This window comes from Gopherus flavomarginatus, chromosome 7 (genome assembly GCF_025201925.1).
Source record: "Gopherus flavomarginatus isolate rGopFla2 chromosome 7, rGopFla2.mat.asm, whole genome shotgun sequence".
Taxonomy (NCBI): domain Eukaryota; kingdom Metazoa; phylum Chordata; order Testudines; family Testudinidae; genus Gopherus; species Gopherus flavomarginatus.
Window position 1 is genome coordinate 1,975,672 of NC_066623.1, and position 129,070 is coordinate 2,104,741.

The 129,070-nt window shown below is 46.2% G+C and overlaps 2 protein-coding genes across 7 annotated transcripts; both read left to right on the plus strand.

Annotated features, from left to right (window-relative positions):
• Nucleotides 1-4,304: 4,304 nt before the first annotated feature.
• SCGB3A2 (secretoglobin family 3A member 2) lies at nucleotides 4,305-39,766 on the plus strand. 6 transcript variants are annotated; one of them, XM_050961821.1, is made up of 4 exons: nucleotides 4,305-4,437; nucleotides 23,626-23,777; nucleotides 27,842-28,005; nucleotides 39,714-39,766. In XM_050961821.1, exons 1-3 carry the CDS (start codon nucleotides 4,383-4,385, stop codon nucleotides 27,872-27,874), a joined length of 240 nt encoding a protein of 79 aa, XP_050817778.1. In that variant the 5' UTR covers nucleotides 4,305-4,382; the 3' UTR covers nucleotides 27,875-28,005; nucleotides 39,714-39,766. The 6 variants fall into 6 exon arrangements, with proteins under 6 accessions (XP_050817778.1, XP_050817777.1, XP_050817775.1 ...); XM_050961820.1 differs by lacking the exons at nucleotides 23,626-23,777; nucleotides 27,842-28,005 and adding exons at nucleotides 5,651-5,802; nucleotides 7,384-7,547 and having other exon boundaries at nucleotides 4,306-4,437; XM_050961818.1 differs by lacking the exon at nucleotides 23,626-23,777 and adding an exon at nucleotides 5,651-5,802 and having other exon boundaries at nucleotides 4,306-4,437.
• LOC127055210 (serine protease inhibitor Kazal-type 5-like) lies at nucleotides 36,530-116,920 on the plus strand. Its single transcript, XM_050961921.1, has 18 exons — nucleotides 36,530-36,584; nucleotides 37,800-37,963; nucleotides 39,549-39,577; nucleotides 40,795-40,861; nucleotides 48,856-48,925; nucleotides 97,884-97,909; nucleotides 99,105-99,241; nucleotides 99,842-99,908; nucleotides 102,019-102,149; nucleotides 103,281-103,368; nucleotides 104,653-104,744; nucleotides 106,383-106,482; nucleotides 109,739-109,866; nucleotides 110,218-110,281; nucleotides 111,157-111,278; nucleotides 113,656-113,704; nucleotides 115,435-115,486; nucleotides 116,203-116,920. Exons 1-17 carry the CDS (start codon nucleotides 36,530-36,532, stop codon nucleotides 115,438-115,440), a joined length of 1,395 nt encoding a protein of 464 aa, XP_050817878.1. The 3' UTR covers nucleotides 115,441-115,486; nucleotides 116,203-116,920.
• Nucleotides 116,921-129,070: the final 12,150 nt, after the last annotated feature.

Genomic DNA, 129,070 nt, shown 5'->3' on the forward strand with positions numbered 1-129,070 from the left:
AGAAATAATTACCTGACCAGAATCCTGATGTCAGATCCCGGGATCCCTACCAGAACAGAGTGGGAACCAACAGATTTGATGGCGTAGACTTCACTGTGGTCGTGCGCCTTTCCGTTCTAGTGGAGGACCGCTTGGGCCAAGTGCCCAGGTGCCGGCTGCCACGGTCATTCTACACAAACGGTCAGGAATCACACAGCCCCAGTGAAGACGGTTGCCATCTCGGTGGAACCTCCAAATTGTCAAAGTTAGAATCAGGACTCACAATTTGTCAGACCACTCTGTTTTATTAGCACAGCGCTCCGCCAATAACATTCAGAATGTGTGAGTGCCATGCAAGGCCCAAACAGTCTTATTTATACAGATAAAAAAGCGGGAATTAGACAAAGGGACAAAGAAAGCAAAACAGGAAAATTCACCTGGGGCACAGCATGCATATCCTATTTCCTTACTAACTTATCGATCTAAGGCTAATGCTTCACCAATTGCCCTTAAACGGTGCAATTGTCCTATGTTAATGTCTGTATTCCTGACACCTGGCTGCAACATTCCAACAACTTTGCTTAAAGGTACAGACAACATTTCTTTAATCCTTTCTATTCTTACTATATAATTCATTCTACTTTCACAACCACAAGGTATTTGAATGATAACAGTCAGGGAGTGAAATTCATCCTGTGCAAAGCACCCGCACAAGCTCCATTCACCACTTAAGTCCTGATGAAGCATTAGTTTGCAGGGTTAGGGTAAGCTAAACTATCAGGCTTATTAGCTCAAAGCCAGTAGCAGATTCAAACTTCTGGACATTGTCTAGCCTCTAGCGGGGGACAAGGAATCACACTGCATTAGCGTGGGTGACACGTAGGCCGGGTCCAGTTATGCCACCCTTACACTCTGCAAGCTGCATCACTGAAATCTCTGGGCCAAATCCCAAGCTAGTGTAAATCGGCACAATGCCTTTGATGTCAGTGGAGCTATGCCAATTGACATCAGCTGAGGATCTGGCCAAAGGACTTTTCTGTTTTGCTGTCCGTGGGAAATCTGTCATTTGACTGCTTCGTGTTCGGATGCCTGTCGCTTTTCATGCAGAGTGTCTGGCACGTGGGTAGCTCACTGCCATATTAGCCTGGCATCTGTAAAAAGTGGGTGTCTCTGCTCTCCCATGCAGTCCTGTCCAGGTAAGAGCACAGAGCATTCATTGTATAGGGTCGTCCTACCAGCAGATGCCATAGGAAATCCGTATTCCATAGGAAAGGCTGTATTGCTAGCACTCAATTTCAGCCGTTACTGCTCTTCGTGTATTCAGCAGCTGAGAGGTGTTTTGACCCCAGTCTTCTCCATCAGCTGCTTTGGATTCACTTGTTTTATCTCTACCGCATTTACTCTAAAGACAAAAACACAAAGCGATGAACAAAGGGAGTGTGGCTGGAGTGGGAGTTTATCATAGGAGCTGGCACCATTCCCCAGAGGGGACAGATCAGGGAGGGGAGGATGTTTCCCTGACTCATCCAAGTGCTAAAGACAGTGAAAGGGGGATTCTGGCTGCACCTGCTGGAACTTCATGGAATCTCTACCCGTCTGGAGCAAACCCCTGAGAAATGCCGGGGAACAAAACCCTGAATGCAGCAAGCACCAAGAGGGATCCTCGCAGACCCTGCCTCGGACTCTCATGAAAGATGATTCTCCTTTGCACCGGGAACCAGGCAGACCATGGCAGTTAGGGCTTCACTATGCACATTCTGCTACTCCACTGCTCCCTAGACAAAGACATTCACTCAGGGATGCATTCTTATACACAGGTACAAACAAGTTACACATCATTCCTGACGTATCAAGGTACAACCCCTCTGCATGTTGGGGTGCTGCCTCTCACCTGGTACAGGCTGGTTCGAACAAACAAGCCTATCCACCATATTAGCCTTTTGACCCTGTCTTTAGGATGGTTCGGCCTGTTTCTCATTATCTCTGTGGAAGGTGTCGTACCAGACTGTTCTGGTGCCATCCTGGCCCATGTTTATCCTATTAGTGCTTGAGATCCTTTAGCTATGTGTATACATCCAATTAGCAGCCTTCTTCTTCCCAGCTCCTGTGAGCAGGGCCTGCCTCTAGCTCACGGCTTCACTTCGCTTTATGTTAGCAAAGTCTTGACCATTACAAATCTGACTTGACTAAGTATGAGAAGAACTATAGTTAAACCTTTTAGATGTTAACACAGCTTAAGAACTAACCATTTACTTTATTTGTTGCTAAACCAAAACTTAAACTGCTGCTATGATATGTTCTGATGTTTAGGAACAAACTAACTTTTACTACGTCTAGGAATATGCTTGGGATGTTAAAGAAGGAAAAATCTCCCCCCTTCTCCCCAGCGTACACAATTAAGGCTGTAGGCAGTGCAACTGTAGCTGTGTCCATCCCAGGATATTAAGGTGGGTGAGGTAACATCTTTTATTGGACCAATTTCTGTTGGTGAGAGAGACAAGCTTTCGAGCCACACAGAGCTCTTCTGCGGATCTGGGAAATGAACTCCCAGCGTCCCAGCAAAATGCAAGATGTTTAGCAGAAGCAGTTAGCTGTACGTTTACACAAGACATGACCATTGTATGCATTAGTGATTAAGATTGTGTACCTGGAGAAAAGCCTGAGCCTGTGGTGTTATTACCCAGGCGTGTTGCCTCTTTTAAAAAGAAGCAACAACATAGTGTTCTTGGGAACCACTTTTGCATTCATGAGCCATTTGCAAGAGCCAAAGGTGGGAAAAATTTGCAGGCAGTTTAGGTCTCTAACAGACCTTGCCCACCTGCACATTTGTGAGGACATCATGGCCATTGTTGTAACTTAGGCCATCATGGGGATCTAACCTGCAACACTAGCATCATGCTGCTCATGTGCACAGAACAACAACCAAAATCCCTGGAATCATAAAGATCTTGGTGTTGCAACAGCCCTTGGTTTTGTTGATTTGAAATTCAATTCACAGCTAACGCAATAGTAGCACCGAATTAAGGCGACATTTTATTAACAAGTGCGTTACTTGATGCTTCAATAAAAGTCTGCTTTAGCAACTGAATCTTCAACATCTCTGCCATGGTATCTGAGCTGGCAATACCTAACCCAGGTGGTTTTTGGGATTCAGCTGGAGTTGCTAGGGGTGGTGATATCATCCGGGTCCCCCTGTCTTTGGCCCATTCTGGTCAAGGCACCTCTCAAGATCAGGGTGATGAAGACCTGGGGTTCCAGGAAATGTAGGGGTGGCAGCCATGACAGCGAAGCACACTCCAATAGCCTCTGCCTGTTCTTTCCATCTGTTCGTCTTTTTGTTCTTTCCTATTTTCCCCACAAAAGATCTTTTTAAGGATCCCAAAAGAGAGTGATGGGTGAAATAGCCCATCCTCTCATTACTTTGTTGAGCAATTAGGCCTAATATCCAACTTACCAATTACGGTTCATTAATTTCTGGCTCTGTATCTTCTGTATTAAACAAGCATAATTTCACCACAGTCTTTGAATCCTATCAACTCGACCTTTTTGTTTCGACAAATTCACTTATTCTGTCTCCCTTTAGTACATTTTCCCATCTGCTTTGGTGGTGGTGGTGATTATAGGTTATTGTAACATCTTATGTATTTTACATACATTTTGGAGTGGAGCTCACAATTTGGGTGCATTTGTAGGCTCTATTGTCACAACAGGTCTCCTCAGGAATTCCTTCTCTTAGCAACCCAGGACTGAACAAGCTATTTTGATGCATGGCAGATTTTGGCCATTTGTGACACCAAAAAGAAACTAACTTTTTGACAAACTTGCGCAGTGTGTGCAGAAAGTGAGTTCTCATGCACTACGTCTTCCTAACTGCACAGGGCACACTTAGAGTACATGGCAGTATTAAGAACAGAGTGACATGGGAAGTCCATGTTCTTTCCATTTTAATAGCACATCTAGATTCAAAGTATTATTGGTTCCCCCCAGGGAAGTGAAGGAGATTTGTGAGGCAGCAGAGAGGAGTTTTTGTTTGCCACAAACCTAATATGAAACTCTACTGCATTATGAAATGTTCTGACGTGTGCTACAGCCAAAAGGCATAACGCTCTTCACCCCGGACACATGTCCTGTACACGTGCCCAGCCGTTAGAAGAACTTGGCAGGTATCACTCTTCAGTGGTTTCCATTCCCCTGCAAAGCAGGATACAAGGGGAGGGGTATTTGCATTTTTAACCTGACCTTTAGTTGTGCAAACATGTCAGTGGAATTGCCTCGGGAGGTACTGGGAGGAGCACAGGCAGGGCCCCCAGGATATAAACAGGCGCTGTTCATGTACCGCTCTACAGGAGAATTAAGTATCGCCCAGTTTCCGACGTGACTCTGAACAGACAGCCATCTCCACCATGAAACTGACAGTCGTCTTCACGGTTGTCACCCTGGCGCTTTGCTGCTACTCAGGTAAGTGAGCTGTTGGCTGCAGAACTGTGCATCTGGAACCTCTGCAACCGATGATGCCTTGGTTGAAAACAGCAATTCTTCCTGCTAGGGAAAAATTCACTCAGTGCCTGATCCCCTTCCCTTTGATATGACTGGAAAGACTCCTGAACCCAATCGGATCTGGATCAGTCCCTCAGTCAGAATCTGTAGGATAAATAAGGATGTAAGTTATAAAGCAGCATTTAAAATAATTTGCAAATGTTTCAGTATAGTCAGTGATCTGAACAGAGCAGCCTTGTAATCTCTGCGGGCTTACACCTTTTGGGTAAGTGCAGCAGTTGCATCAGAGCTGCAGCTAGACACTGAGGTTTTTTTTGAACATGGCATAAGGGAGTTAAATACCCAAATGCCCTTAGGGTTCGGCTCCTCTGAACATGTCTATAAGTGTATATACCTTAAACAAACAAACCTGCAGGACTTAAATAAAATACTGTGTAAATCTGCTGCAGTCTGTATCTCTAGGAGCAGCTTGGACCTTTCTGTCATGATAAATGTCAACAGATCTACAGCCTGGCTTCTTCTTGAGTCATTATTTCATATGTAAATGAATCAGGCCCAATCCTGCTCACATGTTTAGTGGGTTTACTCCAGATTTACACAGGTGTTAGTAAGAGCCGGATCAGGTGCATTATGTTTAAAGTGAATAACCATCCATCATTCACTCATGGTTTACACTGAGCTAGGTGAGTGGAAATCATTTAATTTTGCAGAATAGCTTACCTGTCAAGGTTTGCGAAATTGAATACTTGACAAAAGATTTTAATTAGCAGTTTGTGTCTAGACGACAAAGTTATAAAATTCTTACTGAAAGTCCTAACGTTAGGAAAAGATCACTTAAAAACGGAAATCACTTAAACTTTAATTTTTTGTTTCTTTTTCAAAACATTTTAGAATTTTAAATGACAGTGTGGCCGGGTGGTGGAGTGATCTGCTTGGTGAATGGGCCATGATGGTCCAATGTATCCTTACCCTGAGGGAAAGTTCCACGGCCTGAGAGCAGATTGCTGCTTTCATCCATGTTAGTCAATAAGTTCTTTTATAACTTTGACCATTGCCCATGTAATGCTCTGCCCCCTCCTAACACTGAGAAACACCCCGAACGCTTTAGCAACAAGGACATTCAAAACGTTCGTTCCTTCTCCTGTTGAGTTTGTTTGACAATTTTGTCTTGCAGCTTCTGCTCTCCTGGTTGACACTGTTGGTTCAAATGTGTTGCCAACCCTGCTTTCCGTTCCTGTCGAAGTCCTCAAGGGCCTGATTGAAGGGGTACAGGGCTGTGTGAATGAGCTGAGCCCCGAAGTGGTATCTGCCCTTACTAGCGCGCAGGTAAATCCACCTTCTTTTTCTCCCTCTCTAACATTAAGTTCAATATATCAACTTCCTACTAACCTGGATTTTCTATTAATTATTATTGTTGTTGAATGGAAATGCTACAGGGAAAAAAACAAACCAATCTAATATCAGTTTGAATATAAGGAGTGAAAGGGGCCAAAAGTTAGGAAGCATCAAAGAAACACCAAACTCAGAAGGTTTTTCCAATAGCCGGGTGCCCATGTTTAATACGCACCATGGCATTTGAAAGAATACACAGACTATATGTGTATTACCTCCTATGGTGAGGAGATTACCAGGTATTTGAGTCTGAATTTATACCCAGGCATGGATTTCAGCTCACTAATATGTTGCATGTTATGGTTTCTTTGGGCTGTATTTGAAAGAAAGATATATAAATCTAGATGATATTTGTTTTCTTAATAGCTTACTCTATTGATTTTTCCTTTTTGCTACCAAATGAGAATTAGACCAACTGGCCTTCCTTTCTGATCACTCTTGACCCCTTTGTATCTTCTCTGTATATGGCATCTCCAGTTCAGGCAGAGAGTCACTGACAGGGGCTCCAGGAGAAGCCAGGTAGAGGAGCTAGGAGAGACCCTCATTGCTGAGCTCCGACAAGGTTTTCTTCAGTACCTTTCAGCAACAAATTTTAATGAACAAAAATTGCTGTCAATTTCTGCCCGTTTCCCTAGCTTTCATGCTGGGACAGGTCCAAACCTCTGCTGAGCTCACAGCCCATCATGCATTACTCCCTGCCTAGCCCACAGACTCGCTCCCCATTCACATTTTCCTGGGTAATGTGCAGCTGAGGGGAAAACATTAGACACTGGGGCAATCCACACAACAACCGAGCGCAGAGAAGCAACGTGCCACCAATCTACATGGCCCCTGTACCAGGGCACTGCTTCTCCCCAGCCTGCACAGGACACACTGCCATGCCCACAGTGTCTCTTGGGTATTTGATTGTCCCATACGTAACAAAACCAAAGAAGAACAGCTCCTCAGCCCCCCGGGTGACTGTCACCAGGGGATTTCCCTCCTTCACCTTTCAGACTCTCACCTCTCAGTCCCCTGGGGACTCTGGCAGTTCTGCTGCCTGCAGCCTCCTAACTCTGACTGACCAGGTCTGCCCTCCTTCTTATAAGCCCTAATTGGGGTCCTCTGATGCAGCATAGGTGCCCTGGACTTGCTTTCTCTTAAAGGGCCAACGTCAGCCTGTGATAACTCCATGCCCCAGAACATGACAGACATTGAATTCAAGCTCCTGGAACAGGACAAAGTCCCTTGTTATCTCCCACCCATCGTGCCTTATTCTAGGCCTAAACTGTGGAACCAAACCCTTAACTGTACGTTCTTGGGTGATATACAACTGAGGTGGAAATGTCACAAACTGGGGAGCTCCAGAGCACAAGGGAGCCCAGAGAAGCAGGGTGCAGCCAGTGCGAGTGGCCCTGCTGCCCACAATATGGCAGCCGTTTACTGCAGCTCTAAGTTGTTTCTTTACTTGTCTTGTGCAATGTAACCCCTGGCCAGGAGCTCAGCTCTGCAGTCACTGCTCTTGCTGTTTTTTAGGCTCTTCTGGGTTCAGCAAACGTCCTGGGGTAAGGATTCCTGCAGAGCCAGGCGAGGATCTCGGATGGATGAATACCGGAAGCTCCCCTCTTCTTCCTCTCTGATTTCAGCGTTTCTCCTATCTCTGCATGCAGCCCAAGCTCCTGGTGCTCTCACCCCCTCAAGTGAGGGCTCAGAATCGCTCCAATCATTTGTTTCAATAAACTAACTGCAATGCACTTCCTGCTTCGTCTGCTTTCCTCAGAGTAGCACAGAGCACGCGGCTGGTTTGGGTCAGAGGTGTATTATAGGGAACGGCTGGAGGTTTTGCCGTTGTTGTGAGTTCCTGGCGTGCCTGGGGTTAGGTGGGTATAAAATGCCTGGTGATCTCACTGTGAAGTGGCCGGTATGGGTGTAACATTCATTCCTCCAACCCCATTTCCCCACAGAAAACTGACTCAGGCTGGCTCCCTGATGGAAATATAGTGCATCTCAATAGTTAACCCTTTAGCTCCTGGACTACAACGTGAGAGTGTTGGTGTGTGTTACAGGACTTAGGGTGATGGAGTGAGATTTTCTGACCACAGTTTCTGCCCCAGGAAGAAATTTCTCTCACTCTGATATTCCAAACCACCCAGAATGGCTTCCCTGCTGTACTGTAGCCACTGAGGGACAGATTGAATCTCCCTCTTGGCTCCCTTCCCCGTCACCTGAAAGTCTCAGTATTATCACGATCCAGTAGATAACACTCTTTAGTACAGAGAAATCAGTAACATTTCTGGTATCAGTGCATCTCAGAAAGGCCTTGACCACGAATGGAAGGGGGCACCACAATTACATACACCTACTGGAACCATGGAAGGGTCTCTGGGAGCCCTTCATCTTCCAGCTCCCTGCCCACCACTCGCAGAATGTGCATAGTGAAGCCCTAACTGCCATCCTCTGCCTGGTTCCTGGTGTGAAGGAGAATCATCTTTCATGAGAGCGCCAGGCAGAGTCTGCGAGGGTCTCTCTTGGTGCTTACTGCATTCAGGGTTTTGTTCCCCGGCGTTTCTCAGGGGTTTGCTCCAGACGGGTAGAGATTCCATGAAGTTCCAGCAGGTGCAGCCAGAATCCCCCTTTCACTGTCTTTAGCACTTGGATGAGTCAGGGAAACATCTTCCCTTCCCTGATCCGTCCCCTCTGGGGAATGGTGCCAGCTCCTATGATAAACTCCCACTCCAGCCACACGCCATTTGTTCATCGCTTTGTGTTTTTATGTCTTTAGAGTAAATGTGGTTGAGATAAAACAAGTGAATCCAAAGCAGCTGATGGAGACGGCTGGGGCCAAAAAGGTACAATCCCCCGCACATGGGAATCGAATCACACAAACCACGCTGGTTTAATGTACCTAGTGTGTAGATGCCACCTTGCACTCAGGTAACAAATCACTCACTCATGTCCCTTCCTGCAAATGCACCTCAGGCCCCTTCCCGATGCATGTCACATTCGTCATGCAGAAACGCATCCACGTGGTGTTTTGTCAGGCACAGAGAAGATTCACTTAGAGGCAGGAAGAAAGAGCCTGGAAACATTCATACATCTCAGCTGAGATCCGGAGAAACGCTGAGCTACTGTCTCCTTGGAGATTTCCAAAGCTGCTGTGTAAATGGGAATGTCTCCTGGGTGTGCTGGCTGTAAGGCTATTGCAAGTGCTAGGGGTGGTGCTTCTTCCCGCATCCCTCTGTCACTCCTCGATGCTTCCACACAGGATGAGTGGGGCTAGTTGCTGCAAGCAGGGGCCCCAAGAGAGGAGACAGACAAAATGCCATTCTGCCTGCCTTGGAGACAAAGGGAGAGCATCATGTGCTCACTTTGAAACCCTCGTCCTCTGAGGCTGGGACCAGCACTGGCTGGGATTGGCCTCCCCACGTCCCTGAGGTTATCACGGATTAGAAGGCAAAAAACCCAAACTTGCGATGACATGTTTTTTGAGCTCATGCAATCCTTCACACTGATTGGGCACAGCTGAATGCATGGAGGCATTCAGTGGCAGAGGATAGGAAAGAATTAAGCGAGCGTGAAGAGCAGAGGCAGGACGTGATGCTGAGGCTAATGAGGGAGCAAACGGACATGATGAAGAGTCTTTTGGAGCTGCAGGAAAGCCAACAAGAGCACAGACCCCGCCTGCAGCCACTCTATAACCACCTCCCTGCCTCCCCATGTTCCATAGCCTCCTCACCCAGAGACCCAAGAACGTGGCGTGGGGGTGGAGGGGGGGGGCTCTGGGCACCCAGCCACTCCACTGCAGAGGCTGGTCCAAGCAACAGAAGGCTGTCATTCAAACAGTTTGATTTTTAGTGTGGCTACAATAAGCAATGTGGCCTTATCCTTCCCTCCTCCCCCATCCCACTCGGGCTATCTTGATCGTTATCTCATTTTTTTAAATTAATAAAGAAAGAATGCAGGGTTTCAAAACAATAGTTACTTTATTTCAAAGGGGGGAAGGTGGTTGGTGTCACGGAGTGTTGGGGAGACCAGGCTCTGCACCCCCGGCTTACTGCGATTCACCGTGATTCTTAGCCAGCCAGTAACACAAAAGGTTTATTTAGACGACAGGAACACAGTCCAAAACAGGTCTTTCAGGTACAGACAACAGGACCCCCCTCAGTTAGGTCCATCTTGGGGGGGCGAGGCAGGGAAGCCAGAGCCCCACTGGGGGGCCAGAGGCCCATCTGGGCTCATCTCCATTTTTCCAGCCAGCTCCAAACTGACTCACCCTCCAGCCCCTCCTCCTCTTGGCTTTCGTCCCTTCCCGGGCCAGGAGGTCACCTGACCTCTTTGTTCCCCAGCACCTTTTGCTGTCTCCTTGCAGGGGGGAAGGGCCCCTGCCATTAGTTGCCAGGAGACAGAGTGTTGGCCATGTATGCACACTGGCCTTTATCCCACCACCTAGAGACTTAAGAACTGCATAGAGGAAACTGAGGCACCCCTACAATGTTCAGAGGAATCATTAAGAACAGTCCCACTTTGTCACAACTGGCTTACAGGGACTTAAAATCAACAAAGGGGCTGGTGTGCATCAAGGAGAAACACACACAACTGTCACACTGAAGCCTGGACAGTCCTGAAACTGGTTTTCAAAGCCTCTCTCCTTGCTGTGCTCTTCTAATTGCCCTGGTGACTGGCTGCTCAAAATCGGACGCCAGGTGATTTGCCTCAACCTCCCACCCTGCCATAAACGTCTCCCCCTTACTCTCACAGATATTACGGAGCACAAAGCAAGCAGCAGTAACGATGGGAATGTTGGTTGCACTGAGGTCTGACCAACAGCGCCAGTGGGATTTTAGACGTCCAAAGGCACATTCTACCACCATTCTGCACTCGCTCAGCCTGTAGTTGAACTGCTCCTGACTACTGTCCAGGCTTCATGAACAGGTCCCCTGAGCTCGTCGCTGGGGAGGAGGAGAGCAGAGTTGTAGTGGAAGCGGTGGACGAGGACGGGTACCAGTCCTACTGCACCGTCTGCTGTGAAGGCAAGGAGCTGCTGCTGTGTAGCAATGCCAGCTGCTGCAGGTGCTTCTGTGTCGAATGCTTGAAGATCCGGGGAGGGCAAGGTACCTGGCCAAGGCAAAAGAGCAAGAGCCCTGGAGCTGTTACATGTGTCAACCACAGAAGTGCTATGGGGTGTTACAGGGCCGACCGGACTGGAATGTATGGCTGCAAGACTTCTTCACCAGTGACAAAGGACAGGAATATGCTGCACCTAAAATCTAAAAAGGCCCACACATGTCCCAGAGTCCCTACCCTTGATAACGGAGCGTCAATGATTGCATTGGCTACTTGGATCACAGCAGCCCCCACAGTAGACTTGTCCCAACAGCAGTGGTGACGTTGAGCTGAGCGGGCTCCATGCTTGCTGTGGTATGGCATCTGCACGGGTAACCCAGGAAAAAAGGTGCAAAATGATTATCTGCCGTTGCTTTCACTGAGGGGGGGATGACTGACGACATGTACCCAAAACCACTTGTGACAATGTTTTTGCCCCAGCGGGCATTGCTAGTTTAATCCAGAATTCCAATGGGCTGCAGAGACTGTGGGGACTCTGGGATAGCTACCCACAGTGCACCACTCTGTAAGTCGATGCTAGCCACAGTAATGAGGATGCACTCCACCTACTTAATGTGCTTAGTCTGGACAAATGCAATCGACTGTATAAAATCGATTTCTAAAAATCAACTTCTATAAAATCGACCTCATTTCATAGTGTAGACATACCCTTGTGTGTGTGTGTGTGTGTGTGTGTGTGTGTGTGTGTGTGTGTGTGTGTGTGTGTGTGTGTTCATCTGATTCTGGGGCTGGAGGAACCCAGCTCTGGGGAACCTGGGTCCTGCAGGATACTCCATTGGGAGGGGACTTGCAGACGGGAGAAGCAGAGTTCCATATGAGAACGCAAGTGACTCAAGCAGTACATTGATAGAAGTACAGAACTCCCCTCTCCCCCCCGAAGAGTAACCCCAATAAATGAGCGTGCCCCAAAGTAATGGGCAAATCTGGTAACACTGATTCTGGGAAGAATTTAAGCAAATGCTTCAGTCAGTCTTTACCCAGGACAGCTCTTAAACTGATGAGTAAACCCCTTGCCCATCTCTCTCAGGGCTCAGCTGCGCCCAGGATCCAGCCAGTCGTCGTGAGAAGATACTGAACACTGCAATTGGACAGGCCAGAGCCAGGCCACGCTCTTGGCCTGCATCCAGGCTTGACTGCAATGTGTAGGCCTGCTGTATTAACTTAGATGAGACAGATGGGCCAAATGTGTTAGCATAACCTAGTTCCTGATTGTTGTCGGATGTCAGCAGTGTGGGGCTCTGCTCCAAAGTTGATAATAGTTGGCTGCTTGCATGTACCCTCTGTGTGCTGTCCCGGCTCTGCACAGATCCCTTACACAGCAGACCAGAGAGAACCCCCAATGATCACAGACTCTGATAATGTATGAAGGCACCTACCCAGGGTTATTGTCAAACGAAGCACAGTAATAGTTCCCCGTAGACTCTACAGAACATCCTACGAATATGTGCCCCTGAGAATGGACCGACTCAGTCAGTGGTGGGACTCTCCACTGCTCTCTAGGCTAGACAAAGACATCCACTCAGGGAGGCACTCTTATACACAGGTACAAACAAGTTACACATCACTCCTGACGTATCAAAGTACAACCCCTCTGCGTGTTGGGGTGCTGCCTCTCACCTGGTACAGGCTGGTTCGAACAAACAAACCTATTCACTGTTGGGTCTGAATAAAGAAATTGCAGACAAAACCAGGTATACCAACTTGACCAAAGTCAGGCTAACAGAGGTTTTTGGGTAATTCCTGAGTGGAAAACACTGAGAAGCAGCAGCATGTCTCACAAGCACTGGGAAAATGTGAGATAAGGGAGAGGCTGCATTCCTGGTATAGTACCAACTGTGCTGTGTTAGGAACAGTTCCTTTAAAGAACTGATAAGAAATCCCAGCCTCCCTGTTTTCACTCCTTGGTTCAGTTCTCTGTCTGTTTTAACTCCCCTACATTCCTAACTTCTGGTGCTTGCTAAGATATTGTTAATCACCTAATGCTGTAAAACATGTATACTAAAAATGTCTAGTTTTTAGTTGTTAGAAGAAGGGGGTGGGTTGCTCCAGTGAATAATTAATGATGCGATGGAACTGTCTATATAGGCTTATACTAAGATGTAAAGAGAGGGCTGGTTCTCTCGGGAGACGAGCTGCTCTCTATTGATGTGTGCACTTGTCAATAAAGAGCTTTTGATCGGACCTTGCTGGTGTTGCCTGTCTCTCTCGCGGTCAGATAACGAACTTTGCCGTCTGGGGTAGAGTCCCTGACATCTTTGGCTACTCCGCCGGGACCCATCTGACTCTCCGGCGGGGGATCGGACCCTGAGGCAAAGCAGCGCTCATCCTCCGGTTTAGAGGAGCTTTGCCTGGTGATCTGATCTCTGCGTTGGCGATAAGGCGTGTTCTGTGAACCATCTGAAGCTCGTAGAAATCCAGCAACATCCACCTACCCGTTGAGTAGGGTCCAGGTTGTTGGGGTTAGAGTCCCTGACAACTTAGGTCTGGGTTAGAGTCCCAGTCCAGGTTTGCGCAGGATCCAAGTTGTCTGGGTTAGAGTCCCAGCTTGGGTTTGAGTCCCAGTCCAGCTGTTCGAGTCCCTGGAGAGGTAAGCGAGCGCTTGAGGCGGGGAGGTGGGGGTTAGAGTCCCTTTACCTGACCTGGGGAAGAGGGGTTAGAGTCCCTTCAGAAAGAGGGGTTAGAGTCCCTTCATTAAAATGGGACAAGTTGGCAGTAAGTGCCTGGGGGACGCCCCGTTGTCTCTGATACTTAGAGATTGGAAAGAGATTTCTGAGACCGCTGATCTAGCTAAATTTAAGATGAGAAATCTGTGTTGGATCCAATGGCCATCATTTACCTTTCGTTTGTCCCCAACTAGAGACTGGCCGGAAGGTGAAACCTTTTCCACAAATAGGATGAACTCCTTAAGGGATATTTTGGTTGATCTTAGGCCGGGACAAATGGATTATTTGTTTGTATAGTATAATTATAAACCCATGGAGGGACGGGTAGCTTTTGAAGCCTTTTGTATGGAGAGCTCTTGTAAAAAAATCCCCCACTATATGCCCCAGAGCCGCACCGGGAGGAGGACAATTTTGTTCCTGTTCTTCCCCCCGTCTGATGGAGTGCAAGGATTCAAAAGCAGGTTAGGGACAGTTCAGGGACAGAGGAGAATCAAGGGGGAGCTCAGAGTGATGTTCCCTCATCTTCAGAGGAATCAGGCAGCCTCACCCCTCTGTGCAGCCTCCAGCCAATCTTTTGCAAAGTTGGTCAGGGACTGCTTTTCAAACACCCCCAATATTACAGCAGCCCTCGTCCTCGCCCTTGTGGACCCCCACTAGGTTACTTAACTCCATGAGGGAGAATGTTTCTGAGACACCCCTAATATTATAAGCCTCGTTGAGAACTTATCTGGTTCTACTGGTGGCTGGGGAACATGAGATGGTTTTTACCCATACCCTGTTTGCAACTTCAGATTTGTTTAACTGGCAGCGCACTATGCCTCACTTATGAGACAATCCTGAAGCAGTGGAAAGAATGTTCTGCACGATCTTTTTCACTCATGTGCCTACTTGGGCAAATGTAAGTCAGTTATTAGATACTCTCATGACAGAAGATGAAAGACAAAAGGTAAAAGAAAAATCTGCAGCTCATTTGAATGCACCTTGGTAATTACTGACCCTGATTGGAATCCCAATAATCCAGCTCAAAAGACAAAGTTGGATGGATTTTTGAAAGCTGTTTTGAATGGTATTAGAGATGCAGGGGAGGCTACTCCAAATTGGAGCAAGGTGACTGCTTGTGTTCAGCATCCAGATAAGCACCTCTCTGACTTTTGTGCTCGACTGATTTGTGAAGTTAGAAAGCATGGGAATTTGAATCCTGAAACTGATCATGAAAAGGAGATGGTTAAAATGGTTTTCATGTCACAATGTGCAAAGGATATTGCAAAGAGATTTAGAGAGCATCCAGATGATACGCAAAGGAAAAGTTTGTCTGAAGTAGTTAGCATTGCTACTAGAATGTTTAATGGGAGAGAGGAAGAGAAAAAAAAGGACATAAGGAAGGGTGGGGGCTAGTTAAGAAGTCCACCCTCCTAGCTAAACTGGTATTGGAACAAGCTGGTGCCTATGGAAGGGACGGTTCAGTGAGAAAAGCAGGATCGGGCCCAGGCGGGCAGGCAACAGACAGAGAGGTTGGAAAACAGGTTGGAAAATTTTGAGGGTGTAGTGGAAGGAAGGAGTAAGTAAGTGTAAGCATGGGGATTTCAAATACCCAGGACTATACCTGAAATGGTGATTTGAGTTGATAAAAGTGGTTGTTGAGAGACAAGCAAGTGATTTAAGGGAGAGTGAGAAGTTAACTCTGTAGTTGCTGGAGGAAACAGCAGTTGAACTTTGTAAAAATGCTAAAGAGGAAAGTTCTTGGTGTCTTTGAAATGTTTGTAAATAAATTGAGGCAAAGAAATTATTGAATTGCAATCATTTAGAATTTAGTTGAATTAGCTGAAGAATGTATATAGTGCTATGTAATTGAAATTTGATTAGGCTCTAAGGGCACTATATGTAGTGATGTTTTCTTTCAGTGTTTGAGAGCAGGAGTTAAAAGCCATCAAAATTCTGGTAAAGTTAATCATGTCCCTTTTAACGTAAAAATCTTTAAGCTGTGGATAGCTTTGGATCAAAGAGCAAGCCAGAAAGCATCTGTATTAATGCAAATTATTTAACTGATAAGGTAGGAGCCACTGAAACCTGGGCTGCCTATAAAACACATAAAATATGGGGTAATTCCTCTGTTTTTCCTGAAATCAACAAGGGTCTTTGTCTATTTTAAGCAATGATTGACTGCCCAGAAGGGGTAGACCTCTGTTTTTTTGTCTTTCAGATAATCAGAGAAAACTGATGCCAGCTGAACAGCATTCAACGTATCATGCATTTACTAGCACAATAGGAATTATGTTTTGTGTTCTATGTTCTGTCTTGTGGTGTTTGTCTTGTGGTCGGAATTGTTGTGTTTAGTGTTTTCATGGGATGGTCTGGTTTGGACTTAGGCAGAGGGGTTGGATTGGAATGCAGATACTTGTTTTATTCAACTTGGAATACAAAGTGTTTGAATAAACCAGGAAAATGTAATATACTAAAGTCTAATACATTTCCTTAAGTAAGAAAAAGAAACTTCATTGGCCAGATTGTTAATTGAAAATTGTTATTAAAATTTGCATACCAACAGTCTTCGAAAGCAAAGACATGAAAAGTTGACCCACTCCCCATATTGTACATGGGATCCTTCTGGCTACCTCAGATTTCTAGCCAGAGGGCTGGGGATGGTGGGAAGCTATTGGACTAAAGGTTGTATTGAGTGAACTCCTCAAAGTGGGTGTGCTTGTCCTGGCTTGTTGTTCCAAAGTTCTGTAATAAAGTTATTTTAGTGAAAGGGTATATGTGGCATACATTGAATAATAAGACTAATGTACTGTATAATGGCAATGTTTATGTGTTCGTTGTTGGGAAAAAGGTGTATAAGTAAAAAGTGGAAGTTTCCTTTGTAGGGTAAAAGAAGCCAAGAAGGTAAGAAGAACAAAGAACAGAATAAGTTAACTGGAAAAAGAAAAAATAGCAAGTTCAGGCTGTAGATAGGACACTGACTCCATCACAGTCAAGACTTGGCTGACAACCAGGAAAAGGAGGGCTTGAATATGCCCAAACAGCTATGAGATCTGCAAAACACTGCCAGGCACTAATGAAATGTGTTAGGTTTCTTTTCTCACAGGTAAAGAAGCACTACCCAAAGACCCTAGCAGCCCTGCCACTCCTTTGAACCAGGAAACCGGACTGATGTAGAGGTCCACCAGCGAAAGACTGCTTTGGCTCCATGCTGGAAAGGCCGTTATTAAGCCCTGCTGACTACCAACACCGCTGTGAAGTGCTAAAAATTGACTGCTTGGACCCAAGATTCTCACTGCAAAAAAGACCCCTCCACCTCGGGAGAATTCTCCTACTGATGATTAGCCTGTTTCTCCTTCTAGCTCCACTGTGCCTTCTGGACAGTAGAGAAAAAGCAGAAAGTGAAGTGCTAGTAACCTCTCCCTTGTCCACTGACAGATCTATTGTGCCTTTGCATTTTTCTAGAAGAAGCAAAACCATTACAGGGTGATGTGCTGGTAACCTCTCCCCTGTAGGATGCTGCACCACGACAGTTTTGGGAAAGAAGAAGGAACACTCACTCCACTGAAATTGCCAAAGTCCAGGAATTCCTGACTAGAAAGGACATTAAGAACTGACCCTGGTGAAGAAACAAAGAATTGTACACTGGCAGAAAAAAATTTTGTGGGACCCATGCTTGGGAATGTGGTATTGATTGGATTTTGGGGTTTATTCTACAGGCTGTGCCCTGTGTTCTGGATAAATCCTTCAGCATGTATTGCTCTCTCTAACTGGATTTTAAATAACAAGTACCCGAAGAGTTTGTTCTGCCACTGGAAATTTTATCTGTATTGAAACCATTCCAGTGACTAATAATGTAACCCCCTCCTATGCTATTAATGTCAATGCCTTTTAAAAGTATCTGAAAACAGTTAAATAACAGATGTAATATAGTACTACACCAAGGAAAGATGGTATTAAATATCACTGAGGCTGGGAAGGCATTGCAGTGGGATCTAGTATGTTTGGAGATTCAGGATTTCCTGAATGACCAGCTGATGGCCATTCGGAGTGATCTTGAGTACCAGACTTGGCCCACTGCCCTTACAGACACATCAGGAGTACCATCTGATCTGTGGTCATGGAGACATACTGGAGACTTTCTGGGTGGAAGTGTGAACATTTACAGTGCTCCTTCCAAGCATTTGGAGCGGGGGGGTGTGGGCTTCCACATACCGAATCCTGACGGGTCCATAGGGGAGGATGCACATGGGACTGGATTATTCACCGAAACATCTGGGAAATTAGACCACTTGGTATACCTAACTGATTTATAGTCAGTGCCCCAACCCCTTAATTGTCAGACAAACAAGATTCCACTCTTTTGTCCATGCACTCATTCCTGGATTGTGGGTGGCTAAGCTGAAGAGAGCAGTTGTAAATATTTCTGCAGAGCTTGAAAAAACAGCTAATGCATTAATAAACACTTTCCAAAGCTGCAACAAGAGACTGATGAAGTAGCAGAAGTGACTTTGCAAAATAGACGTGTGCTAGATGCCATGAATGCTGAATTAGGGAGGGGCTTGTGCTCGCATCGGGGAAAAATGTTGCTTTTCTGTTAATCACTCTGGCTTAATTGACAAGGATTTACAAGCTATTAAAAATGCTGCTGTTGTTTTCCATGCTGTATCTCTTGATCACACTTTTAGTTTTGAGGACCTCCTCCCAGACCTTGGGTCATGGTTTACTAGCCTCTCCCGTACAATTGCTAAATGGATATGTGTCCCAAGAGTCCCGTTATGGTCCTCTAGGGACAAAGGCGTGAATAAAGATATTGCAGACAAAACCAGGTATGCCAACTTGACCAAAGTCAGGTTAACAGAGGTTTTTGGGTAATTCCTGAGTGGAAAACACTGGGAAGCAGCAGCATGTCTCACAAGCGCTGGGAAAAAGTGAGATAAGGGAGAGGCTGCATTCCTGGTATAGTACCAACTGTGCTGTGTTAGGAACAGTTCCTTTGAAGAACTGATAAGAAATCCCAGCCTCCCTGTTTTCACTCCTTGGTTCAGTTCTCTGTCTGTTTTAACTCCCCTACATTCCTAACTTCTGGTGCTTGCTAAGATATTGTTAATCACCTAATGCTGTAAAACATGTATACTAAAAATGTCTAGTTTTTAGTTGTTAGAAGAAGGGGGTGGGTTGCTCCAGTGAATAATTAATAACGCGACAGAACTGTCTATATAGGCTTATACTAAGATGTAAAGAGAGGGCTGGTTCTCTTGGGAGACGAGCTGCTCTCTATTGATGTGTGCACTTGTCAATAAAGAGCTTTTGATCGGACCTTGCTGGTGTTGCCTGTCTCTCTCGCGGTCAGACAACGAACTTTGCCATCTGGGGTACAGTCCCTGACACCACCATATTAGCCTTTTGACCCTGTCTTTAGGATGGTTCGGCCTGTTCCTCATTATCTCTGTGGAAGGTGTCGTACCAGACTGTTCTGGTGCCATCCTGGCCCATGTTTATCCTATTAGTGCTTGAGATCCTTTAGCTATGTGTATACATCCAATTAGCAGTCTTCTTCTTCCCAGCTCCTGTGAGCAGGGCCTGCCTCTAGCTCACGGCTTCACTTCGCTTTATGTTAGCAAAGTCTTGACCATTACTTTAGTTCAGGCCTCAGGCCTCATACCAGGCCTCTAATACAAAGGGTCTATGTTTCAGGGCCTCATCTTACTACAATCTACACATTAACATTAAATAGGGTTAAGCAGGGTCTGGGGCTTGGCTTACAGAGAGTTCAGCTTGTTTAGCACAATCGCAAACACACTACTAGATATTTTAAGCTTTTTATTAAAGATACTGAAAAGGAAAAACAGTTAAAGTATTTAAGGTGTTGGTTGGGATGGAGCCGGAGTTGCTGTGGGGGCATGTCCTCTGTCTCTAGGGTGACCAGGTGTTCTGATTTTATAGGGACAGTCCCGATTTTTGGGTCTTTTTCTTATATAGGCTCCTATTACCCCCCACCCCCGTCCCGATTTTTCATATTTGCTGTCTGGTCACCCTATCTGCGCCCCTCGCTCTCTGGCCTGTTCTGAACAGGACTCTGCTCAGGATCGGGATCATGAAGGTCTTGTACTTTCCTCACAAAATTTCCCTTTTTAAGAATCCCAAAAGGGAGTGAAAGGGGGTGAAATAGCCCATCCTCTCATTATTTTGTTTACCATTTAGGCCTATTATCCAACATACCAGATATGGGTTATTTAATTTTGGCTCTGCATGTCTTGTTTTTTATTTCAACAGAATCCTTGAAACATATCATCTTGGCCTTTTTGCTCTCACTAATTCATTTTTTCTGTCTCCCTTTAGGACCTTTCCCCATCAACATTTGTTACTTTAGATTATTTTAACACCTTATGATATTTTACATACTTGTAATAATTGAGCCCACAGTCTGGGTCATTCTATAGGCCCAAGAATCGCAACTGTACTTAGTTATATTTTAAAGTTTGCAAATTCTTTATGTCAAACTTGGCATTTACAAATCTGACTTGACTAAGTATGAGAAGAACTATAGTTAAACCTTTTAGATGTTAACACAGCTGAAGAACTAACCATTTACTTTATTTGTCGCTAAACCAAAACATAAACTGCTGCTGTGATATGTTCTGATGTTTAGGAACAAACTAACTTTTACTATGTCTAGGAATATGCTCGGGATGGTTAAAGAAGGAAAAATCCCCTCCCCCTTCCCTCCAGCGTACACAGTTAAGGCTGTAGGCAGTGCAGCTGTAGTTGTGTCCATCCCAGGATATTAAGGTGGGTGAGGTAACATCTTTTATTGGACCAATTTCTGTTGGTGAGAGAGACAAGCTTTCGAGCCACGCGGAGCTCTTCTGCGGGTCTGGGAAAGGAACTCCCAGCGTCCCAGCAAAATGCAAGATGTTTAGCAGAAGCAGTTAGCTTTATGTTTACACAAGACATGACCATTGTATGCACTAGTGATTAAGATTGTGTACCTGGAGAAAAGCCTGAGCCTGTGGTGTTATTACCCAGGCGTGTTGCCTCTTTTAAAAAGAAGCAACAACATAGTGTTCTTGGGAACCACTTTTGCATTCATGAGCCATTTGCAAGAGCCAAAGGTGGGAAAAATTTGCAGGCAGTTTAGGTCTCTAACAGACCTTGCCCACCTGCACATTTGTGAGGATGACATGCCATTGTTGTAACTTAGGTCATCATGGGGATCTAACCTGAAACACTAGCATCATGCTGCTCATGTGCACAGAACAACAACCAAAATCCCTGTAATCATAAAGATCTTGGTGTTGCAACAGCCCTTGGTTTTGTTGATTTGAAATTCAATTCACAGCTAACGCAATAGTAGCACCGAATTAAGGCGGCATTTTATTAACAAGAGCGTTACTTGATGCTTCAATAAAAGTCTGCTTTAGCAACTGAACCTTCAACAACTCTGCCATGGTATCAGAGCTGGCAATACCTGTCCCAGGTGGTTATTGGGATTCAGCTGGAGTTGCTAGGGGTGGTGATCCGGGTCCCCCTGTCTTTGGCCCATTCTGGTCAAGGCACCTCTCAGGATCAGGGTGATGAAGACCTGGGGTTCCAGGAAATGTAAGGGTGGCAGCCATGACAGCGAAGCACACTCCAATAGCCTCTGCCTGTTCTTTCCATCTGTTCGTCTTTTTGTTCTTTCCTATTTTCCCCACAAAAGATCTTTTTAAGGATCCCAAAAGAGAGTGATGGGTGAAATAGCCCATCCTCTCATTACTTTGTTGAGCAATTAGGCCTAATATCCAACTTACCAATTACGGTTCATTAATTTCTGGCTCTGTATCTTCTGTATTAAACAAGCATAATTTCACCACAGTCTTTGAATCCTATCAACTCGACCTTTTTGTTTCGACAAATTCACTTATTCTGTCTCCCTTTAATACATTTTCCCATCTGCTTTGATGGTAGTGGTGATTATAGGTTATTGTAACATCTTATGTATTTTACATACATTTTGGAGTGGGGCTCACAATTTGGGTGCATTTGTAGGTTCTATTGTCACAACAGGTCTCCTCAGGAATTCCTTCTCTTAGCAACCCAGGACTGAACAAGCTATTTTGATGCATGGCAGATTTTGGCCATTTGTGACACCAAAAAGAAACTAACTTTTTGACAAACTTGCGCAGTGTGTGCAGAAAGTGAGCTGTCATGCACTACGTCTTCCTAACTGCACAGGGCACACTTAGAGTACATGGCAGTATTAAGAACAGAGTGACATGGGAAGTCCATGTTCTTTCCATTTTAATAGCACATCTAGATTCAAAGTATTATTGTTCCCCCCAGGGAAGTGAAGGAGATTTGTGAGGCAGCAGAGAGGAGTTTTTGTTTGCCACAAACCTAATCTGAAAACCTACTGCATTATGAAATGTTCTGACGTGTGCTACAGCCAAAAGGCATAACGCTCTTCTCCCCCGGACACATGTCCTGTACACGTGCCCAGCCGTTAGAAGAACTTGGCAGGTATCACTCTTCAGTGGTTTCCATTCCCCTGCAAAGCAGGATACAAGGGGAGGGGTATTTGCATTTTTAACCTGACCTTTAGTTGTGCAAACGTGTCAGTGGAATTGCCTCGGGAGGTCCTGGGAGGAGCACAGGCAGGGCCCCCAGGATATAAACAGGCGCTGTTCATGTACCGCTCTACAGGAGAATTAAGTATCGCCCAGTTTCCGACGTGACTCTGAACAGACAGCCATCTCCACCATGAAGCTGACAGTCGTCTTCACGGTTGTCACCCTGGCTCTTTGCTGCTACTCAGGTAAGTGAGCTGTTGGCTGCAGAACACTGTGCATCTGGAACCTCTGCAACCGATGATGCCTTGGTTGAAAACAGCAATTCTTCCTGCTAGGGAAAAATTCACTCAGTGCCTGATCCCCTTCCATTTGATATGACTGGAAAGACCCCTGAACCCAATAGGATCTGGATCAGTCCCTCAGTCAGAATCTGTAGGATAAATAAGGATGTAAGTTATAAAGTAGCATTTAAAATAACTTGCAAATGTTTCAGTATAGTCAGTGATCTGAACAGAGCAGCCTTGTAATCTCTGAGGGCTTCCACCTTTTGGGTAAGTGCAGCAGTTGCATCAGAGCTGCAGCTAGACACTGAGGTTTTTTTTGAACATGACATAAGGGAGTTAAATACCCAAATGCCCTTAGGGTTCGGCTCCTCTGAACATGTCTATAAGTGTATATACCTGAAACAAACAAACCTGCAGGACTTAAATAAAATACTGTGTAAATCTGCTGCAGTCTGTATCTCTGGGAGCAGCTTGGACCTTTCTGTCATGATAAATGTCAACAGATCTACAGCCTGGCTTCTTCTTGAGTCATTATTTCATAAGTAAATGAATCAGGCCCAATCCTGCTCACATGTTTAGTGGGGTTACTCCAGATTTACACAGGTGTTAGTAAGAGCCGGATCTGGTGCATTATGTTTAAAGTGAATAACCATCCATCATTCACTCATGGTTTACACTGAGCTAGGTGAGTGGAAATCATTTGATTTTGGAGAATAGTTTACCTGTCAAGGTTTGCGAAATTGAATACTTGGCAAAAGATTTTAATTAGTAGTTTGTGTCTAGACGACAAAGTTATAAAATTCTTACTGAAAGTCCTAACGTTAGGAAAAGATCACTTTAAAATGGAAATCACTTAAACTTTAATTTTTTGTTTCTTTTTCAAAACATTTTAGAATTTTAAATGACAGTGTGGCCGGGTGGTGGAGTGATCTGCTTGGTGAATGGGCCATGATGGTCCAATGTATCCTTACCCTGAGGGAAAGTTCCACGGCCTGGGAGCAGATTGCTGCTTTCATCCATGTTAGTCAATAAGTTCTTTTATAACTTTGACCATTGCCCATGTAATGCTCTGCCCCCTCCAAGCACTGAGAAACACCCCGAACGCTTTAGCAACAAGGACATTCAAAACGTTCGTTCCTTCTCCTGTTGAGTTTGTTTGACAATTTTGTCTTGCAGCTTCTGCTCTCCTGGTTGACACTGTTGGTTCAAATGTGTTGCCAACCCTGCTTTCCGTTCCTATCGAAGTCCTCAAGGGCCTGATTGAAGGGGTACAGGGCTGTGTGAATGAGCTGAGCCCCGAAGTGGTATCTGCCCTTACTAGCGCGCAGGTAAATCCACCTTCTTTTTCTCCCTCTCTAACATTAAGTTCAATATATCAACTTCCTACTAACCTGGATTTTCTATTAATTATTATTATTGTTAAATGGAAATGCTACAGGGAAAAAAACAAACCAATCTAATACCAGTTTGAATATAAGGAGTGAAAGGGGCCAAAAGTTAGGAAGCATCAAAGAAACACCAAACTCAGAAGGTTTTTCCAATAGCCGGGTGCCCATGTTTAATTCGCACCATGGCATTTGAAAGAATACCCAGACCATATGTGTATTACCTCTTATGGTGAGGAGATTACCAGGTGTTTGAGTCTGAATTTATACCCAGGCATGGATTTCAGGTCACTAATATGTTGCATGTGATGGCTTCTTTGGCCTGTATTTGAAAGAAAGATATATAAATCTAGATGATATTTGTCTTCTTAATAGCTTACTCTATTGATTTTTCTTTTTTGCTACCAAATGAGAATTAGACCAACTGGCCTTCCTATCTGAACACTCTTGACCCCTATGTATCTTCTCTGTATATGGCATCTCCAGTTCAGGCAGAGAGTCACTGACAGGGGCTCCAGGAGAAGCCAGGTAGAGGAGCTAGGAGAGACCCTCATTGCTGAGCTCCGACAAGGGTTTTCTTCAGTACCTTTCAGCAACAAATTTTAATGAACAAAAGTTGCTGTCAATTTCTGCCCATTTTCCTAGCTTTCATACTGGGACAGGTCCAAACCTCTCCTGAGCTCACAGCCCATCATGCATTATTCCCTGCCTAGCCCACAGACTTGCTCCCCATTCACATTTTCCTGGGTAATGTGCAGCTGAGGGGAAAACATTAGACACTGGGGCAATCCACACAACAACCGAGAGCAGAGAAGCAACGTGCCACCAATCCGCATGGCCCCTGTACCAGGGCACTGCTTCTCCCCAGCCTGCACAGGACACACTGCCATGCCCACAGTGTCTCTTGGGTATTTGATTGTCCCATACGTAACAAAACCAAAGAAGAACAGCTCCTCAGCCCCCCGGGTGACTGTCACCAGGGGATTTCCCTCCTTCACCTTTCAGACTCTCACCTCTCAGTCCCCTGGGCACTCTGGCAGTTCTGCTGCCTGCAGCCTCCTAACTCTGACTGACCAGGTCTGCCCTCCTTCTTATAAGCCCTAACTGGGGTCCTCTGATGCAGCACAGGCAGGGCCGGTGCAACTGTTTAGGTGAACTAGGTGGTTTCCTAGGGCGCCGAGATTTGGGGGTGCCAAAAAGTGCCCCCCAATTTTTTTTAAAAATGGTTGACTGGCCGCTGCTGCTGGGACAGAGAGGGAGTCTGAGCTGCCGGCGGCAGCCGGCAGCCCAGGGTGTCCCCCGGATCAGCGCACCGCCGCGGCAACCGGCAGCCCAGGGTGTCCCCTGGCCCAGGGAAACCCCAGGCTGCCGGCTGCCGCGGAGGCGCACTGACTCTGGGTCAGCGTGCACTGCCGCGGCAGCTGGCAGCCCAGGGTGTCTCCCGGGTCAGCGAGCTGCCACGGCAGCCCGGAGCCCAGGGTGTCCCTCGGGTCAGCGAGCTGCCACGGCAGCCCGGAGCCCAGGGGATCCCCCAGGTCAGGGGATCCCCTGGGCTGCCGGCTGCTGCGACGGCGGGCTGACCCGGGGGATCCCCTGGGCTCTATCCCATTTAAGTTTGTATATCACTTGGCAATTATTGTTATGAATATTATTACTTATGTATTCTGTGTCCAAAAATGTTCTAGGATCTCTGCAGACAAATAAAAGAGACTCACTAGTCCAAAGAGCCTGTAATCTAAATTAAAAATGACACCAAGTGATAGTGACAAACAATGGGAGCAAAATAAGGAAATGAGAAGAGGAGGATACAAAAATCAAGTGACATAGTTACTTATTAGGTTCACATCATGTTCTGCAAAATCTGTACAGTTTTTTATATTCCCTTTCCTGTTTGTATCTAAACTGTTCCCGCATTTTCTAAACTTGAAGTGATTTTCTGTTTCATTACTAAACAGACCCCTTACAAACAATCCATACACCCTTGTGTTGTTTTAAACTATTGCATGTGTTAAAACCTACTAAGCCCCCACTTCTTAGCTTAGGAGCTCGTTTACACATATTTCCTATCTTACTTCATCACCAACCACCCTTAGCCCAGATCCCCAACCCAGGTTACTGTAAGCCTCTCATCCTCTGATACCTCCACATCTCTTCCATCCCCAGCAATCATGTCCTTATTTCAGTAAGTAAGTATTTTCATTGCCCAGAAATGAGAAGTTTACAAAAGTTACTCTTGTTATCAGAGGCCTTGATCCACCTTCATAGAATCATAGAATATCAAGGTTGGAAGGGACCTCAGGAGGTATCTAGTCCAACCCCCGCTCAAAGCAGGACCAATCCCCAGACCTTGAAGTCAGTGGAAAAATTCCCACTGATTTCAGTGGGTTTTAGATCAGGCCCAGAGGCTCCAAGAGCCACTTCTTCCTCTTCCTTCACAGAAGCCCTTCAACATCATATTGCCTCCTGTTCCAGCATTCAGCTCAGGCTCTCTGTTAAATAATAAAGAACTTCTGGGGCTATTACCTCAGAAAAGCAGAAAGTTTGTTACTCCTGTTTTATTGTCCCATTTGAAATAATTCTTTAAAATGTAGGTTTCTCTTGTGTAAGGTAACAAGTGACTCAGGATCACCATCTAGCCACAACATGCACGATGCTGAGAAATAAGTAGGTGTGGTGGTTGTTTGCTGACCGGTAAAGCCCTGATTTGATACTAAATACTGGAACAGACATGAACTATTAATATCTCTAGAGCTCCCAGACCTCTCCCGTTGATGGCCTCCTCTTTCGCAATCAAGCAAATGGGATTTGCATGTGAATTCTTACAATGTAACATTCAAGGATTAGCTGGACAGCTCGGAGCACCTTGGAGTTGTACCTTCTGTGAACTTTAATCTTTTATCATTCTTTCTAGCAGAGCAGCACAATAGTGGGATCCTAGGTTGTACTAGCCAGATGTTTTCCTTACTAACTTGGAAGGTTGCTCTCCTATTATTTTGTCAGATGCTTGAATTGCACCTATCTCAAGTGAGGTAAAGTAGAACAAGGCAAAACATCTTAACAGATACCTCCTGCATAAGTGATTGCAGGATAGGGGTCTATTTCTTTAAAACAAACCTGGATCACAATGCCTCTGAGAAACTTGACAACCTCTAATATGGAACAACTTTTTGATCCTATCCAGAGCAGTTGCTGTTACACCAGTAGGATAAGATCTGCCTACATCTGTGCTTTTGTTTAGTGTAATGGTTGCAACTTAAACCTAACAAGGCTTGAATACTCAGGCTTAAGCTTGAAAGTCATCTTGATCTCTTAATCAATATTTACATCAAACAGTTGATGAAATTCAAATAGTTAATTATAGTAAGTGACATGCATTCTCTATCCTTTACTTTTAATAGTGAACAAGAAAAAGGGCTGATAGGAATAAAATTTCATTTTTTTTTCGTTTACAGCTGATGCAGCCTCATGGCAGATTAAAAAAAAAAGGCCTGGGGCACAATTTCGTGACCGTGTATTGTGTATAATGTATGTGATTTTTTTTTTGGGGGGGGACGCAAGATGGAAGTTTCACCTAGGGCACAAAACATCCTTGCACCGGCCCTGAGCACAGGTGCCCTGGACCCGCTTTCTCTTAAAGGGCCAACGTCAGCCTGTGATAACCCCATGCCCCAGAACATGACAGGCATTGAATTCAAGCTCCTGGAACAGGACAAAGTCCCTTGTTATCTCCCACCCATCGTGCCTTATTCTAGGCCTAAACTGTGGAACCAAACCCTTAACTGTACGTTCTTGGGTGATATACAACTGAGGTGGAAATGTCACAAACTGGGGAGCTCCAGAGCACAAGGGAGCCCAGAGAAGCAGGGTGCAGCCAGTGCGAGTGGCCCTGCTGCCCACAATATGGCAGCCGTTTACTGCAGCTCTAAGTTGTTTCTTTACTTGTCTTGTGCAATGTAACCCCTGGCCAGGAGCTCAGCTCTGCAGTCACTGCTCTTGCTGTTTTTTAGGCTCTTCTGGGTTCAGCAAACGTCCTGGGGTAAGGATTCCTGCAGAGCCAGGCGAGGATCTCGGATGGATGAATACCGGAAGCTCCCCTCTTCTTCCTCTCTGATTTCAGCGTTTCTCCTATCTCTGCATGCAGCCCAAGCTCCTGGTGCTCTCACCCCCTCAAGTGAGGGCTCAGAATCGCTCCAATCATTTGTTTCAATAAACTAACTGCAATGCACTTCCTGCTTCGTCTGCTTTCCTCAGAGTAGCACAGAGCACGCGGCTGGTTTGGGTCAGAGGTGTATTATAGGGAACGGCTGGAGGTTTTGCCGTTGTTGTGAGTTCCTGGCGTGCCCGGGGTTAGGTGGGTATAAAATGCCTGGTGATCTCACTGTGAAGTGGCCGGTATGGGTGTAACATTCATTCCTCCAACCCCATTTCCCCACAGAAAACTGACTCAGGCTGGCTCCCTGATGGAAATATAGTGCATCTCAATAGTTAACCCTTTAGCTCCTGGACTACAACGTGAGAGTGTTGGTGTGTGTTACAGGACTTAGGGTGATGGAGTGAGATTTTCTGACCACAGTTTCTGCCCCAGGAAGAAATTTCTCTCACTCTGATATTCCAAACCACCCAGAATGGCTTCCCTGCTGTACTGTAGCCACTGAGGGACAGATTGAATCTCCCTCTTGGCTCCCTTCCCCGTCACCTGAAAGTCTCAGTATTATCACGATCCAGCAGATAACACTCTTTAGTGCAGAGAAATCAGTAACATTTCTGGTATCAGTGCATCTCAGAAAGGCCTTGACCACGAATGGAAGGGGGCACCACAATTACATACACCTACTGGAACCATGGAAGGGTCTCTGGGAGCCCTTCATCTTCCAGCTCCCTGCCCACCACTCGCAGAATGTGCATAGTGAAGCCCTAACTGCCATCCTCTGCCTGGTTCCTGGTGTGAAGGAGAATCATCTTTCATGAGAGCGCCAGGCAGAGTCTGCGAGGGTCTCTCTTGGTGCTTACTGCATTCAGGGTTTTGTTCCCCGGCGTTTCTCAGGGGTTTGCTCCAGACGGGTAGAGATTCCATGAAGTTCCAGCAGGTGCAGCCAGAATCCCCCTTTCACTGTCTTTAGCACTTGGATGAGTCAGGGAAACATCTTCCCTTCCCTGATCCGTCCCCTCTGGGGAATGGTGCCAGCTCCTATGATAAACTCCCACTCCAGCCACACGCCATTTGTTCATCGCTTTGTGTTTTTATGTCTTTAGAGTAAATGTGGTTGAGATAAAACAAGTGAATCCAAAGCAGCTGATGGAGACGGCTGGGGCCAAAAAGGTACAATCCCCCGCACATGGGAATCGAATCACACAAACCACGCTGGTTTAATGTACCTAGTGTGTAGATGCCACCTTGCACTCAGGTAACAAATCACTCACTCATGTCCCTTCCTGCAAATGCACCTCAGGCCCCTTCCCGATGCATGTCACATTCGTCATGCAGAAACGCATCCACATGGTGTTTTGTCAGGCACAGAGAAGATTCACTTAGAGGCAGGAAGAAAGAGCCTGGAAACATTCATACATCTCAGCTGAGATCAGGAGAAACGCTGAGCTACTGTCTCCTTGGAGATTTCCAAAGCTGCTGTGTAAATGGGAATGTCTCCTGGGTGTGCTGGCTGTAAGGCTATTGCAAGTGCTAGGGGTGGTGCTTCTTTCCCCATCCCTCTGTCACCCCTCGATGCTTCCACACAGGATGAGTGGGGCTAGTTGCTGCAAGCAGGGGCCCCAAGAGAGGAGACAGACAAACTGCCATTCTGCCTGCCTTGGAGACAAAGGGAGAGCATCATGTGTTCACCTCGAAACCCTTGTCCTCTGAGGCTGGAACCAGCACTGGCTGGGATTGGCCTCCCCACGTCCCTGAGGTTATCACGGATTAGAAGGCAAAAAACCCAAACTTGCGATGACATGTTTTCCGAGCTCATGCAATCCTTCACACTGATTGGGCACAACTGAATGCATGGAGGCATTCAGTGGCAGAGGATAGGAAAGAATTAAGCGAGCGTGAAGAGCAGAGGCAGGACGTGATGCTGAGGCTAATGAGGGAGCAAACGGACATGATGAAGAGTCTTTTGGAGCTGCAGGAAAGCCAACAAGAGCACAGACCCCGCCTGCAGCCACTCTATAACCACCTCCCTGCCTCCCCATGTTCCATAGCCTCCTCACCCAGAGACCCAAGAACGTGGCGTGGGGGTGGAGGGGGGGGGCTCTGGGCACCCAGCCACTCCACTGCAGAGGCTGGTCCAAGCAACAGAAGGCTGTCATTCAAACAGTTTGATTTTTAGTGTGGCTACAATAAGCAATGTGGCCTTGTCCTTCCCTCCTCCCCCATCCCACTCGGGCTATCTTGATCGTTATCTCATTTTTTTAAATTAATAAAGAAAGAATGCAGGGTTTCAAAACAATAGTTACTTTATTTCAAAGGGGGGAGGTGGTTGGTGTCACGGAGTGTTGGGGAGACCAGGCTCTGCACCCCCGGCTTCCTGCGATTCACCGTGATTCTTAGCCAGCCAGTAACACAAAAGGTTTATTTAGATGACAGGAACACAGTCCAAAACAGGTCTTTCAGGTACAGACAACAGGACCCCCCTCAGTTAGGTCCATCTTGGGGGGGCGAGGCAGGGAAGCCAGAGCCCCACTGGGGGGCCAGAGGCCCATCTGGGCTCATCTCCATTTTTCCAGCCAGCTCCAAACTGACTCACCCTCCAGCCCCTCCTCCTCTTGGCTTTCGTCCCTTCCCGGGCCAGGAGGTCACCTGACCTCTTTGTTCCCCAGCACCTTTTGCTGTCTCCTTGCAGGGGGGAATGGCCTCTGCCATTAGTTGCCAGGAGACAGAGTGTTGGCCATGTATGCACACTGGCCTTTATCCCACCACCTAGAGACTTAAGAACTGCATAGAGGAAACTGAGGCACCCCTACAATGTTCAGAGGAATCATTAAGAACAGTCCCACTTTGTCACAACTGGCTTACAGGGACTTAAAATCAACAAAGGGGCTGGTTTGCATCAAGGAGAAACACACACAACTGTCACACTGAAGCCTGGACAGTCCTGAAACTGGTTTTCAAAGCCTCTCTCCTTGCTGTGCTCTTCTAATTTCCCTGGTGACTGGCTGCTCAAAATCGGACGCCAGGTGATTTGCCTCAACCTCCCACCCTGCCATAAACGTCTCCCCCTTACTCTCACAGATATTACGGAGCACAAAGCAAGCAGCAGTAACGATGGGAATGTTGGTTGCACTGAGGTCTGACCAACAGCACCAGTGGGATTTTAGACGTCCAAAGGCACATTCTACCACCATTCTGCACTCGCTCAGCCTGTAGTTGAACTGCTCATGACTACTGTCCAGGCTTCATGAACAGGTCCCCTGAGCTCGTCGCTGGGGAGGAGGAGAGCAGAGTTGTAGTGGAAGCGGTGGACGAGGACGGGTACCAGTCCTACTGCACCGTCTGCTGTGAAGGCAAGGAGCTGCTGCTGTGTAGCAATGCCAGCTGCTGCAGGTGCTTCTGTGTCGAATGCTTGAAGATCCGGGGAGGGCAAGGTACCTGGCCAAGGCAAAAGAGCAAGAGCCCTGGAGCTGTTACATGTGTCAACCACAGAAGTGCTATGGGGTGTTACAGGGCCGACCGGACTGGAATGTACGGCTGCAAGACTTCTTCACCAGTGACAAAGGACAGGAATATGCTGCACCTAAAATCTAAAAAGGCCCACACATGTCCCAGAGTCCCTACCCTTGATAACGGAGCGTCAATGATTGCATTGGCTACTTGGATCACAGCAGCCCCCACAGTAGACTTGTCCCAACAGCAGTGGTGACGTTGAGCTGAGCGGGCTCCATGCTTGCTGTGGTATGGCATCTGCACGGGTAACCCAGGAAAAAAGGTGCAAAATGATTATCTGCCGTTGCTTTCACTGAGGGGGGGATGACTGACGACATGTACCCAAAACCACTTGTGACAATGTTTTTGCCCCAGCGGGCATTGCGAGTTTAAACCAGTATTCCAATGGGCGGCGGAGACTGTGGGGACTCTGGGATAGCTACCCACAGTGCACCACTCTGTAAGTCGATGCTAGCCACAGTAGTGAGGACGCACTCCACTGACTTAATGTGCTTAGTGTGGACAAATGCAATCGACTGTATAAAATCGATTTCTAAAAATCAACTTCTATAAAATCGACCTCATTTCATAGTGTAGACATACCCTTGTGTGTGTGTGTGTGTGTGTGTTCATCTGATTCTGGGGCTGGAGGAACCCAGCCCTGGGGAACCTGGGTCCTGCAGGATAGCTCCATTGGGAGGGGACTTGCAGACGGGAGAAGCAGAGCTCCATATGAGAACGCAAGTGACTCAAGCAGTACATTGATAGAAGTACAGAACTCCCCTCTCCCTCCCGAAGAGTAACCCCAATAAATGAGCGTGCCCCAAAGTAATGGGCAAATCTGGTAACACTGATTCTGGGAACAATTTAAGCAAATGCTTCAGTCAGTCTTTACCCAGAACAGGTCTTAAACTGATGAGTAAACCCCTTGCCCATCTCTCTCAGGGCTCAGCTGCGCCCAGGATCCAGCCAGTCATCGTGAGAAGGTACTGAACACTGCAATCGGACAGGCCAGAGCCAGGCCACGCTCTTGGCCTGCATCCAGGCTTGACTGCAATGTGTAGGCCTGTTGTATTAACTTAGATGAGACAGATGGGCCAAACGTGTTAGCATAACCTAGTTCCTGATTGTTGTCGGATGTCAGCAGTGTGGGGCTCTGCTCCGAAGTTGATAACAGTCGGCTGCATGCGTGTACCCTCTGTGTGCTGCCCCGGCTCTGCACAGATCGCTGACACAGCAGACCCGAGAGAACCCCCAGTGACCACTGACTCTGATAATGTATGAAGGCACCTAGCCAGGGTTATTGTCAAACGAAGCACAGTAATAGTTCCCCATAGACTCTACAGAACATCCTACGAATATGTGCCCCTGAGAATGGACCGACTCAGTCAGTGGCGGGACTCTCCACTGCTCCCTAGGCTAGACAAAGACATCCACTTAGGGAGGCATTCTAATACACAGGTACAAACAAGTTACACATCACTCCTGACGTATCAAGGTACAACCCCTCTGCATGTTGGGGTGCTGCCTCTCACCTGGTACAGGCTGGTTCGAACAAACAAGCCTATCCACCATACTAGCCTTTTGACCCTGTCTTTAGGATGGTTCGGCCTGTTCCTCATTATCTCTGTGGAAGGTGTCGTACCAGACTGTTCTGGTGCCATCCTGGCCCATGTTTATCCTATTAGTGCTTGAGATCCTTTAGCTATGTGTATACATCCAATTAGCAGCCTTCTTCTTCCCAGCTCCTGCGAGCAGGGCCTGCCTCTGGCTCACGGCTTCACTTCGCTTTATGTTAGCAAAGTCTTGACCATTACTTTAGTTCAGGCCTCAGGCCTCATACCAGGCCTCTGATACAAAGGGTCTATGTTTCAGGGCCTCATCTTACTACAGTCTACACATTAACATAAAATAGGGTTAAGCAGGGTCTGGGACCTGGTTTACAGACAATTCAGCTTGTTTAGCACAATCGCAAACACACTACTAGATATTTTAAGCTTTTTATTAAAGATACCGAAAAGGAAAAACAGTTAAAGTATTTAAGGTGTTGGTTGGGATGGAGCTGGAGTTGCTGTGGGGGCATGTCCTCTGTCTCTAGGATGACCAGATGTCCTGATTTTATAGGGACAGTCCCGATTTTTGGGTCTTTTTCTTATATAGGCTCCTATTACCCCCCACTCCAGTCCCGATTTTTCATATTTGCTGTCTGGTCACCCTATCTGCGCCCCTCGCTCTCTGGCCGGTTCTGAACAGGACTCTGCTCAGGATCGGGATCATGAAGGTCTTGTGCTTTCCTCACAAAATTTCCCTTTTTAAGAACCCCAAAAGGGAGTGGGGGGTGAAATAGCCCATTCCCTCATTATTTTGTTTACCATTTAGGCCTATTATCCAACATATCAGTTATAGGTTATTTTATTTTGGCTCTGCATGTCCTGTTTTTAATTTCAACAGAGTCCTTGAATCATATCATCTTGGCCTTTTTGCTCTCACTAATTCATTTTTTCTGTCTCCCTTTAGGACCTTTTCCCATCAACATTTGTTACTTTAGATTATTTTAATATCTTATAGTCTTTTACATACTTGTAATAATTGAGCCCACAGTTTGGGTCAATTTATAGGCCCAAGAATTGTACTTAGTTATATTTTAAGGTTTGCAAATTCTTTATGTCAAACTTGGCATTTACAAATCTGACTTGACTAAGTATGAGAGGAACTATAGTTAAACCTTTTAGATGTTAACACAGTTTAAGAACTAACCATTTACTTTATTTGTTGCTAAACCTAAACTTAAACTGCTGCTGTGATATGTTCTGATGTTTAGGAACAAACTAACTTTTACTACGTCTAGGAATATGCTCTGGATGGTTAAAAAAGGAAAAATCCCCTCCCCCTTCCCTCCAGCGTACACAGTTAAGGCTGTAGACAGTGCAGCTGTAGCTGTGTCCATCCCAGGATATTAAGGTGGGTGAGGTAACATCTTTTATTGGACCAATTTCTGTTGGTGAGAGAGACAAGCTTTCGAGCCACACAGAGCTCTTCTGCGGGTCTCGGAAAGGAACTCCCAGCGTCCCAGCAAAATGCAAGATGTTTAGCAGAAGCAGTTAGCTGTACGTTTACACAAGACATGACCATTGTATGCATTAGTGATTAAGCTTGTGTACTTGGAGAGTATCCTGAGCCTGTGATCATCTTACCCAGGTGTGTTGCCTCTTTCAAAAAGAAGCAACAACATAACGTTCCTGGGAACCACTTTTGCATTCATGAGCCATTTGCAAGAGCCAAAGGTGGGAAAAAATTGCAGGCAGTTTTAGTCTCTAACAGACCTTGCCCACCTGCACATTTGTGAGGATGACATGCCATTGTTGTAACTTAGGCCATCACGGGGATCTAACCTGCAACACTAGCATCATGCTGCTCACGTACACACAACTGCAACAATCAAAATCCCTGGAATCATAAAGATCTTGGTGTCGCAACAGCCCTTGGTTTTGTTGATATGAAATTCAATTCACAGCTAACGCAATAGTAGTCCCAAATTAAGGTGGCATTTTATTAACAAGAGGGTTACTCTAGAGGATGCTTCAATAAAAGTCTGCTTTTAAACCTTCAACAACTTAAAACACTTTCCTTTCTCCAGTCTCTTAGGTGGTATCTGAGATGGTGTAAAGTGTCCTTTTGGGGTAAAGAGAAGAAGTAGTGAGATGAGCTGGAGACGTCGCTGCTGCTGGTGTTTTTGTAACAGTCCAGCCTTAGAAAGAAAAGTCCCTTTGTCTGACAGTCTCTGCGATGATATCAGAGCTGGCAATACCTGTCCCAGGTGGTTTTTGGGATTCAGCTGGAATAGCTAGGGGTGGTGGTATCACCTGGTTCCCCCTCTCTCTGGCCCGTTCTAGTTAAGGCACTTCTCAGGATCAGGTGATGAAGACCTGGGGTCTCAGAAGATGGAGGAGTGGCAGCCAGGACAGCAAAGCTCGTTCCAGTAGCCTCTGCCAGATCTTTCCATCTGTTTGTCTTTTTGTTCTTTCCTATTTTCCCCACAAAAGATCTTTTTAAGGGTGAAATAGCCCATCCTCTCATTACTTTGTCGACCAATTAGGACTAATATCTGACATAACCATTACCGGTTCATTAATTTCTGGCTCTGCATCTTCTGTATTAAACAAGCATAATTTCACCACAGTCTTTCAACCCTGTCAGCTTGACCTTTTTGTTTCAACAAATTCACTTATTCTGTCTCCCTTTCAAACATTTTCTTATCAGCATTGGTGATTATAGGTTACTGTAACATCTTATGAAAGTTTACATACATTTTCGAGTTGAGCTCACAATTTGGGTACATTTGTAGGCTCTATTGTCATGAAAAGTCTCCTCAGGAATTCCTTCTGTTAGCAAGCCAGGACCGAGGTCCCATACGACCAAACTGTTTTGATGCATGGAAGATTTTGGCCATTTGTGACACCAAAATGCAATTCTGAAGTAAAGTAATTCTGGGGTCATCTCCTTGAGAAATTCATGTGGTGTGTGTAGAAAGCGAGCCCTCATTCACTACGGCTTCCTGACAGCACAGGGAACATGAACATATATCACTGTAATAAGCACAAACTGACCTGGAAAGTCTAGTTCCTTTCCATGTCAACAACACATCTAGACTCAAAGTATTATTGGTTTCCCCCAGGGAAGTGAAGGAAATTTGTGAGGTGGCAAATCCTACTGCATTATGAAATGTTCTGACGTGTGCTATAGCCAAAAGGCAAAACGCTCTTCTCCCCCGGCCACATCTCCTGTACACATGCCAGGCCGTCAGAAGAATTGGCAAGTATCACTCTTCAGTGGTTTCTATTCCCCTGCAAAGCAGGATACAAGTGGAGGGGTATTTGCATTTTTAACCTGACCGTTAGTTGTGCAAACGTGTCAGAGGAATTGCCACGGGAGGTCCTGGGAGGAGCACAGGCAGGGCCCCCAAGATATATACAGGTACTGTTCATGTACCGCTCTACAGGAGAATTAAGTATCACCCAGTTTCTGACGTGACCCTGAACAGACAGCCATCTCCACCATGAAGCTGACAGTCGTCTTCATGGTTGCCACCCTGGCGCTTTGCTGCTACTCAGGTAAGTGAGCTCTTGGCTGCAGAACACTGTGCATCTGGAACCTCTGCAACCGATGATGCCTTGGTTGAAAACAGCAATTCTTCCTGCTAGGGAAAAATTCACTCAGTGCCTGATCCCCTTCCCTTTGATATGACTGGAAAGACCCCTGAACCCAATGGGATCTGGATCAGTCCCTCAGTCAGAATCTGTAGGATAAATAAGGATGTTAGTTATAAAGCAGCATTTAAAATAACTTGCAAATGTTTCAGTATAGTCAGTGATCTGAACAGAGCAGCCTTGTAATCTCTGCGGGCTTCCACCTTTTGGGTAAGTGCAGCAGTTGCATCAGAGCTGCAGCTAGACACTGAGGTTTTTTTTGAACATGGCATAAGGGAGTTAAATACCCAAATGCCGTTGGGGTTCAGCTCCTCTGAACATGTCTATAAGTGTATATACCTTAAACAAACAAACCTGCAGGACTTAAATAAAATACTGTGTAAATCTGCTGCAGTCTGTATCTCTAGGAGCAGCTTGGACCTTTCTGTCATGATAAATGTCAACAGATCTACAGCCTGGCTTCTTCTTGAGTCATTATTTCATATGTAAATGAATCAGGCCCAATCCTGCTCACATGTTTAGTGGGGTTACTCCAGATTTACACAGGTGTTAGTAAGAGCCGGATCTGGTGCATTATGTTTTAAGTGAATAACCATCCATCATTCACTCATGGTTTACACTGAGCTAGGTGAGTGGAAATCATTTGATTTTGCAGAATAGTTTACCTGTCAAGGTTTGCTAAATTGAATACTTGGCAAAAGATTTTAATTAGCAGTTTCTGTCTAGAAGACAAAGTTATAAAATTCTTACTGAAAGTCCTAACATTAGGAAAAGATCACTTTAAAACGGAAATCACTTAAACTTTAATTTTTTGTTTCTTTTTGAAAACATTTTAGAATTTTAAATGACAGTGTGGCCGGGTGGTGGAGTGATCTGCTTGGTGAATGGGCCGTGATGGTCCAATGTATCCTTACCCTGAGGGAAAGTTCCATGGCCTGGGAGCAGATTGCTGCTTTCATCCATGTTAGTCAATAAGTTCTCTTATAATTTTGGCCATTGCCCATGTAATGCTCTGCCCCCTCCTAACGCTGAGAAACACCCTGAACTCTTTACCAACAAGGACAGTCAAAATGTTTGTTCCTTCTCCTGTTGAGTTTGTTTGATGATTTTGTCTTGCAGCTTCTGCTCTCCCGCTTGTCAGTTCCCTGGTAAAGGTTGTGCCAAATCTGGTGTCAGACCTGCCTTCCATTCCTTCCAATGTCCTCACTGAACTGGTTGGAGTGAAACAGGATATTGTGAAAGACCTCACCTCCAAAGTGCTGCCTATTCCTAATAACCTGCTGGTAAATCGACCACCTTTTTCTCCCAGTTTAACATTAAGTTCAATATATCAACTTCCTACTAACCTGGATTTTCTCTTAATTATTATTATTATTGTTAAAAGGAAATGCTACAGGGAAAAAAATGACCCAAACTAACACCAGTTTGAATATAAGGAGTGAATGAGGCCAAAAGTTAGGAAGCATCAAAGGAAAACCAAACTCAGAAGGTTGTTCCAATAGCCAGGTGCCCAGGTTTAATTTGCACCATAGTATTTGAAAGAATACACAGACTGTATGTGTATTACCTCCTATGGTGAGGAGATTAGCGGGTGTTTGATTCTGAATTTACCCAGGGCATATTCCAGGTCACTAATACATTGCATGTGATGGTTTCTCTGGTCTGTATTTGAAAGATATATAAATCTAGATATCTTTCTTGTTAATTGCTAACTCTATTGATATTTTTTGCTACCGAATGAGAATTAGGCCAAAGGATCTTCCTAGCTGAGCACCTTTGATCCCTATGTATCTTCTCTGTATATGACATCTCCAGTTCAAGCAGAGAGACACTGACAGTGGCTCCAGGAGAAGCCATGTTGAGGAGCTGAGGAGAGACCCTCATTGCTGAGCTCCGACAAGGGTTTTCTTCAGTACCTTTCAGCAACAAACATAAATGAACGAAATGTTACAAAATGCTGCCGCTTTTCCTAGCTGTGCTGCTGGGACAGGTCCAAACCTCTGCTGAGCTCACAGCCCATCATGCATTACTCCCTGCCTAGCCCACAGACTTGCTCCCCATTCACATTTTCCTGGGTAATGTGCAGCTGAGGGGAAAACATTAGAAACTGGGGCAATCCACACAACAACCGAGAGCAGAGAAGCAACGGGCCACCAATCCGCATGGCCCCTGTACCAGGGCACTGCTTCTCCCCAGCCTGCACAGGACACACTGCCATGCCCACAGTGTCTCTTGGGTATTTGATTGTCCCATACGTAACAAAACCAAAGAAGAACAGCTCCTCAGCCCCCCGGGTGACTGTCACCAGGGGATTTCCTCCTTTACCTTTCAGACTCTCACCTCTCAGTCCCCTGGGGACTCTGGCAGTCCTGTTGCCTGCAGCCTCCTAACTGACTGACCAGGTCTCCCTTCTCCCTGGGCCAGGGGCGCCCTTATAAGCCCTAATTGGGGTCCTCTGATGCAGCACAGGTGCCCTGGCCCAGCTTCCTCTTAAAGCACCAGCGTCAGCCTGCAATAACTCCATGTCCCAGAACATGACAGACATTGAATTCAAGCTCCTGGAACAGGACAAAGTCTCTTGTTATCTCCCACCCGTCGTGCCTTATTCCAGGCCTAAACCGTGGAACCAAACCCTTAACTGCAGGTTCCTGGGTGATGTACAACTGAGGTGGAAACGTCACAAACTGGGGAGCTCCAGAGCACAAGGGAGCCCAGAGAAGCAGGGTGCAGCCAGTGCGAGTGGCCCTGCTGCCCACAATATGGCAGCCGTTTACTGCAGCTCTAAGTTGTTTCTTTACTTGTCTTGTGCAATGTAACTCCTGGCCAGGAGCTCAGCTCTGCAGTCACTGCTCTTGCTCTGTCTTTTAGGGTATTCTGGATGTACAAGACATCCTGGGGTAAGGATTCCTGCAGAGCCAGGCGAGGATCTCGGATGGATGAATACCGGACGCTCCCCTCTTCTTCCTCTCTGATTTCAGCTTTTCTCCTATCTCTGCATGCAGCCCAAGCTCCTGGTGCTCTCACTCCCTCCAGTGAGGGCTCAGAATCGCTCCAATCATTTGTTTCAATAAACTAACTGCAATGCACTTCCTGCTTCGTCTGCTTTCCTCAGAGTAGCACAGAGCACGCGGTTGGTTTGGGTCAGAGGTGTATTATAGGGAACAGCTGGAGTTTTGCCGTTGTTGTGAGTTCCTGGCATGCCCGGGGTTAGGTGGGTATAAAATGCCTGGTGATCTCACTGTGAAGTGGCCGGTATGGGTGTAACATTCATTCCTCCAACCCCATTTCCCCACAGAAAACTGACTCAGGTTGGCTCCCTGATGGAAATATAGTGCATCTCAATAAGTTAACCCTTTAGCTCCTGGACTACAAGGTAAGAGTGTTGGTGTGTGTTACAGGACTTAGGGTGATGGAGTGAGATTTTCTGACCACAGTTTCTGCCCCAGGAAGAAATTTCTCTCACCCTGATATTCCAAACCACCCAGAATGGCTTCCCTGCTGTATTGTAGCCACTGAGGGACAGATTGATTCTCCCTCTTGGCTCCCTTCCCTGTCACCTGAAAGTCTCAGTATTATCACAATCCAGTAGATAATGCTCTTTAGTACAGAGAAATCAGTAACATTTCTGGTATCAGTGCATCTCAGAAAGGCCTTGACCACGAATGGAAGGGGGAACCACAATTACATACACCTACTGGAACCATGGAAGGGTCTCTGGGAGCCCTTCATCTTCCAGCTCCCTGCCCACCACTCGCAGAATGTGCATAGTGAAGCCCTAACTGCCATGCTCTGCCTGGCTCCTGGTGTGAAGGAGAATCATCTTTCCTGAGAGAGCCAAGCAGGGTCTGCTAGGGTCCCTCTTGGTGCTCGCTGCATTCAGGGTTTTCTTCCCCGGTGTTTCTCAGGAGTTTGCTCCAGACGGGTAGAGATTCCATGAAGTTCCAGCAGGTGCAGCCAGAATCCCCCTTTCACTGTCTTTAGCACTTGGATGAGTCAGGGGAACATCTTCCCCTCCCTGATCCGTCCCCTCTGGGGAATGGTGCCAGCTCCTATGATAAACTCCCACTCCAGCCACACGCCCTTTGTTCATCGCTTTGTGTTTTTATGTCTTCAGAGTAAATGTGGTTGAGATAAAACAAGTGAATCCAAAGCAGCTGATGGAGACGGCTGTGGCCAAAAGGGTACAATCCCCCGCACACGGGAATCGGATCACACAAACCACGCTGGTTTAACGTACCTAGTGTGTAGATGCCACCTTGCACTCAGCTAACATATCACTCACTCACGTCTCTTCCTGCAAATGCACCTCAGGCCCCTTCCCGATGCATGTCACATTCGTCATGCAGAAACGGATCCACATGGTGTTTTGTCAGGCACAAAAAAGATTCACTTAGAGCAGTGGTTCTCAAACTTTTGTACTGACAACCCCTTTCACATAGCAAACCTCTGATTGTGACCCCACCCCATAAATTAAAACCACTTTTTTATATATATAACACTATTATAAAAGCTGGAGGCAAAGTGGGGTTTGGGGTGGAGGCTGACAGCTCGCAATCCCCCATGTAAGAACCTAACAACCCTCTTGGGGGTCTTGACCTCCAGTGTGAGAATTCCTGAGTTAGAGGCAAGATGAAAGAGCCTGGAAACTTTTGTACATCTCAAACTGAGATCAGGAAAAAGGTTGATGTGTAAATGGAAACCTATCCTGAGTGTGCTGGCTGGAAGGCTATTGCAAGTGCTAGGGGCAGCACTTCTTTCACCATCCTTCAGTCCCTTCCCGCGTTAGCACAGGATGAGTGCGGCTAGTTGGTGCCAGCAGGTGGCCCAGGAGAGGAGACAGACAAGCTGCCATTCCGCCTGCCTGTGAAGCAAAGGGAGACCATCATGTGCTCACCTTGAAACCCTCGTCCTCTCGGGTGGTACCAGCACTGACAGGGGTTGATCTCCCACTAATTTCAGATCCAGAATATATTTGCATACCAGTGACAGTCTGAGGTTTACACCTAGAATGCTTCTGTCCCTGCACTAGGGGTGGAGTAGTTTGGTGGCTGGACCAAGTGAGTAATAAAAATGTACTTCTGGGTCAAACAAATTTTTTGGGGGAGGTCAAACATGAAATGGTTCCTTGTGCTGCTGTGGGGGGATTTTCCCTTTTAAACATATTTTGTTATATAAAAGTGAAGCAAATTTTGAAAAGAAAAGTGAAGGAGAATCCACCACATCTCTTGGTACAATGCACCAACAGCTAATTGGACCCTCCCTGTCCAATATTTGCACCTTATCGCCAGTTAGAATGGGTCCAGGTTCAATTTCCAGCCACTGGGTCTTGCTAAGCCAGACTCTGCAAGATTAAAGAGTTCTCTACCATCAGAAATCTTCCCCTGTCCTAGTACCCCACGCAATGAACATCCAGAGATTCCCACCAACAAAAGCCTTGGGGATTCAGGCTTTACCACTGATAACAAGGAAAGGACAAATGCATTTCTTAGATGCAGAAAGGACCTGATTCCAGGAAGCATTTAAGCAAATGCTTCAGTTAGTTTTTACCCAGGAGAGCTCTTAAGCAGGTGACTTGAGTCATGGGCCGAAGAAGGAATTATTCCAAGATGGATGCGGGAAATGCTTAGCATTGCCAACAGCAGCCAAGGTCAACAGTGAATAAAATAGCTAGAGCTGGTCTGTCATTTTTGCATTTTAAAAAATTAATTGAAAATGATGCAAATTTAAAAAAAAACTGTTTGTTTCCGTTTGATTGGTTGGTTGGTTTTGCTGATACTTACCTGGAGCTGAATGTTTTCAAAAATTCCCTTATTGACAAAATATATTCCTGAAATGTTACAAAAATGGTAAAAACTGTCCTGTCTTTTTTGACATACTCTAAATTTTCTAAAAAGAGTCTAAGAGGAGCCAGCTGTTAGAGGAGCTTCTCCCCTGTCATCTATTAACTTTACAGTGAGTTAAGGACCATGGAGAGTGCACATGCTGCTTGCTGTGTCTGCTGCTGGCTTCTGAAAGCTGAGGTCAGAAAGTCTCCACCTCTATGCAGAGAATTTCTGGGAAAGACCAGGGGAGTTCCATATTAGACTTTCTCTTTGAGCTGTAACAATGCACTGAGGATGGAGAGGTGTCCCTCTGGCAAGGTGCATCTCTCCAGAAGGAGGTGGAGTACCCTGCTAAAAGGGTTGTTCATAACATTCAAAAAGGAAGTCAAACAAGTCTTCTGAATGTCGAGCAAGGGGATGAGTAAGTCACAGAGCGTGATCAAATGGCAAATGTGAGAAGGACAAATTAAACCAATCTCGGAAACAATTAGGACTAACCGACTGCACGTGACGTGCAGCAGGGGAAGCCTTGAATGACTTACTATTAATCTGTCATTTTTTTAACTCTTCCAGTGGAGAGATTTCCAGAAGGTCACTTCTTTCAAAGGGGAGCAAGGTCAAGAGAGCCAGTACTTGTATTTAACAAACTCAACAATGCCCATTCAGCAGTACTTCGTCGATGGAGAACACGGATAAGCAAACAAGTTCCGGGAAAAACAAACTGCCTTTAAGTTCCTGGAGTCTGTGGCAAGTTTAGCTGATTTTGTTTTGATTTAAGCAGCATTCACATTTCCAACTTCTACGTGTCTGAGAAACCGACATGCCAAGGAACCATGAGAAAAAAAGTTCTCATTCTCCTTCCTGCCAGGATGCGAAAATTTCCATCCTCACAGTATTCCCAACCCATTTAGAAGAATGAAGAACTGGGAATAAGAATTTATGCATGTGAATACTCCAACTTTACTTTTAAATAGATTGGGGCTTAAAAGTGATGGAGATAAACATATGACGTGGCTTATAACTGCAAAGTATTTTAACATTTCTTAACTGGTGTTTTTTCACACCTACTAGCATTTAGGACTTTATTTGTCATGCATTGCTACTTCTTGTGTTAGTGGTACAAAAATACTGGTAAGATAGCTCTATGGGCTACACTATTCATACCTTAGTCCTCCAGCGCTATTCAGGCTCTCCCACATGCTGCATAAGCGCTGGCACTCAACCTTAGCCGTTATTGCTATTCATGTGTTCCGCAGACACAGGGTAAATATAGCACAGTGGTATTTCCTTGATGGCCAACTTCCATTCCAGCCAGAGGTGCCCTATCTCTGGGTCTTGCCAAGCTAATGCATGGCAGGTATCTTTTCATTCTAACTCCTGTGTAAGGGTAATTGTGACCATGTGAAATGAATAGACCCTCGGGAGTGACGGAGTTTCCCACTGATTAAGGTGGCTCAGAACCACTGGAACTCACAGGCCCAGCTAGATGTCAGCAAGAGCCGTGTGAGACAGTAATGACAAGGGAATTGATGTTGTAACAACACAGAGTGAATCCTCTTGCCCATCTGTCACGGGCTCAGTGCGAGGGTATTGAACACTGTAATCGGACAGGCCAGAGCCAGGCCACGCTCTTGGTCTGCATCCAGGCTTGGTTGGCATGTGTAGGCCTGTTGTATTAACTTACATGTAACTTAGTTCCTGTTTAACATTAAACCATGTCCAGTGCTTAGTTTACAGAGAACTCAGCTTGCTTAGCACTATGGCGCACACACTACTAAATATTTTTAAGCTTTTTATTAAAGATACTGAAAAGGAAAAACAGTTAAAGCATTGAAGGTGGTGGTTGGGTTTCAGCCGGATTTCTTAGGGGTGGAAATGACCTCTGGGTTCCTCGCTCTCTGGCCTGTTGTGGTCATGACACCACTCAGGATCAGGATGATGAAGGCCCAGAATCCTAGGAAACAGAGGAGCGGCAGCCATGACAGCGAAGCTCATTCCCATAGCCTCTGCCTCTTCTTTCCATCTCTTTGTCTTTTTATTCTCTTGTACTTTCCCCACAATACTTAGTTTTTTAAGGACCAAAAAAGGAGTGATGGGTAAAATAGCCCACCCCCTCATTATTTTGTCTATCAATTAGGCCTAATATTTGACAAAGCACTTATGGTACATTATCTATCTGTCTTGTTTTTAATTTCAACGTAGTTTTTAATTACAACATTTTTTCAGGATTAGTAAAGAACATGTCAGAGACCAATCTGAATGAGCAATATGGGGCCGGATGCTATTCACCCCAGGGCACTGAAGGAATTAGCTGAAGAAATCTCAGAGCCACTGGTGATAATATTTACAAACTCCTGGATGCCAGGTGAGGTCCCAGAAGACTGGCAAAGGGGTAACATGGTGCCCATCTTTAAAAAAGGAGGAGCGGTTGAACTATAGACCAGTCAGCCTGACTTTGACACCTGAGTAGCTACTAGAGCAATGTATAAAACATTCAATTTGCGAATACCTGGGGGATGAAGGGGTGATCACTAGTGTTGAAATGGATTTTTAATGGCCCACAGCTGGGCAGATAGTTACCAGTCCCAGTGAAAATTCGGGAACCGTATGCTTAATGCACAGTAGTTTATTTGAGAAAAATCACACAAGCAGTAAAGATTACAGAACACACATTTCCCTAACAAGCCTCAATTCCCCAAGCATAAACACAGTATTCTGACTGGCAAACAAAGCAGGTCTAGCTACCAGTCCTAGAGGGAGACTTCTTTTCCTGTCTGCTTCTCACTTCTCAGGTACTTGGTCTGTCAAATGTCCCTCAAAACAGGGTCTTAGTTACCCCGAGGCCTTCTGTCTCACACTACCACAGACCTCTTCAGATGTTAATTGATGAACTAGCTAACTAATTTACTCTGCTTAGCATTTATATCTTTTGTTCTTAAAAGAGTCACATGCCCCAAAAATGTGCCCTGTGGGAGTTCATTGCTGGTTTTTTATAATTAATATTCTGGAAGGGGGGCTACAAAGCAGACATAGACTAAGGCTCAATCAACATTTACCCTTTCGTCAATCATTCACTTGAGCTCTTAGCCTGATGCCATCCAGAGGAGTCATTTTGACCCGGGTCAGCCTGTACCAAGCCCACTGATCACATGTTTTTATGTTTTCTTTATTTTGTAGCTTGCCCCCTGGCTGATATATTCCAAAGTTCAATTTTGAAATATACCTGCAGATCGAGCCATTTCAGCACTTCCAGTAAATTCCCATACCAACTGTCATAAACATACAGCTAAGGGTAGCATAAAATCCCTCCTTACCCTGTAAAGGGTTAATCCTGCCTTTATCTGTAAAAGGGAAAGAAGCTCAAATAACCTGGTTGGCACATGACCAAAAGGACCAATAAGGGGAGAAGATCCTTCCCTCACAGATCTGAAAGTTTTTTATTTGTGTTCCTTTGTGCTCTCTCTGGGTCAATGAGGAAGCAGGGCAGGGAAAATCTCCCTAAGCCATATCTGAACTAAACATCTAATATTACAGAAATAGTAAGTAATAGCAAGAAAGTGCATTAGATTATCTTTTGTTGTAGCTTGTGAATTTTCCCTGTGCTAAGAGGGAGGTTTATCCCTGTTTTTGTAACTTTAAAGTTTTACCTAGAGGGGAAATCCTCTGTGTTTTTAATCTGATTACCTTGTAAATTACCTTCCATCCTGATTTTACAGAGGTGCTTCTTTTACTTTTCTTTATAATAAAGTCTGTTTTTTAAGACTCTGATTGGGGTTTTTAGTGTCCTAAAAACCCAAGGATCTGGTCTGTGCTCACCTTGGTTACCTATCTGGTTGGTAAATTATTCTCAACCCTCCCCAGGAAAGGGGGGGAAGGGATTTGGGAGGATATTTTGGGGAAACAGGAACTCCAAGTGGTCCTTTTCCTGAATCTTTGTCTAACTCACTTGGTGGTGGCAGTGATACTGTCCAAGAGCAAGGAAAAATTTGTCCCTTGGGGATGTTTTTATCCTAAGCTGGTAGAAATAAGCTTAGGGGGTCTTTCATGCTGGTCCCCACATCTGTACCCTAGAGTTTAGAGTTGGGAGGGAACCTTGACACCAACTATCTAATGCTAAGAGAATCCGGCTCCCAGAATCCTTTAGCAAATCCAGACGTACTTAGCCATACCAAATTCATGCTTACCACAGTTATTCATATTAGTCACAGTAATTCATAATAATTCAGTATCATCCAAACAACTAGCAGCCAGCATGGATGTACTAAGAACAAATCATGTCATATCAGCTTGATTTCCATCTGTGACAGGGTAACTGGTTTGGTGGATGGGGGAATGTAGTATACCTGGACTTCAGCAAGGCTTTTGAAACAGTTCCACCTGATATTCTGGCAGGTAAGGGGGAGAAATGTGAGCTCAACAGAATTACCAATTAGTGGATACATAATTGGTTAAAGAACCACAGATGAAGAACTATTCATGGAATGATGTCAGATTGGAGGGAGATGTCAAAGTGGGGTTCCAAGGGATCTGTTCTGGGTCTGGTATTATTTAACATCTTTATTAATGACCTGGGTGTAGGACTAGAGAGTATGCTGACCAAGTTTTCAGATGACAAAGCTTGAAGGGTTGCCAATACTTTGGATGATTGAGCTACAATTCAGAGGGATCTTGATAAATTTGAGAACTGGGGTATAGACAACAAAATGAAATGAAACAAAGACAAATGTAAAGTGCTACACTTAGGAGAGAAAAACCAAATGCACAAATACAGAATGAGGAGAAACTGGCCTGGCAGCAGCACTGCTGAGTAGGATTTGGGAGTTGTGGTGGATCCCAAACTCAGCGTGAACCAGCAAAAAAAAGCAAATGCAATTGTAGGTTGCATTAACATAGGCAGAGCATGCAAGTCACGGGAGGTGACAGTACCACTCCACGTGGCACTGGTTAGGCCTCAGCTGGAGAACTGTGTCCAGTTTTGGTCACCACTGTATAGAAAGGGTGTAGAGAAACTGGAAAGGATCCAGAGGCGAGTGATGAAGAGGATCAAAGGGCTGGAATGCAGCCATCTGAGCAAAGTCTGAAGGAACTTGTCTGTGTAGTTTGGAAAAGAGGAGCTAAGGGGGGATATGATAGCAGGCTGTAGATACAATACAAAAGATGGAGAAAAGTTGTTCCCTTTTGCCACCAAGGGCAGGACAAGAGGCAATGGGATCGAACTACAGCAGAGCAGAGTTAGAGTCAGAGTCAATCTCAGGAAATATTTCCTCACTGTAACAACAGCAGGACAAAAGCACAGACTGCCTAGGGAGGTCATGGAAGCTCCTTCATTGGAGGTTTTCAAAAGTGGGCTGGAGCCATCTGTCTTGGATGGTTTAGAGACAATAAATCCTGCATCGTGGCTGGCAGTGAGACTAGATGACCTTCGTGGTCCCTTCTAACCCTACAGTTCTATGATTCTTTGATAGTCCTTTAATCATATCATCTTGGCCTTTTTGTTTGGAATAAATCACTTATTCTGTCTCCCTCTCATACCTTTCCCCATCAGCACTGGGGATTATAGGTTATTGTAACATCTTATGAACTTTTCCATACTTTGTGCAGTGGAGCTCACAATTTGGGTGCATTTGTAGGCTCAATTGTCACAAATGGTCTCCTCAGGAATTCCTTCTCTTAGCAACCCAGGGCTGAACAAACTATTTTGATGCATGGCAGATTCTGGCCATTTGTGACACCAAAATGCAATTCTGAAGTACCATCCTGGGATCCAACTCCTTGAGAAACTCGCGCAGTGTGTGCAGAAAGTGAGCTCTCGTGCTGTATGTCTCCCTGACTACTCAGGGAACACTCAGCGTATATAGCAGTATTAAGAACAGACTGATATGGAAAGTCCATTTTCTTTCCATTTTAATAACACATCCAGATTGAAAGTATTATTGGTTCCCTTCAGGGAAGTGAAGGAGATTTGCGAGGTGGCAAAGAGGAGTTTTTGTTTGCCACAAACCTAATCTGAAACCCTACTGCATTATGAAATGTTCTGATGTGTGCTACAGCCAAAAGGCATAACGTTCTTCTCCCCCAGCCACATCTCCTGTACACGTGCCCAGCCGTTAGAAGAACTTGGCAGGTATCACTCTTCAGTGGTTTCCATTCCCGTGCAAAGCAGGATACAAAGGGAGGGGTATTTGCATTTTTAACCTGACCGTTAGTTGTGCAAACATGTCAGAGGAATTGCCTCGGGAGGTCCTGGGAGGAGCACAGGCAGGGCCCCCAAGATATATACAGGTGCTGTTCATGTACCGCTCTACAGGAGAATTGATTAAGTATCATCCAGTTTCCGATGTGACTCTGAACAGACAGCCATCTCCACCATGAAGCTGATAGTCGTCTTCACGGTTGTCACCCTGGCGCTTTGCTGCTACTCAGGTAAGTGAGCTGTTGGCTGCAGAACTGTGCATCTGGAACCTCTGCAACCGATGATGCCTTGGTTGAAAACAGCAATTCTTCCTGCTAGGGAAAAATTCACTCAGTGCCTGATCCCCTTCCCTTTGATATGACTGGAAAGACCCCTGAACCCAATAGGATCTGGATCAGTCCCTCAGTCAGAACCTGTACGATAAATAAGGATGCTAATTACAAAGCAGCATTTAAAATAACTTACAAATATTTCAAAATAATCACGGATCTGAACAGGGCAGCCTTGTGATCTTTGCGGGCTGCCATCTTTATGGGAACTGCCGCAGTCACATCAGAGCTGCAGCTTGTGACTGAAGTTTTTTTGAACATGGCAAAAGAGAGTTAAATCCCCAAATGCCGTTGGAGTTTGGCTCCTCTGAATACGTCAGGGGAAGTCTACACTTTAAATGATGCATTGGCGCAGCTGTGCTGGGGTACAGCTTTAGTGAAGACCCTCTTCGCCAATGGGAGAGAGCTCTCTTGTCACCTCCCCAAGAGGCAGGAGCTGTGTTGTCAGGAGAAGCTCTCCCATCAACCTAGAGCTGTCTACACAAGGGGCTAGATTGGCATAATTACCTTGGATTTTTCACCCCCTTGAGTGACATAGTTGTACCGAGATAGGTCTGTCGTGTAGAGCAAACCTGAGCCTAAATGTTTGTACCTTAAACAAACAAAAGTGCAGAACTTAAATAAAATACTGTGTAAATCTGCTGCAGTCTGTGTCTATGGGAGCAGCTTGGACCTTCCTGTCATGATATATGTCAACAGATCAACAGCCTGGCTTCTTCTTGAGTCATTATTTCATATGTAAATGGATCAGGCCCAATTCTGCTCACATGTGTGGTGGGGTTACTCCAGATTTACACAGGTGTTAGTAAAAGCCAGATCTGGTGCATTATATTTAAAGTGAATAACCATCCATCATTCACTCATGGTTTACACTGAGCTAGGTGACTGGAAATTAATCGGTTTTGTAAAATAGTTTACCTATAAACTATTCAAGCCTCTATACAAAATATTAAGAGGTTTGCAAAATCAAATACTTGGCCAATGATTTTAATGAGTAGTTTGTGTCTGATTGACAGAGTTGCAAAAATTCTTACTAAAAGTTTAAACTTGAGGAAAAGTTCACTTTGAAAAGGGAATCATTTCAACCTTCATTTTTTGTTTATTTCTCAAAACATTTTAGAATTTTAAATGACAGTGCGGCCGGGTGGTGGAGTGATCTGCTTGGTGAATGGGCCGTGATGGTCCAAAGTATTCTTACCCTGAGGGAAAGGTCCATGGCCTGGGAGCAGATTGCTGCTTTCATCCATGTTAGTCAATAAGTTCTTTTATAACTTTGACCATTGTCCATGTAATGCTCTGCCCCCTCCTAGCACTGAGAAACACCCCGAACGCTTTAGCAACAAGGATATTCAAAACATTTGTTCATTCTCCCTTGAGTTTGTTTATGATTTTGTCTTGCAGCTTCTGCTGTCCTGGGCGTGGATAGCAATCTTCTGCCAGACATTGTGACAACTCTTGTGCCGGACCCTGTGTCAGACGTTGTGGCAACTCTTGTGCCAGACCCTGTGTCAGACCTTGTCATAACTCTTGTGCCAGATCCTGAGTCAGGTCTTGTGTCAGACGTTGTGACAACTCTTGTGCCAGACCCTGTGTCAGACGTTGTGACAACTCTTGTGCCAGACCCTGTGTCAGAGTTTGTGTCAGACGTTGGGACAACTCTTGTGCCAGACCCTGTGTCAGAGCTTGTGTCAGATGTTGTCACAACTCTTGTGCCAGACCCTGTGTCAGACCTTCTGACAACTCTTTTGCCAGACCCTGTGTCAGACCTTGTCACAACTCTTGTGCCAGATCCTGTGTCAGACCCTGTGTCAGACATTGTGACAACTCTTGTGCCAGACCCTGTGTCAGAGTTTGTGTCAGATGTTGTTACAACTCTTGTGCCAGACCCTGTGTCAGAGCTTGAGTCAGATGTTGTGACAACTCTTGGGCCATACCCTGTGTCAGACCTTGTGTCAGACGTTGTGGCAACTCTTGTGCCAGACCCTGTGTCAGATTTTGTCACAACTCTTGTGCCAGACCCTGTGTCAGATCTTGTCACAACTCTTGTGCCAGACCCTGTGTCAGACATTGTCACAACTCTTGTGCCAACACTTAGGCCAGACCTTGTTTCTGTTCCTGTCAAGATCCTGAAAGACCTGCTTGAAGGGGTGAGGGGCTGTGTGAAGAAGCTCACCCCCAAAGCGCGATGTGCTCTTAAGAAACTGCAGGTAAATCCACCTTCTTTTTCTCCCAATCTAACACAAAGTTCATTATGTCAACTTCCTACTAACCTGACTTTTCTATTAATTATTAATTAATTATTATTATCATATGAAAATTCAATAGGGCATAAAGGACCCAAACTAATACCAGTTTGAATATCAGAAGTGAATGGGCCCACAAGTTAGGACACATAAAAGAAACACAAAACTCAGAAGGCTTTTCCAATATTCTGGTGCCCAGGTTTAATTTGTACTAAGTAATTAGAAAGAATACACAGATGAGACTTTGTCCTTCTCAGGAGCTTGACTCAAATGGCTGATACAGAACACATGTGCATTACCTCCTATGGCTAGCAGATTACAGCTGTATTTTATCTCCAGGCATGGATTGCAGGTCACTAATATGTTGTATGTGATGGTTTCTGACCTGTATTTTCTTGCTCATTCCTTAATAGCTTGATTCTTTTTTGTGAACAAATGAGAATTAGACCAAATGGCTTCTCTATCTGAGCACCCTAAAACCCTGGGTCTCTTCTCTGTATATGAGATCTCCAGTTCAGGCAGAGTCACTGACAGGGGCTCCAGGAGAAGCCAGGTAGAGGAGCCTGGAGAGACCCTCATTGCTGAGCTCCAACAAGGTTTTCTTCAGTACCTTTCAGCAACAAATTTTAATGAACAAAAATTGCTGTCAATTTCTGCCCGTTTTCCTAGCTTTCATGCTGGGACAGGTCCAAACCTCTGCTGAGTTCACAGCCCATCATGCATTACTCCCTGCCTAGCCCACAGACTCGCTCCCCGTTTGCATTTTCCTGAGTAATGTGCAGCTGAGGGGAAAACGTTAGAAACTGGGACAATCCACACAACAACCGAGAGCAGAGAAGCAACATGCCACCAATCTGCATGGCCCCTGTACCAGGGCACTGCTTCTCCCCAGCCTGCACAGGACACACTGCCATGCCCACAGTGTCTCTTGGGTATTTGATTGTCCCATACGTAACAAAACCAAAGAAGAACAGCTCCTCAGCCCCCTGGGTAACTGTCACCAGAGGATTTCCCTCCTTTACATTTCAGACTCTCACCTCTCAGTCCCCTGGGGACTCTGGCAGTCCTGCTGCCTGCAGCCTCCTAACTGACTGACCAGGTCTCCCTCCTCCCTGGGCCAGGGGCCCCCTTATAAGCCCTAATTGGGGTCCTCTGATGCAGCACAGGTGCCCTGGCCCAGCTTCCTCTTAAAGCACCAGCGTCAGCCTGTGATAACCCCGTGCCCCAGAACATGACAGGCATTGAATTCAAGCTCCTGGGACAGGACAAAGTCTCTTCTTATATCCCACCCGTCGTGCCTTATTCTAGGCCTAAACTGCGGAACCAAACCCTTAACTGCAGGTTCCTGGGTGATGTACAACTGAGGTGGAAACGTCACAAACTGGGGAGCTCCAGAGCACAAGGGAGCCCAGAGAAGCAGGGTGCAGCCAGTGCGAGTGGCCCTGCTGCCCACAATATGGCAGCCATTTACTGCAGCTCTAAGTTGTTTCTTTACTTGTCTTGTGCAATGTAACCCCTGGCCAGGAGCTCAGCTCTGCAGTCACTGCTCTTGCTCTGTCTTTTAGTGTATATTGAAGATCCAGAAAAATCTTCCGTGGAGAAAGCCGGGCAAGCATCACAGATGGACGAATAACAGACACTTCCTTTGTCGTCCTCATCTTTCTCATTAAATTCAGCTTTTGTCCTATCTCTGCATGCAGCCCAAGCTCCTGGTGCTCTCACCCCCCCCCCCAGTGAGGGCTCAGAATGACTCCAATCATTTGTTTCAATAAACTAACTGCAATGCACTTCCTGCTTCGTCTGCTTTCCTCAGAGTAGCACAGAGCATGCGGCTGGTTTGGGTCAGAGGTATATTATAGGGAACAGCTGCAGGTTTTGCCATTGTTGTGAGTTTCTGGCGTGCCTGGGGTAAGGTGGGTATAAAATGCCTGGTGATCTCACTGTGAAGTGGCCGGTATGGGTGTAACATTCATTCCTCCAGCCCAATTTCCCCACAGAAAACTGACTCACGTTCTCACCCTGATGGAAATATGATGCATGTCAATAATTAATCCTTTAGCTACTAGACTATAACATAAGTGTGCTGGTGTGTGTTACAGGACTTAGGGTGATGGAATGAGGTTTTACTCCATCTCTGTCCGCAGTTTCCGCCCCAGAAAGAAATCTCTCTCACCCTGATATGCCAAACCACCTGGGATGGCTTCCCTGATGTATTGTGCCCACCCAGAGACAGATTGATTCTCCCCCTCGGGTCCCTTCCCTGTGGACTGAAAGTCTCAGTATGATCAAGACCCAGCAGATAACTCTGTTTAGGCATGGATAAATTAGTAACATCTCAGACGTAGGGGAAAGACTTGACCATGAATGGAAGGGGAAACCAGCATTAAATACACCTACTGGAACCATGGAAGGGTCTCCGGGAGCCTATCATCTTCCAGCTCCCTGCCCATCAGTCGCAGAATGTGCATAGTGAAGCCCTAACTGCCATGCTCTGCCTGGTTCCTGGTGTGAAGAAGAATCATCTTTCATGAGAGTCCCAGGCAGGGTCTGCGAGGGTCCCTCTTGGTGCTCGCTGCATTCAGGGTTTTGTTCCCCGGCGTTTCTCAGGGGTTTGCTCCAGATGGGTAGAGATTCCATGAAGTTCCAGCAGATGCAGCCAGAATCCCCCTTTCACTGTCTTTAGCACTTGGATGAGCCAGGGGAACATCTTCCCCTCCCTGATCCGTCCCCTCTGGGGAATGGTGCCAGCTCCTATGATAAACTCCCACTCCAGCCACAAGCCCTTTGTTCATCGCTTTGTGTTTTTATGTCTTTAGAGTAAATGTGATTGAGATAAAGCAAGTGAATCCAAAGCAGCTGATGGAGACGGCTGGGGCCAAAAGGGTACAATCCCCCGCACATGGGAGTCGGATCACACAAACCACGCTGGTTTAATGTACCTAGTGTGTAGATGCCACCTTGCACTCAGCTAGCAAATCACTTACTTCTCTTCCTGCAAATGCACCTCAGGCCCCTTCTCGATGCATGTCACATTCGTCATGCAGAAACGGATCCACATGGTGGTTTCTCAGGCACAAAAATAATTCACTTGCAGGCAGGATGAAAGAGCCTGGAAACACTTGTATATCATGTGATGGCTGCAAGGCTATTGCAAGTGCTAGGGGTGGTGCTTCTTTCCCCATCCCTCTGTCAGCCCCCGATGCTTCCACACAGGATGAGTGGGGCTAGCTGCTGCCAGCAAAGGCCTCAGGAGAGGAGACAGACAAGCTGCCATTCTTCCTGCCTTGGAGAAGAAGGGAGAGCATCATGTGCTCACCTTGAAATCCTCGTCCTCTCGGGTGGTACCAGCACTGACAGGGGTTGATCTCCCACTAATTTTGGGTGCTCTGCTCCTCCATTACGTTTCAGATCCAGGATATATTTGCATACCAGTGACAGGCTGAGGTTTGCACCTGTGCCCAGTGCATGCGCCGAGTGCTTAGCCTAGAATGGTCCTGTCCCTGCACTAGGGGTGGAGTAGTTTGGTGGCTGGACCAAGTGAGTAACAAAAATGTGCTCCTGGGTGAAAAACAACTTTTTTGTTGGGAGGGTCAAACATGAAATGGTTCCTTGTGCTGCTGTGGGGGGATTTTCCCTTTTAAACATATTTTGTTAAATAAAAGTGAAGGGAATTTTGAAATGAAAAATGACGGAGAATCTACCACTTCCCTTGGTACGATGCACCAACAGCTAATTACCCTCCCTGTCCAATATTTGCACCTTATCGCCGGTTTGAATGGGTCCAGTTTCAATTTCCAGCCACTGGATCTTGCTAAGCCAGACTCTGCAAGATTAAAGAGTTCTGTACTATCAGACATCTTCCCCCTGTCCTGGTACCCCACGCAATGAACATCCAGAGATTCCCACCAACAAAAGCCTTGGGGATCCAGGCTTTACCACTGATATCAAGGAAAGGACAAATGCATTTCTTAGACGCAGAAAGGGCCTGATTCCAGGAAGCATTTAAGCAAATGCTTCAGCCAGTCTTTACCCAGGAGAGCTCTGAAACAAGGGGTTAAGTCCTTTCCTGAAAGACAGACCAAAGAGGAAATTACTCAGCACCCTATGCAGGAAATATTTAGCAGAGCCCAAGTCAATGGTGTATTAACTAGCTAGAGCTGGTCAGATATTTTTGCACTTTTCAAATTTTGATACAAAATTATTAATCATTTTCCCCTTTAAAAATATTTGCCTTTTGTCTACCCTGCTTGCAGCTGAACATTTTCAAACATTTCATATGGTCACAAAATGTTTTCATAAAAAGTATAAAAAATGTTTTGTGAAAAATTTCCTGCCTTTTGTTGGCGGTCTGAGAAGAGCCATCCGTTCGAGGAGCTTTTCCCACCTCATCAGTTTACATGACCCCAGGTGGGTAATGGGAGTGCAGGGTTTGCACACATGTGAAGAATTATTGATAAAAGATTATTTAGGTTCATCATCCTATGAATTACGTGGTTTTGTTTATTTATTTAAATTATTCATCAGCTGTAAAATCTGTTTGCTAATGGACTTAACTGCCCCACTGAATCAGGACTGGGAACCCGAGGACGTTTGTGCCAAGAGGAAGCTCTTTTGGCTTTGCAGACACTTAGCCCTAAGGCCTTTTCAGCTACTTCACTTTTGCCATTTTCTCCTGGTGTATCGCCAGTCCCCAGTATCACTGCGCTCATGGCATGTTCTCTCACCAATCTCTCTTTGTCTGGAGCTAAGAGGTTGCACAGAGCTTGGGAACAGCCTGCCAGCCACAAGATTTCACAAGAACGGGCCCACTTCATTTCTACCATGACGCTGGGTTTTCAGACATTCTGCCCATTTAGGTACGTGTCTGTGATAGATTCTGTGGGTCTCTGTCCCAACAGCTTGACCTGGGGAATGCTTCATGTGTCTGCATTGCAGCATGGAGATCAATAACCTTCCTAAAACAGCCTGGAATGACCCTTTAAAGTTTAGCCCCAACCTAGAGATCCAAATGTGAAACAAGGGAGATGTGGCTCTTTGATCTGACCACTAGTGGGTCAAGGAACATCAGACTAAGCGCTGAGAATATGCCCGGAGGGGAAGATGCAGGTTCCTCAGTAAAAATCCAGGAACAGTGCATCTGACACCAATCAGAGTGTACTGACCGCAACAATTTAAATCTCAAGACTCAGGCATGATACTCACAGTTGCCTTCCTGTTTGTCACTTTGATACTTTCCCGCTACTCTGGCCAGTAACTTGTATGTTGCAGAACAATTAGTATATTAAACTTCTGGGGGCCAAATTCTAACTTGGCTTAGGAAGGTGGAACTGCACTGAAGTTAATGAGTCTGATGTTCGATGGAGCAGCGTCCCCTTACACCAGGGGTAAATTTGGCCCCCAACTATCACACAATTGGCGGTTGATAGGAGGCAGACCAGATGAAGAGGTGAAGGAACAGCTCATCTGACACTGGGCTTACCTCCCTTAGCCCTCTCAGGAAGAACCTTCTGAACCATCACAGACTAGTAACTGCAATAGTCTGGTGGGATCAAATGCCTGGTGGAAGCAGCTGTAACTCCAGCAGTGGGTGAGAGTATTCAGGCCAGGACTGAGAAGATTAGTAAATGCGCAGTTAATCCTGCTCAACTGTTCCAAGTTGGTGAGTTTGAGTCCATATATTCAACACCAGTGTAATTCCATTGCTTGCCCTGCCTCATCCCCTGGGTCTAGCCTTCCCACAGAGCACCAAGCCTGCATTGCTCAGGGGACGAGGCAGCTGTAACAGGCGCTTTTCACTCGGGGGACAGTCAAACCTTGTTTTTTCTCTGTATGTAGCTGAACATTGTACAAACGGTCTTTTCTAAAGTCAGAGCGGGTGGGAGGCAGAGTGATCTGCTGGTGAAGCAGCTGTTGTGATCCCTGGGTGGGAGAAAGTTCTCTAAGTCACTGGTGAGTGTGGGTTGCAGGTCCCGCACTGCGTTGATCCCCGGAGGATATGAGGAGTTACACCCCTACCTACAGAGCTATGGTTCTTTAACTCAGGCTATGGCAACGCAGACTTTTACCTCTGGTGGTCTCTGGTTCAGCCCATGGAGTGTTGACCAACCAAGAGGATGGTCATTGCAGTTCCATGAGATGGGAACCTTTCCACACAGTCTCATCGCTGCTCTCCTCTGAGCTAGTTCTCCAGACTCACACTAAACATTATAATCTCAGCGAGGAACGAGCTCTCATCTGTCACAGTAATTATTTACCTCCTGGTTTTGAGCCTTTTGGATGCATTTGGGTCACACTTTAAAGCTTTTCTCCACAACCATAGGGCTAGAAATTTACTTTAGTTTAAAATGAAAGCTGAGAGCCTCCCATAATCATGGGATTCCAGGAGCTGGGGCTTTAAGATACTGAACATGTAACAAATAATTCAGTGCTGAATTATTTGTCCAAAGTGGAGAGTTACAGTCAGAAACAATGTTTTACAATTCTTCTAGGCCCTGATTCTGCAAACACCTACACATCCTTAACTGTCATGCTTTGAATAGCCCCCATGGTTTCAATGAAGTTACATCAGTGCGGCCACTCATGGGAGTAAAGTGAAACACCTGTGTGTTTGCAGGATTGGAGCCCTAGACCTACAGAGCACTTGCTCTTCCACAAGGCATGACCCTCTTCCAACTGGGTATAGTCCAGGACTCAAGGTGTTGGCTTGAAATAGTCCTTTAGAGGGACATGCTTGCTTCATATAGTTCTGTAATTCCACTTTCCCATTACTTCAACTCTCCATCTCAAATGAATCACCGACAGATTAAAATAATTTCTTCACAATAGCACAGGCGAGCAAATTCCTTTTGTTCAGCTGTGTTGGTGGGTGAAGAAAAATTAACAGCAACATGCTGCTCCACTGAATTAATTACCCTGAAGCTGCTGAAAGTGCGTGCCATCTACAAAGGGAAATCGATGCAAGCTGGGTTATTAGTATCATTAATTTATTAGAATCAGTATGAAGTTGTGGGGGAGAGGACACAGGAGAGAGAAAATGCTGATTGGGAGAATTTGCCTTCAGAATACGCAGTCTGTGTGGTTTATGGAAGAATGGAGAGAACAATCTCCCCAAATTAAAATACCCCCGGAAGCAGAAAGTACGCTTAATTCATTGTGGGCCTCCTTTTTTGTGATACATTATACTGGAAATGCATCAAGCAGGGGTGGGTGGAGGCAGCTTGTACTGCTGATCATTCTGTACAGTATGTGTGCATCTATTTTGCTGATAAATTGCTGTTCGAGCTTCATGCCCTGTTGCTATTAACATCAAACTGAACAGCAATGACATCCAGTGGCCAAGTGAGTCCTTGCAGTCTGCCTTAAACTTGCCAGCGGATCCTCCCACCCTAAAAAGCTGAAATGCTAAATAGGTGACTACTGTTGGCCCAGGATGGCAGAGGGGCCTTTAGCTTGTGCACGGCACACCTACCAATGTTCTAAGCAGAGCAGGGGAGAGTGTGCATGACCCCTCCTGCTCAAGGCTCTGCATGGGACCCTCTGTTCATCTCCAGATGTTGGTGACCACCATGACGCTGATGGTTTCAGATTCTTCTGCACTCTCATTCTCAGAGCCAGTCAGCCTCCTGCCGGTTAGACACAGGGACAGATCCTCTGCTGGGGAATCAGCTGAGCTCCACTGAGTTCCATGGAGCTACTTCCAGTTACTAGTGGAGAATCTGGTCCACAGTCAGCCATCTCCTTTTCTGCTCCATCGATACTCAAGCCCTCTCGTTTAGCCATAGGAGCTCATTGGTTAGCAGCGAGCTTTCTTACTGTATTTAGGGCTCTGGAAGCTACCTAGCATATCCATTCCTTTACTACTTCCTTGTACGGACAGTGAATTAAAAACCAAAGTCCAACTACTGATTAAAACTCCTAGTTAAAAGCTTAGGTACGGGCCCTGTTATTATTAATAAATATGAATAATGAAGTCATAGTGCACCCCAGTGTTTAATTTATTGGCCAAGCAGTGTAAGAGACAGCGCTAAGATCTGAAGCATCTCCCTTGTCTATCACTTGAGCTAGTTGAAGGATAAGTCTAGACGTCCGCCCTCCGCACTTCCCAGGTTACTGACTTTAAGCCTCAATGTTCTAAAAGGGAGAGAATTGTCACCTAATCAGCTATTATTGTTATCACTTGCATGTGAGGACATAAGCACTGAGCATTTGTCCAGGTGCAACAGCCCCTGCAGCACATATTAACACCAAATGTAACGGAAACCCACACGTCTGACTTAAACCTCACACAGGCTCCAGTTGAAACTGCATCTTCCCCCCCTTCCCTCCAGACTGTCTACACGTGAGACAAAAGGTCACAGATTCAGTTAGACTTGGCAGCAGACTAGGCCACGAGACTTTTCCTCAGGCATTTGCCATCCTGCTCTGACATATGAGCAGCTGTCAAGAAAACCCTGCTGCATGGGATGGCGAAGGGGATCGGGTACCTTGCTCTGGATACTGCGTTTGTGCTAGACGGGGGCATATTGGCCAGTTGTTAAGAGATTTTGGAGATGATTAGAACCCTGTAGTGAGGGGGCGTGGCCCCCCGCCGAGACGGATGGGGAGGGACCACCATGGACCTTTACAAGCCCTCTGTTAAAAGTCTCTCAGCTGAGGAAAGGAAAACCAGTGACCTGGTAAGGACCACCCCAGGGAAAGGCAGGATGCTTCCCAGGCTCCATTTGTCAGGTCCAAAATTCTTTCCCATTCCTATTAATGGAAATTTGAGGACTAGACATGGAGGATGAACCCCCCGCCCAGCTCCATTAGAAATCAATGGTAAAACTCCTCTGCACTTCACTGGGCCAGGCATTCGCCCCTAATGTGAACAGTCACTGGCATATGCTGCCATTCACCTTCCCTCTGCTAGTTTAGGGTGTGACCTTGTCACCCTGCTCCTCTGAGCAGCACCTTACTACATGAATAATCCCATACAGATTAAAAGAACAGGAGTACTTGTGGCACCTTAGAAACTAACACATTTATTTGAGCATAAGCTTTCATGGGCTAAAACCCACTTCATTGGATGCATGCAGTGGAAAATACAGTAGGAAGATAGATATAGACAGAAGACATGAAAAAATGGGTGTTGCCATACCAACTCTAACAAGAGTAATCAATTAAGGTGGGCTACTATCAGCAGGAGAAAAAAAAAACTTTTGTAGTGATAATCAGGATGCCCATTTCCAACAGCTGACAAGAAGGTGTGAGTAACAATAGGGGGAAAAAGAAATTAACATGGGGAAATAGGTTTTACTTTGTGTAATGACCCATCCACTCCCAGTCTTTAGTCAAGTCTAATTTAATGGTGTCCAGTTTGCAAATTAATTCTAGTTCTGCAGTTTCTCATTGGAGTCTGTTTTTGAAAGTTTCTTTGTTGGAGTATTGCGACTTTGAGGTCTGTAATTGAGTGACCAGGGAGGTAGAAGTGTTCTCCGACTGGTTTTTGAATGTTATAATTTAGGGTTAGCGTTAGGGTGAGGGTTAACACAGACTAACACGGCTACCACTCTGAAACCTGTCCCCATACAGATTAACTCCCTTCCCTGTTAGCATTGCAGTCAGGCTGAGAAGTACATTGACTGTACCCGAAACTTCAAACTGCCCCTTTGCTCACCCACATTTCCGAGTCATTGGAGTCCTTCGTTTATTTCTATATCCACGATAATTTTAAAAGAAACTCTTCCCCCACTGGCATCTTGTGGAGTTAGGGCTGGATCCCGGGCCATCAAAGTCACCAAAAGTTTTGCCAGTGACTCAGACTAGATAATATAATGGTCCCTTCTGGCCTAAAAACAATGATAAATCTATGAGTCAGGTTGCCTGCATTACACAGGCCAGAGAATTTAGCCCAGTTCCCCTCTGTATTGAGCCCAATAACATGTCTTGATTGAACCCTATCTTCCAGGAAAGCATCCAGCCTTGATGTGAAGACTTCACTGTGAGGTGGAGAAAACTCTGCATTCAAACCTCAGAGACTGACATTACCTACCTACTGCTCTCTTCGAGCCCCTTGGCAATTCCACCAGCAAGGTTTAAATCAACCCTCGAGTTCACTGGAAGTCACAGCACTATCCCTGGGGCCAGTTTCACTGGTGGCCATGTCGACAGCACAAAGCAAGTCAGTTAGCTTTGTCAGAGTGACTCCAACCATCCACTGGGACGTGTTGAGACTCCAATGGGACCTTCTTTTCTTGTTCAAAAGAACTCCCAGCTGCAGAGAACCACCCAGTACAACTGGGATGGCAATGTGCTCAGTGCGAGCAATTTGTGACTTCCAATGAACTTCTCTACCAGGGTCGTTGGCAATAGGCTCTTGGCAAAGCGCTCGGCTGTAGGATGCTCTAGACAATGCACTCTGTTGTACTCTTTTATTACAGGACATTTTTATCACTGAAAGTGAAATTGACCAGAGCCTTGTAGGTGGGCATCCGGCCAGCCAAAAATTCTGTTCCAATTTAGGATGAAAATGATTTAAAAGACATGAATTTTTGTGGGCAGAGATGTCTACAATCTGGGTGGGTCTAGTCACAGCAGGTTCCCACCCTTGTCAGAACTTATGGACTTTATGATACAGGAGGTCAGGCTAGATCAGTGGTTTTAAACCTGTGGTCCATGGAACCCTGGGAGTCTGCAAATTATGTCTAAGATTTCCAAAGGAGTCTGTACCTCCATTTGAAATCTTGCAAGGGTCCGCAAATGAAAAAAAGTTTAAAAGCTGCTAGATTAGATGATCACAATGGTCCATTACGGTTTTAAAATCTATAACTCCATGAAATAACCATTGTGAATTTAAGAGACAGGAAACAATTGAGAGGAAAGTAGCCAGCAGTGTAGAGGGATCTTAAATAGTGGAAATAAACTATATCTGAAGGTCCCAAACGTCATGGACCCGACTGCTACCCCATTTTGTTTCTGAATCGTTAAGCAGGAAAACTAAGCACAATGCAAACAGTTCTGAATGGGGCTGCAGATGGCACAGCAGAAAAAGGAATTCATTTTATTACTAATTTACAATTAGGGAAGTATCTCTAGTGCTGTTACAACCTGCAGATGACAGAGCAAGTCAATAGAAGGCAGCTTCAGGAGAGAACAGTCTGCGCAAAAAGCATTCAACCACCACCGCAACAATCTGCAAAGCAGATTGCTGAAAACAAGAACTGAACTGAACCTCTGTCCATTCCTCAAACTGCTTGCAGAGCTAGCGGAAACCTGGGAAAACAACTGCATAGAAAATTTCCAAACACTGATGTTGATTTTGCTTCACAGGGTTCTGAATGGACTATTTCCATTTTTTTGGGAATTATCCCCTCATTTTTTAGTGAGGCAAGGTGGGTGAGGTAATATCTTTTATTGGACCAGTTTCCATTGCTGAAAGAGACAAGCTTTCAAGCTAGCCTGAGCTCCAAAGATGCGCGGTGTAGTTCAAAGCTCAGCTTGTCTCTTTCACCAACAGAAGTTGGTCCAATAAAAGATATGACCTCACTCACCTTGTCACTATAATATAGTGAGACCAACATGGCTTCCACAACACAGCAAACAAGCAAAATCTTTTAACATTATCATCAAAATAGTCACTGACCAAAACCCTTGGCTTCCCAGAAATGAAACAATTTTCGACAGCGATTTTGTTAATGCTGGCTGTCGCATTTACCAGGAAAAATGTCATCAAAAATCCAGTGACAATGAAAAATTTAGAAAAACTGTACAATAGTTCGTGAAAAAATTCACATGATAAAAAAAGGCAATTTTGCAACTTGTGAAAGTAGAATGAATTATATAGTAAGAATAGAAAGGATTAAAGAAATGCTGCCTGTACCTTTAAGCAAAACTGTTGGAATGCTGCAATCCAGGTGTCAGGAATACAGACATTAACATAGAACAATTGCACCGTTTAAGGGCAATTGGTGAAGTATTAGCCTTAAATCGATAACAGTTAGTAAGGAAATAGGATATGCATGCTGTGCCCCAGGTGAATTTTCCTGTTTTGCTTTCTTTGTCCCTTTGTCTAATTCCCGCTCTTTTATCTGTATAAATAAGACTGTTTGGGCCTTGCATGGCCACTCACATATTCTGAATGTTATTGGCGGAGCGCTGCGCTAATAAACAGAGTGGTCTGACAAATTGTGAGTCCTGATTCTAACTTTGACAATTTGGAGGTCCCACCGAGATGGCAACCGTCTTCACTGGGGCTGTGTGATTCCTGACTGTTTTTGTAGGATGACCGTGGCAGCCGGCACCTGGGCATTTGGCCCAAGCGGTCCTCCACTAAAGCGGAAAGGCGCACAGCCACAGTGAGGTCTACGCCATCGAACCTGTTGGTTCCCACTCTGTTCTGGTAGGGATCCCGGGATCTGACATCAGGAATCTGGTCAGGTAATTATTTCTGTGTTTTGTCCGTACTGAGGACTGTCCTGTCTCTGTGTCTATCTGTCCTCTTGTGGAGTGTTTGAGTCTGGGTGCCGTCTCTGTCTGGGGATCGGCCGACCAAGGGGTTCCTGTCCCCGCGGTCTGAGTGAGTGAAATCTGCACAATTGCAGCCGCACCACACCGTGGGTAAAACCCTTAGTGTGAAAGCAAGGGCAATTGAGGCAGTAGCCTGTGGGCTCCTTTTGTGTGTTGCAGCAGGCATCGCTCTGGCGAACCTGAATTTCCTTCTTGTGTGATTGGTGTGTGAAAGTCCTCCTGTACTGGTAACCAGACGTCTAAGTCGGGACAGTTCCCTAAATGAACGCCGGCTCATTTTATGTATTTAGGATGGGTCCAGACTCCTGTAAAAAGGGTCCAGACTCCTGTAAATTTCTGGGAAAATGGTCTAGGCTAACTCAGGGGGATCCCAAAACTCAGTGGCCACTGTTAAAATCTTGGAACAAAGACTGAATGGACGTCTTAAAAGACAAACTCGGCCAACCTAAAACTAAATTTGCTAAAGGAGAGGTTAATTGTTTCATGCAGTGGTGGCAAGAGGCAAATCATAGGTGGACAAAATCAAAACTGGCCTCTCTCAATTATTCAAATAATAAGTTAAAAGCTTTATTAAAAGCCTCCTCTCCCACCACTAGACCGAGCGCTCCCCTTTACCCCGTTCTCCAAACCCAGGATCGATCCAAACCCCTTCATACTCCCATCTCATTGTAAAAAGGACAAAAAGTCCCTTGTTCTGTTCCCCTTTGTTGTCTGCCTCAGAAACTGATTCTTTATAGTGTCCCACTACCAATTCAGCAAGGCTGGGGGCGGGGGGGGAGCTCCTCAACTAGCCCCCACCCTTCCTGGTCCCGTTCCTTGAACATTTCTTTCAAAATTGTGAAGTGACCACAACAGCACTCACAAACGGTTCATTGGAGGAAGGGAGAAAAAAAAAAAAAAAAAAAAGCAGGATCGGGCCCAGAAAAGCAGGCAAGCAACAGATAAAGAAACTGAAAAACAGGTTGAAAGCCCTAAGGGAATAGTGTTAGAAGTAAGAAAAGCAGTAATTGCAGGCATGAACCCCTGGAACAATACCTAAAATGGTGAAATCTGAGGTGATAAAGGTGTCATTTTGGGACATAAACAAGTGATTTAAGTAAAGAGAGTGAAAAGTTAACTCTACAGAGGCTGGAGAGAATTAAGCAGTTAAACTTTGTGAAAATGTTAAAAAAGGACCATGTTAAAGAGAGAGAATTCTTGGTTTCTTTGCAGCCATTCTGAAGGGAAATGGGCCCTTTTCCAGAAGAGTGCCTGTAAATAATCCATATATATATACAGCTATGTAAAAACAAAACAGTGTAAAGGAATGTTAAGGAAAAGAAAATGTGTATGTATCTATGTCTGTGAAAATATGTAAAGTTCTAAGAATCTAAACCAGCACATCTAGTTTGTAAAACTATACTGTTTTGTAGGTGTAAGATAAATTGATTGTTTTTGTTTTTAATGCCACTAAAAATTCATTTGACTCTTTAATTCAAAGTTGCAAAACTGACAGACCTTTTTGCGATGGCTTTGAATCCAAAAGCCTAGCCTGTGTTGATGCAAATTACCTAACTGATAAAGAAAGGTGAAAACTACCAGCACAAAAGAAGCTGCAATAAAGAAACATACCTGGTCAGCACACAAACTGCCTACATAAAAGGCATGGTATAACAAGATACCTTTTATAAATTTGATGCTAATGTTACTGTTAATATTAAACATTAAAATAACTTTAATGTTAGTAAGTACCCCTGTAACAACTTGTAGTGTGTATGATTTTTGAAAAAATCCTTTAAAGTAATATGGTACTGATGCTTCCCAGCTACTACCTGTAAATAAACTTAAAGCTTAACACAGCAGGAAAAACATTACAAACTTGGTCTGCTATATAAGAGGCAAAACTTGAGGTACGCCACCTCATGAATTAAATAACTAAACAGTGGAATAATTTTTGCATCACCCTTAAAAAGTAGAACCCATTAAAACCTGGCCTGCCTATAGAACAAAAAAAAACCACAAGAAAATAAGGGGGTAATTCCTCTGTTTTGCCTGCAGTCAGGAAGGGTATTTGTAAAAGAATGAAATCTTTAAGCAATAATCAATGCCACCCCAAAAGGGGTAGAAAAAATGTTCTTTTTGTCTTTCAGATAATCCAAAGTACTGTATAATGGGCTATGTGTATGTGTTAATTCTTGGGGAAAAGTGTTTAAAAAGTGTTAGCAACTTACTAGAAGACAAATGTAAATGTAATGTAAGTACTGTGTTTACCAATAATCACATTTACTATTTGCCACAACAACAACAACACCAAGAGAGTCTCAGCTTACTGTAAGCACTGATTTAGTTGAGTTCTCTATCAGTCTTGGCACTGAATGGCAAACAGTTATCAATCATCTGTTAAAAGGTAAAAAGGTAACATGGTTCCTAAAAAAAAAAAAAATGTGGAAAACTGGACTATTCATATTATACATGCAAATGGGGACATGTTAAGAATTGCCACTGCAGAAAAGCATAACAGCTTACCATTGGTATAACATATTTTCTGGATGGTCTCCCACAACTACTGGCATACTAATGTTACTACCCCTAATTGTTTTTTGGTTTTAAATTGTATGTGTTTAATTGAAATGTTTAAAATGTGCTGGTGGATAAAACAAATGTATGTAAAGCTAAAGCCACAGGCCCAAATCATCCCAGTATTTTCTATTACATGGACTAAATAAGAAGTGACACTGGTGATTAATAATCTTAGTGTCAAAAGGGGGATATGTAGGAGCAGGATTTTATAATGTCCCATAAGAATTACAGTATAATTTGATTTCATCCTGCTAGCCACCTTTTTTAAATACCAGAAAGAAATGACCCTCTGGGACTATAAGATTCTGTTTTCCCATATGCATTACAAATTGGGCCATCTCTAACTCTTTGTTTTAAGATTTAGGTAGTAAGAGACAGGATTCTCTATTGTGTCTGTCTTAAGTAAATTAGAGAAACATTGAAGGCCTGGGTCTCAATGTAAATTGTCTTAGTTATCAATTGTAAGACTTAGCAAGGTTTAATTTGCAATGTTTTTTTTTGTTCTATATAAAATACTACTGTTTGTATTCTCAATCTGTTTGTGTGAATGAGGAATGTATGCATCAGGAAAAGACAAGGTGTGAAGGCCATTGTTACAGCCAGAGTCAAGGGACAGCTGTTAAACTGTCTGGCATCTCAGAGTGGATACATGCTTCGCGGTGTAAGAATGCACCACCCCCAGTGAACCAACCACCACCCCAGGACCACGCAGAGTCAATTTTTTTGACTCCAGAAGAAGACGTAGAGGAACAGCCTGCAATACCTTACAATCTACGCTCTCGTAAGGGTTGCCAGAAGCAGATGACTACATAAAGCAAGGCCCAAGAAGAAGCAGTAGTGAGCTTAGCGCCTGCTGCCTGGTGGACATAAAACTGTGACTGCAGTTCCCTCAGTTGAGGTTGTCAGAACCAGAAGGGCCCTGCCTCCAACATGCGCCTCTGGTGGTGCCTGTTCTTCGGCTGCTGGTATCTTAAGGTCTGGGGAGTCCACAATGACAATTCTTTTATCCAGCAGCAAGTGTGGATAGCTCAGACCCTTATTATTTCTAAATGCTGGGTCTGCAGCCACATCCCAGCCCACTCTCAAACTGGTGTTCCTGTCCTGGCTATCCCACTCAATTCCCCAGACCTCAGTGGAGGACTTTGTCCGTTTAACACAATATGGAACAGTCATGACACCTGGAAGAGGCTATTGGCAGTTCCTTTATCCCACTTGGGGGAGCAATACACCAGGCAAAAAAAAAAAAAAAAAAAAAAAGGCTCCTAAGTAGTTAAATAATGGCAAATAAAACCAGAGAAAGTTTAAGAGCCCTGGCCAAAGAAACAGGGGCGATCGGACAGGTGGCCCTCCAGAACCGTCAGGCATTGGACATAGTGCTGGTGGCCAAAGGAGGGACCTGTGCTCTCACTGGAAAACAATGTTGTATATTTATACAATACCAATGAGGTAATAGATCGCTATAGCCACTTAGAACAAATCACATATCTTCCCCATGAAGAGTCGAGTTCTTTATGGAAGTGGCTAAGTAACCTGTTCAATTTCTCTGGCATAGGAAACTGGTTGTTTCAGGGAGCCCTAACTATCCTGTTTGGAATCTTAGTGATTTTTGTATGCTTTCAGTTAATCTCCTGTTGTATACAGAATTGTGTCACCCAGATGACTGCCCCAAAACAGAGTGCTAATATGATGATTTTGAATATCGCTGATGAACTAAGAGATAAGGAACGGTTAATTTGTGGAACTCAGTAAGGGTTGGTCATGGCGTACGCCTGACCAAAAGGAGGGATTGTGAAAGTAGAATGAATTATATAGTAAGAATAGAAAGGATTAAAGAAATGCTGCCTGTACCTTTAAGCAAAACTGTTGGAATGTTGCAGCCAGGTGTCAGGAATACAGACATTAACATAGAACAATTGCACCGTTTAAGGGCAATTGGTGAAGCATTAGCCTTAAATCGATAACAGTTAGTAAGGAAATAGGATATGCATGCTGTGCCCCAGGTGAATTTTCCTGTTTTGCTTTCTTTGTCCCTTTGTCTAATTCCCGCTCTTTTATCTGTATAAATAAGACTGTTTGGGCCTTGCATGGCCACTCACATATTCTGAATGTTATTGGCGGAGCGCTGCGCTAATAAACAGAGTGGTCTGACAAATTGTGAGTCCTGATTCTAACTTTGACAAACTAAAAAAATTGTTCCAAAAATGTCACTCAGGGCTACGAACTGACCCAGAATCTACTGGAGGAGTCATGTCTGTGTTGCTACTTTCCTCCTCCTTCTGTCTAGTCTTACCAGTGAAGCCTCATTCATTCCATAATTCTCTGTCCTCACTGGGTTCAGTCAAATTCTCCAGCTTTTTTCAGTTCATACCTGCTGTTCCAGTTTGATCTATGACCCTCCTCTTCCGCATCTCACTGATGCATCCCTCCAGCACCATGTCTGCAAGGACAAGCTTGTCTCCCATCTTCTCTGATGGGTCTCAGAGTGTGCAGTAATGCAGGTAAACAGTGAATAACTGGGAAAGAGCAATTCGCAGCCAGAGTGGAAGCTGACAAAGAGGATGGATTTTGGGGTGGGAATATAGGGAGTCTATCTGAGGCTGAAGGGCACCAGGGCTCAGCCTGGGGAACCAGAGATGTTTTCCACCATCAGCTGGTTCATCCGTGTTCTAATACAGGTCTCGTTCCTGACACTTGGTGTCAGGATCTGATTTGCTTTTAATCCAGTTTTGTCAAGTGCCTGTTTTTCATGTGTAAAAAGGCATCACTTTATAATTATCTGCTGCAGAGAGGCCCAATATCAACAAGAAAGGCAGGCCAACATGATGTTTTATTGATATAGGACATGGCAATAGAGATCCGGGATTCTTATCAATAAGTGGCAGAGAGGTTACTGATATAATGCCTGTTTGTTTAGCTACCACACCCTGGCTTCCTAGGGCACACAGGTTCATATGTGACAGCGTGCGTAGGGAAAAACCCAACGGCCATCCTTATGTAGCAACCACATTGTCCTCTTCCGGAACTTCCGTCTAGCTGGGATCGAGGCAATACTTACCTCCCATGTAACAGCCTGGGAAAGGCAGAGTAATCTTGATCCCCAGACACCTCTTGGGGTCATAGATTTTAAAGCCAGAAGGGACCATTTGGTTTGCTGTTTGACTGGCTGCTTTGTGGTGCCATTAGTGAAAAGTCTCAGATCTTCTCTTTTTTCCTGATCCATAACCCAGTGAAGCCAATGAAAGACTCCCAAGGACTTCAGCGGGCTTTGGTTCAGAACCTTTGGCACCAGAAATCTCAATTTTCCAGTCTGTAATCTACTGCCAGTTATGATGCACAATGAAAATTCCAGCATTAGAAAGCTCCTTGGGATGATAATTTTCTCTAGGACTCTGTTTGATCACCACTATCTGATAAGATACTAAACACAACTTGCCATGGTTTTCATTGGCCACAATGTCACAGACAGCGTTATGTCATATAACTCTAGTGTTTCCAACTGGGTTTAGATATAATAAATATAGCAAATGTGGAAAAGTCCAAACTCAGAGAACTGGTAGGTAAAGGTCCCACTAAAGAAAGTCTAATGGAAAAAGGTGTTCAGGAGAGATGGCAGTTTCTTAATGAGACAATATTAAAGGCACAACAGCAAACTATACCAATGCAAAGGAAAGATAGAAAGGACGGTAAGAGGCCAATGTGGCTCCATCAGGAGCTCTTTAATGACCTGAAAATCAGAAAGGAATCCTACAAAAAGTAGAAACATGGCCGAATTGCTAAGGAGGAGAACAAAAGAATAGCACAAGCCTGGAGGGACGAAGTCAGAAAGGCCAAGGAACAGAAATAAAAGCAATAAGAAAAGTTTCTATAAGTACATTAGAAGCAAGATTAAAAATGAAGGAAAATGTAGGTCCTCTACTTGAGAGGGAAGAAGAGCTAACAATGGATGACAACAAGTAGGTGGAGGTGTTGAAAAAGTTAATTGTGACCAGATATTTAACACTAATAATATTACCATCCAGGGGAAGGAAAGCAAATGAAAACAGAGAAGGAACAGGTGGTGAAATATTTAGATATGTTAGATGTATTCAAGTCAGCAGAGCCTGACAAAATTCACCCTAGAGTGCTTAAGGAACCAGCTGAAGCAATCTCAGAACCATTAGCAATTATCTTTGAGAGCTCCTGGAGGACGTGTCAGGTCCCAGTGGACTGGAGAAGGAGCACTTGGTACCTATCTTTAAAAAAGGGGAACAGTCAGCCTCACTTTGATATCTGGAAAGATACTGGTATAAACAGTTAGTTTATAAGCATGTAGAGGATAATAAGGCTCTATAATGGATAACCAGCTTGGATTTGTCATGAACAAATCATGCAAAACCAACCTCATTTCCTTCTTTGACAGGGTTACTGGCTTAGTGGATGGGGGGGAAGCAGCAGATGTTATATATCTTGATATTACTAAGGTTTTTGATGCAGTCCCACATGACATTTTCATAAGCAAACTCAGAAATTCAGTCTAGATGTAGCTACTATAAGGTAGGTGCTCAACTGGATTAAAGACCATACTCAAAGAGTCGTTATCAATGGTTCACTGTGAAACTGGGAGGCTGTATCAGGTGGGGCCCCATAGGGGCCTGTCCCGGGCCCAGTCCTGTTCAGTATTTTCATTAAAGACTTGGATAAGGGAGTGGAGAGGATGCTTATGAAATCTGAGAAAGACACTAAGCTGAGAGAGGTTGCTAGCACATTGGAGGACAGGATTAGAATTCAAAACCACCTTGAAAAATTGGAGAATTAGTCTGAAAGCAACAAGCTGAAATTCAGTAAAAACAAGTGCAAAGTACTACACACAGGCATCAAAAATCAAATGCACAGCTACAAAATGGGGAATAACTGGCTAGGCAGTGGTACTGTAGAACAGGATCTGAGGGTTATAGTGGAATACATATTGAACATGAGTCATCAGTGTGATGCAATTGTGAAAAAGGCTAATATCATTCCGGGGTGTGGTATGTAAGACATTGTAGGTAATTGTCCTGCTCTACTTAGCACTGGTGAGGCCTCAGCTGGAGTCCTGTGTCCAGTTGTGGACACAGGCTTAGGAAAGTTGTGGACAAATTATAGACAGTCCAGAGAGCAGCAACAAAAATGATCAAAGGTTTTGAAAACCTGACCTAGGATGAAAGGTTCAAAAGGTTAAAAAATGAGGTATGATTAGTCTTGAGAAAAGAAGACTGAAGCATGAGAACAGTCTTCAAATATGTCTAGAGCTGCTCTAAAGAGCTCAGTGATCAATGTTCTCCATGTCCACTGAAGGTAGGACATGAAGCAATGGGCTTAATCTGCAGTCAGGGAGATTTAGGTCATTTTAGATATGAAAAACTTTCTAACTGTAAGGATAGTTAGGCACTTAGAGAGGCTGTGAAATCCCTCTTATTGGAGATTTTTAAGCACAGGTTAGACAAATCCCTGTCAGGGAGGTTGCAGGTTGACTTGGTCCTGCCTCAGAGCAGGGGGCTGGTCCAGAGGACATCTCAATGCTTTCAGCCCTAAAATTCTATGATTTTGCCCTTCTCGTGTGTCCATAAGGAGGGGCATCAAAACAAGAAAAAGATAAAGCCTGTGGCTGGAGCTGGAAGGAGTTGAGGGTTACATTGCAAGCCTCTGCCTTAGGAGAGGTGTGGCTCGTCAGAGGGCTGGATGAGTTTGCTTGCTGTGGTCTCCACCTGTGGCTCATTTTCAGAAAGGAGGAAGTCTGAGAAGGAGGAAGAACTGTTTTTTTCAATTTATAATTTTTTTAAAAGATTTCAGTTGTTTTTTACATCATAATCACTTCCCTAGCCACAGGTCACAAACTGAACTACAGACCAGAAAAACACCCTTTGCTGTTAAGTGCATTTGTTTCACCTACACTCTGAGATAGTCTGCTCTGAGAGGGAGGGGTTGGGAGTGGCTGGAAAGCTGCCTTTTATAGGAAAGGTCAGCTGATCTGTGTCATGTGACCCAGGCAGACCTTATAAACAGAGGGCTGGGAGTCAGTGTGTTTGGGGTGGTTCCTGTTGAGAGGCTGGTGTCTGAGTAGGTTAGTGTGTGACATAGCCAAGAGACTAACTAGAAGGCTCCTTGGTAGTACAGCATAGAAAGGTTGTTCTCAGGGACATGGCAGTATAATTTCCAGTGGGCCTTTCATGCACATCACACACTGACATTTGCATTGTAGTGTTCCTATTCCCTTTCTGCATTACCCTTCCCAGCATCAGTGGTTTGAATCAGCTCATTTGATCTACTCAGTCACACACATACACACTACAGCACGCAGCTACAGTCTCTGGGTTGGCTGCAGCATGCCAGGGTACAGCAAAGGGATGTGATCATTCCCCTCTATTTGACATTGGTGAGGCCTCATCTGGAATACTGTGTCCCGTTTTGGGCCCCACATTACAAGAAAGATGTGGAAAAATTGGAGAGTCCAGAGGAGGGCAACAAAAATGATTAGGGGGTTGGAGCACATGACTTATGAGGAGAGGCTGAGGGAACTGAAATTGTTTAGTCTGCAGAAGAGAAGAATGAGGGGGATTTGATAGCTGCTTTCAGCTTCCTGAAAGAGAGTTCCAAAGAGGATGGAGCTCGGCTGTTCTCAGTGGTGGCAGATGACAGAACAAGGAGTAATGGTCTCAAGTTGCAGGGCGGGAGGTTTAGGTTGGATATTAGGAAAAACTTTTTCACTAGGATAGTGGTGAAGCACTGGAATGGGTTATCTAGTGAGGTGGTGGAATCTTCTTCCTTAGAGGTTTTTAAGGTCAGGCTTGACAAAGCCCTGGCTGGGATGAGTTAGTTGGAGTTGGTCCTGCTTTGAGCAGGGGGTTGGACTAGATGACCTCCTGAGGTCCCTTCCAACCCTGATGTTCTATGATTCTATGAAAGGGCCTATGCATCCTCTTCAGCTGTTAGTGAGACTTCATTCTGGACCCTGCTATCTCCTTCCCACAGAGATCTAGTGTTTTCTTGCTATTTATTGTCTAAAACAACAGACCTCAGGAATGCTGCATTAGGACCCTGAGATGATGCTGAGGTAGAACTTTGGCCCTGTTGAGGAGTGTCATCAGGTGACCCTACTGAAGGACCTAAAGGCCTGAATCAGAAGCTTGGGGCTTTGACAGGCTAGGGCAATGGGGTCTGTGTACATGGGAGCCAGGCCTACCACTAGCTACCACTGCATTGCTTCTGGTAGTGAGCCTCGCTGGGGCTTTCACCTTCCTTTGTCATGGTATGTCTACACTACCCCACAGGCACTGGCCCGGGCTAGCCCCCAAGTCTGGGCCCAGGAAGTGGGGCAGGCTACCGATCTCGTGCAATCCTGTCTATCTGCACTAGCTGCAGTGTAGACATACTGTGGGGGAAGATCTCAAATTAAAACCTAGTGCCTGCTGACTAGAGTAGAGAGTGAGAAATGAGCCCTGATGGGCACATCCATCATTGTGAGAGCTATTCAGATACCAAGCTGGGTGCTGTACAAAACAATTCATTCAATATTGACATTTATAATACGGCCTTCGGCAAGTCACTTAATCTCTGTGCCTCATCTGTAAAATGGGGTACCAATAGTACTTCCTTTCTCCCGCCCTGTGTCTCTCTCGTCTGTGTCTATACCCTCAGCGCCCCAGGGAGGTCAGGGTCTGTCTCTTCCCAGGTGTGTGACTCTGCATAGCCTTGCATAGTGGGGCCCTGATCTTGGATGGGGCCTGCAGGGACAACTGGAATGCCAATTCTGATTAATAATGCCTGAGATTAATAGTGACAAAACATCATTTTTTCTGAAACTAGAGCACAATGAAGTGTCTAGTTTAAGTAGTTCTGCCAGCCAACCCTTCAGCCTTCCTTCTCCTTGCTGACTACAAAGAGAACTGTAAGCTCTTTGGAGCAGGGACCATTGTGTTTGGTTTCTCAGGGCCTAGGAAAATGGGTTTCTGACCTGTGGGTAGAGCTCCTGGGCACCAATGGGGATGCAAATCACCCAAAAAATCAGCAGAGCCGCATGCTGCAGTTACAGTAGCGTATTGCCCAAGCAGTGACCATATCTGCCATAGCACCAGGAACCCTGCTGCCTGCTCCACGAACAGAGAAGCAGGCATGCCTTGCCTGAGACTGAAGGAAAAGAAGAACTTTCTGCAATCTGGCAAATTAGTTTCTGTCCACATTAGCCTAAATGAAGGAGAGAGTGAGAGAATGAACACCTAGGAAACACAATGTAGAGTCCAGCCGACGTTAAGATTCTTTTGTTACATCTTCCAGAGAATCTTCCAAAGCCCAGCTGGACACATTCAGCCCACAATTCCAAGTCAGTGAAATTACGCAGGGGATGGAAGTGACTCAGGGTTCCTAACATCATGTAATATAAGAAATCTAGTGGCTTTTCAGGGCATTTTGTTTGGATCCTGCGTCGGCAGCTGATTTGGGCCGGGGGAGTCGGAGAATTCATGAAAAAGCCAGGAGGTCAGAGAATGTGATCCTGGTAATTCAGCAAGTGGCACTGTTTGCCCTGAGTCAGTATTGAGCTTGTTCCCCAGGGCGGTGTTACAAGAGGTTGTGCTGCAGTCTTGCAGATGAGGCATAAAACTGAAGTCCTGATCACTTATGATCATTAAAGAGCAGCCCCCTTCCATGGTGCTAGCTGGCACTCGCAAAGTTTGCACCTACAGTTCTGGATTTGCAACTGAATTGCCAGTGCAAATGTGACAACATGAGACTCGGCAACAGCTCCCTGATCGTGGGTGCAAATCTTAGCTGTTAGAGGGGCAAATATGGAACTCAGACCTGCACAGGAAATTCATTTAATAGATTTTACCCCCATTATCCTGGAAAATTCCAGCTGGACAATTTGCCTGAAATTCTCCTGCTTTTGCAGTTGGATATGAGATTCTTTTACACTCCTTTCTGTCCTGACCTGCTGTGTCATGTTGCTCTTTGCTGTTCAAAGGCTGCCACCTGCATTTCAGAGAGGGGTGAAGTGATCCCTATTGCTTTGTGACTTTTATTAAGCAATTTGGAATCGTCGGATGAATGAAACTGAATAATTGTCAGTAATTAGGATTTGACAAATGGGAGCTTTCCTGCGTGCCCACCTGTATAACAGAACAGCTGAGAGAGGAGAAGGAATTTCAGTCTCATCCCAGGTCTCTGTCAATGTTGCACAAACAGGAATACTGTCACTCGTGTGCTGGAAAGGGGTTCCCAGGAGACCCGTGTTAAAATTTGCCATCAGAATTGGGCAAGTTCCCTGCTTCCATTGGAATTTGTCCTCTCTCTGGATACTGCTACCCCATTGCTGAGAGAGACGAACTATCCCTGAGGCTAAGAATTACAATTCTGAAGAGTATCAGAGGGGTAGCCGTGTTAGTCTGGATCTGTAAAAGCAGCAAAGAATCCTGTGGCACCTTATAGACTAACAGACGTTTTGGAGCATGAGCTTTCGTGGGTGAATACATGCATCTGAAGAAGTGGGTATTCACCCACGAAAGCTCATGCTCCAAAACGTCTGTTAGTCTATAAGGTGCCACAGGACTCTTTGCTGCTAATTCTGAAGAGCACGTTTGTCTTTTGAACTAGGTCAAGCCACACAAAATAGTGCAAAAAGCATCCCTGAGGGAGGATAGGCAACAGTGGCAAAGGAGACGTGGGTGACCTCATTTGTCAAAGACTTTCTGAAAGTTGTTCTAATATCCCACTTGAGGCTCATGAAGCTGAAGCAGTCATGGGGTCACAGGCATCGCGCCGTCCTGGATTTCAGAGATCTGGAAAAGGGAGCCAGCAGAGAGAGCAAAATGAGCAGAGGACTCAAAATGGCTGAAGTTAGTTAAGGCTGGAGATGACTCCAAGGAAGTTCAGAGGAACCTAGCCAAGTTTGGTGAATGGGCAGCATGATGGCAGATGAAATTCAGTGCTGACAAATGCAAGGATAATGCACATTGGAAGGAGGCAACTGAACCACTTGTGCATGTTTCTGCATTCGGAGATGGCTGTAACCGCTCGAGAAAAGAATTCAGGTGAATGACAACCTCTGTTCACAGTGCAGCAGAACCTGAAAAGTCAGGGTGGGATGGTGACTAAAGCGGAAATCATTCTAAAGCTCTTACAGAAACCGGTGGGTGCCCTGACCCGGGATAGCATGCGCAGTACTGAACGGGCCCAGGGGAAGACCCAGCAGAAATAGAAAGGGTTGATAAGAGCCCTCTCCAGAGAGAAACTGAGAAGCTGGGACGCAAGGGAGGAGACAAAGGAGACTAAATGAAATGGTTCAAAATGCAATGAAAAGAAGAATAAATGTATTTTTTGGAGCATGTGAAGTAACATCATCACAGGGGGCAACAGGAAGTAAGACCGAAATCTCTCTGAAAGCATACATTTGGGGGTTGCTTTAAGGATCTGACTCTGCACCAGTTCAGTCTGGAGGAGCTTTAACATTGATTTCAGTGGGAGCAGTATCGGAGCCTAACAGACGGGATGGAGGAGCTGAGGTGGATTAAGTCGCAGCAGAACAAGTTCCGCACCTTGGGCTGAAACTCAGTCAGCCTCATGCTGGTGGAGTCCCCTGTAAGAGCCAGCTTAGCCTAGTGGATTGCACACAGGGCTGGGAGTCAGAAACTACTGCCTCTGCCACTGACTCACTCTGTGGCCTTGGGAAGTCACTTAACCTCTCTCTGTTTGTTTCTCCAGGAGTGAGCTGGAAATAACAACCCTCACCTACCAATGAAGGATGTTGAGAGGATTATGTTTGTAAATCGCTTTGAAGATTAAGAGCACCCTAGAAGTGCAAAGCCTCATCATTAGTACTTATGACAGGTGGGTGGTGTGACATGGGAGGGTAAAGCCCACACCGAGAATGCCTTGTAAGCCCTATTTCCTCTGGCAGTCACAAAACAGCTGCTTCACTGGCTGGCTTGTATTCAGGGGTTGCTAAAATGTAGGGGTCAGGCCGGCTCAGCAAGCAGAGACTGGGAAAACGGAACCTTTCTCCTGGCAGAAGCAGTCCCATTCCAGAATGGGATCTGTTCAGCAGCCGACGGGAGGTGAACTGGCAGACGGAGCCAGGTCTCAGAACCGCACAGCCTCAGCACACAGCCCTGAGTCTCTGTGGAGAAGTGGGAGGGCACGCTGTGAGGTTAAGAAGTTCAGGGAGAAAGAGGATTAAATGGCCATTTCAGAAGCAGATGCAATGCAGCATTACGCAAGGAGGGAACCTCTCTCAGGAGGAGTGTGAGAACCAGGGCGCCCAGAACAAGTGTGTGTTCTGGGCTCTGCGTGAGCCATTGCAGCTGGGGGTGGTGAGAGCCAGGGCTGCAGTTAGGCTGGGTGTGTGTCCACCCACTTGAGGTTGCTCAACAAACTGAAGCAGAAAACAATGAATCCCAGACTGTCAGAACAGCCGTGTACCCATCAGCAGACCAGGGCTGGCCTCTGAGGGGCTTGCAGCTGCAGGGACTTGTGGGGTAGGGAGGAGTACTGCTTTATGGTGAGAGGAGGCTGTTGGAGCATCACAGGGACTGCACCTGGCTGTATCCCCACTCGGTGACCCTTCCAGGGCACCCACTAAAAGTTTCTGGCTCCTGGACGTCATCTTGTGGGTGGAGGAGACTCCTCCCACCCGACTGGGGGTTTTAAGGCTGCCCAGCCCGCTGCCTTATGCTCCCCAGCGGACCAGTCTGCCTAACTGCCTGCAGCTGAGCTTTGCTTTCTCTCGGAGGACAAAGGACAGTGGTTTCACCAGTGACCCTCCACCCCCAGCTCTCCCACAGCAAAGGCCCTTCAGTGTTAAGGGCAAAGTGTCACAGAAAGAACAGACCATGAACTGCCCATCACCCACCAGAGGAGACGGGTAGACAACCTCCTTGCCAGCCCTTAAGGCTGTTGGGCATCGAGCAGAAGATCCTGCCCATTTGCTCACTCAATATGAAAGTGCTGAATCTGTTTCAATATAGCCTCTTATCCCCAAAGTCTTGCTATGTCCCCCATACTCCTGAAAAGAGGTAGAACCCATCCCTCCCACTGTTCCCCAGAGATCAAGCTTCAAAGGCTGGCTAAGTACAAAACCAGCTCAGGGATTTTTTCATGAATCACTCCCTAGTGATTCCAAGAACACATAAATACACAGCCCCGGGATTGGTACATGTGGCTAGGGATGCATTGCAATTCATACTGTCTGGACCCTCTCAGTATCAGGGCTTTTTACGGTTTTTGTGCTTTCAACACTAGCTGAAGTCAATGAGAAGAGAGAGCACCCAGCATCTCCAGAATCAGGCCACAAGACAAGTCTCAGGACACCTCCACAAGATGGTGCAAGTGTGGAGACAGTGGTCAGCATCTGTTTCTAATCCCTGTAGCCCCTTTTCGCATCTCCAGCCCTTGTGGGAATTCCCTCCAATGCAAGGGCTCTGTAGGACCAGCATACACCTTTATGCTACTCCCCTCCTTGCAGTCCCTGGCCCAAGGGCAGTGGCTAGAGGAATGGCCAGAAAACTCTGCACTCCAACAATTCTAGATTGCAGAGCAGCCCATAGCCCGCTTGGGTAGGGTTCCAGTAAGAGCAGCTGGTGGGTTTTCTATAGTAGCATTATGATATTTTCTATCTTCTTATCTATCCCTTGTGGTTAGATGCTTGGCTGTGAGTATGTGTTTTTCCTGCTTGCTGTCCTAGCTTTGCACGGACAGTTGGCACAGCAGACCTTGAGCGAGCTGCTCAATGACCACGAGATTTGTTAAGGTAGGAAGGCATTCAGCCAGGTTTATTGTTGACAAAGCATGGCAGTAGCACCTGGCAGACTTTACAAGGATACTAAGACATGTATGCCCATGACAATGGATGCAGTTTAGTCAGCGGCAGGACATTTTGCTCCCCCCTGAGCAGGCCAAAGACACTCCCTCTCAGAAACATTTTAATATCCTGATATAAACAAGTTACCTACTGTCATCCTGACCTTATATTTTAGAAGGGGTTAGTGTGTTTTTGTTATTTGGGGGGAATGTTTTTGTACCATTTTTAATATTGAGATGTTTTGGTATGTGTTTGCATAAGTCCTTTGTACTTAGCGCTTTTCAGGAATGTGTATTTTTGCAATATTAGCCCTGTTCTTGCCAGATTCCGTGAGCAGGTCCTGCCTCATACCAGGCCTTTAATAAATGGGCTTATGTTTTAGGCTCCTCCTACTACATCTCTTTCCTAATGAGTCCCAACGTTCCATGGTAACAGCTAATTTAGACCTCATCATTTTGCATGTATAGTTGGGATGATGTTTTCCAATGTGCATTACTTGGCACTTATCAACACTGAATTTCATCTGCCATTTTGTTGCCCAGTCACCCAGTTTTGTGAGATCCCTTTGTGCCTCTTCTCGGTCTGCTTTAAACTTAACTGTCTTGATTAATTTTGTATCCTCTGCAAACTTCACCACCGCCCTGTTTACCCCTTTTTCAGATCCTTTATGACTATGTTGAGTATCATTGGTCCCAATACAGATTCTTGGGGGACACCGTTATTTCTCTCTCTCCATTCTGAAAACTGACCATTCCTACCCTTTGTTTCCTATCTTTTAGCCAGCTTCTAACCCATGAAAGGACCTTTCCTCTTATCCCATGATGGCTTACTTTGTATGAGAGCCTTTGATGTGGGGGGACCCCCTCAAGGGTGGAAGGAAGGAGATAATATAGCAGTGGACAGCAGGTCCATGTGTGCACCAGAGAGCATGAAGCAACATTCAGACCTGAAGCAAACATAAACAATGCCCATTGGAGCCAATCGGAGCTGCCAGGGGCGGCTCCAGGTATCAGCATGCCAAGCGCGTGCATGGGGCTGCAAGCCACCGGGGGTGCTCTGCCAGTCCCCATGAGGGCAGCAGGCAGGTTGCCTTTGGCGGCATGCCTGCGGAGGGTCCGCTGGTCCCACGGCTTCGACGGACTTCCTGCAGGAGTGCTGCTGTATCAGTGGGATAGGGGACATCCCGCAGGCAAGCCGCCAAAGGCAGCCTGCCTGCCATGCTTGCGGCGGCAAAATACCTAGAGCTGCCCCTGGGAGTGACACCTGCTTTGGCGGGGATGAACACGTTCTGTTGTGTCCGTGTGTGTGTATGTGCTGTAAACCCTTGTGCCCAGCTGTTCCACATCGCTAGCCAGCGATGGCAGAAGAGTGTTGCTCTGGGTTGCCACCAGGCCCAGACTCAGATACTGCAGCAGATTCACTGCAATTCCCTTCTGCATGTGCCTCCACAGCCCCAGCCTGCTGGGGTCCTGCTCTCCTGCACAAGGAAGGGGCAGGCAATCCAATGCCAGTGCTGGCCCCAGCAAAGAGAGAGGATTCTGATGGGAGGAAGGGAGACAGAGAAGATGAAGGCAAGGTGCCCAGCTGCAGCCATGAGTTGAGTGCAGCAACAGGCAGCAGCCCCTGGACACAGATGAATGGTGCCACCCAGCTGCCTACTGGAGTGGGCTGGGTTGTTTCATTTGGCAAGAAGATCAAAGAAGCTGTGAGTGGGAGGAAGACGAGCATCCATCCTGGGGCTCTGGCAGGAGGAGGAGGTGTCTCTCTCAGAGGGAGGGGGAGGCGAGGCAAAGAGGAAGAGTCTGGAGGAGGAAGGTTCTCAAGTCTTCCACTTTCATTTGCTCCTGTAAACGCATGTCTGAAAAGCCCCAAAAGCTCGCCCTGGACAGGGCGATGCCAGCTGCCTGCGTGGAGCCTGCTGTCTTCAGCCAGTCACCTTTCCCCTGGCAGTGGGTGACAGCAGCTCTCTTTGTTTGCAGGCAGTCCAATGCAAACATCCTCCCTCCACCCACCCCTGGATCACAGCTGCAGAATGTCGGAGCGGGTGTGGGGTGGGGAAACAACCCCCAGGAAGTACTTTTAGCAGGGTCAAACAGACTCATTATTGTGAATCCCAGCTACCGTCGGAGTGGTCACCTGTGCTTGTCCGAAGTGCTCAGGTTCCAGGTCCATGCACAGAGCTCCGTGACCTCCCGGGGCACAAGTGTCTCATGCCTACAGAGATGTCAGTTCCAAAGCTGTGATCCAACTCCCTGCTGGGGTCAATGGACTCCCTTGGACTCCAGGGAGCTTTGGCTGAGGCTCTGTTACCATCTTACTCCCACACTTCCTTTCTGGGGGCAGCCTGTGCAGCCAGGGAGTCTTGTGTCTCCCGCCTTGTGTCTCTGCTCCAGTGTCTCTTCCTGGTGAGCTCTTTGAAAGGCTCCTGGGCGAGAGAAAAATGTCTGTTCTGGGCCCAGCTTGGCGAAGCAGACTAGCAGGACAAAGCAGCCAACTCGAGAGATCCAGGATGGAGGCCCAGGCAGGACTGGTCTTTGGTTTTGAGGCCAGCTATGCTATGGAAATGGTGCCCGACACTGTTTGGGGATGGGTCACAAGGAGTCACTCTTCAGGCCTGCACAGTAGTGTGGCAAGGGAGCCAAACCAGGTCCTTTTTGGTTACCAGGACAGGTAGACCCAAAGCGAGACCTTTTCTCAGAGTGGGGGTGGGGACAGAGGGAGAAATTTAGTCATATCAAAATGCAAATTGTTTCCTTGCACCCAGCTTCCCAGCCACCCAGCTCGCTTTGTATCAGTGACCCGTCCTCTTCATTATTTACCACTCCCCCAATTCTGGTGTCATCAGCAAACATTATCGGTGATTGTGTTTGCTTCTGGGTCTGGAAGGCATCACTCAGAGGTGGGTTTTAATGCAGGATCTGAAGGGAAGGAGAGCAGAGGCCTGACAGGTTAGTTCAGAGACAGGTCCTGATGCATCAAAGGAAGCACAGAGATGTTTCAGAGTAGCAGCCGTGTTAGTCTGTATCCGCAAAAAGAACAGGAGTACTTGTGGCACCTTAGCCTCCTGTTCTTTGTACAGAGATGTTTGTGGGCAAAATGGGAGTCCCAGACAGGCAGGACTGTTAGAGCAGAGAGGATGGAGTTGGAGGTGGCGGCGTGATGGGAGAGGAGAGCAGATGAGTCAGGAGGGGCAGAGCCGTGCAGGGGTCTTGGCAGCGAGGACAAGACACTTGTGTTTGAGGAGGCAGAAAAGGGAGCCAGTGGAAGGATTCATAGAGGGAGTGATGTGGCCAGAGTGACAGGCAAGGAGGATGGCTCCTACCATCTGCCTTTCAGTGCAGGGCATGGAAAAACCTGTGGGGAAAAAGGTTGGGCCTGGGGACTTTTGATTCATCGTCTAGTGATATTTTTTTAAAGAATCTGTTACTCTGTGATGTGACGCTTTTTAAAGCAATGTTCACTGATGTCTCCACTTCCCCTGCCCAACACCAGTGAGAAGAATCGGGCCTCCCAGCCCTGAGTTTCAGTCACTTCCTCTTCGGTCAACTTCTACTTTGTCCCTCGCTGACCAACATTAACCAAGCACCCAAACAGCTGCTGGTGAAGTTCCCCAGACACTTTCGCTTGCTTTATTCTCTTCTTCCCCGTTCTGTAGTAGCTCACTCCCCACCCTGCAGCTCAGGGTGTTTCAGATTTGGCCTATTCCTATTATTTATGATTTGGCCTAGGTTTTACGACTGGTGCGGTACCGGGTCATAACTGCAGGGCTGCCAGGCAGAGAGAAGAATCCATGTACTCAGCCCACATTCTCAGTCAGCATCGGCTGCCTTGCGTGGTGTGTTTGCATTAGCCACTGCTCAGGGTCCATTTGGGCCTCTCTTTTCTGTGTCAGTTTATAAGACAGGCAGAAATGGAGGGAGAACAGGATCCCTCAGGTAGGAGGGAGCAGCAGCTTCTGGATGAATTAGACAAACCCAACAATAGTTTCCATCTTGCCAAGGACCTGGCCAGGAGCTATTTGTCAGAATTCCAAATCAGGATTTGTTCATCTGCCTCTGTCATCTGGCACAGAGCTGCAGCGGGTGGCACATGATCCGGGTGAGGCTCTGCTGAAAAGATCAGGAATGCAGACAGCTGTGTGGTACTGCCTGACTCTGAAGACAGAATGGGAGAAGGAGCCTTTCATCTCAGGATCATGGGTTCCAATTTGACTCCAAAGTATGAGTCTATCGACTGCAAGCTCTGGGAGTCTGGAAGGCAGTTCCCAGCCAAGTTCCAGGGATGGGAGTTTTCTTATCACTGACACACACACAAAACAACTCCCAGCTCCTTCTGTCCTGATTTGAACACCTCTGTTGGCAGGCTTAGCAAAGAGAACAATGATTGTAAGTGCAACTTGCCCTGCAGCCTGTGTCGTGACAGCGGATCCTGCAGGAACGTTGACATGGGATTTAGGGAGGAAGGAGAAAACCTTTCACTGCCTGTTCTAGGGCATAAAGAGCTCCCCTGTCTCGTGGATGCACAATCAGGAGCTTTATACCAGCAGGACAGCGAGTGAGAAACCGATATTTCTAGGAATCCACCTGGGTAAATGGGCAGAGCACCTCCAATGCCTACTGGGGGAGACGTTCATTCCAGAGAAGAGGCTTCTGTTTCCCTGCCAAGCTGCCAGAGGGCAGGGCTGGTGCTATGTGGAGTGGAGTTCAAAGGGATTGAGTGAGGCCTATTAAAGTGGTTTATGTGGAGCAATCATTGTCATTAGGCTGCACAAGTTCTTCCATGTACCATTCCACCCCATGCTGTTGTTGCAGTGAATAGGGCAGGACTGTCCTGTCCTGGCCACCTGACAGCTACCAAAGGGGGAAACCCATCAACGCCTCCTCAGTCATTGGTTTGTATCCCTGAAACTAACGAGTGATCACTAGCAAAGCTGCTCCCAATAAGGACTGGAGCCAGGAGATGCTTACGGCTTTTGTTGTGGTTAGCATTCTTAAGGATATAGAAGGGGAAAAGTTGTCAGGTGCATAAGTTGTGACATCCAAACAAAGACATTCTTCTGTTTCCCTTAATGGGCAGATAATCTCAGGAGTCATTCATGCTATTAATTCCTCCCACATCCCAACTTGCTCCTATTTTGAAAAGTTCCTAAAACCCAGCAGCAAACCCAGTCAAACTAGGGACCAGACTAGTCCAGGACTTGGACCTTTGAATGCTGGGGGTCTGATTCAAATCACTGGATCCAGAGGCATCTTGCAATGTTGCTTCTGGGCCATGTCCTCATATTGAAACCCTGGCCTATTTCTAGTTCTACTCCTGATCTGGCTCAAATCTTGTGAAAGCAGATTGATTTCCTTGGTCTGACATCTTGTGAGAACAGCTCATGAGCTATCCATGGCTTGACAACCAAACTCATCCCCAAACATTAGCTCTAATGCAGCTTCAAATACAAATGTAAACCAGACCGTATTCTCTGCAGCCCACCTCCAACAATTCCCACCCCCCAAGCCTCTATCTCTGCTCCCGGCGTAGAATTACTTTGTGCCTATACATGAAGATCTCTCCAGGGGATGAACTTTACTAACATACGCCCCTGGCGCTGTTACCATGTGCCGTCTGTCTGACGTCAATCTGACATGACGTAAGAAAAGCTTCTGTTTTCATGTTCCTGTTGAAACCATTCAGTGTATCTGTCACCCATTCCCAGACCCTACTGACTTGCAAAATCGGCTTGACATATTCCAATTCACCCCATTAAGTCACATTATTCACAGTTACTAATGACGAATTCCTTCCTTTTTAGTTGACTGACTATAATTACATTCCACCCGTCTGCGCTCAGCATCAGTTCTGTCCATGTTGGCGAAGGTTTTTCAAAATGTTAATGCCTCTAAATTTATTATCAAGTGAGACTGAAAACCTCCCTTTTAAGCTGAAGGCATCTTTGTAGGAGAAGTGCAGGTTCCTAAATTAAAGCCACACCATAGTTTCATTTTAAACCATCATTTACTGTGTCCTGTGTAACCCTAATATCTCTTGTGTCTGCTAGTATTCAGGAGTTTTATTCCACTCATGCTGGAGACCCTAGCCTGCATCAGGTGTGGTACAAACACAGAGCAAGAGACATTCCCTGCTAGTCTATATTGACAAGATAATGGTGGCAGGAAGAGAAGAATTAAGCCCAAATCTCCTGAATACCACCTCAGTGCTTTATTGACCAGCACTCCTAACTTCTGTTCTGAATCACCTGTTTCAGTTTCAGCCTCCAGTAAATTATACACTAGAATGTTTATTTTTCAGCGCTGCTCTGTGTATGCCACACACTTTAATCTTTTTTCCTTTTGACGTGTAAGTATTTCTTTAAAGTTCACAAAAAATAGAAAGTATCGTACCTCAGTCAAGATCTGGTTGCACAACACAATCAAATGACACCACAGACATAGATATCAAAAAGTGACTAGTCCCTGCAACAAACACAACTGAGAAACGAAGGTCTGTAATGAAGTTTTCAATTCAAAAAGTCTGGACAGTAGAGGTGCTAATTTTAGATATACCAGGAACCCACTATACTCATACAGAAGCTTGTTAACATTTGTGCAGGTATTATGCAGATTAAAACATCATTCAGTGACATCATAAAAATACCCTAGAAAATCCAAGGGATAGTCTAATAAATTTATTAAGCATCTCAGCAATTAGCCTCTGAGAGAACTTAATCCACACCCATTAGTCATATTGGACCCTGTTCAGGAATGCACATAAGTACATGCTTAAATCCATCCCGATTCAGGTAAACACTTAAGCACTCAACCTGAGTGGGGCTGTAAAGTGCTGTGAGACACTTACCCTCCCATTAGATAAAGATCCAAAGGAAGCAGCAATCCCAGTTAAGGTTGGAAAATGGTTCCCAACAGATGTGCAGCTGATAAGGAACAAAGGATCCTTTGTATTTCTCTGTAATTTTATAGGGTCCTTTGGCACACCATGTGTTTGTTTAAAAATTGTCACTGCAAATTGTTTGAGTGTCTTGGCTGGACACTTAATCCATTTGGGTGTTGGTTTGTTCCAATGTAAATATCCTGGCCTCATTTATCCTGTTTTCATGAGAGTTTGGCTCCTTCCACAGGGCTGCTGATTCTTTGGGTTCTATAAACTGCCCCAGTGAAACTGTGTAAACACTTTCTGTTCCTTCAGCAAATCTGCATCATCATGGAGTGGATTCAGCCACTTGTAGATTGCCACGTACTTTTAGGGGCGAAAGAAAAATGCAGACCTGTTATTTACTAGGCTGCATGTGGCAATAGATTGTAAGGGATGCAAGAAGGGTATGGGTATGGGTCACGATGCAAACTGCAGGCACGCACACAACTAAAATTAATTAATTTAAAGTTTTATTAGGGATAGTTACAAGGGGTAGGGGAGCAGCGTATGATTAGCTAATAGAGTTAATGGAACTTAAAACATACAATGGCTAAAGTATTTACTATTAAACAATATTTATAAACAAAGATGCAGTAAACAATATTTATAAACACGGATGCAGCATTTAGTAATAACCAATACTTTCGAATACAAACCAACTCATAACGACCGGCAAACGTAGAAACTCTGCTTAAAACACGTGAGCTGAGAGAGCCTTCAAGGTGATCAGGCTCGGTTATGGGTGTGCACAAGATACACAGGATTTGTTTTTTCTTTCTCCTCTTCTGCCTGCACATGGCAGACCAGCCTAAAATACCCACTATGACATCATAGAAGTGTCATAGGGGAAGGGGCCCAAAAACTGTGTGTGTTCCTTTCTGATTGGTACAAGCAAAGTTTACACCAAGTAGGGGGGCAGGTGCCTGAAAGTCTGGCTTCGCCCCCCCAAAAGGTGAGGAAATGCATATAGTTCAGAATGCGTTTAACACTGAATGACAAAGGAAGAGGCCAGGGCAATACCAGTATGGGCAAGTTTTTAGGATGCAGACAGGAACTTATCTTAACACCACTCTCTAGGAGGCAGGAGAATTCATGTCACAACAGCAGCAGAGTCATGCAAACCGGGTGACAATCAGTGAAGAATGCTTTTCCTATTTCAGATAGTGGAATTAAGGAAGCAGAAAGCTTCCCAGGCCTTTCAGCAAATAGCTCAGGTTTATGAATATTGCTTGTTAAATTTCCAAACCCAAAAGCATCTGAGGCACTTTGCAGGTGTGGTCCTAGCCCCGGGGAATTTGTGTCTGATAACGCGATGTAGGGATCACACAACATTTAGGTGGGGTGGTTGCTTACTCAGCAAGACCTAGGGCACATCATAGTGCAGCAAAGGGTTTTTTAAAGGACACATACTAAAAATAAATCAATACATTCAAGTCCTTCCGTTGACAAGTGCGCTGGCAGAGAGAGGTTCCCAGGGCGGGACTGGAATGTGTAATAATGGCCTTGCTGAGGAGTGCAGGAAGGGTGTTCCATGGGTAGGTGTGGAAAACAGCCCGGAGCTGTGGTGAGAACAGCAGGTGGCAGGTCTCTAGCAGAGTGGGAATGCAGGGGATGTGCGGAGAGACCTTGTTGCATAAGTAGTGTGGGGCAATTGGGACTTAACCTTCCAAATCATCAGTGGATCTCTTTTTAGGGATGGAAGGGCCTTAATGTTACCCCACCCTGTAGCCTACATGGAATGAATTGGGGGTCTGAATCCAGCTGCGTGTTTGAAAGCCCAATTAAATATCCCTGATTCATATTTAATCCAGTACTAATTAATGCTACCACATCATAAGCATATATCTGCCCTGCATCTCCAAAAGCAGATGCCATGATGTCACCATCCAATGCTATTAGTATGACAAAGCTTGGTCTCTAAAGCCGGCATGAAAGGCAAATACCCGAGGAACAGGCATGCCAGAGCATGAGACACCAAGGTGGCACTGGAACACAGCAACTGCAGCTGCTTAGTCCCAACACTGACTCCAGCCCTGACTGAATCTACAGTCAGACTCTGGGGAATGGCCCTTCCAAGGGTGGGGGCCTGTCTGCATGCAGCCAGTATCGAAGATCGAGGAAGGCTAAGCATCCCCAAACAACTTTGTGTGGCTCTGCTCATGCTCCGCCCCCAGCCCCCTTCCTGCTTCCCGGCACTGTGCTGTGGGGGGCTCTTCCCTCCATGGCTGGGGCCCCAGGATAGGGCTGGGACTAATGGGGGCCAGCCTGTGCTTCAGGGCTGAGGGTGGGGGGTCCACCCCACCTGGTGCGCCAGGCAAAGCTGTCAGATCCAAGCAGGGGCAGCGGAACAAGGGGGGGGAAGAAGGTTACACAAATGTCCACATCACCATATTGACAATCACACTTGGCCCCTTCCTTGGCAAACCTGACAAAGAGGCAAGTGACAGGGCTGGGTGGGCCATGGAGACTCCTTCCCCGTCCTGGTGCTGCGCCTGTGTGGTGGGTATGTAGGACTCGGGCTATCAGAGCTGTGAATCCCAGGCCTGCTCGCAGGCAGAGAGAGAGGAACATCGACAAATGCAAATTTGGAGCTGACTTTTGGGATTCTATCTGGAGTATTGCATTCCAGAGCATGTCTACACACCAATTAAAAACCCGCTCCTGGCCCATGCCAGCTAACTCAAGCTAGCGGTGCTCAGGCTGAGGGGCTGTTTGATTGTGGTGTACACATCTGCTGTTTGGGGACTCTGATGTGGGAGCGTATCAGAGCCGGGGCTCCAGCCCAAGCCCGAATGTCTACGCTGCAATTAAACAGCCCCTTTGCCCAAGCCCCATGAGCTGGGTCAGCTGGCACAGGAGAGCCGAGGGAGTCTAACTGCACTTTAGGCATGCCCTCAATGACTCAGACACTGGGACAGAACCTCGTGGGCAGTGGATCTGTGCTAACTACTAGTCTGACCATTAAGGGACCCAGGGCATGGGGAGATTCACCACTTCCGGGAAATCATCATGGAAACAGACATTGCCTATCAATGCCCCACCTTCATCCACCTGCACTAGATAAACCCTTTGAGCATGTTCTGCTGGATAACCAACCCTCCTGCTCCAGGGCACAAGATGATCCTTGCAAGAGTCAAGAGGGACTTACTCTTTGCACGACTGGCTAAGTGCATTGAGGTAGGTTTCATCAAGTGTCAGGAAAGTGCAACACCAACGGACTGATCTGGTGAGGCGAATTCTAGTTTCCTAGACCCAATAACTGAGCTGACAGTGGCTAATAGGGTTTAGAATGATACTTAATCCATCAGATTTTCCATTCCCCTTCTAATAGAAGTGTAATGTCTTCAGTGTCTCAGGTGTCCATGTCACACTACTATAACCCTGTCATGCCGGGGACACCAAGACGTAAGCATCACATTGTGGGAAGGCTGGCACAGGGAGGCTTTCAGGAGCACAGCAGGTTAAATGTAAAGATTACGGCTGATTGAAAATGTCCGTCAAAACCTTTATTAAGGCCAAATTGGGCTTTCTACTAAATGAACAGTTCTGTGGAATGTACCTGCTCGTCTTGAAAATGTTCAGGTTCTCGTTGGTAAAATGGAGTTTTCAATTTGCAGCAGCTTTTGGCTTGAAATTTTTGTTTTTCAGTTGACAAAAACCAAAAAAAGTTGCAGTATTCTTTTTTTTTTCTCCCATATATTGAAATTTTCCATGGAAACAAAACCATGCATTTCTGACCAGTTCTAGAAAAGCTACTTTCAAATGCACACTTCCCTTCTCATAATTCCTATATCCTCCTCTTTCCTCCAGCTCTTCACCCCTTCTGCACAGAAATCCCCCAGCATCCCTTGCCCTCATTGGATGGTGTCAGGGTTGTTTCCCCACTCTGGCACTTCGAGCGCAGAAGGTGGGGTCGTCAAAGACTCTAAAAATTAATACTGGCTGCTCCAGACTTGTATTAAACTCCCCAGGTTACAGCTTTTCTCTGACCTTGGATTGGTAGATGCTGCCACCACCCAAGTGCAGAACCTCTCTGAGAACCCAGGAAGGTGTACTTGGGAATTCCTTCCTGTGGGTACCCTCAAGCCCTGTCACACACACACCCTGGAGAAGAGCTGAGAAGGGAAAAAAGGGAAATCAGCTGTTGACACCAGCTAATTAAACAACATTTTCAGAAACCTCTTGACACAAAATCCAATCCTGGTCTTGAAACAGGTAAATTTTATTAATTAAATAAAAAGAGAAGAAAATACATCTGGGAATTTAGGCTTTTGCTAGATTTAAAAAAACAACTCCTCCAAGGATTAAGCATCAAGAATAGCTTCTTGAGGTCCAGCTTAAAGGTTATAAGCAAAACAAAAGCACCTGGGTTTAGCACAGAGGAGTCCACAAGCCATAAAAAAATAAAAGGGATAAACCTAATTGCATCTTCCTAGACATTTCCTAACCTACTTACACATCTGGGGTTTCAAATGAGTAGTTTCTAGGTATGAGACTGATGATTTTTCATATGTGGCCCAAACTTCTCACAACTTAGCAGTTGCCGTGTCTGCCTCTCCCTGGAGAACAACAACAGCCAGACAAAAGGGGAGTGTTATTTCAACTTTAAAAAGTTCTAGCCTTCCATTGGCTCTTTTGGCCAGGTGCCCACCCACTTCTTTTTACTTGTGCATAGCAGTGAGACTCTTTAACCCTTTACAGGTAGAGCAATTAGAGAACAGCTACTAAGAGTGCTTTTATAGCTAGTGGCTGGCTGGGTGTCCATAAAAGGGAGTGACCCCTGCCTCATTTATCACAGATGGTGAGTCTCTTCCCCAAATTCCCCAAGATGAATGGCCACCGACTGTTGAGGTTGCATCAGGCGCACACTTGAAAGGTGATTGCTCTCTAGTCTGCAGTGGGATATTCTAACGTTCTGACAGTGCAATTAAGCAATCCCACAGGCCAGGCAAGGTGGTACTAACGCCAAGAGCCACAGCCAGACTCTGCATCTCTTGGCCTCCTCCTGTTAGTGCAGGTAATTTCCCTTCATCCTGCAGGGCTGGAGGGGTCCCACCTGGCATCACTTAGGTTTGGAATGTCTGAGGAGAACAAACCACTTCTTACCTTGGGGGCCAATTGTCAGTCAAGTTTCCTAGTTAGGGCTTGAATTTTGGGGCACTGTCTGGGAATAGGAGCAAAAAAAGCTGCTCAGTTTAAACTGACCAATTTCTGTTCCACAACAAACGTTTGTGCATGAAAGTGGATTTACTTGCATGCCACTGCAGATTGGATCCAGAGTGAAATGTTACCGTTCCTGTTGGCCAATACAGATGTTTCCAAGCAATATCCTCCCTCTGAGTGGATTGAAATAGGCCATGTTGGCAGCACAGAGACAGTTTTCCCCCTGGGATGGGGGAGGGAACACCTTTTATTTCCATGGGAAATTCAAAGCCACAGTGAGAAACTTTCTGCTTTGTCCTGAACCAGTCAAAACGGGATTTTACTTTGGGACACAGGGTTTGCATACAGCTTCAGGCTCATCCAGCGGTGACCTATGCTTGATGCTTGGTGGAAGGCATAAAATACCCCAGTGCAGCCGTCTGATTGTGTAATACTGCACATGAGGATAAAATTCCTTTCTAAGCCTTGCAGGTGATCAGTTTATGCCCTGAATTATGAGATTTTGATGACTCCTTTCCAACCTGCAAACCAGCTCTTGCAAACACAGTCAGAGCATTGGACTTGGTCACCCCGTTGGTCAGAGAGTCCTGTGATTCAGCGAGGGGTTGTGCTGATTTTGCCCCATGTGATCACTTTTCCTGCAGGGACATGTGCAAACCCAAGCCCCTTGCTCCAGTGTGACAGTTTTTAAGGAGGCAGATCATGCCTGTGCAGGTGTGGCCATTAGAGCAGTATGAAATTTCCCACAGAACTCTTGGAGAACACTGTTGCTTTGGTACCCCGCGCTCTACTCTGGCTCCCCGTTGTCCAGGTCGAGGGCTGTGTTCTGATTTTCAAAGCCCCATAGGGCTTTGGTTGCAGCTTCGTGAGTGTCTCTCGCTTTTTCTAACCACAGCCTCCTACACCAGCTACATTCTTGTGGAGCAAAAGTTCTTGCCCAACAGGGGACACTCATGCCTGGGAGTATGAGCAGGTCCAAGATTATGTGCCTGGTGGAACGGGAATGACCCCTAACCAGTCTGCATCCACAGCTAAATGCAACTCACCTTTGCCCTCATTAGTACTCTCCTCCTCGGACTTTGTATTCAAGCCTGGGGTCAGGGAAGGAAGTCTTTTAAGATTCATAGATTTTTTAAGGCCAGTAGGGAGCATTGGGGACATGCAGTCTGATCTCCTGCAGAGCGCAGGCCAGAGAATTCCAGCCAGTGATTCCTGCATCAACCCTGTAGCTTCTGGCTAAGCTAGATAATCTCTTCTAGAAAGAGTCACCCAACCTTGAAGGGAGACAGAGCGTTGCTGGTTTGACGCTTGGGAGGATCTCAGACATCATGGTGATGGACACCAACATAACAACCTGGATGAATAGGCCAAGATAGGTGTAACCCAGCTCTAGCTATCTGATCCACTGTAACATGCGGAGAACAATACTTAAGGGATTTGCAGGGATTTATTAGTGCTTTGAAGATGGGACGAGTGAAGCTTTATTACTATTCTCATCCCAAATGAACCTGAACCCACCCTTGCAAAATACCCCTATCACTGGTGCTCAGATCAACCCTGCACAAAGCCCTGTGCAGAGCACAGTCTGCAGCGTGCCCCGGTGCCTGACGGAACGGGCGTGTATTACAAAGGACACAGGTATGAAAATAAGGTCCATGCTCTAGTTCAGGCACAAGACACTGATCATTGTTGTTCCCATTATTATTATTATTATTTAACTGGAGTACCAGAACCCCTAAGAGCCCCAGTCACGGACCGGGACCCCCTTGTGATTGGCTCTGTACAAACCCAGAACCAAACATGATCCCTGCCTCCAGAGACAACTGGTGAACAGAGACAGATGTGAGGAGCAAGGAAACAATGAGGCAATAATGGGCTTCCTGCAAGAATTGTTGGGTAGAAATTCTCTGGCCTGTGTTACACAGGAGGCAGGGCCGGCTCCAGGCACCAGCACAGGAAGCAGGTGCTTGGGGCGGCCAATGGAAAGAGGTGACAAGTCCAGGTCTTTGGCGGCAATTCAGCAGCGGGTCCCTCCGTCCCTCTCTTCCTTTTTGAGCTGCCGCTGATGTGCCACCGAAGAGGAAGAGAGGGAGTGAAGGACCCGCCACTGAAATGCCGCAGAAGAGTGAAGCGGCACGATTGAGCTGCCGCTGACGTGCCGCCGATCTGCACTTCCCCCACCACCCCTCCCATTTCGCCGCTTGGGGCAGCAAAAAAGCTGGAGCCGGCCCTGGCAGGAGGTCAGGCTAGATTATCATGGTGGACCATTCTGGCTTTAAAATCTGTGAAAGGATGAAAGAGAATAGTGGAGGAGGGTGGAGATGAGGTGACGGAAGCACTGAGAGGAAAGAGAGGATGATGACGTTGTTGAGAGTTTATAGCTAGTTTGGTCACTGTCTGTTTTATTGTTCTCTGAACTTCCCTCAGGTTGATACTATCTCTCTGCAATGCAGTGTCCAGAAGAAAAAGTATTTTTCCGGGTGTGGGTGCACCAGACAGAGCTCACTAGAGAAGGCACTGTTAGCTTCTGGCTTTGAAACTTGATGCTTTTCATATACAGCCCAAATGTACACTGGTGTATTTATCAACAGCTACATCGCCCTGCCTCACCTAGGTCTCTCCCCCACCCAGCACGTGTGCATTTCAGATTACTTCCCACACAAGTAGGAGCCTGCATGTCTTCATCCTGATTCTCACTTATTGGTTTCAACCTCCTTTTCTAATCCCTCGAGTTCTCTTGGCACCAGGCCTCATTGGGGTGTGCGGCTCCACCCTGTTTAGCATCAGTCGTGTGCTGTTTACTTTGTCTTCCAGGCCATGAGTGGTGATGTTGAATACAACTGGTATTTCTAACACCACTCCTTGCATTTCCCATTCGATACCTCCCCCGAGTTGATACATAGCTGTTTAGCCTCGTCCTTTGCTTTCATAGTCTTTTAGCCAGTTTTTAATCCTCATGGCAGTGTTCAGCCCACACGTCCATATGACATCATTTAACACATACTTCACAGGATACTGCCAAATCTATTACTAAAATCCAGTGTACCCCTTGTGCACTTGGGCTCTGCTCCTGCAATCAGCTCTAATTGGGCAGAGCCCCACTGAAGTCAATGGGGCGACATTGCATCTCATTGCAGGACTGTGATTGAATCTGGTAAAGCGGTCTATAAAAGCAATCAAGTGTTTCGGGCAATATTTACATTGTATAAACTCATGCTACCTATTCCTCATTGTTCTGCCAGGGGCTGATCTTGCTCTAATTGGAATTAGTGCTGAAGGGGGCCAGACCTTTACCCCAATAGATGTTTAGGATTTTTCTTCTCTTCCATGATTTTATTTGGCAGTTAGAATTATGGGATGATGACTGCTGAGGTCACTTTTCTTTCCTTTTCTGAAACTTGGCATTACATATCCCTTTATTTCCATTAATAAAATGTCCCTGAACAGCATAAGATTGTCTCACATTTATATGTTGCTTGAAGCAATTTGGAAGCAGACTGGTGTAGTGGATAGGACCCTGGAATGGAAAGAGGGGACTGGTTCTCCTGCTCAGCCAATAACCTTTGGTGTGACGTTGGGAAAGTCACTTTGCTTCTCTGTGGCTCAAATTCTCCACATGCAAAATGGATGGGAAATGTTACTCACCTTCACTTTGAGGCTACACATGAGAAGTGCTAGAGGGACCTGACTCAAAGCCCAAGGAAGTCTTTCAATGGGACTTTGGATCCAGCCAGAAAGAACATCAACAAATGTTTCTAGCAATTGAGTCTTCAGTCTACAGATTGTTCCACAGCAATTTATTTTAAATATTCATATTGAAATTGAGCTGTGGTGGTTAGTTGTGCCTGGACACAGGTCACAGATAATTCCTTACCTGTAAATGGCATTTCATCCAGAAGGTCTCCAAGCCAGAAATAACTGGCTATTCTTTTGCCCTCTTCCCTGCCACGTACAAAGTGGGACCCTTCCAGACAAGGCAATTCCTCATCTTTGCTTGGAACAGGTCAAGGTCACCAAAATTGCACCTAACCTGCTTCTCCTTCTTGCCCTCAGGACTTCTCTGCCCTTCAACCGTTGAGCCTTTAATTACTGTGGTCTATTTTTTTCTTAGTTTGAGCCATCTCTTTCCTGATTTGGGGAAATGACATTGTCACCACAAATTCTTTTCTTCCACTGAGAACAAGACCAGTTCCCTGTTCCTTTCTGCAGGACTCACATTCTTGATCTTAGACTGTCTTTCATGCCATTTTCTGTGCCCTCTCTAGGACCTTCTCTCTGCTAGACAGGCCCCCACTTGGCACATAAGGGTCCTTAGAAGCCTGATGAGATTTCGCCTCTCCTGCCTTATACAATGACAACATCACTCTTACAAAGATGCTACTCTTCTTTCTGAGAAGCAGTGCCTGTGTGGGATCTAATGAGTGCCATGAGCAGTGCTCATGTCCTGTCTTTTGAAGCATGTCCAAAGCTGTGGAGTGGCTGGAAGGAGTTAAGGATCCTGGATCCCTGTGAACTGCAGAGCATTTTCCGTAGTGTTGCTGTTGTGTGAATTCTAGGATTTGTCTGAAAGGGATTGACTGTGTTCAACCAGGCACCAAGTCCAGCATTTTCAAACTTGGATGTGTAGAGCTAGCTAGGCACTTACATTCATTCCTAGGCCCTAGAATCAAAGTGGCCTGATTTTCAGAGGCTCTGAGAAGCCCCCAGCTCCCGTTGACATCACTGGAACCAGGTCATTAAAACAGAACCCTTAGCAGCTATTGCCTGCAAATATAGGATGCAAAATAATGAGGCGCCCTGATAAGCACTTTGATTTCACTAGCCACCCTGCAGAGTGTCCCATGGTGAGACTCCCCTGGTTGTGTTTGAAATTGACCTGATCCATTTATAAATTCCTTCCTTTGACAAGATCCAGGGCGTGACTCAAACATGTTCTGTCCCTATGAAAATTAATGGTGTTGATGGGATCATTAGAATTTGAAGCTCCCCTCAGCAAACTGGTTTCACAGCTAATGATGGTTCTTGGGAAAGTTATGTCACAATCAAGGTGGAGTATCTGGCCACCTATAAATATATGATCCCAACTCTTTCACTGGGATTTTATCAAGCAATACAGTAACAGACTAGACACAGGCCAACAGCCACTGTCCTTACCATGAAGACAGCAGGTACCTTTGTGTTCCTTGCTCTGGCATCTTTCTGCTGCTTCTCAGGTGAGTAACTTTTGCTGTAATCTGCTCAGGATCATATAAGTGACACTTCAAATCGTAGGAAGCTCTGACGAAGGATAGAGATTAAAATGTCATCCAGCTGGAGAAGTGGCTGGTTCTAAAGAGACCCAGAGCAGTATTAGGAAAAAGCTCCATCATTTTTGTATTCTTAGCATTTATAACAAAACTGGCTTTTTGATGAGTATTTGTGAAATTGGCACTATGCATGACTTTGCCATTGGTGACTGGCCTTTTCTCCGGTAAGTGAAAAGGATGGAATTCCCCCAGCGGTGTGAGAGCATCCACTTTCACTCATTGTGATGGGAAAAAATGCAATTCTTTGTTTGTGGAGACTGGACACTTTGCTGTCCAGATTACCATTTTTTTCTTTTCTTTTTTGTAATTGAATTTTTGCACATGGAAGTCAAGGCCAGAACCGAAAATGTAAACTGGTTTTGTGAATTCCTCAAAATGGGAATTTTTCACCAGCTCTGTTAGCACTGAATGTATTTTCCCAGGAACCTACTGGGGACACTGGAATGTTAAGTAAAAGGTTGATACTGTGGGGTTACCTTTTCTACCATGCGCCCATTACATTGTGAAAGGGATGTACTGACGATTCCTTGGGGGTTCACTGTGACATCAGGGAGGAAGATAAAACTATCTACAGATAGTAATGATTTAGCAAAGGGATACTTATATCAGCTCTCCCTAATTGCCCCTCTGCAGGGCCTTTATCAGTTGACTAATTTCTTTCAGGCATTGCAGTCAAAGTGGGCCTTGACGAGGAATTTAGAGGGAGAAGTAATGTGGCCTTATGGGTTAGCTCAGGTGTTCCAGGGGTAAGTGGAGCTGTGGAGGGATAGCTCAGTGGTTTGAGCATTGACCTCCTAAATCCAGGGTTGTGAGCTCAATCCTTGAGGGGGGTCACTTAGGGATCTGAGGCAAAATCAGTACTTGGTCCTGCTAGTGAAGGCAGGGGCCTGGACTCGATCTCCTTTCAGGGTTCCTTCCACCTCTGTGAGATAGGTATATCTCTCTATATATTATATTATTATTTGTGGAAGAAAAGACAAAGAGTTTTGTGGGAGAAACAGCCAAATCTGATAGAGGTTGGTGGAGCAAAGCGTTTAGAGTCTAGCGTGGATAAGCAGTAACTGAAGTGTCTTCAAGTCTTTGGTTTTAAGAACATGAAAAATAACACAGCAAAGGAAAGAGAGAAAACAGGGGGAATGTACAGAAATGTAGGTCTGAAATGGCAAATTCTACATGCCATGAAAAGTCTGATATATTACTAGCTAACAAGTTACATCTGTTGGGCCCATTAGTGCATTAGATTAGCCTTCATCCCGTCTTTTCCATAATTTGAGTTTATGAAGGGAATACTTTTATCTTAAATTTTCCTCAGGCTTCATAACATTTCATGGTTTGTGTCTGTGTTTGTATTTTTGTCGCAGGTGTTGCCAGCAAAGATATAAATAAGGTTAGTCCACCTCTTTCTGCTAGATACGTTTCCAATATTAGCTTGTTAACGTACCTAAAAATAGCATGAGAGGGCTGGTAGACTTTAAAAGAAGATCAGAGTATTCCTTCCCGGATGTAGAACTGAGACTGTAAATCTTTCAGAGACGTAACTTCCATCATTGATAATGGCTGTAGCTCACAGCCAGGCTTTGGGATGCTTATCTGAATATATTTGGCCCAGAGATCTCATGAGATGCAGGTGAGAGATAGTGTGAGAAATGCTTTTCTCTTGGTATTTTACAGCTTTTGTTTCTGATCCAACTGGCATCCCACACTGGTGATAATTAAAACCCATGCAATTTAAACCCACTTTTTTGAATCTCCCAAAAATGATTTGATTCAATATTTGAGCTGAGTCAGATCAGTTCTTATTTTATGCAGACCCATTTGCTTATCCCCAGTAAGAGCCCACTTCCATAAGGAGCAATCCAAACCAGTGACTAGCTGCGCAGTCTACATTTCCAGCCTTCTGCCTGTGAGGGTGTTGGCTGATGTTCTGGTAGAGAGCATAATATTCGGCTTGCTGAGAGTTTAATGCTTTGCTGAAGTTCACCTCTCGTAACTGCATCACATGCTGGTTGCTCTGCTCTGCTCGAATCACCACGTCTGCACTGGCCTGCCCCTTTAAGGGTTGCGGTCCCTCCTCTCCACTAGCTGCTTTTAGCTCATTCCACTGCCAGGCATGAGAATTTCCAGGAGGGTGAGTCGTTTGGGTTATAATCACGTGCACTCTTCTCTCCAAAGTTGTAGCATATAGGAATTGGGTAGTATGCCTTTAAATAGTTGGTGAGCCAGCCTTCTAGTGGCCCTCACTATGTTTCAGAAGCCAGCACGGCCCTGCTGGAGCAGCAGTGTATGTACGTAGTTGGGCTATGCATGTTGCATATAGTTAGTAAACCTGGTTCTATGGACCCCACTGTGTGGTTCTCCATATTAAATAAGTTGTGGAAAGCGCTAAAGACAGGATAATGGGCGATGAGGACTGGGTGCTAAGACACAACAAGAATGGGTTATTGCCTCTAAAGGGCAAAGGTCCTGAAATTTTAACCACTTCATTCAGGAAAATGTCAAGCTCTGATAACAGTTCTTGAACTCCCCCCCCCCCCCCCACCCCGAGTAAGGGAGAAAACCCTCCATGGAATGCTCTCTTTTAGCTTTTGCAGGATGAGTGCATGGAATTTTGGCCTCTCTTACGCAGCGGGCGTTTTTATTGCAATAGAGATAACAACCCCGTCCGCGGTCCTGATGGCGAAACACACACCAACAAATGCGTCATGTGTAGAAAGATGATGTGAGTATGAGAAATAAACAATTGTGTCAGTGCAGCTAAAGCAACAGCTCATGCTGCTAGACTGGTTGTTTTCCATGTCTCCTCTCCTCCTCCAGATTCAGTCCTACTCTTGTGGGACTTAATTCCATCTGTATGGCATAACCCCTTGGCTGAGGGATATACTGCAACCTCTGACCCCCAGTTCAGAGAGGTTAGTTTCTGACTCCCCAAAACCTTCACTTCCCCCCCAGGAATCCCATTACCCTTTGACGCCAACAATGCAATGGCAGGAAATAACAGTGGACATGTCCAGAAAAAAATCAGTGCACGTTCTTAGCTTCTGGTTTTGCAAATGTGCCATTTAAGGGAAATTTGATATGGAACACACACGGCAGAAATGTCTGGGGGGAAAAGAGAGAGAATGGTGAGCAGCTGCAAATGGAGAGAGGCCAAGCAATTTGTGCAGGTGTAGCTAACTCAGAGCCTGAGTTGTGTCCCGTTGCCTGGCGTTGTGGGAGTTAGGACAGGTTTGCAGGATGAGGCCTGTACTCTTTAGCTATTTTGGTTTTCCAGCTGAGGTTTGTGCAACTCCTGGTCACTCACTGCCTCCCCTTCTTTCAGGGCAAGTCAAGTAAATAATGGACTAACAGGTGAAGGACGAAATGTGAACAGAAGCCCAGCAATAACGGTGAGGCTAAAGGTTATCCTGGTTGCTACCAAAGCATGAAGGGTTTCTGTGTGCACCCAAAAGAAGAGGTTAGATTAATGTCTCTGGCCCAGTGGCCTTGTGTTGGTTACCTTAACTGCTATGATGGGAAACCCAAGCTCAGTTAATCTGTGAGTAAAGGGCGGTAACAGCCCATTTGCCCACAGGATGAGGGCCAGAGTCTGTTGTTGTTAGCATGCAGGCAGAGCACCAGGTCTGAGCAGCGTTTGGCAAACCAGAATTCAAAGCGATACATAACTATCAGATACTTGCCAGCCTGCAATGTACAGCCTGCGTCTGATCTAGAGCGTCAGCTCTCGGTGCAGGGATGGTGCCTCGTTCGTACAGCTCCAAGCACGCTGCTGGCACTTGAGAAACAATTAATAGCAATAACGCTGCATGGAAGCTCTGACTAGGGCAGGGCGTGGGAGCAAGTCAGCCCTTATTGTGCCTCGTTTATCTCGATGACTTCCACGGCCAGCCCTTTTCTCACGTGGCTGGTTTGCTAGGCAATGCGTCTTTTGGCCCTTTTCCTCCTTTGCTTTTTTTATGTCCATAAGTGGAGTGTTTTGGGTCAAAGGGTGTCAGATCAGGTGGGAACCATCCCCACTTCACTCCTTCTCTGAATAAATGGTGAAAACCTTTAACCTTAGAGAGTCCAGGCTACTTTAAAAATCCACAAGGGAGATGGGGAAAGCTGTTCCATGAGAAATCTAATCTAAACTCCCCCAAGCTTAGTCAAGTGCGATCCAGAGAGAGGAAGGATGGTTCAGTGGTGCTAGCCTGAGGCTCAGCAGATCCAGAGTCAAATCCCTGCTCTGCCACAGGCTTCCTGTGTGATCATGGGCAAGTCACTTAGTCTCTCTGTGCCTGAGTTCCCCATCTGTTCCCTACTTCACAGCAGTGTTGGGGGGATAAATACATCAACAATCATGAGGCACGCAGAGGTTACGATAAAGGGGGCTAGATAAGCACTTGATAGATCCTGGAAAGTTGTGAACAGTCTGTAGTGTAACCCTACTGGAGTGCTGTGAATTATTTATGGAGATCATTAATAAACCAGAGGAAAGCAAAACCCAGACTGAAAGTGTTCGAGTAGATTGTTCTGCAGAAGTTGCTGGAGAGAGAGCGAGAGCGGTTTTTTGCTTTCATTCATAAAATCACGTGATATGGGAGGTAAAATGACTGCCCCTCAGTCATGTGAGCCTGTAATGATGTTTTTGTTACCTGCAGTTTCAGCTCTTTATCAGTATGTTCACTCATGAAGGTCTGGAGAACTATTTTCCTAATTTAGAACCCATTAAAAATTTTGGGGATTTATGGTTAGGACAGAGGGTCTTGCCCGCACCCCTGTTTGAAACCAAGTTTATAAATGATAGCTGATAGAAAAGAGATGCAGGAACAAATTGATAAAAGAACAGCAAGTCACCAGAAGCAATAGGAATATATCCAAGAGTTGTGAAGGAACCTAAGGATGAAATGACTGAACTGTTCAAAATATATCAGATGGTTGGAGGGTAGCAAATCTTACACATCTTTTTAAAAGGCAAGGGAGGAGATCCTGGGAATTACAGACCAGTGAACCTTAGTTCAGTACCAGCTACAATGTCTGGAATGATAATTAAAAATAGAATTATACAACACAGAAGTGTGATATGACAGGGACCAATCAGTGTGGCTTCTGTAGAGGAAAAATCGTGCCTTGCTAATCTACTAGGATTTATTGGATAAGTCAACAAAATAAGTGTTTCAGACCAGTGACCAGATTTACCTATCCTCCTCCAAGCCACCTTCCACTTCTGCTGTAGGGCTTTTACATGTTTTGTTTGGTGTGTTGTATTGTGCTTTTAGATTTAACTGCTTCTTAATCTATTTTAATGATATGTACAGAATCAGGGCTGCTTTGGGGATGTTTGTAAGTTAAATTATTATCACTGCTCCCTCTGTATGTTAAGAGTTTTGGGGAAAGTACTAGAATACTTGCATTTGTTGTGCTGTAATACTTTCCTGGCAAGAAAGCCAAAGTTTCCAAAAACTCAACCAGTAGAACACGGGAGACACTTTGCATAAAATATTCTACTCCCTTCTGTAGAATGATTGCAGTGAATATCAATCACAAGTCAACGCTAACGGAGAACTCACCTGCACAAAAGAGAACGACCCTGTGCATGACTCTTCTGGCCGGCAGCACAGCAACAAGTGTCTTATGTGTGCAGAGAAGTTGTGAGTACAGAAACTTTCCTCCAAGTAACTCAAGCAAAAGGTGGAACCATGTGCTCCAAGTTGGAGCAACTCATGGGTATAGAGTCCCACCCATGCTGTGCTTTTGAGATCCCTGAATCCAAGTGGCCCCACATGAGGTGCTATGGTGTAAGTCTCCAGCACTTGCCCCTCTTCCTCCTTCAGTTTGGTGTCAAGGCCCTGGGGCCAGGTCAGAAGCAGCAGAGCAGAAGCAAAAGCCCAGGAGATGTGGGTAAAGATCGAAAGTCACCACTCCTGCTAGAGGGGAAGTTCTCTGCTATTGGCAGCTCCTGTGAAGTCTTCCACACATCTCCTGTAGTGTCCAGATGACCCCCACACAGATTCCTTGGTGCATCTGCAATTGCAGCACTGATATGAAGGCACCATCTCAGCTGGGATGCAGCATGCAGTGGGAATGGGGAAGAGACATTCAGAGAGTAGCACAGAGCCACCAGGAACTTGTGGGTTTAAGTAGGAGACGGTGGTGTGTGATAGCATGGACATTTTGGTGGATGTACAGGGAATATGGAGGGGGGTTCAAAATTGTATTAGGGGCACTATCTGAATTCTGTTATGCCCCGAAGCAATGTTTCTACATGTAGCTCAACAGAGGTGTTCCCCCAGCACACGCCCGCCGTGCTCATTTATGGTGGGCAGATCTCCTGGGTGAGGGAAGTTGCAGATTTGGGAAATTCTCAGCCTGCTTTGATGTGGCAGAGGGGTCTCAAAGTTCCTTTGACTTGATATGAACCATATCCCTGTAATGCCATAGCTGGAATCTGTGTTTTTTTGTATGGTCATTCAATTCAATCATCCACTCATGTTGTTCATGCAGCCTATGTCATGTATGAAGGTTAGAACCCACCCCCCCAAAGCGGGCAGTGCACAGCATACAGGCTATCTAGTTTCCATTCCAATTTTATCCCCCTCCTCCCCTGTTTTTCAATTGACTTGTTTGGTTGGGTATTTCACTCTGTTCTGCTGTTTTCTGCCCTATTTTTCGATTGAATTTTTGTTCAAGCTTCAGTGGAGCTTTGGAACAAACAGGATTCAGTTGCAAGTGGGAGTCAGCCAGTCCTGGGCTCACCTTCTCTCCCTCTCTCTTTCTTCCAGCAAACAAGAAGCTCAAAGAGGCATCCAGTTTGGTAGAAATACCCAGCATCCAACTGTGAACAGCCTTGATGGGAAGAGCACGTATCAGGTGAGGATCAGCTTTGTGCACATTGCTACCTGCCCAGGAGCGTTTTCCCTTTACACTAAGATAAAGGACATATATTGATGATCTCTGGACAGTGGCGCAGTCCTTGTGTACTTCACTACCGTGTGGAAGGAAACCCAGATTCTCCTTCGAATGCCCACTGGCCTGGTATTTAATTTTATTATTTATTTTCTTGCTGCTTTGGTAGGAGATCAAAGTGCAAGTTGTAGCCATGGAATGTAGTTCTCACCAGGCTGGGAGTTCAGAAGGAGGACATAAGACAAAATTCCCTTCACAATATTTGAGAGAGCAACGTTCATGTAGCTTCCTGATGCCGGTCGAAGTTTCTATCTTGTGAATGGCATGATAGGCAGCATCGGAGCAAAGCCGGGAGGGAGGGGATCGGACAGACCTGCGTAGCTATGGAGGTGGTTCCTGATGATGGAGTGACCAGCACCTTTGAAGGCTGCACAGAGGTGACGGGGAAGGGGAAGGGGAAGGAGAAAAGAGTTTTTTAATCAGATGAAAGAAGGTGGTTACTCACTCTGAGCCTGATTCCATCTCCGTTGAAGTCAACGGCACAATTCCTGCTGGCTACACAGGGTGCAGCACTGCGCCCTGTCTCACCAAGGAAAGTGGTTTCTGTGGTTTGAGCAGGGGGACCCAGCCTGGAAACAAACAAGGCTGTTTCTGTGTTCAGGATGAGAGAAACTCCTCATTCAATGCAGTCTTGTAGTGACACACTCTGGGGCATGAAAATGGCCCTTCACCTTGGATTTCTTTCTTGAGATATCCTTGTAATAATTTAGTGTTGTCTGTGGATTCAGCCAGTTTTCCTCCCCACCTCCCTTATATTCCAGTTATGTGGTTTTCAGAATGCAGAGAACAGAAACAAACTGCTTCTCAGGCCAGGCTGCTGAGCCATCTGTTGTGTTTTTACAACGAAAGTTTTGTGCAGCCTGAAGATTGCACAAGTCTCAGTGTTGGCCTCCATACTTCCTCCTGGAGGAACTGTAGCTGGTAGTTCTCGGTGGAGGTAAATCCAGTGGACCTGCCTCCACAATGACACAAGGAGCAAGGCAATAATGGATCGGGGCTCACAGAAGCCTTACCTCTGGTCACGCCACAGGTTCTGGTGCGTATCAGAGCCTGGCCGGAACAGAATATCAGATGTGCTGCTCCTAGTCCCAGCCAGGCGAGGGTGGTTGGAGTGGCAGAAAGATCTCAAAGATTATAGAAGAGCCCAGAGGAAACCTCACATCCAGTGTGCTTCTGTCCCTTTCACAGAACAGCTGCAGCCAGTCTGGTGGGACCTTTCCCTGCTCTGCCAATGGCCAGACTGCTCAGGGCAATAGTGGACCAAACAGTGGGTGTGGAGGGTGAGTATGGAAACACACAGCTACTTCTGAATGACCAAAGCAATGGCTTGAGCTGCTGTCCCACTCGAGTCCCCACCTTCAATGACAACCTGAAATCAGGTGAAGTTACAAGTTATGGCACTAACCCGTAGTGGGGAGAAATAGTTCCAGCTTCTGATCTCCCAGATCTTCTCTGTCTGTCCTCCCGGAGAAATATTTATGACGTTAGCCAACAGTAACAATCCCCAAACAATAATGGAATAATACTAAGCTAAGCTACAGTGGTTTCTGCTCTGTCGAATATTGTAGCAACTTTTAAATGCACTGTCTCTCTCCCCCACCATGCCCACCCTATGCCAAGGAGCCGTGTCACACCACTCACTGGGAAAGGCAGACAGAACTGGGCTCCAATTTCACTGATGCCAGCTATCCCCTGCAATGGTCTCTTCCTTCCGAGAGCCAGGCTCATGCTGTTCTGCAATCGCCCCATCAAACAGCAGCATGTAGAACACAGGGTCCCTGTGTTCCTACCTGGCTGGATGCTGGGCGTTCAGACTGGTGTGCTCATTGCCGTGAGTGACATCAGAGAATATTGTCATTATTGCCTTTGGCCTGAGAAGTTAATCAGTACGCGAGTCCTTGCAGAGCTGTTTCCATCTGGAGAAGACATTGATGATAAGAGTCAGCTTTACTCGTGGTGCAATCTTGTTTCTTGCAGACATGTCCCCACTGTCCTGTTGCCCTGACCACAGGAGACTACTATAGCAGGCTGTTTCCTTGCTCCAAAATCCCCTAGTCTGCCAGTTCAAGGGGATCTGTGCCCATGAAGCTTTGTCTTTCAGCCTTCTCTTTTCAGGGTCATGTTCACAACTCCCTCCTCCTCCTCCTCCCAGCTTTCTGCCTTCAGCACACAAAGCCTGCAACCAATCTGTGAGCCACAGTATTTGTAATCAGGGAAACCTCTCCACACACGTTTTAGCTCTAACCTGCCATGTGCCTTGGGCAGTCCCTTCACTGTTTGTACCTATCTCTACTCTGTAAACAAGTTTAATTGCTCCGTCCATTGAGTCTGAAAGAATAATGGGCACACTCAGTGACTTTCACTCGGTCTGTGACTGTCTTTGGATCAAAGATTCCCCTGATGGAAGAAATGACCCATGCCTGCTGATAGTGGGGGCGGGGAGGGGCAAAAAGTGGGCAGCCAGCTTCCACAGTGTTTACTGACCATGCTCAGTACAAGCCAAGCAGCAAAGCTGAGGGGTGGAGGAACATGTGACCCAGCATGTCTCTCCCCCCACCCCCTACCCTCCACCCATGAGTCACCTCTGCCTGATGGCAGCCATTCTCCTGTTTCAACGTGACCTTAATGGAGATAATCCGTATTAGGCTTTCTTTTCCAATGAGGGACCAAAGTCATTTGCCCAGCCCCCTACCCCTTAAACAAACCAGACAGAGGGAGGAAAACACAATGAGAATGGATGGGAACAGCTCCATAGAAAGCTTTGTTTTAGTGCCAGGCAGGTAGGTGACCTGGAAATTGAATCCTGAAGGTGTATGAGAGAAATCTCATGTAATAAGAACAGACAGGAAGCTGACGTGTGTGCGTTCACCCTTGTTAGAGGCTTTACGTGCCACGCTCTACCTCTCCCTTCCTTCCAGCACGCAGCAAGACACAGCTCAGTACGGTGGAAACTGTGGAACACAGTCTGGCAGCAACGAAAGAGAGAACCAAAGTGTTGGCAACGGCATTATCATTCCGGTAAATCTAACTGGACAATCTCTAAGTGTCTAGCTAGCACTGGAGTCGCGAGCCATCGACCCTGGTTCAGAGCTGGGCTGCCGGGCGGATGAGGGGCCTGGCTAAATACTCATGAAGAAAGATTGAAAAGATTGGGAATGTTACATTAGAAAGGAGATGGAGAACAGGGGACATGAGAAAAGTCTCTAAACTAATGAATGGTTTAGAGAAGATAGATTAGAGCTTCTGTTTTCCCTGTCCTCCACACAAGAACAAAGCAGGGCCACTCCAGGCACTAGCATTCCAAGCTGGTGCTTGGGGCAGCAATTTTCAAGGAGCAGCAGTCCCTGTTGTTTTGCCCCCAGCAGCGCGCCAAATTGCCGCTGTGGATGGCGGGGGCAGTCTGTGTGCCCTTAGGGCGACAGGCGCATTTCCGCTGCAAAGGCCATTTCTGTGGCAGCTTCTATATTTAACTGTCCACGGTAGCTTCAGCTAAACATAGAAGCTGCCACAGAAATGGCCTCTGCCACGGAAACGCGTCTGCCGCCCTAGGGGCACACAGACTGCCCCCGCCATCCACAGCGGCAATTTGGTGTGCTGCTTGGGGTGGCAAAAACTGTAGAGCCGGTCCTGGAACAAAGACACATTCATTGAAATGAAAAGGTGACAAATTCAAAAAGGAAACACTTTTTCACACAATGCATAATTAGACAGTGGAACTCATTGCCACAGGAAGTCATTGAGGCCAAGAATCTAGCAAGATTCAAAGAGCTTGGTCCTTTATGTGGATTATAAGAATATCAAGCGTTATCACTAATGCTAACAAAAATTTTGGAAGAGATGTAAAACTTCATGGTTACACTAATCTTTAGCTATGAGGGACTAGGATAAGGGCTAATGTGGGGGACAGACTGCCCCTATTTTCCTGCTGTTGGATTCATAGATCTTTCTCTGAAGCATCTGGTGCTAGCCACTGGAGTATATGGACCCGGAGTCTGTTCAAATCTTGCAGTTCCTATGCACCTATGTTCTATGACAAGCTCTAGGTTATGATAAACAAACCATGTTAGCAACAGCTTGGTTATATTTTCTAACAGCATTTCAGAATGGAAGTGTGAAGGACTTGGAGTGACTTGTGATAAAACAGGACTTTATTGAATAACTGGAATTGATTTGGAGAGTAAAAGCAACCACCTAGTTTTTCGTGTGTCATCAGAGGGTTAGAACCCAGGAACTCCGGATCCAGAAGCATGGACCCTGCCTCATGAGCAAGAGGAGCAAATTCCATTGGGGGCAGCGGTAGTAGGCTAATATGCACTTATGAGGTCCAGCCACTAGCGGGAGATCTGAGATTCCAAGGAATCTTCTTTGATAGGATTCAAATTGCCTTGGAAATGAACACTGTCACATGAGGCAGATGATCTACACAATGTGTTGAGTACCGGGAGGAGTCTAGCGGGGACCTACAAAGTCACGGTTGTCTGGTTTAACTTCATTAATTGCATGGAAGTGGGAGCAAACAGCACATTAATGGAATTAGCAGATGATGTTGAACGGGGAAGTCTTGAAATAATATTCTTCAGAGTAACATCCCTGGTTCTTTGTGTTCCCCAGAGCAGGCAATGATAAAATCAGAAAATGAGAATCCCTTTCCCTTAATAGCGGCAAGTTGCAGAGGGTTTAAAATATCTGGAGCTATGCACAGTTATTATAGCTTAGAGGCTAAAAATCCCCTCTCTTCCAGATGTAACTCTCCGGCTCATTGCAAGCTTGGCCAGATTGCACCATGTGCAGTTGCTACCTCTTCACACACCTCTGGCTTTGAAGTGAGCTATCGGGAGAGGGGAAGAGACTCCATTCTTTCTCCCACCCCTTTGTTAGGATACCTGAACTAGTTCAGAATAAAGTTATGTATGAGAGAGACAATGAGCCCCAGTGCCCTCTCCTGGCTGAAATGTGTTTGTAGGATTAAGGCCTAAGGATGTGAAAAGACTTTAGAGAAATGGCTTTTTTTTTTTTTTTTTTTGCCATGAGTGTTTCCCCTCAGCATGATGAATGTACGTGGTAACCTGATGGCAGGGTTAACTTTACCTAAATGCTCCTGTTTTTGTGGATGCAAGGAAAGAAGAGGGACACACGTAACTGTTCCTGTTAATCACTCATAATTATTAGTGCATGTTCACGTACCTCAGCTTGGTAAGGGTCAAAGGCTGTGTGAGTATCTGCCTGCAACATTGCTGCCTGGGGCTTAGAATCAGCTTATGTTGTGCCAGTTTTAGAGCTCTTTGAATAAAATATGTGATGAGCTTGGCCCATCTTGATGCTCACAAATCATTCACAAAACAAACCTGAACCAAAGTATATTTGAGTTGCAAGCAGCTTATCTGAACAAATTTCAGCCTTGTTTACAAGCCAAGTTGGTCCACTTGATAGTCTTTATTTTGTTTGGTTGCCTGGTCACATGACCTTATTCCTGCTCTCTGAATGGATGTTTGACATTTTTTAAATAGGAGAATAACAAAATAAGAATGACTCTCAGCCTCCTGGTCTGAATTCCTGACCAGTCAATATTCAGGCTACAATCCCTGAAACTTTCAGGATTCCTGGATGTTTTTACAAATTAACCAGCATTGATTTGAAGACTCACACACAATGGCCAATATGGCCCCATGAATAACGGCAATGTGAACTCACAATACCTATTTTTCGATCATTTTTAGTGTTGTTTGACAAGCTTTCATCAGTTTTTCTTTTTTCCATCTGGTGGGTGCTGTCTCGGATGAGACAGATATCAAAGTCCTGATTCCTTGTAGGTAGGAGCCACGAATCATCATCAGAGGTCAGTATTGAAAACACCCAGCAGTTTCTTCTACAGTAAATGATATGCAAAACAATCCCAACATGGGATGTTAGCAAAGAAGAAACCTGATACATTCAGCACTAATTGTACAGGCTTTTGCTACTCTAATAAAGGAATAACTTTGTTAGCAGGTAGCAGAAGTAGACTGTTATCGTCTTATGTGAATCGGACCCTGAGAGAGACCTAACACACTGAAACGTGGTCTCAATAAAGATCAGAGGAGCTGTGGAGTGTGTGTTTGAGGTATTCAACATTGTACCCTGGTTGTTCTATGCTACTGAGGAGTGTAATTTAAATGAAGATGCTATGATTTTAATCCTTCTGGGAGGATAGGTCTCAAGTTCTATTAAATTGCAAAAAACATCTAACTGGATAAGGATGCAAGAAACATCAGATATTATTTCACTCTCTTTTTAGGCGGACTGCAGGCGAATTCTGCATGGAGTAAAAGGTGAAGCAATTCTCTGCAGAAATTCCTGGGAACCCGTTTGTGGCACTGACGGAAAAACATACAGCAACAGATGTGTCTTGTGTTCAGAGATGACGTGAGTATGAGCAATGGCTTCCAATACCTTGCCTTTCTCCTTTCACAAGTGTAATGGAGTAGTCCTATTTCTCTCCTGGCTAGTGGTGCATGGTGCTTGGTGCCTTGCCATGAAACAAACAGAGCAGAAGAGGCAAGAGCGGAAGATTAAAACGATGACAGTCAATTAAGATGCAACAAGGGTTCATGGCCCCTCCTGTCCCAGCAAATTGTGATTTTAAAAGTAATCGTAGACTTGGAAGCCCCAGGCCAGTGCGGTGAATGTGCCAAGGACTCACCCCAGCTATGCTCCCAGGAGATGGAGGTGGCAGTGTAACTGTGTGTCATTCCGTACCCTTTTTCCCTTCTGCAGGAGAACTGGAAACCGCATTACAGTACGGTCCGAGGGGGAATGTGCCAACGCTGCTCCAGTAAAGGTGAGGCTGCATTTCATATACAACGTCAGGGACTGCTCAGTGCTTCTTCTGCCAGTGACAACGAGATAATATTATTCGGGTTGTGGTGGGGCCTCACAGCCCCAAGCAGGGATCAGGACCCCGCTGTACGAGGGGCTGTACAGACATGAAGACGAAGGGTAGTCCCTGCCCCTGAAAGGAGAGGTAACATAAAACAACAGCATGTGGACGGTAACGGGTAGTCACTGGTGCCCCGCTGAGACCGCAAACACAATCTCCATCTCTGCCCCATCCTGGGTAGCTCAGAACTTCTCCCGCAGCTGCTGACTCATTGTCCAACAGGCCCAGAGTGGCTTTGGCTAGCTGGATTCCCTTCAGGCCATTTTATCCACAAAGGGCCCAGTTGCGACTCACGTTTAGAACTGGACTGCAGACCCCTCCTTCCTATACTGTCTAAGGTCTACACTACAGGGGAAATTCGATCTAAGCTACTCAATTTGAGTTACGTGAATAGCGTAACTCAAGTTGACGTAGCTTAGAGCTACTTACCGCGGGGTCCACACTACACAGTGTTGCTCTCCTGTCGACTCCCCTGACTCTTCTCGATCCAGTGGGGTACAGGAGTCGATGGGAGAGTGATCTGCAGTCGATTTAGCAGGTCTCCGCCGATGCACTGATCTCCGCGCGTCAATCCCCCAGTAAGTGTAGATAAGCCCAGTCTTCCACCCCAAAGGAGAAAACCAGACATATTCTTCTTCAAGCTGAATATTTACATGGACATCTCCCAGACCTGACACCTGCTGGCTTTCCTTTCATTCTCAAACCCACAAGGCAGGGCAGGAGCATTCTCCCAGGGTGACCGCTCACCCCCATATTCTGTTGTGTCATATCAACAGGCTAATTGCAATCAGTACCCCCAAACCAAAGGGAGAGTACTGTGCACCCGGACCTCCCAGATGGTGTGTGGAACAGATGGTGTGACACACAGCAGCGAGTGTATGCTGTGCGACCGAATCCTGTGAGTACACTAATATCCTCTTTGAAGCATTTACTCCTCTGGGCAAGGCTGCTCTCCCTGCCTTTCTATAATAATATAGCTTTTACATGGTGCTCTTCTCATAGGTGGATCTCAAAGTGATAGTCTCCCCATTTCACAGATTGGGAAAATGAGGAACAGTGAGGCTAAATGACTTCTCAAGGTCACACAGGAGATAAGTGGCAGATCCAGGAATTGACTCCTGGTCCCCTGACTCCTGGACAGCTGGATGACCCGTACCTCCCTTGTGCCTTTAGCAGAGTCATTTGAGTTGAGAGGAAGCCAGCTGGGTAAATAATGAAAAAATGATTCCTTGGGTAATTCATGTGAAAATTGTTGAATAAGCGACTCATCAAATGTTCTTCAGAGCTGCTGTAGAAAGGGAGCTCTAATGAGTCAGGTAATCCCTCAAGCTGCATGGTGGCAGGGGAAGAGTTAATTTTCCTGACTTGTTTTCTAGATCGATTCAGTGCAGGTGAAGTCGAATATCTAAGATCGGATTACTCACCGTCCTCACGGCGTAGGATCGATGTCCGCAGCTCCCCGTCGATTCCGCAACTCCGTTGGGGTTGGTGGAGTTCCGGAATCGCTATAAGAGCGTTCGGGGTCGATATATCGCGTCTAGATGAGATGCGATATATCCATCCCCGAGCAATCGATTGCTACCTGCCGATACCGCAGGTAGTCTTGACGTAGCCTCAGTTTTCTTTCACTGCCAAACTCACTATTTCTGTGTTTGCTAATTCACCAGCTAAGCGTGTGGGATTGATGCCATCTTGTGGCAGCTGCCCTGAGTGGAAGTTGGTTGGCTTGAGCGCTTTCCCCACTGGTGACCTTGGCATTTGTATGGTCTTGAACCCTATGGAAAGTGGATTTTTCATCCCATGGGACATGTTGATGTTTTAGTTTCTGCTCTGACTCGGAGCAGCTATTGAAACAGTTCCCCAAATGAGAAATTCTGGGATGTTTCCAGTGGGAACGGCACTGTTTGAACGCTTGGGAGGCCATGCTGCTGGTCCTACATAGGCACTGTCCCAACCGCTCAGTCTGAAAGCGCCTCTCCTAGGGAACTGTGCCAGATTTACTGAAAATACAAATACCCTGGCTCTCCTTTTCCCTCACCCTTCCAGTGCCAGATCCCCAAATGTGAATGAGTTACACTGCACAACAGGCCCCTGTGAAATATGGGAGCACAATTATTCCTCTGTTTGCACAGACAGAGCAGCAACGTGGTCGTGGCCATGCTCATTCCGGGGGCTGCAGCTGAGCAGGGAACAGACTCCCAAGTCCACATGTTAATGGGAGTTAGGCACCTAAATGCCTTTGAGGATCCAAGCACCAGTCTTGTGTTTTAATCACACGGCTGGCTTCCCTTTCTTTTTAATTCCTTGAAAGTGGAATGTTCCGACAAGTGCTTCTCAGAAGCAAAGAGCTGTGGACTCAGCAGAGTCAGGAGCATGTTATGCTGAGGGGCGCAACACCTGTAGGAAAAGGGGGACATCTTAAAATCTCCTTTCAGTGGTATGCATGGAGTCTCCGGGGCAGGAGACACCAGAAGTGAAATTAGATTGACCAGGAGCAGCTGAGGGGAAGAGAGCAGAGCCCTTCGGTGAATCATAGTGCATTGTGGCTGGCTTAGTTTATTTTAACTGACTCATCACAGCAAACAAATGTCCCCAAATAGAGGAATCTCCCATGTATTGAAAATCAGATCAGCCTCCTATGACTTTATCTTGTTACAAACGTACCTAGGTGAGTTAAAATGAACCCACGGGAAAAGTACATTAGCTCTTGCAACCACAGGAAAAGTTGGCACAGTGAGCGCTTGGTTCTCTTTGCTCACCTTGGTGCTATTCACTGTGCTCTGTGGCACATGACTAGCGCCTTTATATAACCTCAACTTCTTGGAAACCCTCATATGGCCTCTCTTATTTCCTAATTGGGAGCCAACAAATAAGAATGATTTGGGTCAGGGTCTCAGCAGTGCATGACAGCTACTGCAATTGATCAGAGCTTGCAGTGTAAGGAACTCTTCCTTCTTCGGAAGTGAAAATAGGGATTTAACATTTGCTACTAAAATGTAGGGGAAAGTTGCTAATGGTACCTTCCAGTATCAGAGAAGGTGTCAGAAGCCACAGTGAAGCGCCCAATGGAAGTACAGAGATGTACAGATAGAGAGAATGAATCCTCCTCAGGTTGGGGAGAGATCAGACATTGTCCCAAGGAAATTGTAATAAATCCCATCTACCATAGTCTGAAATTAGCTAATGTGGTGGTGACTTCTGGAGAGATGTGACTCCCTAGAGGAAAGTGAGCATTCATCTTGTCTAATCTCTTCCTCTGACTTTTATTTCCCCAGGAAAACGAGATCTGAGATTGGTATAAAGCACATAGGAGCGTGCGCTCAGGTTTGTCCAGCTCTTTTACTTATTAAAGTGAGGCCAGATGCAAGAACATTGCAGGTTCTCTGGGTCAAGGGCCATCATTTTGTTCTGTGTTTGTACAGCACCTGGCACGATTCCAACCTAGTGCATGACTAGGGCCCGTAGGCACTACCGCTGTGCAGATAATTCACATTGGCAACATACCAATGATAAGGCGCGTGTCTGCCAGACATGCCAAACCTGCGAAAAAAAATGCAGAAATTGAGCTTGTTTTTGGAGTAAGTGGCTTGTGAGTTGCTTGTTGGCTAGGTTTTAGCTTGTAGCTTGTGTTTCTTTTTTTTTTTGATCAGCTCCTGGCAAGCAGGGGCAACAGGGTAAGTGGGGGAGAGAGTCAGGGGTGCACTGCAGGCCCACCACAGTCCCATACTGCATGCCAGGGGATCTAGTCACATAGAGTGTTGGGGTTCTTAGGGACTGGTTTGTTTTGAAAGAGGATTAGCTGGATTTTTGGTTTATTGTGAAAGTCAGGGAGCTAATTTACCACTTGAAAGTTGGCAACTGTGGTGTCTATCTGCTGCTACGGCCCTTAAACTACAGGGAGAGAGACAGGAAAGAATTTAGAGACAGAGCAAAGAAATGGGGTTTAGATCTGGATTAAATTTAGGCTGGGGTTCAGACTGTTTTAGGGTTTTATACTACCACTCATCACCATGGTATCTGGGTGCTTTCCACCTAAAATCAATAGTGATGGAGAAGACCTTAGTGGACTTCAAGGAGGCTCTGGAACATCTCCCTTTTCGATGTCAAAACTCTGCTTGGATTAGGGTGTTTTGAGGGGAAGGTGGTCGGCAGGGATTTGGGAATAAAAGGGGGTTCAGATTGCTAGTGTCACTTATTGTGGAAAGGCTTTCTGAGAGAGCAAGGCTTTGCAACATTTCTAAATGGCCAGACCCTGGATTCACCTGATCTTTTCTAGCAGCAAAGAATCCTGTGGCACCTTATAGACTAACAGACGTTTTGGAGCATGAGCTTTCGTGGGTGAATACCCACTTCCTCAGATGCATGTAATGGAAATATCCAGGGGCAGGTATACATATGTGTGCTAGCAAGCAAGCTAGAGATAACGAGGTCAGTTCAATCAGGGAGGATGAGGCCCTGTTCTAGCAGTTGAGGTGTGAGGAATAAATTATTTTATAAATGTATTAATAAATTGTTACAGCGCATCTCACTCCTACTACTGAAAACTCCAGGATTCTCTCTCTTGTCGTAAGGCATTCACTGCTTAAAACCCACACTCGTGATGCCCCATATTCCCAGGTTTTCTTTCTTAACCCTTTTCTTACATGATGGAAGTGTTTATAGGGCAGCACCCAGATATTCTCAGCTCTCGTACAAAGCTGTTAGCTTTGTCGAGTCAATTTTCCCAACCAAAGACAGACAGACACACAGTATAGGAAAAACGAGAAGACAGAAGTGAAAAGAAGACTAGGTGCTCCAGTTGTAAGTGAGTAACAATGGTTGTTAGCTTCAGGCTGAAGCTGTGAGTACTTCCTCTAGCTGGCAGGTTCCTAGTTCTCTTGACTCTGTTTTTGTAACCCACAATGTTGTTTCAATGTACAGCACCGAGTGCACATTGTTAACACACAACAAACGAATGCATAAATCATAAGCCCACATGGTTATCTAACATAACAGGGCTCATTCGCTCAGATGGTCAGTTAGGCTCACCTCTTGCTCTGTGTCTCTCTTCCCAGAAGTAAAGGAGTTCAGACCACTAGCAAGTATCAAAGCAGAAGCGTGACAAAGGTACAGACAAAGATGCTCATCTCCTGCTGCTGTGACGAGGAGCCATAAAAGCACCTAGATAGATATGTCCAGATTCATAGACTCATACATTTTTAAGCCAGAAGGGACCTTGGCAATAATCTAGGCTGCAGAACACAAACCACCGAATTTCACCCAGGGATTCTGCAGAAAGCCCAGATCTTTGCTTTGTTCATTATGGTCAGAGCACAGCACCAGAACAAGGATTTGCAGTCCAAATCCTGCATAGTCTCTGGAGCTTGGCTGCTAGACTCTGCAGGGAGCCTTGCCCTCCCCTCTGCACCCAAAGAGAGGGGCCCTGTGATGTTTCTTTGGGGGTGGTGATGGGATTTAAATGGGGACGGAGGGAATCCCTCCCCAGTACAGGTAACCAGGACAGCTTGCGGCTGGGCCTGTGAGAGTGGCCAGGTGTGCATGGGTACTGGGGAGAAGTGAACCCCCTGAACCGAACCATCCCAGCACCTGCAGCCACAGTGCCTTCTCAGGCCTAGCTGCCCTGGGGAAGGGAGCCACAGGCTGCCTGCTTTGTGGAGCATGTGTTGCTCCCTGGCCCCTCACAAGGCAGGGCCGTGCCTTTGGGGCTAGATTCCCAGAGGAGTGCAGCGAGTTGGGCACTGTTTGGTTTTTCGAGGTCTCTTTAGAGAGGTTTTGCCCTCCGGAACGATGACACTATGCACTCTGTCTCCCTCTCTCTCCAGGGCAAGTCATGGAAGAATTGATGTTAAGCATGAAGGAAGTTGCTCTAATCCTCAGTGCTGCAAAACCTGCCTTCGTCCTTCTCCTACGCTCTCGAGGGGACAGTCCTGCACTGGCTCAGGTGTAGGGAGATGGCATTAGACAGCCCAGTCAGTCTTTTCCCAGCTCTAGCTCCTATGATTCTGTGGTCCCTCCGGGGAGTCCCATTCTCCGCTCTCCTCACGTCACTATATCTCACTGTGCTGCTTCAATAAAGTAAACTCAGCAGAAACCTGTTACTTTTCTCCACCAGGCCTCCTTTGAGGGACTTGTTTAATCAGCACTTGAGCTGTACCCTCTGCAGAAATAGCAGATTAGGTTAGTGGATAGACCCCTCTCTGGATGCGTAGCTGGCCCTAGCTTTGCCCCTAGATGTTACTCTGGTGGTTCACATGAAGAGTCCAGGTGAGAATAAATACACACCTGGGACTCCCAGTTACTGTAAGTAACCTGTGATAAAGGGAGGAAGCATGCTGTAATGGTTACAGCATGGGACTGGTAGTCAGGGGCTCCAGGCTCTGCACACATTCGCTGCGCAGCCTTTGGTAAGTGACTTCGCCCCTCTGTGACCCTGTTTCCAATATCTGCAAAAAGGAGATTAATAAAATAGTTCCCTACCTCACAGGGCTGTTGTGAGGCTTCCCTGGCTTGTGTTTGTAAAGCACTTTGAGATCTGCCGGTGACTGGCCACTATAAAACATAGCGTGTGTTAATCTTAGGATGAGGATGATTCTTTTATTGTTGCTGTAGCAATCTTTTGTCAGAATCAATCCGGACTGCTCCCCCACTCCTCCCTGCAGTCTGTCCTCTGGCCATTGTGGGAGCTTCTATTCTGGTCCAGGGTTTGAGAGGCCCTGATTTTGGATGGAATTCAGAAGCATGAAGAGCACTAGCAAGCAGACAGCTGCTGGCTTCGCTGCAGTGTTGCGGGCTGGCCCAGGGTGCCTTTGGATCTCCTCTTCTGGGGCAGCCAGGCTGAAATGTGTTGCACTAGGTAGGGCCATTGCAACCATCCGACGTTTCTGGCTGTGGTCAAGGTGTAAAGGGAAGAAGTGGTGCGAAGGCACATGGGGAATGACTTCAAGCACTTCATCCTAAGACCAGTAATAAAGAAATGAAGAGGTGCAGGCAAGGGAAGGGGAGGCTTGAAATGACATTTTAAGAGGGGTGGGACGACATCTTAGGCTGGCCCAGTACGGTGTCCTGTTTTCCTTTGGGGAAAATACGGTCACCCTAGGGAAAATCCCTTCCTGACCCAGTAGCTGGGTTGGCTGAAGCTGTGAAGCATGAGCTTTTAAGAACATCAGATATAAAGTGGAAGTGAGCCCTGGGCCTGTTGAGCTCTGCCCCCCATGTTCACAAGCAACCCAGGCATACAAATGCACTCATCAATTTGTCCAGTTCTCTTAAAACTAATTAGCTTGTTTGTCCCCACAACTCTCTTTGGGCAGCTGCCCCAGAACCTCACCTCTCTGATGATTACAAACCTTCCTCTAATTTCAAACCTGAATTCAGGGCCAGTTCATATCCATTTGTTGTTGTGCCAGCATTGTCCTTTAGCTTACATCGCACTTCACCCTCTGTGCTGTATTTATCAGGAGCAACCAGATCCCCTCTCAGCCTTCTCTTTGCTAGACCAAACAAGCCAAGCTCTTCCAGTCTCCTCTCAGAAGACAGGCCCTCGATTTCCCTGATCACCCTAGTAGCTCTTCTCTGCACCTGTTCCTCTTTAAATTCATCTTTCTTGAACATGGGTGATCAGAACTGCACACAGTATTACAGATGAGGTCTCACCTATGTCTTGTACAATGGAATTCATACTTCACCGGCTCTTTTGGAAATGTCTTGCCTGATACATACTAGGATCACATTTTCCTTTTTCCCAGCCACATTACATTGGTGGTATATAGTCATCCTGTGACTGGCCAGTACCCCCAGGTCTTTCTCCTCCTCTGTTGTTTCCAACTGATAAGTCCCCAGCTTGAAACAGAAATTCTTACCGTTAGATCCTAAGTGTATGATCTTCCACTTTGTACTATTGAATTCCATCCCATTTCTGTTACTCCAGCCTTCAAGGTCATCCAGATCTTCCTGTGTAATGTTCTGATACCTCTCTGTATTGACGATGCCTGCCAACTTTGTTTCATCAGCCAGTTTCATTAGCACACACCTACTGTGTGTGCCAAGATCATTAATAAAAATATTGAATAAGGTTGGTCCCAAACTGATCCTTGAGGAACTCCACTAGTAACCTCCCTCCAGTCTGGTAATTCACCTTTCAGCACAACCCGTTGTCTTCTCCTCTTTAGCCAGTTCCTTATCCACTTTATATTGCTTGTACTAATCTCCATTTTCCTTAACTGAACTACTAATTTCCCATGTTGTACCATGCAAAATGGTTTACTGAAGTCCAAGTACATTAGAAATGCTGCACTTCCCTTATCTAAAAAAACCAGTTACGTTCTCCAAGAAGGAAATCAGGTCAGTCTGGCATGATCTTTGGTAAACCCATGTTGTATTACATCCCTTTTACCATCTGCCTCTACACACTTCATTATTCTTTCCTCTCCAGCTGGCTCTTTAACTTTGCATATGACTGGGGTCAGACTAACTGGTCTGTAATTGCCTGGATCATTTTTTCCTCTTTCTTAAATATAGGAACAATGTTAGTGAGTCTCCCGTCATGTGGGCTTAGTCCTGAATAGGTAGATTTATTACTGGACTAGCAATCTCACATGCCAGTTCTTTCAGCATTCTGGGACGGACGGTATCTGGTTCTTGTGATGTGAGTGCATTAAGCTCTTTATGTCTTCCTTCTACCTCAGGGTACGTCTACACTACAAGATTATTCTGATTTTACATAAATTGGTTTTGTAAAACAGATTGTATAAAGTCGAGTGCATGCGGCCACACAAAACACAATAATTCGGTGGTGTGCGTCCATGTACCTAGGCTAGCGTCGATTTCTGGAGCGTTGCACTGTGGGTAGCTATCCCATAGCTATCCCATAGTTTCCGCAGTCGCCCCCGCCCATTGGAATTCTGGGTTGAGATCCCAATGCATGATGGTGCAAAAACAGTGTCGCAGGTGATTCTGGGTAAATGTTGTCACTCATTCCTTCCTCCGTGAAAGCAACAGCAAACAATCATTTCGCGCCCTTTTCCCCTGGATTGCCCTGGCAGAAGCCATAGCATGGCAACCATGGAGCCCATTTTGCCTTTTGCCACTGTCATCGTATGTGTACTGGATGCCGCTGACAGAGGCAGTACTGCAATGCTACACAGCAGCATTCATTTGCCTTTGCAAGGTCGCAGAGACAGTTACCATCCCTATTGTACCGTCTGCCATGCCATTGTAAATTGACAATGAGATGACATTATCAGTTGTTCTGTACCATCTGCTGCAGTCATGGGTGCTCCTGTCTGACCTTTGCTGAAGTCAACCGGGGCGCAAAGACAAAAATGGGAATGACCCCCTGGGTCATTCCCTCCTTTATGTTGTATCTAAAAATAGAGTCAGTCCTGCCTAGAATATGGGCAAGTGTACTAGAGAACCAGTGTACGAGAGAACCAGAGAGCACAGCCGCTCCGTGTCAGATCCTGCAGAAATGATGAGCTGGCTGCCATTCTAGGGGGTGCCCATGCAACAACCCCACCCGTTGCTTCCCTCCTCCCCCAACCCTCCTGGGCTACCGTTGCAGTGTCCCCCCATTTGTGTGATGAAGTAGTAAAGAATGCAGGAATAAGAAACACTGACTTTTTAGTGAGATAAAATGAGGGAGAGGCAGCCTCCAGCTGCTATGATAGTCCAGACAGGACATTAAACGGTGGGGGGGAGAGGAGCCCAGCATCCCACTGCTATGATAGTCCAGGCAGTACAGAATCTTTTCTTTAGACCTGAAAGGAGGGGGGCTGATGGAGCTCAGCCCCCAGTTGCTATGATGAAGACGGTTACCAGCCATTCTATACCATCTGCTGGGAATGACCGGGAGTCATTCCTATTTTTACCCAGGTGCCCCCAGCCGACCTCACCTGAGGCCAGCCAGGAGCACTCACGAGCTGATGACAAGGATGGTTACCAGTCCTACTGCACTGTACCGTCTGTCACCGGGGAAGGAAGGAGAGAGGATGCTGCTGTTCATTGCCCCAGCACCGCGTCTACCAGCAGCATGCAGTAGACATACGGTGACATTGAAAAAAGTCAAAAAAAGATTTTTTTTCCCTTTTCTTTCATGGGGGGGGGAGGGGGAGTAAATTGACAAGATATACCCTGAACCACCCCGGACAATGTGTTTGACCTTACAGGCATTGGGAGCTCAGCCAAGAATGCAAATGCTTTTCGGAGACTGCGGGGACTGTGGGATAGCTGGAGTCCTCCCTCCATGAGCGTCCATTTGATTCTTTGGCTTTCCATTACGCTTGTCACACAGCACTGTGCTGTGGACTCTGTATCATAACCTGGAGATTTTTTTCAAATGCTTTGGCATTTCGTCTTCTGTAACGGAGCTCTGATAGAACAGATTTGTCTCCCCATACAGCGATCAGATCCAGTATCTCCCATACGGTCCATGCTGGAGCTCTTTTTGGATTTGGGACTGCATTGCCACCCGTGCTGATCAGAGCTCCACGCTGGGCAAACAGGAAATGAAATTCAAAAGTTCACGGGGCTTTTCCTGTCTACCTGGCCAGTGCATCCGAGTTCAGATTGCTTTCCAGAGTGGTTACAGTGTTGCACTGTGGGATACTGCCCGGAGGCCAATACCGTCGATTTGCAACCACACTAACTCTAATCCGATATGGTAATACCGATTTCAGCCCTACTCCTCTCGCCGAGAAGGAGTACAGAAACCGGTTTAAAGAGCCCTTTATATCGATATAAAGGGCCTCGTTGTGTGGACGAGTGCAGCGTTAAATCGGTTTAACGCTGCTAAAATCTGTATAAACACGTAGTGTAGACCAGGCCTCAGATGTGGTTATTTCCATTTCCAGACACTCATTTCCATCAGCTGTCCTGCCTCCATGCACAGGTTCCAGATTATCATCCTCACTGAAAACCAAGGCAAAATATTCATTTAGTTTTGGGGCCAGACCCAGATTATCTTCAATCTCCTTCCCAGCCACGCTGCAGAGCAGCCCAACCTCATCCTTCCTTATTCACTTTTTATTTATATAACCAAAAAAACCCCTAATTATTTATTGTCATTTCCCTGGCAAGAGCTAATCCAGCTTGACTTTTAGCACTTCTGCCTTTACTCTTAAGTTTGCTAACCTCCAGGATGTCGCTTTCTTGGCTGATCAGCCCCTTTTTCCATTCCCTATACGCTCTCTGCTTACTCCTAATAACCTTTTTGAGGCAGTGATTCATCCCACTGGGTCTGGAGCCTTTCCCTGCATGTTTTTCCCCCTTGCCTGGGTTGTAAATTTCAAATCACCTTTCGATTGTTGATCTGCTAGAAGAAAGGGGCTCTTGAAAACTTTATTGCTGAGGTCTGTAGAAACCAGCTAGAAACACTGTGCTCTAATGAAAGTCAGCCAAAGGCTACAGAAATGTCCCGTGTTCCGTATCAGTCAGGCGAGATTATTTACAGACCAAGGCAGAGTTAAAATATAGCAAGTCAGCACATTCTGCCAAGATAGCTTGAGAGTACATTGCAATGAAGTTGTATAAACAAAGAGAATATTTGCATTAGGAGGCAGCTATACAGGAAAGTCCAGCAGGCACCTGGCAAGTACAGATAACTCAGAACATGGCTCACTGGCCATAGACTTGAGCTATCAAGGTCTTATTCCTTGATCCCTACCATGCCTAGAGGGCTGGCCCATCTAACACACCCCGTGCCAAAGGAGCCTGAGAAATTGGAACAGTAACCGTGCTAAACTACCCCGAGTGACTTGGGTCACTCTCTGGTAAACCTCACTGTGGAGGGCAGAAGGGAAGGGAATAGCTGTGGTCTCGGAGAAATCCCTTCATCTCTAAACAGGTCAGTTGTACCCTAGAGCTTGTTGAGAAGAGGTAGTGCTTCTCCTCCAGTGGATTGATGGATGGGCTCCCTCCTCCATCCTCCCCGCAGGCCATACCCCCACATAATGCTTACTACCGTGCCGAGAGCTTCAGGGTGTCTCAGGGTGGCTGGCTCTTTAAGGGGAGCTGGGCTTAGCAACCTCCCAGCTGAGACTGAGCAGTGAGGGATCAGGGGTGATAAAATCCAGCAAGTGGCCCAGATGGGTTGGGGAGAGCTACAGGAAGCAGGCTGCTCCTATAGCAGGCAAACTCCCAGACAAGTGTCTGGAGCAGGTCTGGGAGAAGAGCTGCCAGGAAGACTCTGGGTCAGCAGGTGTGTGAGGATCAGTAATCCCTCAGTGCTTAAGGTGCCTGCAAGGGCTGCACTTCACTCTGTGTCCACTTCCTGCTGATGGTGATAACACCACTGTGACCCACAGAGCCCTGCCCCGATGCTGTGCCGGGGAAGCTCAGCCGTTAAAGGCACAGCCCCATATACCACCACAGGCAAAGAGCTGACTTTTAGGCAAGTGGCCTGTACAGAGGAAACCTTCAGGGAAAGGTTGGCCCCTGCAGAAGACCCTGGCTTATGGGGAAGGGACGATTGTTGTGCTGAATTTGTATTATTTGGAGGAAATAAAGCTGAAGCCCTGAGAAACAGGGCCTGTACCAGACTCTGGGCATGGTACCAATCCCTCGTGGGCTGGGAGACAGGCCAGCAGCCAACAGGAGATTGGTGGCATGTGATGCAGTAACTCCAGTATCATTATAGGTGAAAACAGGGCCAGTGCTACCATTAAGGTGAACTAGGTGGTTGCCTAGGGCGCCAAGATTTGAGGATGCCAAAAAGTGGTGCCCCTAATTTTTTTTTTTACAGTGGTTCCTCCCCGAGTGCGCGGTCACTGCTTCACTTCTCCCACCTCCCAGGCTTGCAGAGCCAATCAGCTGTTTGGCGCCGCAAGCCTAGGAGGAGAATTAGAGCGGGGGCGGCGTGCTCGGGGAGGACGCGGAGCAGAGGTGAGCTGGGATGGGGAGAAGCTGCAGGGCTCCCCGGGGGGGGGGCGCCTCAGGGGGGGGGGGGGGCGCGGGGAGCTGCTGCAGAGCTGAGGAGGGGGCACAAGGTGGAATTTTTGCCTAGGGTGCGAAACTTCCTTGCACCGGCCCTGGGTGAAAGGGAAGGACTCAGCAGAACTGTGATATTGTAAGGTTACAGTCCAGCTTCTCATACTTCTTTCTCTCATCTGTGGTTCCTGCATGTCCCCAGTCCCTGTGGGATCTGAGCATCTCCCAGATGCATGAAGTATGCACCTAGCAATATGTGTTCCTCTCTCTTTCTCTCCAGAGAGCAGGGCCTGGGGGAGGGTTGATGGAAGTAGAAATGGGTTATTCCCTTTGCTCTAAAGGCCAAAGGGCTTGAGGGTCAGCATTTTTTATTGGGCACAATCAACACTGTACTGATTTCAGAAGAAAATGGAATCCCTTCCTGAAGGAACTTGCAGCCTAGAGTAAGGGAGAAGGTTTGCCAGAGATACTGCAATTGGCGTTAATCATTCAGTATTTCTTGGGCTGTTATCGCTGCTGTGTGGGTGTTTTGTTTGCTCAAGTATCTTCTATGGAAAATATATGGTACAATAAGTTACAAAAATAATGCAACTCATTCACCTTGCATAGACTAAGGTCATTTCACCTTTCAAGTGGCTGCATATGTTCTTTGCATGCCTCTCTACCTGCAATCCGCCGGGAACCACATGGAAGTAAGACACAGAATCCCTTGAATTTATTTAATCAAGCAGAATTATAACTACAACCATCCTGTGCATGGCACTGGTATTACACGCTCTGTTGTCTGGAACCAAGGTGCCATCATTCTTCTCAATGAACTGCAAAGAGCCCAGACTCTTCTCTCTTCCTTGGAGTTATAATCCAAGACAAGGCATTCTGCTGAATTTACTGTATTGTCAAAGCAAAGAATCACAGAAGCAATGAAGGGCCTTTGGAGCACAAGAGAGGAGAATGTGTACCAACATGAGGATCTGCACAGGAAATTGCTAGTGGAAAATGAGTGCAAAGACTTGTTTTCCACACTCACTATGATAATGAGCAATTTCCTCTTGTATTGGCTCAAATACATAAATAAATCTGCTCCAGCCATACCTGCCTCCTTTTGTGTATGCATCCCAGGTGAAGGAGTGAAGTAGGACAGACACAGAATCCTTCTGCTGCCCCTCTGAGCTGAGTGGCTTTCACCCTGCATGACCATCGGGGGTCATGGGCAAGCAAGATAGTGAATTTTTAAGTCAGAAGTGGGAGACTTTGCTCCCTTCACAAGTAGCAGGATGCAGTGCTAGCAATTACTGTGCCAGGCCCAATGGCCCAACCCAGACTCCACTGGCATTTAGTGCAGATGTGCTAGAAGAAAGGGGCTCCTGAAATTTGATAGCTAAGGTCTGTAAAGAGCAAAGGAGCAACCTAAAGGAATTGAGGTCAGACAGAATTGTGAAATTCAGTCAAGGTCTACAGCAACGTCACGTGAACCTTATCAGAGGGGAGAGGTTATTCACCAAGGCACGGTCAAACAGTGTCCAGCGGTGCTCTGCCAAGTGTTCTGGAGATGAATTGCAATGACGTTCTATAAACAAAGGGGGATATTAGCTTTAGGACACTGCTATCAGGGAAAGCACAGTGGGTGCGCGCCCCCTACAAACTGTCCAGAGGGGCACACAGGGGGGGTTCCCAAAGTGACTGCCAGTGGGCCTGGGGCCTTTAAGACACACCAAGTTAAACTAGCGCAGGAGACTGAGTCACACTCTGACACACTGTCATATCCTAATACGATCAGGAAGGGCTTCACTGCGGTGCCAGCTGCCCTGTCCTAGAGACCCATGATCCTAGAATCAGAATTACCTAGGTAGGAATACGGCAGGAAACAGACTAAGACAGAACATTGACTGAGGGCAGACCTTAGCCTCTAGTGTGTGTAGGGTGTTACATTTTCAAACAAGTTCCTTGGTTCTCCTACTTGGGAGGAGCTCCCGGTAACTATCTGCGAAGCAACCTCACTATCCACCTTCAAATTCCTTATGAAAATCTTGGCATTGGGCAGGCTGCTAGTACACAGCAACCACTGCCAATGATGCTGACCAGGCTGATTCATTGGTTCCTTGTGCTTCCCCATCAAGTCTGTAGCCCCCGGTGTTCCAGACATTACAGGAACTGGTGTTTTGTTCTCTGTTTGCACAGGGTCCTGCTCCATGAATGGGGCTCACGGGTGCTACTGCAATACACCTAATTCTAATAACATGGCTCTGTTTTCAAAGAATTCACTCGCAGACCAGGGTCTAATCCTACATCCTCAGTGATGTCTCTGCAACCTCACTGAAGGCTGATATTTCTAAGGGCAGACAGTCTCCAGCGTTCGCAGATAAACTTTCACTGTGGCTTAGCTCAGGCTATATCAATTCACTACATGATTTTACAAAGATCAGAGAGGAGGAAAACACCCCTGGTGTCAGACCTTATTTCACATCCCCGACCAATGCAGGATTTATCCCCATGGTGCATGAGCCTGTACTTTGTCCAGTTCAAGCTTCATTGACTCAAGCAGTGGGTCTGTGACGTCCTCCCGTTACTCCATGCCCAACAGACAGCCTGAGTGTTCACTGGCCAGGAGTTGGAGAGCTTCTATTAATTTGCATTAAACAGATGGAATGAATTATAGCCACCTCATCTTTAACTATGGAAGGCACAGCCTACTGAGACTACGTGTCCCAGCATGAAGAGATCCAGATGGAGCTGAGTGGCTTGACGGCTTGGATCAAGATATAATATTGCATGCTGGGACTTGTAGTCTCTGTGGGCTGCGTCTCCATGTTAAAGGTGAGGGGCAGCCAGAAGATGAACCATTGAATTCTGTAAGCAGCACTTATTTTTCAGAGGTTATTCCCTCAGCCACAGAGCTATGTCCTGGGTTGAAGCTTGGGTATATGCCGTGCACTACTTTCCATCCCTGCTCATGCTGTGTACGCTATCGGTGGACCGTGTTTGCAGCATTGGTCTAACCATGCTGGTCGCAGGGTATGAGAGGGACAAGGTAGGGTATAAAAGAAATTACCTCCCCTACCAAATCTCTTACACCATGGAGGTCATTGCTTTGACTATTGAACATGTTTAGAGAACCCCTTTGGGCATGTTGGGGCTACAAGAGGAATCCCTATGGCTGGGTTATGTTAGATCCCTGCATACCGTTGAAATGGGAGCTTGGCTCGTAGCTCCTTTGTGGCTCCTAGCCCATAGACGCAAGCCACAGAGGGAGCCCCCGAAATGCCCCGCTGCACTGAACTGGGACGTTTGCTTTCACAATGACAAGAGCATGTGCGGCAGAAGACGCACAAAGGGCCGTCTCTCGAGTGAGGAGAGTGCAGACCCACACCCTGGCATTGTGCTGTGATTCCTCCTCTTGGACTTTGCTGTGACAGCCGGATCATGCCGTTTGAGGCTCCATGCCCCAGGAACAAGTTTGCATCAAGTTTTAATAGCACTGAGGGCCTGATCCTGCTAGGGACTGAGCATTCCCTGTGCAGTACAGAGCACCCTTTGGCTTGGCAAGGAATTATGATTATTTCTTCTACCATAGTCCCTAGCAGCCCATGACATATGCCAACCCCGTTGTGCTAGGCACATTTCACCCTACACAGCTGACACCCCTGGAAAACCATCCCTTTAAAGGCACTCCTGCTCTTTTATCCTACTTTTCTCTCAAACATCCACTTTATAATCAGAGCCATATGCATGAAAGCAGGACCAGCATGAAAACGTCCTGTCACTCTGCAACCCAACAGCCCAGGAAAATGCAGCTCGCCAGACAACCACAGCAAGAAACAGCTTTCCCGATACTCGCTGGCATGGTCTGTGTGCTCTCATGGGAGCACCAGTGCAGCCAGAGCCTCCACACGTCCTACTGACGGCCTCCTGCCCCATGTGCTTCACAGCAAGGTGCAGGCTAGAGCATGAAGAAGGGACAAACTATGGCCTGGTCAGGTGGAGGAGGAGAGGGAAAGAGTGTGAAAGAGAACAAAGAGGAGAGACTGAGAGAAGAAGGAACAGGATGGAGAAAGGAAAGCAGGAGAGGGTAAAATGATAGAGAACCTCCCTTCTGAAGGAGAGGAATTGTGTGCATTTATGGGTGTTGTCAAAGATAAGAGAATAAGGGCTGAGCTCTACTCGAGTTGATTGAGAAACGCCAATTCTTTAAAAAAATATTTCCTGCATTTTTCTCAGTTTTTCAATGTAAAACCAAAGTTGAAACCCACTTCTGGTCAAATATTTTAATTTTTAGTAAAAATGTTCAGTTCCAGATTTTTGGTCTTTGCTGAAAAACTGGAAAGTTACAATGAAACCGATGTCTTTGAAAATGTTTCATTTTGCTCAAAAAGCCATTTGTCATGGGACCAAAAAAAAAAAAATCCAGCCAACCTAATCCCTATTTTCTGGTCCCTTCCCTTGTCTTTATTCTGCAAAGTTTCCCTTCCTCCCAGCTTTGCTTTCTGTCTTTTTCTGCTTTGAGGGGCTGGAGGAGCTGGGACCCTTCACTCCCAAACCGGTGCATGTTGGACTTTTCCAGAAGCCCTTTCATTGCAAAGAAAGTGGGGGGAATTATGCAGTGGAAAAATGTCTTTAAATAATCTGAGCATTTCAGTACATTCCTGCTTGACCTAGAATTTACCTTAATTAACCTACACAGGGGCAGCCTGAGACCCCCTGCTGCCCGCCCATGCAGGGCCAGCCCGAGCCACCCCACCACCCGCCTACACAGGGCCAGCCCAAGCTGCCCGCCCGCGTGGGGCCAACCTAAGCCCCTCCGCTGCCACCCGCCACTGCTATTTCTCCCTTCTCCCTTCTTCATTGCCTGGCCTTTGCAGGGCCTCAGGCACTGGGGCACCTCAGTTCCTCCTGTTCTCTGCAGCAGTCGAGTCTCCTGTTGGCCGTAACGCTTTGGGTTCACGTCGGCTGTTGGGTTTAGTGTGCGGGGGCTGGGTGGCCTGTGCTGTATAGGAGTCAGACAAGCGAGCTGGTGGTTCCTTTCAGCCTAAACTCTGTGATTCTACCTGCACTCCATGCCACTAGCGTCTCAGTTTGTACATTGGCTCTCCAAAGCCAACCGCTGAGCAGCTGAGTACAAAGTGGGGCAGGTAATATCTTACTGGACCCAGGGCCGGCGCTTACATTTAGGTGCCTAGGCAATTGCCTAGGGCTCCAGGATTATTGGTGGGCGGCATTTTGCCAGAGGGGTTGGCAGGCGGCTCCAGTGGAGCTGCTGCAGTCATGGCTGCGGACGGTCGGCTGCTCGCGCTGCTCCGGTGGACCTCCTGCAGGCACGACTGCGGCAGCTCTACCAGAGCCACGCGAGCAGCCGACCGTCCGCAGCCACGACTGTGGCAGCTCCACCGGAGCCGCAGGACCAGCGCGCGGGGCAGCGAAATTGCCGTGCGCCTAGGACGCTCAAACCCCTAGCGCCAGTCCTGACTGGACCCACTTTTGCTGATGAGAGAGACAGGCTTTTGAGCTCTTCTTCATGTCTGGACTTTGATGATGTCTAACATGCAGAGCTGGGGTCTTATCTCAGAAAAGATGTGAAAACAAATTGAGGCAACCTCTCCTCCTCCCCCATGCTTTACCTCCAAACCGCCAGCCCATTGGGTCAGTTTGCACCACAAACAGAGACTTCATTCTTCTCTGTGGAATAATTGCAGCTTTCCTTTCATGTTCAAGGCTACTCACTGACACCTCTTACATTCTATTTTCTTTCTCTAGGATTTTTTTTTCTAATACAGG

What these genes read in the sequence shown, in the direction of transcription:
- SCGB3A2 (XM_050961821.1), top strand. Translation starts at nt 4,383, where the DNA reads ATGAAACTGACAGTCGTCTTCACGGTTGTCACCCTGGCGCTTTGCTGC. An exon ending in GGCGCTTTGCTGCTACTCAG is followed by an intron (nt 4,438 to 23,625) that starts GTAAGTGAGCTG and finishes TTTGTCTTGCAG; the next exon opens with CTTCTGCTCTCCTGGTTGAC. An exon ending in CTGCCCTTACTAGCGCGCAG is followed by an intron (nt 23,778 to 27,841) that starts GTAAATCCACCT and finishes GCTGTTTTTTAG; the next exon opens with GCTCTTCTGGGTTCAGCAAA.
- LOC127055210 (XM_050961921.1), top strand. Translation starts at nt 36,530, where the DNA reads ATGAAGCTGACAGTCGTCTTCATGGTTGCCACCCTGGCGCTTTGCTGC. An exon ending in GATGTACAAGACATCCTGGG is followed by an intron (nt 39,578 to 40,794) that starts GTAAGGATTCCT and finishes TTATGTCTTCAG; the next exon opens with AGTAAATGTGGTTGAGATAA. An exon ending in CCAAACAGTGGGTGTGGAGG is followed by an intron (nt 104,745 to 106,382) that starts GTGAGTATGGAA and finishes CCTTCCTTCCAG; the next exon opens with CACGCAGCAAGACACAGCTC.